This window comes from Peromyscus leucopus, chromosome 7, assembly GCF_004664715.2.
Source record: "Peromyscus leucopus breed LL Stock chromosome 7, UCI_PerLeu_2.1, whole genome shotgun sequence".
Classification (NCBI taxonomy): domain Eukaryota; kingdom Metazoa; phylum Chordata; class Mammalia; order Rodentia; family Cricetidae; genus Peromyscus; species Peromyscus leucopus.
The window spans coordinates 29,492,464-29,634,878 of NC_051069.1; the positions used below are offsets into that span (position 1 = coordinate 29,492,464).

At 52.2% G+C, this 142,415-nt stretch overlaps 1 protein-coding gene across 1 annotated transcript; it reads right to left on the bottom strand.

Annotated features, from left to right (window-relative positions):
• Positions 1-55,900: 55,900 nt before the first annotated feature.
• Positions 55,901-118,557, bottom strand: Nectin1 (nectin cell adhesion molecule 1). The gene is made up of 6 exons (XM_028866321.2): positions 118,208-118,557; positions 71,404-71,754; positions 70,661-70,963; positions 70,230-70,347; positions 68,657-68,808; positions 55,901-59,050 (listed from the first exon to the last, which is right to left on the bottom strand). The coding sequence occupies exons 1-6, from the start codon at positions 118,284-118,286 to the stop codon at positions 58,506-58,508; spliced, it is 1,548 nt and encodes a 515-aa protein (XP_028722154.1). The 5' UTR covers positions 118,287-118,557; the 3' UTR covers positions 55,901-58,505.
• Between the last annotated feature and the right edge of the window lie 23,858 nt (positions 118,558-142,415).

The window sequence follows — 142,415 nt, forward strand, 5'->3', positions numbered from 1 at the left end:
TAAACTGATCCCCCCCCCCCCCCCGTCCCCGCACCCCCCCAGCTCATGCAAACTGCTGAATTCCTCACAGCGAGAACAATGGGCCTCTGTCTTGTCTTTCAATCAATGCTGTCGCCCCTATTTCTGGTGCTCCTCCTTCATCTAGGATCTTGTCTCCGCTGATGCAGCCTGGAGAAATCAGTCCCCACTGTCCTGAGGCCTCCAGGGGAGGCGACTACTTCCTCTTCTGGGTTACAACTACCTTCCCACAAGGTTTCATCATTTTTGTGCCCCTCCTTTATTTATTTGTTTACTTATTTGTGGGTGGAGGCGAGGTACACATGCACCCCACGCAGTGGTCAGAAAACGACCTGTGGGAATGAATTCTCTCCTTCCACTGTGTGCGTTCTGGGGCTTGAACCCAGGTCATCTGCAGGCTTGATGCCAAGCACCTTTACCCACTGAACCACTGCCCTTCATCTTTGGGCTTTTTTGAGACAGGTTCTTTGGGCCAGGTTGGCCTGGAGCTCAATAGGTAGCTGAGGATGTCCTTGAACTCTTGATCTTTCTGCCTCTACCTCTCAAGTGTTAGAATGACAGGCGTGAGTCACCCTGCCTGGTTTACGTGGTCGATGCTGGAGATGGAATGCAGAGATTTGTGCTGGCTAGGCAATCTCTCTACTGATTGGACTACATACCTGGCCCGCATCTTTATACTTTATACATAAAATGTCACTATCATTACGTGTATGTGTGTGTGTGTGTGTGTGTGCGCGCGCGCGCGCGCATGTGCGAGTTCTTATGTTCGTATCTGGAACAGTTTTCTGTAGGATCTAGCAAATGACCAGGAACTGACACTGTGAAGGAACGCCAGAGTGGCTGAGTGTGAAGCTGAGAGCTGGGGTGTTGCTCCCCTAGCTGAGGAGGACCGCTTCTCAGGAAGCTTGGGGAGCCAAAGGAAGAGCCAGAGCAGAGTGTAGAAGGAGTGTGAGGTCTGTTCAGGTCTCCATTTTCACTATTTATTGATTTGGCACAGGGTTTCACTATGTAGACCAGGTTGACCCATGGCCTCAGGGCCCCAGTGCTGGGATTATGGCTAAGCCTCACCTGGCTAGGCCTCACGTTCATTTCTCACTTCTAGATCGCAGGGGAGACTGTGGAGCCCAAGGCTGTTTGTCCCCTGCTTTTCTCTCAAACTCCCAGATGCAGCATCAGGGGACAGACACAGGAGGACCATCAGAGGGCTTGAGGTACGCCTCGAGCTCACACAACAGCCAACCTGGTTCACGGCTGGTGACCAGTATGGAGGAAATACAGAATGGCCCACAATCAGACAGATGCCAACAGGGCTAGCAGAGAGGGCAACCCAATAGCCAAGGTTAGCAGGATTTTAGTCTTAGCTGGGCATGGTGACACATGCCTGTAATGTCAACACTTGGGAGGTTGAGGCAAGAAAATATCAGAGTTGAGGCCAACCTGCTCTATATAACAAGACTTTGCCTCAAACAAACAAGCAAATATATTGTATCTATTCTTTTTGTTCTGCTGGGGAATTGAGCTCGAACCTTATATATGCTAGGTAAGTGCTGGGCATTGAATCACACACTCAACAGTACGTGTATGTGTGTGTATTATTATTATTATTATTATATTACATTTTTGTGTGCACACATAGGTAGAAGCCAGGGGAAAACCTGAAGAAGGCACCTGTCTCTTTCCTCCATGGAGGTCCCGGGGGTCAGACTCAGGTCGTCAGGCTTAACTGCAGGTGCCTTTACCCACTGAGCCATCTTGCTGGCTCTTCCTGTTTTTTAAAGGCAGGCTGACTATATTACCCACGCTAGTCTCAAATTCTTGTGTTCATACTTGTAATTCCAGCCCTTGGGAGGCTGGGGGAAGAAGAGCAACAGGAGTTCCAGGCCAGGAGTTTGAGGCCAGCCTGTGTTCAACTAGGGCCCAAAGGAATCACTCAAGTGATACAGGGTTATCCAGGTACAGGGCAGGATCCGGTCTCTTTGCAAATTTTTGTTGTTGTTGTTGTTATTTGAGACAGGGTCTCACTATGTAGCCCTGTCTGATCTGGACCTCACTATGTAGACGAAGCTGACCTCAAATTTACAGAGATCCACCAGCTTCTGCCTCCCAAGGGCACTTTGCAAACATTTGACACTGTGGTCTGATTTGGGGCATTAATTTTGATTTTCTAAAACTGTTGTATTAAAATATTATTTATTGGGGAAGTGGTAGAAGGAGCTGTGGTGGTTTGAAAGAAAATGGCTCCCAAAGGGAGTGGCATTATTAGGAGGTGTGGCTTTTTGGAGTGGGTGTGGCCTTGTTGGAGGAAGTGTGTCACTGTGGGAGTGGCCTTTGAGTTCTCCTATGCTCAAGCTACTCCCAGTGTCAGAGACCATTTCCTGTTGCCTGCAAGATGTAGGACTGTCAGCTCCTTCTCCAGCACCATGTCTGCCTGCACGCTGCCATGCTCCCCACCATGATGATAACGGACTGAAACAGTGAGTGAGCCATCCCAATGGAATGTCTTCCTTTGTAAGAGTTGCTGTGGTCATGGTGTCTCTTCACAGCAATAGGAACCCCAACTAAGACAGGAGAGAACCCGACTTTTCCAAGTTGTCATCTGACCTCCCACATGAGCACAGGTCCCCTATCCACCCCCCGACTCCAGGTTTGTCCCCTCAGTCTCCTCTATAAACTCAGTATCTCCACTCCCCGCTCCTGCCTGCTTATTCATACTCTCCTAGACATCTGTCTTCCCAAGGCAAATGCGTTCTGTGCATAATGGCAGGATTATCCATGGAGTTCAGTTTCTACACAGGCTGTCTGACTTACTACATCTGGAGGATCCATTTACATCTGGTAAGTACCCGATAAATATGTGTTGACTAAGCCTGCCTCGATTAGTTTGACTGAATCTTTCTTTCTTCTTCTGCTCCAGCCTGGGGCGTGGGAGTGAGGAAGCTGTGTAAGATCCTCCATCAATTCTTTCGTTACTGGTGGAGGACCTGGTCCAGGAGCTCCAGGAACACATTCAACCTAGGGATGGTGACACAAGCCTGTCATCACAGCAGACAGGAGGGTGGGGTTTGGAGCCAGCCTGGGCTGTATCACAGCCTGCCACAAACAGATGAGCAGATCTATTCACTTCCTAGTGCTTTGGTAACAAGTTACCACAAACTAACTGAGAACTTTCCTTATTCCCTCCTAACTACCGAGGCTGGAGGTTCCAAACAAAAGCGACAGAAAGTCTCCTCCTCTGAGACTCTAGAGAAGAGGATCTAAAATTCTCCGAAGAAGCCTGGCCTAGATCAAGGACTCTAGACTTGGCTTTGACCACGCATGGCTGACTTGAGCATTGTGATTATGGAGAAATGGAATGTTTATCAAGGGCCCACGTTATCTTAATAGCCATTTACTATCAACCTCAGTATCTGACGGAACCTGCACGAGACTTTTAGATAACACTCTTGGAATGTGGTGCTAAGCTTGGCCCAGCTCAGGCCTTCGGCAGCCCTGAAGCTAATGATGTCGTGAGATAACATCTGGGTTTAGTTGTTTTGTTGTGTAGTGAAGGTATTGAACCCAGGGCCTTGAGCAATGCAGGCTAGGTTCCAGCAAGTGCCACATCCCCGCCCCTCAGATAGCATCGAGTCCTGTGGAAAAGATTTCCTGCTTTTGCTGTAGCTTTTTAGGCTCCAGTCAAGTACTTGGAGAGTTCTTCCACAGCACAGCATGTCAGTCAGGACACGGTTACTCATAGCTTGGCTCGGAGAAAACTGTTTTATTCCCAGGAGGCAAAGGTGTTGTTTTCACATTGATAAGAAGAATCTGGGCTGGGAATAACCTGTCATCTCAGCACTTAGGATGCTGAGGCAGGAGAATCATGAGTTCAAGGCTAGACTGGGCTACATTTCAAGTTCTAGACCAGTTTGGGTAGTGTATAGGAACCCTATTTTTTCTTTCTTTCTTTTTTTTTTTCTTTTTTAAGAATCTGTTTCAGTTGGACAGTAGGGACAAACAGCACCTGGGAGGTAGAGGCAGGTGGATCTCTGTGTAGCCTGGTCTACAAAGCAAGATCCAGGCCAGCCAGGGCTGTTACACAGAGAAACCCTGTCTTGAACAAACAAAACAAAAAAGAATAATATATTCATACCTTGATCCTAGTTTCTGGTGGCTTCCAGAGAGTCTTGGAATTTCTTGGGCCTATGGGATGGCTTGGTGGGCACGAGTACTTGCCACCAAGCCTGATGACCTAGGAATACCTGGAACCCACGTGATGGATGGGGAGACCTGACTCCCTTGGGTTGTTCTCTGGCTTCTCTATGCGCACCATGGCACACACATACTTGCACGCGCGCACGCACGCACACACACACACACACACACACACACACACACACACGTTAAAAACAAAAGAAAGTCTTGGAGTCTTTTTGGCTTGTCAAGCATGACACATTCCATCTCTGACTTCCCGCGACATTCTCTGCAGTGTGACCCAAAGACTCTCTTCTTTATTTTATTTTTTAATTTTTCTTATGTCTCGTGCTTAAAAGAACCACAATCATATTGGATCTTGGGTCACTTGAATTCAGTGACCACATTTTAACTTGATTGCATTTACAAAGAATTTTTTTCTAAACACAGTCACATTCATGTTCTCTGGGTGACTGTGGGCTGCGGGCAGGGGCACTATTCAGTACTACACGAAGCAAGCCCTTCTCCGAGGGAGACCAGAGTCTGGTGAAGGTGGAGCAGACACACCGACTGGAGTGATGGAGAGACGGATGTGGACACCTTGGAGCTGAGAATGGGGCTGAGAAGATGTTGCGAAGCCTCTCAGGAAGCAGAAGCTGGGCAAGGACAGTTGTTCTGGGCAGAAGGAGTGGAGCAGGCGTGGAAGGCTGGCTTGGGGTGCACAGAGAACTTTCAGGAGCTGGTGATGTAAAGCTAGAAGGTGACCAAAGAGTAATGGAGATGGGGGTCTTGGATGGTTCTGGGGCCCCTCAGGCACCACTGAAGCCATCAGAAAGTTTCAGACAAGGAAACGTTGTAAGGAAGAATGTGCCTAAAAGACGACCCAGGCAGGCCTCTATGTGAGAGGGATTCAGAGGCAAGACTGGGGCCGGTAAAAGGTTCCAGGTTGTGCCTAGTCCAAGCTAGCAATGGCAGGCAAACTCTGCTAATATGGCTCTTGGCCAGTTTGTCCTGACTGTTCTTCCTGACACACATTCAACAGATCCACGGTGCAAGTCTCATTTTGTAGGCTGAGCACGACCTTCCTTTTTAAAAGGAGAATGAGAAAGGCCCCGGAGATTCTTGGGGAGCTGGCTCTATGGAGGTCTCCAAGCAGGGCTTGCTGGCCATTGGTTTTCTTGTGGGAATCTCCTCCATGGAACTTCTCTTCCCTTTCCCAGCTTGGCTCCTTCACACATGAGGTCTGGCGGGATCTGAAACTATCCCACAGTACCCAGGCGGTGAAGGAGCCCTCTGGCCTGTGGATATTTCTTCCTGGGGACTGTGTAGTGACCTTCTTCCCAGGGCTAGGGAGATCCTCTATGTACCAAAGCCAGTCCCAGTGACTGAGAGCTGACGCGTCACTCTGCAGGGCTCCCCTGCCTTGTTCATTGGTGCTAGAATTGGTAGCTATTAATCCATAGCGGAGTCCCCCACTGCACTTAGGATATTGTGACTCAATCTTCCTTTTCCAGTCTAGGTAGAGGAGGCAGTCCACAGGCGGCAGCAGATGTGAGTTTAGGATGGAAGTACCAGTGTGGGTGGGGTTGACTGACAGTTGACATGCTTCAGGGGCCTGGCTGTGGGACCACCCACTGTCTGGTGGAGGAAGGGTGGTTAAGGATTGTCGTGTACAGGAATGCAATCTGAGGGAGATACAGTTAGGGATGACTGGGGCAGCAGACATTTCCTATGGCATCCTAAACAACTGCTCATTGATTCATCAAGGATTTCTTGTGACCCAGGCTGGCCAGGAGCTCAATATGTATGTAAGGTCCTCCTGTCTCCAGTGTCCAAGTGCTAATAATGCAATGCATGTACCACCATGCCTGGCCATGAGGTTTTCTTCAAACCAGTTGTCATATTTTACTAATTCCTCTATTAACTAATATGTTAACTACATCTTTGACACAGTTTTTGTTGTTGTTTTGGTTTAGTTTAGTTTTGATTTTAGGGTTTTGGTTTTTTGAGATAGGGTCTCTCTATGTAGCCTTGGTTGTTCTAGAACTCACTGTATAGACCAGGCTGCCCTTAAACTCATAGAGATCTGCCTGTCTCTTCCTCCTGGCTGCTGGGACTAAAGGTGTGCACCAATATACGGGTCACCTCCTTTCCTTTCCCTCCCTCCCTCCCTCCCTCCCTCCCTCCCTCCCTCCCTCCCTCCTTCCCTCCCTCCCTCTTCCTATCTTTCTTGTTTTTTGGGACATGGATTTGCTATGTAGCCCTGGCTGGTCTCCAGCTCCCAGCAACCCTCTTGACTCCACTCCTTTTTTTTTTTTTTTATAAAATCTTTATTGACAAACAATTTACATAGTACACATTTTGCTTATTTGCACAATTTGATAGACTTTAGTCCAGCATCTTCATAGACCCATGACACCATTAGAATATCACTGTTAGCCGGGCGGTGGTGGCGCACGCCTTTAATCCCAGCACTCGGGAGGCAGAGCCAGGCGGATCTCTGTGAGTTCGAGGCCAGCCTGGGCTACCAAGTGAGCTCCAGGAAAGGCACAAAGCTACACAGAGAAACCCTGTCTCGAAAAACCAAAAAAAAAAAAAAAAAAAAAAAAAAAAGAATATCACTGTCTTCAATTTTATACATACATATAATGTATGGTGATTACATTCCACCTTATATTTTTAAATGAACATAATATTTGCAGTTGTAACCATTTTTAAGTTCACAATTCAGTGGCATGAATTACATTCAAGATATTAATTATACTCATATTCATTAATTACACTCATGATATTAATTATATTTGTGGTATTCATCGATTACATTCACAGTATTCACTCAATAACTATATTTATAATATGATTTATTACATTCATGATATTATGTCCTGATACTACTGTCCATTTGTGGGGCTTTTCCATCACACAAAACAGAAACTCTGTACTTAAGAAATCATTGCTCCATATTCCTTTCTTCTCCATCTTGTTGACTCCATGCCTAAGTGTTGGGATTATAGGCGAGAGCCATCACTTCTGGCTAGAAAACATTTCTTGACTTTTCTGTCTCAGGGTTGATGTTGGGACTACATGGAATCCAGCCCATCCCCTCAAAAAGCCCACAGTCCAAGACAGGAGCATGAGGGAGGCTCGCCAGTTGTCAGCATAGGGTGATCATGCTGAGGCCGCAGCTGGAGGAAGTCACTGTGAGTGGAAATTGGAAACATGATTTGGCTTTTCTCACTGGGAGTCAGACAGGTGGTGCTTAAGTCCTAAATTTACCCCTTCCTAGTTCTGTGATTTTGGCAGGCATGGCTAGTTAGCACTTGGGATACTAAGACAAGAGGATCTTGAGTCTAGCATGGGAGTGATGAATTCCAAGCCAGCCTGAGCTACACAGTGAGTTCCATACCAGCTTCAGCTTTATAATCTCAAATAAATTGGTGTTTTTTTTTTTTTTTTATTTAAAAAAGAAATTTTAATCCGTGCCTTAAAAGCTTGAGAAATGAATGAGATGCTGTGTGCAGAGCTAGGTCTAGGTGTCTAGTAAGTGCTAGTCTGCTCACACTTCCTGGCAGGGATTTCCGAAGTGCAAGGACAGCCCCTGATGCCCAACCCAACCCCCAACCCCCTCCCCTTCCTCCCCACCCCTGCCTGCTCAGTGATCTGAAATGCCTTCCAAAGAGGGAGACCCTTTCATTACCGGGGCCAGCCAGCCAAGGGCTCCCGTGTAAACAGCCTGGGACAGGAGACCCAGAGCCGGCAGCCCGGTGTGCAGCTGGCTGATGCTGGGGTTTCTGCTTGGAGAGGCTTCAATAGGAGTACCCCTCACCCACGCGTGCCCCAGAAAGCGCTTGACATCTCTGGCCGCATTTAATCCCCACAGCGCCTATTTGGGAGGGCAGGGCTCAGGACTGGCCTCGGTCCACGGAGGAGGGGCCTGGGCTTCTGACAGAAATCAGCAGGGCTGAGGAGACTGAACCGCACCCCTGCAGAGGAGGCAGGAAAGAAATGTCAGGGTGAGGAAGAAGTTATCCCAGGGGGAACTCGGGGAGGCCAAAAGTAGAGTCAGTGTAGTGGGAGGGAACAGAGCCTATGAGGGAGGCAGGCCAGAGTTCTGCCATTAACAAGCTGTGTGACTTTTATCCACGTGGAGCCTTAATTGCCCCTTATAAAATGGGGTTAAAAAATAAAATAAATAAAATAAAATGGAGGTAACTGGAAAGCTCAGTTAGTAGAGTGTTTGGGTAGCAGGCAAGAAGCCCTGGGGTTAATCCCTAGCATTGCATAAACTGAGTAGGCTGGCGCATGCTCCCATTGCCAGCACCCGGGAGACTGAGGTAGGATGATCAGGAGTTTATTTAGTGAGCCAGTGTGAGACCCTGTCTCAAAGTCAACCCACCTGTCAGCCAGGTAAAATAATAGACTAAAACAGACGCCGGACAAAATGGCAGGGGCAGGAAGGCACTCCCGAGTGTCCGCGGAAGGGGGGAAGGAGTAGCCTGTGCTCAGCCCTTGTGTGTTGGAGTTGTGGGATGGAACAAGGGGGACCACGGCGGCCTCCATAGGTCTGGGGGCACCTTCCAGGGGCTGTGGGAAGGACAAGCCTAATAAGACAACTCAGTTTCTTCCTCATTTTTTTTTTTTATTATGGTTGGACGGTGGTGGTGCACATTTTTAATCCCAGCAATTGGGAGGCAGAGGCAGAGGTAGGCAGATCTCTGAGTCTGAGGCCAGCCTGGTCTATAGAGTGAGTTCCAGGACAGCCAGGGCTACACAGAGAAAACCTGTCTGGATAAAACAAATTTATTACATCATTTATCTCTGTGTGTGTGTGTGTGTGTGTGTGTGTGTGTGTGTGTGTGTGTGTGTGTGCTTGTGTGTATGTGTGGGCATACGCGTGCCATGCTCAGAGGACAATCTTCAGGAGCAAACTCAAGTCATCAGGCTTGGCAGCAAGAGTCTTTAGACAGTGTGCCATCCCTTCAGTTCTGAGCACTCTATGAAGACTTGGGACGACTTTCCCTCTGGAGCCAGGCTCTTTGGCACCTAGACCACAGCTAGAAGCACACAAGCTAGTCGCAGAGGGCAATGGGACATACCTGTGCAGACCATCTGATGGTCTAAGCCACGGGAGCAGCCTCCAGGAGGGTGGGCCGGGAGAGCTTTGTTATGGCCCTGTACTGGAGGTGGAGGCATGGGCAGCTACCACGGTATTTCTTGAAAACAAACTACTTCCTAGTTCACATACCAGAGGCTAGGTGTTCCTTCCTTATTTCCATTCTTTTTGTGACTTCTCTGGGACCTTACTCCAGTTCTGATAGATTTTCTAGTGGGCCTTCCTTTCTGTTCCATTTGTTCCTTTTCCCCTCCTTCCCTCCCTCCCTCCCTCCCTCCCTCCCTCCCTCCCTCCCTCCCTTTCTCCCTCCCTTTCTTCCTTCTCCCATGCTGGCAAATTGAACCCAAGGCCTTGGGCAAGCATTCTACCACTGAGCTGCATCTCTACCTCTTCTGGGTTTTTTCGGTCAGGGTTTCGCTGTGCTGGGTAGTGTGGCCCAGGCTGGCCTGGAACTCAGGATCCTCTTGCCTCTGCCTCTATGTGCTGGGGTTGTAGTTGTGCATTACCACATCTGGAGCCGCATCGTGGATTTTTGCTGAGTCGGATGATCTGGAAGGAATGTGGGTTCAGGGGAGGCAGAGGGTCCCCCCCCCCACTCCCGAGGCACTCAAGTCTCTGGTCCCTCTCCACCTGAGTTCACGCCAGCTGTACCATCCCACCCTGCTGGCTCCTTTCTGCTATCAGTGAAATTGCTCAACTCACAAAACAAAACAAACAAAACCTTCTCTCCTAGGGCCCCACCCGTCTGTTCAGATAACATCTTATCTTTCTCTCCAGGGCGAATCTCTAGTCCACGTCTCTCCTGCTCTCTCTTCATCTCCATCCCTTTCCAAACCATTCGGAACTGAACTGGAGTTCCAGTGGCTCTCTGCTGCGGATCATTACCAGTCCACCGGTTTAAAACCCAGCAGCTGTTCTCAAGGCCTTCCTGCTGTCAAAAGACAAAATGGCAACAATGTAGCTTTGTTTTCGACTCTAGAATCCGGCAAAGCTTCTTCTGTAAAACAGAGTAAGTATTTGAATGGCCCAAGCAAAAGGCCTGGTTTTACAGGGAAGGGCTTGAAGAAAGCCAAACCCCAAATCAAAAGCAAGTCGGTCATTTGGGCAACGCTCCTTATATGTGGGAGACGGGAGACAGAACAATAGAGAAATAACTCACACTGGGTTACTTCGGGTTACCTTTTCCTGTGTACGTTTAAGGATTAAGCCAGAGGGAATTTTATTATCATGCCAGCCGAAACCAGCCTGTTTGGGAAATTTGGCTGTTATCTCTCTAATCCTGATTTCTCAGAAGAGGAGATAAACAGCTTAGTTTCAGCTTGGTGACGTAGAACCTTAGCATGAGCGACTCCATTTTGGTTTTCAGCCTGGACTGTTGGGGTCTAAGCAGAAGCTTAGTCCAAAACAATGTCTCCTGTAAGTTCTCCTTTAACACTGACTTAGGCAGCCTTTGACAGCGTGGGCTCCTGCTCTGAAATGCTGCACTCCACATTCTCGGGTTTCCTGAGGCAGACCCGTGCTGTTCTCTTGGTCTTCCTTTGCCAGTTGTGTTCTCTTCACCCTACACCACTCCCTACCCTACCCCTGTGCTCTTCAGTGAGGTGCAAAGGCCTCTCTCTCTCCTCTTCCATTCTCCATGTGAACTCATCCCTCTGTGGCTTTCATTACCATGGAGAGGTGGTGGGTGATAGCCTCGCCAGTGCAGGCTTGTCTGGGAGCAGCAAGCTGAGCATCCTCACAGCACCTCTGCATGGACGCCTCATGGGTGTCTCCATTCTACATGTGCAAACTTGAACATCCTCTAAACGTAAGTCCCTCCCTGTCTCCCTGATATGGTCAGTATCCCAGCCAGCACCGCCTCCCACGCCCCCATCCCAAACCTGGACCTTGTCTTTTTGTTTTGTTCGTTTTTAGACAGTCTCTTCATACCGCCCCAGCTGGCCTTGTGCTCACCAAGTAGCAGAGGCCAGCCTTGTATTCATGTTCTTCCAGCTCTACTTCTGAAGTTCTGGGATTACATGTGTGTGCTCCCATGCCCAATGAGAGCTTGCCCTAAAAACTCAAAACACTCAAGGCTAGCCTGGTCTACATGATAAGACCTTGGCTAAGCAAGCAAACCAAACCAAAAACCAAACCCAAAAATCATTCATGCATGTTTGAGGGAGGAAATCTTCCTTGCTAGGTAGCCCAAGCTATCCTCTAACTCACAATCCCCCTGCCTCTGGCTACCTAGTGCTGGACTGCAGGTATGTACCACCATGCATGGTCATTACTGATCTTTTTTTGCATGTTTGTTGGACTGGGTGTTTTGTTTTTGACATAAGGTCTTGCTACATAGCTCTGGCTGGTCTGGAACTTGCTGTGTATCTAGGGCTGTCTTTCAACTTGGGTGCTCTTCTTGCTTCAGCCCTGAGTGCTTACAGGCACGTGACACTTGCAGGCATGCCATTTTTAGTGACTTGCTCTGCCTCCCCTGCATCCCCACAATGCCTTCTGTCAGTCTCCACTCATCTGTCTCTGTATACCAGTCTTGGATTAGTGTTTTTCTATTTTGATGGCAGAAATCTGGCTGGTTTTCACATGCATGTTACAGAAATAGAATTATTGTTCTTTGGTTGCATCCTGGGTTCCGCCTTCCATTTTAGCAGTGGGTCTTTGAGTGGGAAATCAAATGGACACTTCTCTTTGGGTTCTTGTGTCTTACACACACCAGTGGCTCCGGGAGGTGCCTGCTGGCCTCTGCTGTGGGTGTTAATTCTGTTGTGCTCAGAAAGCAGCACTCCAAAGTACAGAACTCAGACACGCTGAGCACTTTGAACTAAAAAAAAAAAAAAAAAAAAAAAAAAAAAAGGCAGCTCAAAACCAAGCCTCCCCCACTCCACCCACAGAGGGGGCTGTCTCTGAAGTTCTTATCTACCAAAGTCTGGGTCCTCTAGGGGACGACCTCACAGGACAGGACCAGAGTTGATCTTGGTCCAGAGCCTTGATGAGCTTTGCCCAGGCTACTATAGCTATTATTTTTTACTCACCCACTTCCTCTAAATGATCATCTCTTTCTAAATTACCAACCTGCCCCTTCCTGAGGAGGTGTACCATCCTTTAAGTCTCCCTGCTTGGTCCTCACCCCCCTGTGATGTTGCGTGGACTAGACTTGAATACTTTTTCTCTGTAAAGGCTCAGTTTGTGCTGTCAGAGGGCATGAGGGCATGAGGCAAATTCCTTTGGCCTCTACAAATCCACCTTTTAATATTTTAATTCTTTTGAGATGCTGTCTCATGTAGCTCAGATTGGTCTTGAACTTACTATGTAGCCAAAGTCAGCACTGAGTTCTGAGCTCCCAAACCTCCTGCCCCCACCCCTGGAGTGCCAGGAGGAGAGGTGTGCACCCCCATGACAATGATCTTCTCTTCTGTTTCCATACTGCTTAGACAGAGTCTTGTTATGAAGTTCAGGTTGGCCTGGAACTTTTTTTTTTTTATCCTATGTATACAGAAATTTTTGTTTGCACGTATGTGTGCACCATGTGTGTGCTGGTGCCAGTGGAGGTAAGAAGAAGGCGTCTGCTCTTCTGGAACTAGAGTTAACAGAGATCTGTGAGCTGCCATGCTGGTGGTGGGAAACTGACTCGAGTCCTCTGGAAGAGCAGCCAGTGCTCATAACTACTGAGCCATCTCTACAGCCCTGGAACTTGTTCTATAGTTCAGGCTAACCTTGAGCTCTTGGCCATTCTCTCTCTCCCTCCCAAAGCTCGGGTTAAAGGCATGCACCGTCATGCCTAGCTCCATCCTTGGGTGGGTCCCAGTAGCTCGTAGCTGGACAGAAGCAGGCTGATATCAGCCAGAGGCCCCTACTCCATCTTTGTTCACGTCTTCACTTCTGAATCTTGGGGTGTCTGTGCTGCCCAAGTAATAGAGAGGAGGCTGAACACTGTGAAAGGGAGGGGTGGTCCTGGAACCCAGGGGGCCATATCTGATCAGTCACTTGGGGCTCCAGTTCAGGAAATGCAGATACACATAAGCCACACTGAGTATATGTGCTGGCTGCTGCTGCTGCTGCTGCTGCTGCTGCTGCTGCTGCTGCTGCCAGATTTCAGACGAGGTTTTGCTATGTACCCCAGGTTAGCCTCTGCCTCTCAAGCACCACTACATGTGCTACTGTGCCCAGCCAAGAAAGGTTTTTAAAACAAAAGAGCTTGCCTCTTGTATTAGAAACTTGAGTCTAGCTGTGATACCTGGAACTATGGCATCTGTCTTCCGATCATGAGAATAGCTAACATGAAGGAAGTGTGGTCAGACAGAGACTAAGAGAACAAAACTGTGCAAAGAAAAAAAAAACACCTCAAAATTAACACACACACACACACACACACACACACACACACACACGGGGGGGTGGGGATGGTAATGTAATTCATCTGCCTTTAAGCAAGCAGAAATAAAGCTGATAAACTCTTTTTAAAAAGGAAGTTAATGAAGCTTTTTACATGAATTGCAACCATTCCAGGAGCTTTTAACTGTGTTTTGAACCTTAAAAAAAAAAGACTTTACATTCATCTCTACTTCATTTTATTTTTAGTTTTCATAATTGTCCACTTACACATATGTTGGGTTGCCAGTTTAACTGTGTAGGACATTTCTATTTCCTCCTTCATTCATAAAGTTTCAGTTCAACATCGTCTTTCAGGGGAGGAATAAGAGGCTGAGGCCAGTGGTGCGGGACTCTAGTCTCAGCTGCTGAGGAGGCTGAGGCAGGATGGGCGGCAGAGTGAATCTGAGGATAGCCTGACCAACGGAGGGACCTTGTTGCAGAATGGAGAAGACAAAACAAAATGTGGGAAAGACAAAGAAAGGTCCGGGCACGGAGCTCCGTGGCAGAGGATCTGCGCAGTCCGCAGGAGTCCTGGGAAAAACGTAGGTGAGCGAGAAAGCTGGGTGCCTAGCCACACCACACGGGGTCGTTCTCAGTGCCAAGGGACAGACATTCTGAGTCACCTCTCTGTCTCGAAGCCCTCGTTTCTCTGTGCTGTTCCCACCTGGGCAAGGCCTTGTAAGGTCAGGACACAGTGGCTGTGACAGACACAAGTGGAAGTTGTAGTAGGCAAACGGACTGGACGCGCGTGTGTGTGTGTGTGTGTGTGTGTGCGCGTGTGTGCGTGCGTGCGTGTGTGCGTACGTGCGTGTGTGCGCGTGTGCGTGTGCGTGTGCGTGTTCATGTGCACATGCACAGAGCTGGGCCTTTGCGGCTTTCTGTGCGCCATTTGTGGCTGAGCCTGTGGTGTTTTGGCTTGGGCTCAGCTCCTCTTTAGTCACTGGGGTCTTGAGGCACTAGCAATTTGAAGGAGGAAATTCACCCTCTTCAGTTAACAGTGCTTTCCTGAGGTGACATGTTCCTGCTTTCCACTCAGCGCTGTTCACCTGAGCCTGCCTTCTCTTCTCCTGGCACGCTTTGGTCCCTCGGTGGCCCTTGAGAAAGGGGCTGATGGGACTCCTAGTCCAGTGCTCAGTCATTGTGATGATGGCCAGCCCCTTCCACCTTTATACCTGCTGTGGGCAGGTGTAAGGTAAGGGCAGAGGCAGCTGCGTGGCACTGCCATAAAACCCAGCTTGGGAAATGTGCCTTAGACCTGGCCTGAGGGCTTGGGCTTATGGCTTCCTGAATTGGGTCTCCCCTAACTAAGGGAGAGAGAGCCACTTGGAACTGGATTGGCCTAAATACTTCATTGCCCTTAGAAGGAGAAAAAAATTATAACCTTGGGACCTCTGGGCCCTAAAAACATAGGTAAGGAGACTTGGCTAGACCAGAGGCTCTGAGAAGCCACAGCAGAGGCTGTGGTTTCATCCAGGCTCCTTAGGGGACCTGCCCATGATACCCAAGATAGGGTTTGGGGTAGGCAAGAGGAAAGGCCTCAGGTTTGAATCTGGAGGCAAGCTGGGGGCGGTGGAAAGCAGGGGTAGCCACCACATAGGGTCAACTCTGATGCCTCGTCAGTAACTTGATGGCTCAACCTGGCTGATGTTGAGCCTGGCAGGCCAAAGGAGAGTCCGAACAGAAGCATCTGTGAGAAGATGGGAAGCCTACATATGGTGGTGGAGATGGTAAATCTCTATGAATTCTCCCTGCCCATCCTCTACCACACACAGGTATCACACTCGTGTCTACTTTCAAGCTTGCCCCGGGTAGTGCGCTGGAGGGAAGTCAGGTATCCTCCACCGTAGAAGCTGCTTCCTGGCCCGGCCCACTTGTAGCAGGAGGGAAAGGGTGTGTGTGTGGGGGGGTGATCGCACTGCCTCATGGATGCCAAGGAGATGAGCAGAGCCCAGGGAGGCTGGTGAGAGGAGGCCGGCAGATATTCTGGAGGACGTGGCCCCCCACACAGATGGGCAGCTGGTCCCAATGCAGAAGTCTTCTCCGTGTCAGCTCTGGGGTCCTGGGGTTCTCATGCCAGAGTTCTAGAGAAAAAGAGGGGAGGGGAGCGCGAGAAGAGGTGGGGGTGGGGTGGGGGTGGGGAGACAGCGGCCGCTCCTGTGCCAGGCAGTTCCTTAGCTCATTTCAGCTCACAACAGCTTCTCCAAGACGCCCGGAAGTGGTCCTCACCCTCCCTTCCACCGGCTCCAGGACGGTCACATAGGCAAATGGCCTGAGTTTGGTCTGGTCTCTCCTCTGCATCTGTGGCAGGGGTCTAGGGGAGCAGATAGAAGGATCGCCTTCCCGGGGGGGGGGGACGGGACGTGGGTGGCAGTTAACTTTAGAGCTTTGAAGGGATCTTCACTTGGATCCTCACCATGCTGAGTCCTGGAGGGGATACCTCAGGATGTCTCTCAGTGCCATCTGAAGTCCCTGTGTGGCTTCTCTGAGGTGCTCACCCATCCCCGGGGACTTGCTGCTTCTGGTCTCTGGGTGTGGAGGCTGGGTGCCCTTCCTGGCCTTCCCAGCAGGGGGAGCCCTGGCCTCCAGCTGCTGTTTCCAAGGTCTTATAGACCTCAGGGTAGGAATAACAGGCTGCTGGACTGCCTTTTAAACGCAGTGGAGAGGGCCCTGGGCTGCACAGGATGCTAGCTCTTGGAAGGGACCCCCCAACGCCCTCTGCCAGGCTTACAACTCCTGGCCTCTTAGGAGGTTGGACATAAAAGTTAGGCCATTCCAAGCCTCCTCCAAAGGAGAGCCTGGACCGTTCCACTCTCCAGGTCCGTAAAGAAAGAAGTCTATCAGAAGCTGTCCAGAAGTCCTGGGAGCAGAGGGCACCTCTAGGAAGGGAAGGAAGCTCTCATCCAAGTTTCAGCACAGCCCTACTCAGAGGGCTGCTCTTTGGGGGCACCCTGAGTTCCCCGTGCCCACCTGCCCTGTGCCTGGCTACCTCTGGCCAGCACATTTGGAAGCTCAGTGGAGGCTGGACTGGGCTGGGAAAGTCAGGAGGCAGGGATTTTTCTGCTCATTTTATTTCTCAGTGTCGTCCACGGTCCTGTTTCTGGAGGAGCTACTGCTGTCCGTGACTGTGGGATGGAAGAGGGGTTGGGGGAGAAAGAGGATGATGAGGGTAGGATGGGGGTGATAGGTCAGGAAAATGGGGTGCAATATGTGTGCCTGGTAGGGCAGCCTCCAATCCTGTGTCTCTCTTGAGATTAATTAACAACAGCATTAGCATAACAAAGGCCCAGGGGTTACCAGCTCGGGCCCCATTTCTGGCCTTCTATCACCTCAGGTGGCCGGAGGCTCCTCACAGGAAAGCAGCTAACTGGAGCATCCACCTTCACAGGCGCTTCTGTGGGCAGTACTGGTCTAGTCCTCGGACATTTGGTGTTGGGATTGGGTCTGTAGAGTCAGGAAGCTGAGTGAGGCCAGTGCTGGGTACAGGAGACGAGGGAGGTGGGTCTCAGTCAGAGGGCAGGCTGGCAGGGTGGATCTTTGTTGGTGTGGCCTGGTGTTAAGCCACGGTCCATTTTCAACCTGAGATCGGTCATGTGGTACAGCAAAGACACTCTGAGGGCGCATAGGCTAGCTTCACGGCCCTCCATATACGACTTCTGGAGCATTCTTTCACCTCCCAAGCGGGGTCACTTGCTTGGTAAAACAGGGCCATAACACCTCACAGAAAAACACCGAGTGGCCACATTTGGCTGCGCGGCAGGGCCTCTGAGGTCTCACAGTTCTGTGAAATTATACTGTGTGCCTTCCTGAGGAGGGTTTGAGGCAGCTAACCTGTTATTTTGCAAATGAGAGAACAAGCTTCCTGAGGCTGAGGGACTTACGGGAGTCATAGCATCCCTGGAGGATCCCTGACGTTTCAAGCCATTTCAAAAATGGCCACTCAGCCCTATTTCCCACCCACCCAGGCCCCCTCACCCCTTGGGGGACATGGGCTGGGCTTGTGAGAAGGTGAGACCCGGCCTTCTCTGCTGTGGGAGCCACGCTAGAGGCTTGGGTGATCCAGCGAGGAGGGGATGTGGCCGAGTGTCCAGCAGAGGCGATGGGGGGGCTTTGTCACGGCCGCTACCTTCTATGAGGTTCAGACTCAGAGGATGAGTGGAACTTTCATGTGGTTTGGGGTCCGGAAGGGGGATTTTGGGGGCTTTTCAGGAGAGCAGCAGGCTTATTCCTCCGCAATCTCACTTTGTCTGTATACACCACCGCACCAGAGGACCTAACTAGTGAAGTTAAGAGCAGAGATTTATGGAGAACCTGCTGTAAGACAGGCACAGTTGATTCTTTAATCCACCTTAACTAGCCCCCTAAAATCAACACCAGCTCTATTTAAAATGTACTATCACTCTAGTGCAGTGAGCTTCAATGACTTCTCCAAGACCACAGAGCCTGCTAGGGGCTGGCTGGGTTAACTTTACAGCTCATTTTCTGAGCCCCGAGTCTGGGGAACTTTCAGGCACACTCAGGCCTGGCTGTAGCAGGGAGGATCCAGCTGACCCTGAGCTTCCCAGGGTGGGAGCGAGCGTGTAGGACTCTGGCCTGTCAGGGAGAGTTACACTCACGGGGGGGGGGGGGGTGCTCTGACAGAGCTTTGATGGGGGGAGCCCGACTTTGATCTTCTTTTGAAGTTCTGGCACTAGGACCAGTGGGGAGGGAGGAGATGAAAGGGTGAGATGGGGGGAGAGCATGGAGGGAGGGGCTTGGGGAGGGCCACGAGGAAGAAACAGATGTGTGGACAAGAGGAGGGAAGTCAGGCAGCTAGGGAGGGGGAAGAGAGGCTGGTGGGAAAGGGGCTGGGTAGAGAGGGGTGGTGAGGACAGACAGGGAGGCCAGGCCAGGACAAGGGGGAGAAGGGGAAGTGCTGAATGGCTGGGGGGGGGGAGGTGTAGGGTGGGGGTGTGGGGGGGCAGGTGAGAGAAGACTGAGGTGCAGGCCATGGGGCCTGCATTTCCTATGTCTTCTACACAGAAGTCTGGGCTCAGGGTGAACCACACAGATGTACCCTAGCTCCCTCACCTTCAGCCTTAAGTCCGTCTCCTCTCTCAGGAGGAGGCTCTCAGGCTGGCTCTGCCCAGGCTGCTTATGGTGGTACAAGTTCTGGGCTGACGCCTCATGGAAGAAAGGTACCGAACGGCCCCAAGGTGGGAGGTTAGGGGTGGGGGGAGAGGGAAGGCGGGAAGGGAGGACCTCACCTTGAGACTTCTGTTCAGGGTCTATGGCCCAGGCTTGTGCCCCGTCAAGGAGGAGGGGTGGATGGGCCCGTGCACCTGTTCCTCCTGCCTGCCATTCCAGTTTGTGCTGTGGGCCTGCCTCAAGGCAGGCGAGTGAGAACATGGCAGGAAGGGCCTCACCGGCAGAGAGGGCTGATTCCAGCCGCACGGCTCCCGCCTCCCCAGTCCACTCCACACCTCATTCTTCACGTTCACCCCACCAGCTACTCTCCTGGTCCTGTATGAACTCTCGTCAGCTCGGTACCTCCTCCCTCGTCCAGGGCATCCTGGTTGGGCTCCTCCAGGGAAAGAGCCTCTCTGGGCTGGGGACAGCCGCCTCCCCCTCCACGTGGGAATGTTTGGCAAGAGAAACCCCTAGAGGCGGCAGCACAAATCTGTCCCTTTCTTGGGTTCCTGCCAGGAGCACCCAGGATTAATTTAGCCCCAGCCCCAAGGACTTCAGAGAGGCTGGGAGGTCATCCAAATGAGGATTTATAGGATTAACAGCTTTTCTGCACATCTTCTCCCCGAACCCCATCCCCAGCCTGTCTCCCCCACCCCGAGCCTCATGCCTGGAGCCAGACCTCACAAGAAGCTGCAGCAGCCCCTGGGAGGCGAGGAGGGCAGGTGGGCACCCTCCCTCTCGCCACAGCACCCCTTTCCTGGTGAGGTGATGAGGAACTGGAACAGGTGACAGGCTGGTCCTCGAGTAGCCAGGCTCTGGAAGGATGGTTTGCACAGGGCCCTGGTGAGGCCTAGCTTGCCCTTGCTCTCTCTCCTACGAGGCCAGAGGCCCAGTACCACGCCCCTGCCCAGGATGTGGGGTGCTGGCTTGCTGAGACTTAGTGAGATATAGCAGCAGAGGCTGGGGGACAGTTTGCTGGTTTGTGAACCCAGCTGGCTGGTAGGCGTGAAAGACATTTTGCAGGGGCCTTCATGGAAGTCCCTTCCGGGAGCATTTCCGGCTGCCAGCTCTCACTGGACCTGCCAGCTGCCAAGCCCAAGCCACTTCTCGTTTTGCTATCTGTCACTTCTGGTCCATCCTCCCTCCTCCCTCCTGTCCAAACAAGCTCAAGCCCAGGGCTGCTAGGCCAGGTATATTCATTTGTAGTCAGCGGGTGTCCTTTGCACCCCAGGGAGGCTCCTTGGATTCCCCTTCCCTGCATCTTCCCTAGCCCGTGTTCAAGCTCTCTCTGCTCTCTGATCTCCCTGTGACTTGCAGTATCTTCCAGGACTTCAGTTATGTTGAGGCCCTGATGGTCATCCATCTCTGCCAATCAGCTCCCTTTAGACTGTGGACTCAGAGGTCTCGAGATGTCTACTCTACTGGGCACCACTGATGGGCTAGGGACCACCCTAACCTTGAAGCTTTCCACCCCATGGCTGGTGTAAACAGGTGCTCAGTGACGGTTGAATGTGACTGTTCAGTTGGGCTGATGAATGTCAAAAACAAAGGTGGTCACCCAGCCCTGGTGCTGGGGACCCCTTGATAAAAAAGGAAGATGGAACATCTGGGTGTCTGGTGAAGGATCGAGGGCCATCTGTATCTGTGATGCTGGGAGTGAACCACCTTCTGTGGCTGTGAGGGCCACTGGGGCAGGAGGGAGCTCTGGAGATCCCTGGGTCCACTCTTCTCTGTTCACAGGCTCGGAGAGTAGGGAGACAGCATACTTCAAGTCTTCAAGGTTGGTGGTAGGAAGAGGGCTGCATTCCAGACCTCTGGGATCTCGGTCTCCTTCTGCTTCACCTGGCTCCTACCCCCCAACTGCTGGGACCCAGCTCTGCCCCACTCCAGCCCACCATGGGTCAGGCACAGTTGTCAGGAAGTGGGAAGAGCAGGACAGTGCTGGCAGGATATACCTGTTGTCCAGAGCCGGGTCAGTGAGAGGCTCGGGGGTCAGTGCTCAGGTGGGCTCAGCTGGATGACGGCATACTCGACCGCTTCTCCCGGCCCCTGCACAGTGCTCTGTGGCCCTGGTACAAGTTCCAGGACTGAGGGGTCCAGCTCGGCGTAGTGAACGTCTCTGTCTTTTAAGCAAGAACTCTGGGAATTGGGCAGAGGGTGGAAGGGGGCAGACCCAGGTTGCAGGGTGAGATGGGAGGGTGGATGTGTGTGTGGTGGGAGTGGAGGGAGGAATGGAGGATTGGGGAGCAGAGGGGCGTCAGAAAAGCAATCCATTAGTGACAACAGAGAGCTAGGGTGTGGGAGAGATATCGTACGAGAATGGGCCAGACGGCATCATGTATGTGTTCTGCCGAGCTGTGTCCCTTTGGTGATTCTCAACCTGTGGGTCACGACCCCTTCGGGGGTTGAATGACCCTTTCCCGGGGGTCATACATCAGATATCCTGCATATCAGATATTTACATTACAATTCACAACAGTAGCAAAACTACAGTTACGAAGTAGCAACGAAAATAATTTTATGGTTGGGGGTCACCGCGGTACGAGGAGCTGTATTAAAGAGCGGCAGCATTAGGAAGGTTGAGAACCACTGCTGTAGACCCTGGGTGTGGGTGGGAAGAGCCAGTGGGTCTCCTGCTCCCACTGTTCTGGGCTCTGAGGGTTGATTTAGATCTACCCTCTCAGTTTTCAGCGGGAAGAGAGGGGCGCTGGTGTGCCTGGGGTCATGGGAGCTTTCAACAGCACGCAGCAGAACTGGAGTCAGGACGCCTGCCTCTGGGTTTTAGCTGAGCCGCTTGCTGTGACTTGCCAGGCAGATTGTTCAACCCATCCAAAGTCAGTTTTTCGTTTGTGACATGGAGACATCAAATTTATGAGCATTATCACTCCTGTTAGAGCCCAGGCTCCTTCCCTCCCATCCTGGCTATTTACGGCACTGCTTTACTTAGGCTCTTGGTTTGATGTGGAAATTACCAGGAGCTGCTGAAAGGCAGATACCCTCCCCATCTTGGCTGGTGATTCAACGCTGGAGCCCAGCCAAGCCCTTCTTCCCAGGCCTCAGTTTCCTTTCCAGCAAAATGTGAGGGTGGCCTGACCATCCGAGGTCTCTCCGGTTCTTACCTCTGGCTCTTCCTTCACAGCTGATACCTCCTCCAAGACTCAGCGCTAGTCTTTGGGCAGAAAGACTGAATGTCCTGTCCACAGAGCCCAACAGGAGGGCAGGAGACTGGGAACAGGATTAGGGAACCGTGCAATTGGAGGGGACCCCTCTTAGGTTGGTCCTAGGCTGTGCCTCCTCCTGGTTGGGTCATCTGGGCAGCAGATGAGGTCCAGTGTCCTGATTTTGGTTGACCTCCAGTAATGCCCAGGTGGAGCCCATCAGTGCCTGAGGTCAGGGACAGGGCAGAGCTAAAAGGAGTGCAATTAGCTTCTGATTTGTCACAAGTGAAAGTCACACCCTGGCACCTTCCTCTGCAGCCTCTGTCCTCCCAGAGTCAAGCTGGAGTGTGTGTGTGTGGGGTGGGGGGTTGGTGGTGGTGAATATCTTCTCCAGCAGACAAGAGCCCTTGAAGGAAGTTGGTCAGAGACAGAATGAGGGACAAGGGGCTGGACAGGCAGGTGGTCTGGGTCCTAACTGTAAGCTCAAGGGCCTGGAGGGTGGCTGTGTATGGGAAAGACAATTGAAGGCAAACAGAGCAGTCTGCGTGTGGTGATCACAGAGTGCAGGGAGCCTTTACTGAGCGGAGGATGGCTGCATACTGAAATAGTGTGGAGCTGTCCTGCTGAGGCAAGGCTCTGACATGTGGAGTGTATCCTCACTTCATAGCCCCTCATCACAACAGATTCGAGGCCTGGGGTTCCAGTGAATGGGAGGCCAGGGGTGTCTGGGGACTTCCCAGGCTCCATAGAGTCCACTAAGATTTCTGTGGAGAGACCCCCAGTGTTCTGGTAATCTCTCTGCAGGTCCTTCCCAGTGACTGCTATCATATGGAGTCACTGTGCTCTGACCCCAGGAGATGGAAGGTAGGGTGATGGCCACTGTGCTCTGACCCCAGGAGATGGAAGGTAGGGTGCTGGCCACTGTGTTCTGACCCCAGGAGAGGGAAGATAGGGTGATGGCCACTGTGACTCTGACCCCAGGAGAGGGAAGGTAGGGTGCTGGCCACTGTGCTCTGACCCCAGGAGAGGGAAGGTAGGGTGCTGGCAGGGGCAGTTTGGGAACACCTCATCGGTAAGTGGAGGGGAGAAGGGCTGCCCATTTTACAGGTTTCAAGGGTTGGGGGCTGCCCTATGAGCCCTGAGCACATTATCTAAAAAAGCTTTAATAAAACCTCCCAGAGACAGGCAGAAAGCAGTGACCTATGGTGCCTGCTGGGTAATGCCAGGGGCAACCCAAGAAAATAGGCACAGAGGGTGGACTGGAGATTTGGGTCTAGTTTCCTCACGGCTGGGTAGTAAAGCCTGCACCCAGCAGGAAGCAGGGCACAGGTGTGGTGATGCACATCTGTAATCCTAGAATTTGGGGCCAGAGGCAAGAAGTCAACCTAGTCTACAGAGGGAGTTTCCAGCCAGTCTGGGCTACAGAATGATACTTTGTCTCCAAAAACAAGACCAAGTCCCCCGCAGCAAAGAAACAAGAGGGCCAATAAGATGACTGAGTAGGTAAAAAGCATGTGTTATGCGAACCTGACGACCCGATTTCGATCCCTGTAGAGAACTGACCCCTGAAAGTTGTCCTCCTACCGCCATACACATCCACAACCAAATTACAAAGAAATCTGAAACAAGCCAGTGGCCACCCTGCCTCCCAATAGGCTTGGCATGTAGCGGAAACTCCAGGCCAACCTTTGCTGTGCAGTGAGTTTGAGGTCAGCCTAGGCTAAACGAGACCCTGTCTCAACGAGCAATCGACTCCCGGAATAAAGAAGTAAAACCCAAACAGGGCACAGAGTCCCTAGCACCAAGGCGGCAGCCGCCACTGACTGGTTCTCTAGTGGTGACCTGGGAGAATTGGTGGAAGGACCCTCTGAGATACAATGAGGCAAGATATTTGAAAGAGATGCAGGGAATGGTGACTTTGGGGACAGCAAAGGTGGCTTGTTATGAAGTCAAGTGAACACTGATGCATGAATAGTGAGCCATCCCCAGGAAAGCTCAGTGTGCAAGTGCATCTTCCGGTAGCTTCCAAAGAGGCCCTTCTCCTGCACTGGAGAGGATTCAGTTGAGAGACAGGATCTGGGAGCAGGATTCACAGAGAGCCAGAGGGTTTGCTATGAGGTAAGGACCCTGCTCCAGACAACCCTAACCTAGCTCAGAGTGAATGGACAAAGGTCCTTGAAGCTGGATTCCTCCAGAGCAGGCAGAGGTGGTGGCCCTCTTCCCTGTGAAGAGCTACTGCTCCATGCTGGAGGCTACCTCGGAGACTTCTTTGCTAATGAACAACGCTGGCTGCAGGCTGGTAATTAGGGTTAGAGCCTCACATGGCCCAGCTGGAAACATGCTGGACCCAATTGAAGAAGATAAATTACATTCCCCAAGTAAGGAATCAGCTAGCAGGCACTGCAGAAGCCAGATGAATACTCTTAGGCCAGTTTTATTTTACCTTTACAGTCTCCTTTGTAGCTCAGCTTGGCTTCCCACTTTCCACCCTCCCATCTCGGTCATCTGAGTAGCTGGGATTACTGGTGTCTGCTGCCACAGTCTACTTTAGGTAGATTTTGAGGGTTCTGATCCAGGGGTCAGAGCAAGAACGAGATAAGGAAGACATTGACGTTGGGAGCATTTTCTCAGAACCTGGGATTTGACACTCTGTGTTATGATTTGAGTCTGAAATGTTCTCTACAAATTCATACACTTGAGCTCTTGGTCCTCAGCTGAAGGATTTTTTTTTTTAAGTTGTATTAGGAGTGTGTCAGTGGGGGTGGGCTTTGACGGTTATACCTGCTTCTGGGTTCTTCTTCCTACTTCCTGGTTGGCCATGCTATGAAGAGGAGCTCTTACGCTACCATGTTTATCTCGCCATGATGGACTCTGCCCTCTGAAACTGTGAGCCAAGACAGACCTTCTGCCCTTAATTTGCTCTATCTGGTATTTTGTAACAAGACAAGAAAAGTGACTTGCAGAACCCCAGAGGACAGGCAAACTCACCCCCAGGGCTATGACTATCCTCCACACGGGAGTGTAGCATTGGGATCGACACACTAACACCACATTGGCTTCTCGGTCTGTGGGGGAAAGAAAAGTGGAAATCACTGCAGCTGCTGCCTTCAAGAAGGTATGCGAAGTGTCACCCCTGAAGACCTAAAGGACACAGGCAGGTGCTCCCCGTTTTAGGTCTACTTAATTTGTTAGTCTAGCTTTTGTAGAAACCAGTAGACTCTACAGAGTGATGGCTGACGCCACGGCCTGAATGTTGGTGGCCTCTCGCTCTCATGTTGGAATCCTAAGGTGATGGTATTAGGAGCTGGGGCTCTGGGAGGTGAGTGGGAATCCATCTACTCTTCTACCATGTGAGGGCAGCAAGAGAACACACCACCTAGGAAACACAACATGGTGCCATGGTGCCTGATGAACATTGAATCTGCTGAGATTTGATTTTGGGTTTTCCAGGCTTTGGAACTGCAGGACACACATTCCTTTTGTTTGTGAGCCACATGTTTGTGAGGGGTTTTGTTTTGTTTTGTTTTAACAACAGCCTGGGCAGCCTAGGACAGTCAGTCAACTACTTACTTTGGGTTCAATCTACTGTTAGTCCCAATTCATCTGCTGGAGCAGTCTTTCAAATACCAGCCAAAGGACCAGCTTGGTAGCAGTACACTTAACACAGCTTTTGAGTTAGACTTATTTATGTGTGTACATGCGCTGGTGCATGCAGTGGGTCACAGTGTGCGTGCAGAGGTCGGAGGACAACTTGCAGGAGTCTGTTTTCTCCTTCCATCATGTGGGTCCCAGGGATGAAACTCAAGTCATCAGGCTTGGAGCCAAGTGTATTTATCTGCTGGGCCATCTCTCCAGCCCTTTGGCAGTACTTTGAAAGGCCTCTAAATGGAGTTGTGTCCTTTACAAGAAGAATACATGAGTCTGTGAACCAAAACACACAAGCTAGCAGGAGCGAATTCCATCGCCTCCAGTACAAGTAGGGGAACTTTGTGTTTCTATCCTCAGAGTTGGGGCTCTGCAAGGCAGAGGGTTCCATTGGGCCAGAACCTGAGGCTGCTGCCTGGCTGATAGAACTCCCTGTATCTCAGGTCCAACAAGCAGGGTGAGGAGTCTCGTGTTGGTAGGGTAATTAATAGCAGAAGGCCAGTGGCTGCTACCTGATGAAGACAAGGAATGTTAGGAAACTACACTTGGTCTCCTTGACATATCTTCTGGCCTGACTATGAACTAAGACACACAAAATGCCTGGGTGTGAAGGGGAGGCTTATCCAAGACCCTGGGCCCTCAAGAATGGAGGTCTGATCATTTGCCGGCTTAGCCATCAAGACCTGCTGAGGAGGTGGCTGAATGAACAAAGCTAATGGACACAGGAAGCAGAAAGAGATTTAACGGTGGTGGTGCATGCCTGTAAACCCAGAGCTTGGAAGGTAGAGGCAGGAGGTGCATGCCTGTAAACCCAGAGCTTGGAAGGTAGAGGCAGGAGGATCAGGAGTTTAAGGTCTTCCTTAGCAACATTTCAAGTATGAGAGTAGCCTGGGCAACGTGAGACTCTCAAAAGCAGACAAAATGAAACCAACCAAACAAAAATAAAGAGAAAGAGAGGAGGAGGCAATACCAGTCATGACCCTAAGGCTCTGTCTTTCATGAAAAGGACCACAGGCAATCTGAACTTGGGTGGCCTGGACATCTCTGTGGTCCCAGGAGGCTCTAGCTGTAGGCTTACGGGCCACCCCCTGGATCCTCCAACAGTATTTGTGCTGAGGGCACCCATGGTCCAGGCTGCTCCATCTACTCATCAGTGAGGATTGGTCAGTGCAGGTAGATTCCTATGGGATGGCCATGATGGACTAAGTGTTCTGCACTGCCTGGCCAAACTGTGTTAACATCCAGAGATTTCCCAGGCAATTCTCCTCTGGCCCCCTTTCCTTTCATGGGCAATAAGGCAGCCTTCTGGTCAAAAGCTCACTCTCTGCTCCTTCTGTATCTTTCAGAATCTTCCTCCCAGTGACTCCCTGCATGTCTGATTTACTGTGGCATCTGCTTCTTGGGGGGACTGGAGTCAACTTAGTGACTTCAGAGTCCCCAAGACCATTGAGTAGCATTTTCTAGCCCCGGACTGTCTGCTCATAAGGGTGAGGAGACAGGAACCTCTCTCCTTGATGGTAGGGCCCTGCCTCCTCTCCTCCTTCTCTCTTGGACATCATGGATTCTCTGAGGTCCTCCCTAAGATCTAACCTAGAGCTGTGCAGCTTTCCAGTAGTACCTGGGTAAACTCCCAGCTCAGAAACTTCCACAGCCATCCAGGAGAGTGTCACAGCCTGGGTTAGCACTCTTGGGTAAATGTGTAGCATGGACTTGGTTCACACAGGGAGAGAACTTAGGTCCACTCAGGCTAGGGCTACTGAGCCTGGCTGAGCCTGAAGTTGCTAGCCTGCTGGCTCCCTGAAGCCTTCCTGGCTCTGTCTCAGTGAGGAGTGAACGCTCCGTGACTCCCTCTCTGACCACTTGTTGAAAAGGAGAATTGATGGCAACATCAATAATGTGACTTGTATACAAGCCGCACGGACACCAAACCCGAGGACCGGGGATAAATCCTTTCCTGGCCAGTAATTGCTCTGTAAGGCAAAAGGAATTACACCTTTCTTGAGAACAAGAATGGAGCCTCCCACGGTGCCAGACTTTCCTTTCCCTCCGGAGACCAGCGCACCCCACCCCATAGGCCATTCAGCCTCTATCCACCCAGATATCCTTGTTATGCTGCCTTCTGGCTCACGCAGGACACAGGGTGGAGACATCTCCTGGTCCCGTCTCCTGCCTGTGACTGGTGAGCAGAGGTGGCTCTCTCTACTCGGTCCTCGGAGGCTCTTGAATGGATAAACTTACAGAGTAGTGCTTCTCAGCATGTGGGTCGTGACCCCCTTGGGTTGCATATCAGAAACCCCGCACATCACACATTTCCATTACGATTCAGAACAGTAGCAAAATCACAGTTATGAAGGAGCAATGGGATAATGTTATGGTTGGGGGTCACCACAACGTGAAGAACTGTATTAAAGGGCCGCGGCGTTTGGGCGGGGTGAGAACCACCGTCACAGAGGATTCTGTTAGTCCCATTGCAGCAGAGCTGGAGAAGGGCAGACTGCTCAGGAGGAGGGGAGGAGCCACGGGGCGTGGTGCCTAGCGGGGCCGAGGGAAGAGGAGTGTGGCGTGGGGTCTGGGGGATAGGTCCTGTCCTTGAGTGGGAGCTGCAGGGTGCAGTCTGGCTCCTCTTACGTCCCCAGGGAGGCCTGGGACGGCTAGGTGAAAGGGGCAGCTGGCAGAGAGCAAGATGGAGGAAGTCGTGGCGGGGATTAGGGCCGGGCGCAGCTGTCTCGTTACATCACAGCGATTATTACGGTGTGTCTCGGTCCACTCTACAGGGGATCCCACTGGAGTCTACCCACACTTCCCAAATTGCCAACTTCCATCATCTCTGCCCCCCCTGTGCCACAGCCTGGGCCCCTCCTCCCTTTATCCCTCACACGGATAATTTTGCAAATCTGGGAAGCGGGGGTAGTAGCTTTTTCTTCTGGGAATCGTGGACCTCTCCACCCGGTTTTACCTCCCCTGCTCTCAGCTTCCTCGCCCACGCTTCTCCTTGCTGGACTGGACAGGCAGACAATGAAGATGCACAGGGCCTGCTCTGTGTCTTCCCTTCACTCCCCGTGTGTCTGGTGGTCGCCCTGGCTACTGCACACACTCACGGCACCTGGAAGCAGGCTCCCGGGGACCTGGATGGTGCACGGTGCGGTCCTAACTGCTCACTGGGTGGTCTTGGTCGAGCCTTTCAAGTTCATTAGGCCTCAGTTTTCTAATTTATCCCGTAAATATCAACAAGGCTTGTGGTTTAGATTGTTGTGAGATTAAATGAAATAGTGTTTGGAGAACAATTGGCAAAATGCCTGGCGCCCAGCCAGCGCTCTGCTCTGCCACTCGGCTTCCTTTTGTGGGAGCTGGTGGGGCCATGCCGTGCACCCTCCAGTGGGGATGAGAGTGGAGTCGGGGATGCTCTCTGAGGAGTCAGTTTCATGTCCCTTCTTGGTCTGGCCAGCGGGTGGTCTTTTGTACCCTGCATTGTATCAGAAGGTGGAGGCTGGACTGTTCTTCTGGGTGCAATCTCCCGGAAGGGAATGTGACCGCCCGGGGCCAGGATTTGGCACCTACACTGATCTTTCACTGGCACTTCTAGCTACGGAGGGAGGATAGCTGTGCTGAGGAGACAAAGGCCTGCCTTGGCCACCGGTGCCAGGAGAGAGGGTGTTATCTTTGGGCCCAGCCGCTCTGGCCTGGGTCTCTGGGCTGGCACCATCGGGTACCGCCTTCAGTTCCCAAGCCTTCTGAAAGGAGCCGGCCGTGGGCAGAGGTAGCAGCCATTCAAGTGGTGCTGGCCCTGTGAGCTGCTGGGAGTGGGGCCAGGAGAAGGAGCCATGGAGGAGCTTTCTGGTGCTTGGTAGAGCCTGGAGACTTGGGTACAGGGTATGGAGCTGGGGGTGGTGCTTGGGGGAGTGAGAGCTGGGCATTAGGCTGGGCTTAGCAAACTTGGAAGTCCTGACTCCCCTCTGATATATGTAGGATGCAGCACCCTCTTGCTCAGGGGCACTGAAGTGGGGCTTCCTTCTCCCCATCCCTCCTAGCTAAGAATCTTATGTTAAATCTCTCTCTCCTCCCCTCTCCTGCCATGTGCGTGTGCGTGTGTGTGTGTGTGTGTGTGTGTGTGTGCGCGCGCATGCACGTGAGGAAGCAAGAAAAACAGGAACCACATGAGCCCCAGCATACACAGAGGTCAGAGGATGGTGTGGAGTCAATTCTCACCTATCTTATGTGAATCACCAGGCTTGCCATTCCAAGTACCCTTACCTGCCGAGGCATCTTATTGGCCCTTTTGTTTGTTTGTTTGTTTGTTTTGAGACAGGGTCTCATGTACCCCATGCTTGCTTCAAATTCCCTATGTAGCCAAGGATAGCCTTGAACTTCCGATCCTGCCCCCCTGACTTCTCAAATGCTGGGATTACGGGAGTGCAGCACCATGCCAGGGTTATACAGTGCTGGAGCACAAACCTAGTGCTTTTTGAGTGCTCAGCACTTAGTGCAAGCACTCTACCAACTGAGCTTTATTCCCAGCCCGGCGTCTCATTCTTTTGTCTGTCTTTTTCCCCTTTAAGGCAGCTAGGCTGTGGGGGAGCTGGGCTGTGGCACCGTCCTAGGGTTTAGCCATCCTTACCAAGGGTTGGTAGATGGGGGACATCCCCAGGTCATAGTAGGGGGGCTGTAGGGGCAGATCTTCTTCCTGCTGTCTCCCCAGCTCTAGATGGAGACCCTGGAAGGAAAGAGGGATCTGCACAGACCATTCCACACCCTGTTCCAGGTGATCCTTTCTGCCCTGGTTCATACTCCTCCTGGTTCATGGGCCCATATTCACCATAGTGGTGATTGGTTTGGAGATGACAAAGTCACCGTAGCAGGAGCCAATACAGGCACCTCACAGGTGCTCGGAGAATGTTTTGTTTTGGTACTGAGACAGTCTCACATGGCAGAGTAGCCTCTAAGTAGCCAAGGCTGATCTTGAGTTCTCTCTCTCTCTCTCTCTCTCTCTCTCTCTCTCTCTCTCTCTCTCTCTTTCTCTCTTAATTTTATTTTTTTAAATTCCTAACTCTTTCCCTCTTTTTAAAAACAGGGTCTCACTATGTAGTTCCTGGCCTGGAATTTGTAGAGATCTGCCTGCCTCTGATTCCTGAGTGCTGGGATTAAGGCATGTGCCACCACGCTTGGGTTGGTCTTGAACTCTTGATCCTCTTGCCTAAACGTCTGGAGCACACTACCTTTCTCAATCTATTCAGTGCTGGGCATTGAACTCAGGGCCTCATGCATGCTATGAAAGTGCTCTACCAATTGAGCTACATCCCAGTGGGTGGTTGAGAGGCAGCGAAAAGTTCCACTAAGGCTCTGCCTAGGACAGCCTGAGTTTGTCACTTCTGAGGGTGGGGCTATGGAAGGCTTTGACCCAACCTGGGGACACTGACTGGTTTATGAAGGCACCATACTCTCTTCAGGGTAGACCCCCCCTTTGAGGCTAGCTCTCATTTTTCCCCTCATCCCTGTCTTCTCAGGCCAGCGATCTTGCCCTGTGCTTCCCCAGGCCTGAATGACATCCCCACCTGAATGTCCTCGGGTGCATTGTCTGGAGGTGGCTCCAGCTTCTGGGAGGGAGACAGGTCCATGCTGGAGAAAGAGAATGAAGGTGACTTTAGGACAGGCTCGAATGGGGACCTTTGTCCCTGTCAGGACACCTGAATATCACCATCCCCAGAGCGCTGAGTTCTGTTCCGAGGCAGCCGCAGGTGGGCAGAGTCTGAGGGATGGCTACTCAGCATGGCGAGGAGAAACTGAGGGTGATCTGTCCATCCTTCCCAGGTGTCCTTGCCATAGTCCAGCCCAGCCCCCTTAGACAGTGTAGGAATCCTGTGAGTCTCAGGTTTCCTAGCTCCCACCAACAGTGAGAACTCCAGAGGCTGCACCCAGGGCCGGGGGAAGGAGAACACGGAGACAAAGCGTGGACCAGTGACCATCTCAGCCATCACGGTAAATCATATTTAATGCAATATTTTTCAAATGAAAGTTAATGCAGAAATCCATGACGAACAAAGTAACATTTTAAGTAAAGAGAGGATCAGTAATAGCATGCTGAGCCATATTGGAGCCCGAGGCAAAGGGGGAAATCAGTCATTCTAATTCTGTCTCTATTTAAAATGTGGATATTTTGTTCATCCGAGATTTTTTTATACTGAATTTAGTAAAAAAAAAAAAAAAAAAAATATTGTATTCAAGCTTGGCATGAGGGTTGAGGCAGGAGATTAGTTTGGGCCCAGAAATTCGAGGGTAGCCTGAGCAACACAATGAGACCCTATCTAAAAAGAGAAGAGAAAAGAAAAGAGTTAAAACGTTATTGATGGTGATGACTAGACTTTTGGGTTCCTCCATAAACTTTGTACCTCAATGGTCTCTGGCCCCCAGCTCACCCTTGGTCAGGGGCTTGGTCCAGCGGTTCTCAACCTGTGGATTGTGACCCCTTTGTGGCCACATATCAGATATTTACATTACAATTCATAACAGTAGAAAAATTAGTTATGAAGTAGCAGCGAAATGATTTTATAGTTGGGAGTCATCACAACATGAGGAGCTGAATTCAAGGGTCGCGGCATGCCAGGTGGTGGTGGCATATGCCTTTAATCCCAGCACTCTGGAGGCAGAGGCAGGTGGATCTCTGTGAGTTCGAGGCCAGCCTGGGCTACAGAGCAAGTTCCAGGACAGGCTCTAAAGTTACACAGAGAGACCCTGTTTTGAAAAACCAAAACCAAAACAACAACAACAACAACAACAAAAAAAAACCTTAAAAAAAAAGGTAAGACTATAAAAAGATACTGGTTATATTTAAAAAAAGGGTGGCAGCATTAGGGAGGTTGAGAAGCACTGGGCTAGGAGAAGGTAAAACTGTATTAGTTACGCAGCAGCATCTTTGAGTCATAGACTATCTCATAGTCTATCAATTGTGCACTTACTTGGAGCTGCTGTGAGGGTGAACTGTATCTTTATGATAGTGTAGGCATCGGGCCTACTGTTCTTCCAGCTGAGACCTGTTCCCAGCCTGTCCCCTCCCACATGGGTTGAGGAGCACCTGACCACCTGGACCCCTGAAAGGGCAAGTGCTTGCTGAGAGTTTAAGAGCCCTCGGGGACTGGCAAGGGAGATAGGCATGTCCACACTCACCCATCTACGTCAGTTCCTAGCCGGTTCTTCTGCTGCCAGCGGTACAGAAGGAAGACAGCCAGAGTCACACCAAGGACGAGGACCATGGCCAATGCACCCCCGAGAAGCCTGGCTGCACTTCCTGGGCCCCCTTGGGGGAGGGGTTTTTCTGGAACCAAGAGATGGGGGAGAGAGAGAGAGAGAGAGAGAGAGAGAGAGAGAGAGAGAGAGAGAGAGAGAGAGAGGCTCATGAGCCAGAGAGAGTCAGTAAGGCCAGCAAAACCTAGAAATTAATAGAACCAGACCCTGAGGCAGGCGTCCCCTGTCCCCCACTGCACTCTGGTTCTAGGAGGGTGATTGCCTGGTTCGGCCAGGAGGTCAGAATCTCTCCCAGAGCTGTCTCTTCAGTCCATGCTTGGATCCAGATCTAGGGCACGGAGGTGTGCGGGGGAATCCAGGGTTGGCTGAGGGTGCTCAGAGATGGGGTCCCCACCCCCTCATTCCATTTCTGGCCCTGCAGGGGAGATCCCTGATGAGGAGTTTAATTCCTTCCCCTCCCCACCCAATTAACCAAGCAAATGAGCTAATTGGAGCCCTGCCCTCACAGCTCTGGAGAGGATGAGGATCCTGAGGGGAAGAAGGCTAGGAGATTAGATGGGAAAGGGGTGCCTGGAGGCTCCTGAGGGAACTCTAGTCTCTTCAGTTTGGAGGGGTTGAAATCACAGGGATCTGTAGTCTAAGGTATGGGGGCTGAGTATACCCTATCTGGGCTGGGGTGTGGGAGCGGCCCCTCTCAACTTGCTCTGTATGGGGTATGGAAAGAAAAGGGGCTGGGATTTGTTGGGGCATGGGGAGCTAGGTCCTAGTCTAGGAAAGCCACCAGCCCGTCCTGCAGCCAGGAGTACCAGCAGCTTTCCAGAGCTGCGGATTTGGCATGTGAAGACACCGAAAGTGCCAGGCCCTTGTTCCTCTGATCATGTCCAGGCTCCATGTCTCACCTCTGGTCTTTGTAACACCCTGGGAGGGAGAAACTGAGGAGGGAGTCATACGGAGTCCTTTCTCTGCTTCCTCCCCTCCACCACATTCTACCCAATTAAACATGGAGAGGACCTGAATAGAGATGCTAAATTGCAGTTTGCAATAAACATCATGTAGCCAATTTTCCTAAAGTGGATTTGACGAGTACCGTCACCCCCCTCCCAGTCCCAATGCTACGAAGGAGAGGAGGATGGGGGCTGTCTAGCAGGTACCCCAGCACAGCCTGGCTCTCACAGAATCTTTAGTTTTAGCTTCTGGTATTCTGAGGACAGTCTCTCCACAACGGCTCCACCCAGCCTCAGCATCCCTCCATCTGGACACAGCTGCTGGCCTATAGCTCCATTGGGAGGGCTGTGTCTGCTGAAGGGAAGCCTTGTATGGTAGTTACAGGCTCTTGGGGCTGGGATGTACATGTGTGTGCATGGTATATGCATCTATTCAGAGGGGCTCAGATGCCTCAGGCTCCTCCTTAGACCCTCTGCCTCCGCATCGTATCTTTTGTTCACAGACATCTTAGACTGCGATACTAGAACCAGATAAACAAACATTGTTGACCTCCTCTCCTCTAAATGCTGGCATCTTGCACGAGTACCTCTCATCTATATCCCCAACCTTCCTGCTCTTTCCCACCTTCTCCTAACTCTCCACTCTCATTTCTCCTTGGGTTTAGTGGACGCATACAGGTAGGCGCATCTGGATTGTTCCACAGTTGTACTAGTCCTGGCCACAGAGACGTGAGAGGACGTGTCCGTGCCTCTGGACTCTACTACCTCCAGGGCTACCTTTGTATCATCAGCTGTCATCACAGACTAAATGTCTCTCTGCAGACAGTCTTGTCCCCTTGAAGCTGTTCTCCACCCTCCATCCCAAGTGACATTATTTCCTCCCACCTTTCTATCCTTCCTTCTCTTTTCTTTTTGTTTTTCGAGACAGGGTTTCTCTGCGTAACAGCCTTAACCATCCTGGAACTTGCTTTGTAGACCAGGCTGGCCTCGAACTCACAGAGATCTGCCTACCTCTGCCCAACCCCGGGTGTTGGGATGCCACGACCTCCAGCTTCCTTTCTGTCTGAGGAGACACAGTCTCACATAGCTCAGGCTAGTCCTCCTAACTTACTATGTAGCCAAGGGAGACTTCGGACCCCTGATCCTCCTGTCTCTGCCTCTGGGATTCTGGGATTACAGGTGTGTACCGCCACAGTCACTTTATGCTGGAACTCACACCCAGCGCTTAGCGTAAGCGAGGCCAGCTGCTGCCCGAGTTACGTTTCCATCCTCAGAGTTATCTTCCTAAACTGCAGATCTGATCAGTCCCCTCCCCATTTACAGTCTCAGGGGCTCAGGGTGCTCAGCACAGGGTCTTAGGGCAGGGCTGTTGAGGCTCGTGGAGGAGTGGTCCTGATGTTTCTGTGTCCTTCTCTCCTGACTCTGCTGGATCCTCGTGGCAGGACCCCTGCTACCCCGCTTGCTCAGGTGTTGGGGAGCTGCTTTTCACAGGAGCCTCTCCCGCGCACCCCTCTCTCTGCCAGGCCAGCCTGGCACCTGCTGCCCTCCTATTTCTCCCACTCAGTGGCTATCCTCCATCCCTGGCACTCTTTCACTGTCTTGTCTATGGACTGTGAGAGCCTGGGTGACGAGTCTGACATGGCTGTCACGTGCAGGGTCAACTAGTTTAGTGGGGCTTGGCTGGCCAGTCCCCAAAAGCACAGTTCTGGGAGAGGGTGGGCCCAAGCACCGGAATCTTACCTTCCACCAGGGGGTGCTCTCACCCTGAGCCGCCTTCAAGTTTTCCTAGCTAAGGCCCAATCATATCTGGTACCCTGCCTGGGCCCAGCTGGAGCAGACTGGCATTTCGGAGGTGCTGGGTGGGTGGAGTGGCAGGGGAATGAACACATCCCCTGTTTGGCACTCAGCGTTCAGGTTTCCCTTCTACCAGTCAAGCTGTGGGGCAGCAGCTACACAATGGGGCAGAAGGGAGGGACAGCATTAGGACCAAGGCCTGGGGTCTCAGGCTCATTTGTACTCTCTGTTTATGGGTGAAGGCCTTGTCTCCTGGGCCTTCACCCATCACCCGCTGGGATCACTTTAATAAGGAAGGTGGTAGCTGTCCCAACCAGGGGCCTGGTATCAAACTGTAGCAAAACAAACAAACAAAAAATACCTGGGAAGGGTTTGTATGTGCATCAGGGTGGGTAGGTCGGGAAGAATTAGGAGAACCAAGGCCCATAGAGGGTGGCAGGCTCTGAGCAAGGCCTCACATCAGCCAGGGCCGGGTGAAAGGCCTCTGACTTTGTTTCTTCTAGGTTTGCCCTCTCAAAGAAGAGCTACCCCCATTGTCCCCGGGCCCTGTCCCATTGACCTGGAGGATCCCCTGCCCCACTTCAGTGGAATGGGTACCAGTAGAGAGAAGAGACGAAAGGGAATCTCGAAAAGAGAAGAAGTTGGCACATGTCTGGGGCTTGCCAGGCTCTCTGCCCAGTGCCTTGGCTGATTTCTGGTTCATTTGATCTTTACATTAAGCTTGCAGAATTAGATAATGTTATTCTTGATGAGCAAAGTCCAGCTTAGAGAGGTGAAGTCATTTGTTCCAAGTTCTCCAGGTGGTCAGGGGTACACTGGGACCCAGATGTGTGTGACTCTCCCTGGCCCTGACTGTCAGGGTTTCTTAGAGATCCGGGTTCCCTTAGGCCACGTGGACCTGCTGTGGCCTCCCGGTCCCTTTGCAAACAGGGCCCGCCCCCCACCCCAGCCCCTGCCCCCAGTGAGGGCCCCTGGTTGCTTTGTCTCTGAGCCTCCTCTTGACAGCTGTGAGGAGGGGGGCTGGCGCTGGCCCCAGCTGGAGCCCTGGCATCAACCCCCAGACACTCTCTGGTTACACCGTGACAAATGTGTTCCCCAGTCCCAGCTCCACGGGGTTTAAAGCAGGCTCTGTCACCTGCAGGCAGCCGGACATGGCTGGGAGGAGAACCAGTGAGGGGCCGGAGGGACCTGGGAAAGCACGTGGAAGAGAAGCAAAGGCTTCCTCGACGAACCTACCCTGAGCGTGAGGCCCAGTCTTTGCCAGTGTCTGAGGCTGCTTGTGTGCCTCTTGCTCTGTTGAGGATGCTCAGAGGGGTTAAGTCAACAGTCCAGAGTCCCACAACCAGGATCACCACTGAGATCCAGCGTGACCCCCCCTCTCTCCCTCCCTCTCTCCTTTTCTTTCCTCTCCTTTCCTCTGCCTCCTTTCCAGTCTCGTGTAGCACCGGACACTTGGACTTACTACGTAGCCTAGGCTGACTTTGAACTCCTGCTCCTCTTGACAACAAGCCGCTTTTTCCACCCTGCAAACCGAGCCCATGAAATCCAGTGAGTTATAAAAGAGGCCAGGGCTCAGGTCTGGGGGCTTGGAACAGTGACAGCTAGGGCTCAGGCTCCTTCAGGCAACAGCCTGAGGGGCTCCCTGGGGAGCTGGGATCTTGTCCTCCCCATGTGCCTGTCCAGCTGACTGTGTTCTTGAGTCAGGGCTACAGCCTGCCTCCCAGCTCGCTGGCCTGCTCCTCTTCCACAAGCACACCTTCAGCTCTAGATGCTAGGTGCTGGGTGGGACAGGGGCTTTTCCTTGGTGAAGGTGGGGTCAGACAGAGCAAGTACCCCGCTTTAAGGTACTTGCCTTGACAGGTCTTTACAAAGCTCAGGGTGAGTATAGAGAAGAGAGTGATTCACTCTGGGAGTTCAGGTTTCCCAGAGCATGGACCCCTTGATGGGGTTTTGAGGGTCTAATAAGAGTCCCTAGATGTAGAAAGGGACAGCGGCATGGGCAGGGGGACTGTGCTACACGGACGGGTGTGTGAAGTGCGAGGGTCTGAGAAGAAGGCTAACTATTGCGTACGGCAGGGCAACGGCCTCCAGTTCGATCGGGTGGGGCAGGAGACTGGTGGAGGGGACAGGGCAGATCGTGCTTAGAGGTTTAAATGCTAACAGCCTCTCATGCTGTCCCTGTCTGGGCACAGAGACCCTGCCTTTCTGAGCAGCTGGCTGGACTGACTAGGCTTTCCCAGCGTAGCTTCCTCAAGAGCCCTTTACCCAGGCCCGTCCTGGGTGGGTCACCTCCCGTGGAGCAGATTTTCTGGAGGAGTCTACGGATTGTATGGGAAAGTAGGTGCCCTGGTAGGAGAGAAGAAGACAGGGTTTTCATTTTGGTGCCTGTTTGTTTGGGCATAGGGGAGGGTGGGATGGAGGAGGGCTGGCTGAGTTCTCCACTCAGGGTCCAGCCAGTGTGTCACATGGCCATTTCCCCCAGCCCAGATGTACAAGGTGGCCTCTGTCTGCTGGGTAGAGGGAGGGCTGGCCTGAGGGTGCTCTGGAACAGCTCTAGAAGATCTGAGGGCAAAATCCAGCGTTCCACAGGGTCACCCAGCTCTCTAGGTCTAGGTAGAGCAGGAGTTTCACAAGTTTTTTTTTTTCTTGGTCTTTTGAGACAGGGTTTTGCTATGTAGCCCAGGCTGGCTTTGAGTGAACTGCTGTAATCCTCCTGCCTCAGCCTCCTAAGTGCTGGGATTACAGGTCTGTACCACCACACCTAGTTCATGATTCATTTTAATGTCACCATTGTATGGAAGCCTGTGTCATGTGACCTGTTCCACGGGGACAAGAAGCTTCTGGCGGCACAGGTCACAACAGATGTCAGGCTGGAGCCAGGTGGCATCCCAGGGCATCAGGACTTCTGGTGTGGCACATCACTATCAGTAATCAGCAACCACAGCCCCTACAGGCCGGTGGCTTTGGCAACTAGCCTGAGCTCCTCAGCTCCCCGAGCCCATGCGCTAACTCCTTAGCCCGACCCCAGCCATTTCCCACACAGCCCTGCAGCTTGCTGTTTGTTCTGCTCTCTCCAACTCTCTGTCTATCTTCAGTTCTGCCTTCCCAGGACCCCAAGTGTAGCTGGCTGCTGTATCAGCAGACTTGGGGCTTGTAGGAATCCCCCCTTTCCGACTAGAGATGACTGCATCTCTTCTCTGCCTATAGGAGCCAACTCCTTCAGGCTCTTCCTTTGGACCCAGGGCTGGCATAGAACCCACCTAGAGGCATGAGGAGGAACAGCCATAGTATCCTTTTCTTGTTCTAAGCAGCCAATGGCTACATAACTCAGACACAGCCAAGCTCTGTTGGCTGCAGGGCTAGGTACGGCCTCTGTTCTACCACCACGGTGCTCCTGGCCTGGAGCTGCCAAGAGCCTCTGGCCATCTCGTTCCAGAGCTCTGCCTCTGTCGCTCCCTAAGGTCTGGGCTGTCTGTGCCTGCCTTGGTGGGCCCTCCAGTGAGAAGAGCCTTTCTCCTTGGCATAGCAGTTGCTTAGGCCTGGGACATGGCAGGAGGTCACTCTGCAGTCCCCTTCTACAGTCCCCACCTCTTCCCTCCCTTGCACTTGACTTCCATTTTGCTTGCCTGAGGCAGGCATAAATGATGTAAAGTGCTCAGCCCAATGCCCGGCACATAGTCAATATGTAATAAATGGTTACTATTTTTGTTATTAGCTATTCAATAAGTAGAAATTGATGGTGGTGGTGCTGAAGTCGCTGATGACCGGGACGAGGCTGCTGCTGCTGCTGCTGGTGGTCGTGGTGGTGGTGATGGGGGTGATGATGATAAGGGACACATTAGTACTGCTTCTCTCCTCTTTGGAAGCGAAGTGGAGATGGCTCTTCCTCTTCCTCCTCCCCCTTTTCCTCCTTCTCTTCCTCCTCCTTTTTTGATGTTTTGAGATAGGGTATTAGGAAGTCCAGGCTGGTCTTGAACCCACTGTGTGGTCACAGCTGGCCCCGAAGCCCTGATCATCCCCTCTCTGCCTCCCAAGTGCTGGGATTACATGTGTGTGCCACAGTGCCTGGCTTAGAAACAGAGTTTGACAGAAGTGACAGTCAGCCAAATCATACTTGCCACCGAATCATCACAGCAAGTGTGTCTTCCATATACGTTGACTTAAATGATCTCATCCGACATCTCCGCTGCTTAACCTCTGTAGACGACAGATCAGTAACTGAAGCTCAGAGGCGGTTCGTGATGCGGCCAAGGCCACACTGCTGGTGGAGATGAGAGAGGAGTCCTGACTCTCAATGCAGTACTCTGGGTAGCACAAAGGAGGCCCCTGCCTGAATTCCCCCTTTGGACCTGCCTCTAGCTCTCAGTTCTCTGCTAAGGAGACAGGCAGCTCAGCCTTGAGTTTCCCACCTTCTTAGCAAGTCACTCAAAACCTCCAAAGGCCAGCATCTCATCTGGAAGATGGAAACAGTGGTACATAGGTTTCAGGTGTTAGTCAGGTCACACATGTTTGAAGCTTTAGCGCAAGTGCTCGGACACACTATTTACACTATTTACAAGCATTTCTTCTAGTAGGGCCCCTTAGGAAAATATGCATGCTAGTCTTTCTCTTGCCCTTAGCGTTCCTTAGTCTCCTCGCCATTATGATCCACTCATAAGAGCACCATTATGAGTGCCTTTGTAGGCTCAGGATAGAGGACTGAAGTGTGTGTGTGTGTGTGTGTGTGTAGGACAGTCACTTTCTACTGTGCCTGTGATGTTCTGGAAAGCTCTCTCCAGTGTCCCCAGGCCCCCTAGCCCCTCCTACCTAACTGCTGCACCTTGAGTTGTCATTAGGAAAGAAGAGACAACTTAAGCTGAGCCCTTCCAACATCAGGCCCAGCTGGAGAGAGTTACTGGGATTTCATGCACATTCCTGGGGGAGGAGGAACTATCTTCCTGGTGGGGACCTTGCCCTGCAGGGACCTGACCCTCAGCCTCTTGGAGGGCAGGGTATGGCCCAGCCCAGTGAGACGAGTGGGGAAGCCATTTGTGTCTCATGGCCATCCCTTACTCTACTGGGCACTCTCCTTTGTCAGCTCCTGTTTCTTTCCTGGCTGGTCTCAAACAGCTGCTTTGACTTAGGAACAAGGACCCAAACTTCAAAAAGTGGAAGGACAGTGAGAAGATAGAGAGGCCCGACTCTCCACTTTTAGTAGCATGGCCTTCACTGGGCTGAGATAGCCTGTTTGTGCCTCTCTGGAAGGAACAGACACATGGCATCATGGCCACTGTAATCTGGAGAGGGAGCAGGAGCAGGCCACGAAGAGCAGTGGACTGCCAAGTCCTACTTCTCACATTTTCTGGATAAGAGTTGTGGGCAGGAGGGGGAACCTGAGTTCTGGAGTCACCATCCAGGACCCAGCAGGAAATCTGGGTAAGAGCAAAGGGTGCAAGACTGACCTCACAGAAACTAAACCTCACCGGCTTAGTGTTGTGGTCACCTGGGAGCAATGTAACTAGCAGGCCTGGCTAAGATCACTGGAGTCAGGTCCAGGAGCCTTGGGGTTGAGTCTGGGGTCTTTGGGATCTCCGTCCACCTTTCTACGCTCAGCTGTGGTACTGAGCAGGGACTCCACGTGCCCTGGGAAACCCTTGTAAATGGGTTGAAATCTCCAGGGTAGCACCTCTTTAGCCTGATCAGGGCTTATATCTTCATGGCCTACCTTCCTGGGGCTGAGGGCTGAGAATGCGGCTCAGTTAGGAGAGTACTTGCCTAGCTTGAATTAAGCCCTGGGTTCCTCTGAGGCAGTGCTGTGGACTTCCTGACACTTGAGGTACCTTAAGCAGATCTTGAGGTATTCTTGGTGGGGGAGGACCTTGATCAAAAGATCCTTGAGTCTTGGCCCATCAGGCATGGGTGTGGTGGTCAGAGGACAATTTTGAGGAATTGGTTTTTTCCTTCTACCATCTGGGATCCGGGGATGGAACTCCATGTGAAGATGATCTCCTTGGGCACAGAACCCTTGTTTCATGTCTCAGGTGACCTCACAGGGACCTTGAAGTGTGCATCAGTGTCTTTTCTTTATTCTCTTGACTCCAGGTCTTCAGGTTCCTCAAAGGCAGCCTTGCGACTCCAAGTGCCTCTAGACCTGGCCCCACCTCTGGGCTTGCGTGTCTAGGCTGTGCATCAAGATCTTGACTACTGCCTCAGACAGGACTGAGGCTCTTCTATGCCATGGAAACCCAGGAGCCATAGTTTTAGCTCAAGTCTCCCCACCCCACCCCACCCCACCCCCGCCAGACAGGGTTTCTCTGTGTAACTTTGCGCCTTTCATGGATCTCACTCTGTAGACCAGGCTGGCCTCGAACTCACAGAGATCCGCCTGGCTCTGCCTCCCAAGTGCTGTGATTAAAGGCATGTGCCACCACCACCCGGCCTCAAGTCTTTTTTTAATCATTTATTTTTTATTTTATGTGCATTGGTGTTTTTGCTTGCATGTATGTCTGTATGAGGGTGTCGGACCCCCTGGAATTGGAGTTATAGGTGGTTGTGAGCCATCATGTGGGTGCTGGGAATTGAACCCACTTCCTCTGGGAGAATAGCCAATGCTCTTAACCAGTGAGCCATCTCTCCAGGCCTCGTCTTTAAAAACAAACAAACAAACAAACAAACAAAAGAGTTTCACTCTGTAGCCCAGGTTGGCCTTGCACTTACTGCAGTCCCTGTTTCAGCCTCCTGACTGAGTGTTGGGTTATAGGCATAGTCATTATACCTGAATTACCTCAGATCTCTATTGAATGTTTCTAAGGAAGGACATGAAAGGTGGAAGGAAGGAGGGCATGTAAATAAGTTACTAAAAGAATGAGCGAATCAACAAATGAACACACTTGTTTCAAGAACCTTCCTTGTGTGCTAAATTAAACCTCGGTATGGTCTGAATTGTCCATAAAATCCCCTAGTTCTTCATGATGACAGTTCTTTTTCTGTTTGTGTGTGTACAGAGGGTTGAGCAGTACTTGACTTGGAGTTAGAAGGCCTGGGTGCGAGTTCTCTTCAGCTACACATCACTATGTAGCTTTGGGCAAGATGTCAAACATCCCTGGCCTAGGGATGATCTTCAGTTAATTAGGGTTGGGCAGGCCTGCCTCATGCTCCCTGTCTAGAGGGCTAAGGGGGCTATAGGACACAGGTCCCCAGGAAGTCCAAAGGACTGCGTCCTTCGAGTCCCTGCTTGCTGTTGACATGTTCACGTAGGGCTTCACTCTGCTCTAGTTCTGTGAGTTCTACCATTTTTTTTCCCAGATCACTTCTGGTTTACAAAGTCACCCTGATACTGTCCTTTCCAAGAAATCTTTCTTCATGATTCCTGCCTGCCTCTCATAACTCAATTTGATATTGAACATGATTCTCACAAGCTCAGGCTGTGAGCTTGTTTTGTGGATGAACAGAAACATGTATTGGGCCCACGTTCTCCTCCCAGGAGTAAGGCTGGTGTGTTCCCCTTTTCCTGGACCTCTGCCCTGTCTCTCTTAGTGTACACACACAGATGCACACACACACACACACACACACACACACACACACACACACACTTTCCCTCCCCCACCCCCCACCCTCCCAGATTCTTTCTAGGTAGCAGTCTGGCTTTGAGCTCACTATATAGGACAAGCTGGTCTTGAACTCAGGGCAATCCTCCTGCCTCAGACTCCTCAGTCCTGGAATTACAGGTGTTAGTCACTGTACCTGCTCTTGCCTTTATTCTTTGCTGTTTCCTGCTTTTATTGAACTTGTTCTTTAACAGTTTCACACGTGTATAAAGTACATCCTGACCCCTGCACCTGCTCACTCTCTCACACCCTGTAGCTTCCCCTCCACCCTACAAGTTCCTTTCCCACATTCATGTCTCATGTAGCCCATGCTGTCCCTCAAATATGTGATGTAGCTGTGCTGAGGCTAACCCTGAACTTCTGGTTTTGCTGCCTCTGCTTCCTGAGCACTGGAATTTTGGGACTGACTGGGTACCATCATGTCTGGTTTATGCAGTGCTGGGAATTGAACCCAGCTAGACTTCATGCTAGCAAGTGTCTATGAACTGAACCTTTCTCTGTCTTTGGTTTTTATAATGGTGGTGGCCAGCAAAGAGGTTAGAGGAGCACATAGCCTTTGAGGCAGCCTGGCTGGAGTGGAAGGCCAGCTCCTAACCGGCTGACTCTTTGACTTTGGACAACTGTCTGTTCTTCATTTCCCAGTGTCTTTGGATGATGGTTGTAATGCTAATGTCTCCCAGGGCTGTGGTGAGGGGCTGGTAGAGTAAAGTGTTCTGAACCAGATCCAGTCCTCAGTGAGGGATGCTGGAGGTCAAGCTGTTATTAATATATCTGAAGTCACTTTGTGATTTCCAAACATTATATAAATGTAAGGATTTATGATCACATTTATGTTCCTGGGACTCAGTTTCCTCAGTTGAGGACTGGGGAAAATGGTTGCTGAGGTTCTAATGCTTTATACCATGAGCTCTCTGTGTCTGTATCTGTGATCTCCAGTCTCTGAGGATATTCATCAGGCTGGTGGGATGGGTCAGTGGGTAGAGGTGTTTGTGCACACAAACCAGTGGCCTGGGTTTGATATCTGGACCCCACATAGTGGAAGGAGATGATTGACTCTTACAAGCTGGTCTCTGACTTTCACACATGTGCAGTTCCATCCTCACAAATGGAGATGTAAATGTAAAAATAAGGAAATATTCAGATGTAATTGTCGCTGAGTGTGACTGTGGATGGCTGTAATCTCAACACTTGAGGGACTAAATCCGAGGAATTCCCATCAGGGGAAGGGCTAGGGTTATGAAGTCTGGTCTGTGTGTTCAGACTCTGCCTCAAAAAAGAAAACAAGGCATTGGCTGTGGTTTGGATCTGATAGATTCCCCCGTGGACTCATATGTTGAAGATTGGTCCCTGGCGCTGACTGAGAGCCAGTTGAATCACTGACCTCACAAAGAATTGATCCGTTGAGGAGTTCACAGCTGATGGGCTGTTAGGAGGTGTGGCTTGGTTAGGGGAAGTACGTCACTGGGCTGTGCTCTGGAAAGGTACAATGTGACTGCCCCCAGCTTCCTGACTGCCGTGAAGTGAGCAGCCTTCCTCTACCATGTGGTGTTTGGTCTTTCTCACGTGAGTCTGGATACGGAGCAGGTGAACAGTTTCAAAACAGCCACAAGAATCCTTCCCCCCACTCAGCTTTTCTCAGGTATTTGGTCACATTGGTGGAAACACTGGGACCATCTCTGAACATACGCTGACTCTTTTCCTTGTTATTATTCTTGAAACAATGTACCGTGACAACTATTTACATTGTCACTCCTGCTGTATCCACTGTTGTATGTAATCTACAGATGGTGCGAGCTATGGTGGAGGATCGTGTGGGTTCTGTGCAGACGCTGTACCGCTTTATACAAGAGGCTGGAACATCTACACACTCCGGGATATGGAAGTCCTGGACTCGAATAAGATCAAGGATCAAGATAAGGATGTCCGTCTCTTAAAAACTAGATGCCAGATCTTTTGCTGGGGGTTTTCATGAGTTGAGCCCCGAGGACAAAAGAATAGGGTACAAGGCAGAACATCAGTGGCTTCAGCATTGGGAGAAGAAGCCTCTGACCTCTGAGAAGGGCTGGTGGCAGGTGTTAGAAGGTGAGTTCCCTAGTCAGAGCCTCCAGGAAAGCCAGTACCAACCAACCAACTGCTGTCAGTACCACAGGGTTTAGGGATGTCTCCTAAAAGATTTTCACGTAAGGGAATTCACTTTTCGTTGTTTAAACTCCACTTCTTCCTCCAGTGAACAGAGAGGAAGACTCTGGGGACAGAGTAAAGGCACACTCTTCAGTCTCTGCCTCCACTACAGCATGGGAAGTCACTCCTGCTGTGGTTTTCCCTGTAGGAAGGGGGCTTGGATCATTTTTGTTACCAGGGAAGATCCTTCATTTCTCTGCAGGGGAAGACGGAGGGGGGCTGTCACTGATAAGGCGGGCCAAGCAGTGTGACTGGGCTGTCCCTTCCTCCAATGCTGCTGCAGCAGATTCCTCTGCAAGCCTGCAGTCACACTATTACCCCAGGCACCACCTCAGCATCCACTGAAGTAGACATAGGCTGTGGAACGGGGCACGGCAATTCATCATTGTCAGGCTGTGAGCAGCTCGGGGACTTGCTGTCCTGGCCCTGCAGCTTTGTCTCCAGGAGCACCTCAGGAGGAGCCACCATGCTCCCATGTCCCCAGATCTTTGTTCCACCTGCAGACAGGGGCCATGCCCTAGTCAGTTCTGTCATGCAATCAAGGAGGTCACTTGGTGAGACATAGATTAGGGGAGGGGAGCCCAGCCCTAGGGTTCAGCCCAGCCCTCCCCAGCGCTTTCCCTGCTTCCTGCCTCGGATCCAGTTCTAATCAATGCTCTTCCCCTGCCACTCGCTATCATTGGAGAAGAAATGAGAGGTGTGCCTCCCTGCCCACTGCCTTCCTTCTGCTACCCCGCCCCCAGGAACTCTGTGCTGTGGAATATTAGTTTAAGATGCATTACATTTGTTTATGCTGTGGGACATTTGTTTAATGATGCGAAGATGTGTTGCATTCTTTTATGTTGCATTTGTTTAACTCTGTGAAGCTGTGCTACTTTGCTTGTCTAAAACACCTGATGGTCTAATAAAGAGATGAATGGCCAATAGCCGGGCAGGAGAGAGAAATATGTGGGGGCTGGCATGCAGAGAGAATAAATAAGAAAAGAAATCTAGGGATAAGGGGGAGGGACAAGGAAAGGAGGAGAGGAGGATGCCAGGGGCCAGCCACCCAGCCACACAGCCAGCCATAGAGTAAGTAAGAAAGAAAGATATATAGGATAAAAAAAAGTTAAAACGCCCAGAGGCAAAACATAGCTAAAGAGAAAATGGGATAATTTAAATTAGAAAAGCTGGCTAGAAACAAGCCAAGCTAAGGCTGGGCATTCATAAGTAAGAATAGATCTCCATGTATTTATTTGGGAGCTGGGTGGCAGGCCCCCAAAGAGTAGAAACAAAAAACAAACAAACAAAAAAACCCCTACAATTCTGAGTTACTTAGGAGTCAACCATGGTCCGGGTGGTGGGGGATGGGGTGGGAACAGAAGAAAGTTTCTCAGCAAATTCTACCTGGACAGTTAGGGTGGCACCATTAACACCTCAAGCCAGCCAGCCGCTCCAGCTGTCAGGTTCTTTACTGCTGGTGATTCCTGGCTACTCCGGGACAGTCCCTCCCCCAGAGCACTTAGGATTTCCCCTCTCTCTTGACTCCCTCTATCCTCTTCTGACTTCCTAAGACCCCTAACAGGAACCTGTCCTAAGAAGACTCCAGTATACCTGGATAGGCAGACATCAGCCCTCCTTCTGAGCTCTGGGAAACACATGCCAATGGGCTTCCAAACTCTGTGTGTGTGTGTGTGTGTGTGTGTGTGTGTGTGTGTGTTCGTGTGTGTGCAGGTGTGTGTGCACATGTGTTTGTAGACCAGAGGTGGACATTGGGTCCACCTTCCTGTCACTCTCTCCCCTAAGTTGTGAGACAGGGCCTCTCACTGAATGTTGAGATCACTGATTTGGCCAGACTGTCTGGGCAGCAATCCCCAAGGATGCTCCTGTCTCTCTCTCTGCAGCACTGGGATTACAGGTGGGTGCCAAACTCTTTTATTTTATTTTATTTTAGAGAACTCTTTCGAGAGTCCCAATCATTTACAGTCATGAAAAAACAATCCAGACATCACTAGTCATCAGGAAAATTAAAGCCACCGTAAGACACCGCTAGGTCCTTGCCGGGATGAGTAAAAGGAGAGAGGACCGCAAGGGTGCCAGGCAGCAGAGCCACCGGAACTCGCACGCTGCTGGCGGGACTTCCCCTTAAACAAACCCAGCTGCGTGTCTGTCTCTACTCACGCTCAGGCAGGTGCCGGCAGACGCAGTTGTGACGGGTCCCACAGTTTCATACTTGTGTGTGTGTAGCAAATGGATGTGTGCTCATGTCCAACAGGTGACCCCTGCCCACAGAATAAATACAGTGTGGCCGGCACACACCACGGAATAATACACAAAGAGGCAACAGGCACAAGAAGAGAACTGACTCCTGCAAACTGTCCACTGACCTCTACACACGTGCCAGGGCACATGCACATATGTGCATCTGCACACACACACATAATAGTAATAGTAATAATAATAATAATAATAATAATAATAAATCTTCTGAAACATTAAGGAAAGGTATACTTCATGGCTCCAGATGAGGGTCTTGCCTGGAGGTGTGGTGCGAGTGAGCTTCTGTCTTGATGGAGAGCTGGTGTGTGTGTGTGTGTGTGTGTGTGTGTGTGTGTGTGTGTGTGTGTGTGTGCATATGAAGCTGGACCTTGACAGTCTGAGCACTTTACCCTTGGCAAATGAGGAAGCTTAAAAATTAAAAGTGACTAACTCATACACAGAGTCCTGATAAGTAAACAGACTAAAGCTGAGACCTAGTCTCTTGCTTCCCCTAGGATATTTCTGTTTCTTTTAAAAACTAATTATTTGGCAGTGCTGAGAATCAAACCCAAGGCCTTCTGCATGCCAGGCAAGGGCTCCATCATGAGCTACAGCCCCTATTTCTACAGATGAAACCGGCAGGGGGTCACCCAGAAGTCTTTGCTCTGGAGTAAGCATGGTCTTTTGTTCCTGCAGTGGGTTCCAATCCTCTACTAGTGAAGGTGAACTAGTGTGGCGATCCTAGCCAAGGCTCCGTATGCCAGCTACTTCACCCTGCCTGAAGCTGCGATGAGGCAGGCAAGAGGAAAACACTAGGAGGGTGGTGGTCTCCACAGCTTGTATGGTGTAGGGTTGGCATCTTATCTATAATTTGACAAGTGTCCTGATAGCTGATGTTTTCATGACTGATCCCTACTTAGGGAGATGCATAGTACTAAAAGTTATGTTAAGAAATGATATCCTCTTGGCTATCTAAACCTGACTGAGCACCCCATCTGTCCAGGAATATATGCTGAATACTTGACAGGGAAGTTGTTCTCATTTGCTCCACACAGCAGCCGCCTGTGGTGGGTACCACTCTTATTGGCTCTCTGAACAGCTAACTCTGAACTATCTTTATTCATCCTAGCAACTTGTTGACATAGAGACAAATCTCAAGGACAGCTGGCAATGCACATAGGTCCACACAGCTGACACTTGGACGTAGGGATTGAATTCTGTCTCCTTCCTTCCATGTACATCCACACGTACATCCTTTCACAGTAAGGATCTGTGATGATCAGAACTGCTGATAGAATCAGGCATCCAAAAAACAAAACAAAACAAAACAACAACAAACAAAAACGAAAAAAACGGCAACAGGCTGAAGTTCTGACTCCAATCATTGAGATAAAACATAGCAGAGCCACATGAAAAACCACCACATTCTGGGATGAGGGGATGTGGATGGGGGCCTGTATAGGGCAATGAAACCAGGTTAGAGTGAGCACACATGTCTGTCTGTCCGTCCACCCATCACTGTTTTCTCCCTATCTACTTGTCCACCCACTCACTCATCTAATCCATCCATTGTTCTTCCTTGCTCCCTACCCATCCATTTACTCACCCATTCTATCCATCCCTGCCTCCTTCCCACCTGCCCACCTGTTCCTCCTTCCCTTCCTCCCTCCTGACCTATCCATCCATCCATCCATCCATCCATCCATCCATCCATCCATCCATCCATCCATCCACCCTCCCAATCTTCCCCCTTCCTTTACTCCTCTTTCCCTTCCCCCCAGTCTTCCTCCTGTTTCCCTCTCCATCTACTCAGAAACTCAACCACCAGGACTGAACCTTTCTACGGCCCCTGCCATCACTGTGAAGACAGCTGCTTTGGCTGTGCCCACTGCATAAGAGTGGGCAGGTCAGCCTCAGGGAGACACACGATTTCCCACCCCTGCACCCTCATCTCCTGGTCAGAGAGTTGCAGGCAACAATATTTCATCTGTGCTCACGAGGATGGGAGGGAGATGTGCTTTGTTTACCCAGGGACACTGGGATAACTGGGGGCTCGTCAAAAATAGGCTTTATTTTTTGGAGTCATTTCAGGGTCACAGTAAGACTAAATGGAAGGCAGAAAATTCCCAGAGACCCCCTGCCCTTGCATACAAACAGCCTCCCACACTCTCAGAAGTCCCGCAGCAGAGTGGTACATTTGTTACAATGGATGAACCCACACTGACACCTCATTATCTCCTGTAGTCCGGAGGTGACTGGGGCTCGGTGATGCCAGCTTGAGTGTTGGCTCTATACTGGCCTTGATCATGCTTTTCCAGAGCTGCTGACCAACTGCACCAAGACTTAAGCCCAGCCTGGCCTGACTCCCAAGGGCAGGTGCCTCACTGCCGTGATGCTCAGTGGCCCGATGATTGCTGTTCAGGTCAGGGAAACATAGTTGTGTAAACAGTGACCATCTCACAATACCCAAAGGGCTGTCCTAGGAGGCAGGCTGAGTTATTCTGTGTTCTGAGTTATTCAGATCAGTGAGTGAGGCTTGGGGAGGGAATTTTTTTTTTCCTGCTGGTCAGAACAACCCCTGGAAGGCCAGGTTACCCATGAGCTAATCGACTATCCATCAACAGATGCTTCGGGGTGCTTGGGGATAGCCCTGCCTTGGGAGAGGTTGGCCTGTGTGATCCAGAGGTCTCTTTTGACTGTCACTTTTACAAATTCAATTTGTCTTCAGTTCTACTGAGCACCAACTGTATGTCCCTCTTTGCTTAGCACCGGGGATAAGGAAGGTACTCTCTTCCACTCCCGGGTCTACAGTCAAGTGAGGAAGGCAGCTTGTGTGACTCTATTACTTGTTGCCCCTTGGCCTGTAGGCTGAGCTCTCCGGAGGCTGAGGGTCCCAAGGATGTTGTAAAATGCAAAAGAACTATGTGCTGCCTAGTTTTATGTCAACTTGACATAAGCTACAGTCATTTGGGAAGAAGAAATCTCAATTGAGAAAATGCCCCCATCAGATTGACCTGTGGGCATGACTGTGGTGCATTGTCTTAATTAGTGACTGACGTGGAAGGGGTGGCCTACTGCAGGTGCTTCGCCCATGGGCAGGTGGTCCTGGGATGTTAAGAAAGCAGCTGAGCAAGACTTGGGGAACAAGTTGGTAAGTAGCACTCCTCCATGGCTTCTGACTCAGTTCCTGCCTCCAGGCTCCTGCCTGAGTTCTTGCCCTGATGTCCTTAGATGATGGACTGTGATGTGGAAGTATGAGAGAAACAAATCCTTTCTTCCTTAAGTTGCTTTTGGGCATGGTGTTTTTACCACAGCAATGGAAACCCTACCCAAGACAAGCTAGATCCTTCAGTTGAGAGGAAATTGGGTGTGAGGAGGTTCTGAGTCAGCCATCCTCTCAAATTTTTCATTCACTGTGGAATATAGGCCTTCTCAGGACATATGGGGCCAGTCCTCAGACAGGGAGCAGGGCTTAAAGGGTATAAACACTGTCACCGTTCCCTTTCCTATCAAGGGAATGTCAGTTTCCTTCTTGAAGACATTCACTTCTTCTAGCACAGTGAACCAAGAATCTTCATTCACAGAGGGCCTATGACCAAGAATCTTCACTCACAGAGGGCCTATGACCAAGAATCTTCATTCACAGAGGGCCTATGACCAAGAATCTTCATTCACAGAGGGCCTATGGAACCCCTGTTCTCTTCTGGAGGCTGCCCAGAGCCCTCTCATCTAGGAGTGGTGTAACATCAGAACACCTGCTTATAGCTATGGCTAGCTCCTGGGCCCCTACTTGCCTCCAGGTGGCGGCCTCTGTGGCAGCCACCATCATCTAGGACATTGTGTCTTGGAGGGTAATGATGAAGGTGGTTAAGAAGGATAACAAACAGCATATTTGGTACCCAAGTCTTATGTGCACTATTTTGCCCTGTCATCCAACTACCCATCTACTTTGCCCTTCCAGAAACTACACTTGTTATTGGCCAATCCCTCTTTCTCTCTCTCCACCCCCCCCCCACCCCATTAGGGTATTGCTTTCTAGCCAAGGCTTGTGTTGAACTCACAATCCCATTCTAGGTCCCAAGTTCTGGGATAACAGACAAGCATTGTCATGCTTAGTCATGATCCTATCTCAGGACCCCCCTCTTCTTCATGATTGACACCTGAGGATGGTCCCAACCTGAGGTTGGAGGCTTGAATCTAACTGTCTTTTAGACTATCCTAGGTAGCTTGTTAGATGCTCCCAAGCCCCAGAGGTTCTGCCTATATCTACCTAGGGCAAGGTTTGGAGTTTCATAGCTTCAACTGTGGCTGGGCATGGTGGTGCACTTCTTTAATCCCAGCATTCGGGAGGCAGAGGCAGGTGGATCTCTGTGAGTTTGAGGCCACCTGATCTACAAAGTAAGTTCCAGGATAGCCAGAGCTACACAGAGAAGCTAGCCCTGTCTCAGAAAACAAAACCAAACAAAACAAAAAAACCAACTAAACAAACAAACAAAAAAAAACCTTACTCAACTGTGATAGTTAATCTTGATTGTCAACTTGATGAGATTTAGAATCACTATGGAAACAATTCTCCTGGTTCATATGTGAGGGATTATCTAGATTAGGTTAATTGAGGTGGGAGGATCCATTTTAAATGTGGGCAGCTCCATTCCCTGGGCTCTGCTCTCTGCCTTCTGACTGTGGATGCAAAGTTATCTCCTCCTTCTGACTGTGGATGCAAAGTTATCAGCCGTCAGGCTCCTGACACCAGGACTTCTTCACCAAGATGAACCACATCGTCGAAGAGTGAATGATCAGAATCAGAATAAACCCTTCCTTCCTTAAGTGGCTTTGGTCAGCTATTTTGTCATAGCAACAAGGCAAGTAATTGATACACTGGCTGATTCTGGATGAAGTGCTCTGTGCTCAGTAGCACTTGTGATGTACACAGATGATGCTGTTATGTTGGATCGCAAGGCAGACATAATGATTCCTGTGCTAGTCTTAGCCTGGAGTTCAGGGTGAACTGGATATGATGCGGCCAGAGGTGGGGCAGGGTATGGTGTGACTGTTTCCTGGAAGCTGCTGGACATCGAGCAAGGTATAGAGGTGTTTCCAGAAGCAGGTCTGGTGCTTTCTCCAGCCATCAGAAGTCTCCCTACACCCACTGGGCCACCATCCATATTTCTCTCATTGTTTTAAACCAGTTGTTGGCGTATTTCCCAAGAAGTCTTCCTCAATGAGTCTAATATGATTGGTTCCTCTACTTGAGCTCAGTGTAGCTTCTGTATTCCTACCTTATGCTCCACTGGGGCCTTGCATTGATTTTTGGTCAACAGAAACTTGTTCTAGATCTACTGTTTTCCCGTCCCCTCAGTTTCTTGACACCTCACTTGCATGAGCAAGTTCAGCATACGCTTACTGGGGTGTTCCTGGGCTCCTAGTTTTGACTCGAGACTTCAGCTGTAGAGTGGGGGAATTGAATTGGCATGGTCACTTTGGAACAAATAATGTCTGGTCTGCCCAGAGTACTTGTGACCCACCAATATCTGCAGAACTCCTATGTATTCTTTTTTCAAGGTCAAGATAGAAGGTCATGTCACCCCCTTTCAAACAAAACTAGCATCGCACTGTTAGGACCAGGAGGCCAATGATTCATTTGGAATCTAGGATCCTTGGGTGCTCTGAATTCTTGGAGTAGCCATAATCACAGACTAGTAGACCTAGGTGAAATAATGCGAGCAAATATACAAATCCCGAACATCAAGTTTATTCCCTTAGTCACACAGCAGGAAACTTGATCAGAGAATGGTTTCTAGAGAACAGGGTACCAGCTGGGAGCGGGTAATGGTGGCATGCAGGAGGCCGACTTAGCCCTACTCAGGCTGGGACTGCTTTAGGCCGTCCAGCCTTGGGTTCCCTGCTCTGTCTGGGGTGAGGCACAGGGTCAAGGGTTTGGACAGAAGAAGGAGCCATGGCCTCATGAGCAGGAAGTCTCTCCTAAGCCTAACTAAACTAGGAAGTGAGAGTGGATGCTGGTATCCTGAGTTGGGCAACCTGCCTCAGGCCTGGGGAAGGTGTGGGTCTGGCTTCACTAGTGCAATGCTCCACCCACAGAGGCTGTGCCTGAGACTAATTGGCTTGCCCTCCTTCCTCGAAGCCGGAGAAAGTCTTGGCTAATTTGCCGGAACGCTCTAGTTAAATGCCAATTAGGATGTTCTGTCCACTGCTCTCTTTCAATATATTAATAATGTAATTAAGCATTTATTGCTCGCACAAATTAAAAATTAACTTAAACAGACAGCCTGAAAAACTGAGGAAATAACCGCTTAGACAACCAATTTGCATCTCATTCGAATATCAACATCTAAACACAGCTCTGTCTGTCCTGGGTGCCTTGGTTTAGCCTTCCAGCGAGGGGCTCAGCCAGCTGCCAACAGCTGCGGGCTCCTCGTTCATGCTGGATTCTGCCTTTCTTAGGGGACCTAATCTTAGGAGGTGGCCTTGCTCCCATGTGGCTCTGAGAGCTTGCTAAGCAGCTGTCTTGGCTTCTATGGTCCCTGCCCTCTCTAGAGCCCAAGGCTCTGTGGTGTGGATCTCAGTGAAACGAGATGCCACCGGTGTGAGTAGGAGGGGGCAACCCCTGAAGCCCCTGTCCTCCCACCCTCAGGGTTGATTTGCCCTGCATTCCAGCCCAGGAGATGGGAAGCAGATGTTGCTGGCATGGGAAGGAGGAGGGGATGGAGGAACCTGAAGAGCTTCCCCCAACCAGCCCCCTGGGAGGGCAGGGGTAAGACTGGGACCTGGGAGAGCTGTTGGGGGTCAGGGCTGTGCTACATCCTCAGAACAGAGGAGGGATCTCTGGGGATCTAACATACAGGTGCTCCACTGCAGGGGTTTTCTTCTCAGAGCCATAGGGGACCCGGCAGGGAGGAACAGGATTCCAAGCAAGAGGGGACCAACCAGGAACAGGGGCTGCCTGTGGCTCTAGCCAGAGCAGGCCTTCCCAGCTGTGTATTTCTGTCATCCCTCTCTTGACGCGCCCCCCCCCCCAGCCCCGACATGCCTTGGCCCTGGCCAGCAGACGCCAGCCATCCCCCTGTACCCTACTGCTCTGCCCAGCTCACATTTTCTCATGGAAGGATGGTTCCACAGCAGCCGGCAGGCACTCAACCAGGAATGCCTGCAAGGTGGCTGGTGGGGCACCCCAATGAGTCCTTGCCACGGGATCAGGTGCTCTGGTTATCTGTAGTGTTCCTTCGTCCTCTCCGATGATGTCTGGCTTGTGTCTCCTTCTCCAGCTTTGCCCACACCCACTTCAGTGATATGAGGCAAATGAGCTTGTTTTAAACACTTTATTTATAAAAAAGTACATTTTTTTTCTCAGTACATTTTCAACCCATCTTTTTTTTAATACAAGTAAAAGGGGGTGGGACATCCCCCCTCCCCAGGTCAGAACCAGGAGAATCTGCTGGGCTGTCCCCAGGACCAAAGAGGAGAACAGTGACAAGAAACTGAAGCAAAGGAAGCTGGCCACACTCAGCGGTGGGTGAGCGTGGCAGCTTCCCCTGGATTTTGTTTCCATTTGTCAAAACAAAAACAAAAACAAGACTCACCCCCGCCCCCAAGCCTATTCCTCACAGCCAGGGTCAGAAAGCAGCATCCGCCAGACCGGATTCCTCACCTCTGGGTATCTCTGGCCCAGGTCAACTTCAGCCACTTGCCCTCACCAGGAGAGGGTGTTTCAGTTGGCAGTCAGGCTTGGGGATGTCTCTACCTGGACCCCCAGAGGCCTGGGAGCACCCCCCCTCCTCCCAGGAAATGGAATGCAGTGTCTGCTGGGCTCAGAGGAGTGCCCCCCCGCCCCCGACAGGAGTCCTGATTCTCCCACCTTGAGGGCAGCAGGAAAGTTATTGCACCAGTAGCTGGGGCACACGGGGGTGGCTGGCAGAGGGGCACCTTCCCAGGGCTTGGGCCCCCGTCCATCTGTCTCGGGCCTGAGCATGAGTGAGGGCTTCTCACTCCTCGTGTGTGTACTTGCGCGCACACACACACACACACACACACACACACACACACACACACACACACACACACACACCTGTGCTTGGTCTGTGGAAGGCGTGTGTGTGCCAGTGTGCTAGGCATGTGTTCACTGATTGTGTTCTGCTCTGTTCTTTCCAGGTCCGTCTGGGCAAAAGAGACTCAAGAGGGTGGTTGGACTTCAGAACAAATATCAAAATCTGTAGGGACACAGGAGTCCGGGGGCAGCAGACACGACGACCCGAGAGGCCTTGGCACAGTTAACACACCAAGTTTATTCCCTGTGCAGTAAGGCAGGTGCTCAGCTTGGGGTGGGGGCGTGGCGGTGAGGCTGGATGCCCTCCGCTCTGCTGCTCTGGGTCTTCCACTGTTAGCGGGATGTAGCCCCTGTCTGCCCCCCCCCCCACCCACACACAGGGCAAGGAAAGCCTGTCCTCTTTAGGCCCAGCTACTGACTCCTGCCTCACTTCCTCTCTTAGCCCAGGTGGCAGCTGCCTGGTAGCAGGTGCCACAGCTGGGATCCTGCTGCATGGACCCCATAAATTGTGCTTTGCTTGGGGGGGGGTGGGGAAGGCGTGCAGGTGTCTTAAGGGGAGCTTAGGTGCTTTGTCCGGGCCCAGGGCCTCCTCAATCCGTCACAAAATAAGGAACAACGGGGGTGTGGGGGTGGGGTGTGGGGGGGTGACAGTGAAAGGTTCGGGACAGGCAGGAGGGTGAGTCCTTTCAGTCTTATGGTTCCATAGGGACAGAAACGCCTCTATGGGGCAGTCAAGCTCCCGCCTCCTGCCTTGGGGGTTAAGGGGACCAAGCAGAGGGGCCAGAATGGGCATGAGGAGGGGGGAAATGAGACACAGGAGGGACATTAATACTGCTGGGAGAAGCAGCCCAGCTCCTCCATCTTCCTCCGCCCTGTGGCTAGAAAGGCCCCAGAATTTTCTTCCCCGAACTCCACCCCATCCAGTATCCCCAAATGGCAAGAGGGGAGAGCCGCCACAGGGCTAGCATGGCTTCAGACTTCTGCTACGTGGCTACTGGGCAGCCTGGGCTGGGACTAGGGCAGTGAGGGCCTGGCCAAAGGGCCCCAGCTGGGGGGCTGAGGGGTGCCAGAGATGGCGCTTGGCCTGGGAATTCAATAGCAGCACCAGGGAGGGGTGCGGGTTGAGGACCGGGGCTCCCTTAGGAAGCCTATGGCAGGGTGGGTCAGTGCCCGTGGGGCACAGAATGGTCTGCCTCCCTCTCCCCCCACACTTGCTATCCCTCAGAGCGTCGCCTTGGGCTGTTAGCGGAGGTCCTAGCAGGCGGGCCCCAAGGCTCTTGCAGCCCACGTTGCCTACCCCAGGGCATAGGCATGCCCATTTAGAATGTGGGGAGTCTGGGGGGCACAGATGGAAAAACTGAGGCACTTTGAGCTTCGGGACAGAGGGCTGGGAGGGGGCTTTTCTCCGTGCACTCAAGGGAAAGCCCAACTCCAGATGGCTGAAGAAGCCAGAGTCCCATTCAAAGAGGGAGTCTGCATGCAAAGGCGGGCCCTTCCACGGTCCCCCTCATCTCAGTATGGCACCAGGAGAAACTGAGTAGGGGGTCGGACTGTAGTCAAGCAGCAGGCTCCTTTTCTTGGAGACCTGTGACATGTATGCTGGCCTTCCTGTGTGAGACATTAGCAGTCCCCTTCAGTCACCAGAATGCTTGCAGAGCTTCCACGAGGCTGCCCTCGCCATATAAATACTTCTTTGCCTCAAATTCTTTCCTGAGGTCCCAGCCCCGGCTTTCCAGAAGAGTCAAGCGTTGTGAGCTCTTGACAGATAAAGAGAAATCCGAGAAACGTGCACACTGTCTGAAAGGTTGGAGCTACCCCAAAATCTTAGGGCGGCAGCAGCTGGGTGGTCCATCCTAGCTGTCTCTGGACACTTCTGTGGACTTCCCTGAGCTGGGAAGAAGTGAGAGCCGGAGCAGAGGGTAGGGCCTGGGGCAGTGGTTAGCCTGGGCAAGGCGTGAGAGCACTGTGGGAGACTGGTATAGACGCAGCGGGGTGTGTGTGTGTGAGTGTGTGTGTGTGTGTGTGTGTGTGTGTGTGTGTGTGCATGTGTTGGTGGAGGCGTACAGGAACCGTGGGTAGAGTCCACCCGGGGTCACCCACTGTGTAGAGTAGAGACTAGGGATATATGATATGAGAGCTAGGCCAACCTCATTTTGTAGGCCAGAAGGAAAAAAAAAGAAAACATAAAGCCACCCTCACCAGGAAAACACACTGCCCAGGACCCCAGGAGGAACCTCAGCTCCATTGTTTCACAGACAAGACTCCCCTGGGCACCATGGAGAACTCCCCTAAAACCTCTTAGGTGCACTGACTGCATCAGCTTAGAGTCGGGGGACATCGAGTGACTTCTCTCTGGGAAGAGGAGCAGCATATGGGGGTGGGGTGAGGGTGTTCTTCATCCTGAAGCCCCCTCGGCCCTCCGTCCCCAGGGAAGAGAACACAAACAAATTCCAGTGTTGGGGGATAGGAGAAGACTGGCTCCCTAAACCCTGGAGGGATGCCCGAGGACACAAGACAAGAACAGGGCTCCCTGCACAGAGGGCAGTGGATGGGGTCCTTAAAGGAGAGACACAGCAACACCCAAGTCACAGTCGAACACAACACCGTGGGGAAGGGCGGGAGAGGGAGGGAGGAAATAAAAAAACGAAGCCAAGTGGGGTCTGCCCTGAGCTCCCCTGGCTCCCCAGGAGTTTGGGGCTGGTTGAGGGCAGCTGGTCAAGTCTCTGTCGAGCTCCTGGGGCAGTGGGCTGTGGGGGCGGGCAGGGGTCGTGCGGGTGGGGGCCAGGGAGAAGTGGGTACAGACAGAGGCTCCAGAAGGCGGGGCTACACGTACCACTCCTTCTTGGAAATGAAAGACCCATCGTTCTGAGAAACCATGTTCTCAGCCAAGTCCAGCTGTTCGGGGTCATACTGGTAGCCCAGAGTCCGGTCCCCATAGCCGTCCTGACGGGCCTCAGCTTCATCCACAGTGAAGTAGGGCCGTTTGGCGTCCTCGTCATATTTGGGGTGGGGTCCGCCCACCTTGCGTTCGCCCCCTCCACCGCCCTCCTCCTCTTCTTCCTCCTCATAGCTGCTCCCGCCCAGTGGGCCGGCCTTCTTTTCATCATCTGAGTCATCCGGGTACTGCAGGTTCTGTGCCATGGGCGGGTGATGCTGGGGGATTCCTGCCTTGCTGTAGCCATTGCCGTATACGTGTTTCTTGGTGCTGTAGTCGCCCTTGAAGGTGTGCCGGCGCCGGCGCAGGGCCACTACGATCCCTCCAACCACAATCAGCACCAGCAGGACACTCCCTGCCACGCCCCCAATGATGGCTGTGGGCACCTGCCCGGAACGCCGCCCATGTTCAGGAGACGGGGTGTAGGGGAATTCTGGGTGAGGAAAAGAGATGGAGGGGCAGTGTCAGTGTCTGCTCTTCGGACGGGGTGTAGGGAGGCAGGGGAGGGAAAGGCCCAGGACAGGATGTCCACACCCCACGTTTGAGCAGTCCTGGTTCCAGAGGTTCCTAGCACCCCACCTCCCTGAGGTCATGCCAGCTGCAGCATTGGGAGCTAGAAAAAGGCAGGAGAGAGGAGAGAGAGGCAGCTAGAGTACCCAGAGCACCCAACCTTCCCATCCTGACCATCCCTGGAGGTAGATAGTGTCCATCCTGTTTTATCCCATCATGGTGCAGAAGCACATCTGCATGTACCCAACTGTGTGCCCCTCACTGTCACCACCCTCCAAGGGTAGTCTGCTGCTCATGTCTATTCAATGCAGGAGACCGCTAGGGAGGTTAACTTACCCAGAGCTACTTAGCCAATCAGATAGAACATTGCTGCTTTTTGTTTGTTTTGCATATAAACCCTGTGCACATCACCAGTGTCCCTTTGCCTGACATGGAGATGCCACTGTCCCAACACCATGTCTAGTAGGAATTCCAGGACTGATTTCTTTTCTTTCTTTCTTTTTCTTTTTCTTTTTTTTTTTTTTGGTTTTTCGAGACAGGGTTTCTTGTGTAGCTTTGTGCCTTTCCTGGAACTCACTTGGTAGCCCAGGCTGGCCTTGAACTCACAGAGATCCGCAAGGACTGATTTCTTTTACCTCCCGGATGCACAGAACATGGATTTCCAAGTTTTGACTCAGTAGATACCCTGTGAGGGCCAGTCATCTGCCAGTGTGCTACAAACCAGGGCTGTGACTCTTGGTTGTGGGCTGGCCCTGCAGGGCAAGGTGGAGACCTGTTGGGATTGCCAGCTTGGAGTACAGGGTTGAGACACCAAAAGGGACAGATGGTAGGCACAAAGTCAGTGCAGGCAGAAAGAGGTTGTAGAGGCCCACATGTCGTTTACAGACCAGGAACATATACATGTACGAGCATGTTTCATGGCCCACAGGCCTCGCCAGGCACAACGAAGTGTACACAAAGAGATGCAGAGCGCATAATGAGGACAGACTGAGCCAGGCGTAATGGCTCATTCCTGTAATTTCAGGATTTGAGAGACTAAGGTAGGGGGACGGCTGTAAGTTCAAGGCCAGTTTGGGCTATAGAGTAAAACTGTCTCAAAAAAAAAAAGAAAGAAAAGAAAAGAGAAAAAGGAAAGTCAAAATGTGGACAGAGTAGAAATAAAAGGTAATAAAGGTGGGGAAAAGACTAAGAGGGTGGAAGGAAGAGAGTCATTAGGTGGATGACTTTTTTGACAACCCTGTTGTCTCTTTTTTCTTTTCTCTCCCAGGCCTGGGAGGCGGATGGGAGAGGATGAAGCCAGGCCAGGCCAGAGGCCAAGAGGTCCCAGGGCAAGACACAGGGAGACACAGAGTTCCCAGCACTACCACAGGGTGGCACCGGAGACCATGACTGGTCTTGGTAAGGAGCTGGGGTGCAGACTCAGGGCAAGCCTGGAAGGCTGCTGCTATCCAGTGCTCTCTCCAGCCTGGCCCAGGAGGGCCAAGGCCAAGGTACTGGGTCTGTCTGTGCCCGTGTGTGTGTGTGTGTGTGTGTGTGTGTGTGTGCCCGTGTGTGTGTGTGTGTGTGTGTGTGTGTGTGTGTGTGCCCGTGTGTGTGTGTGTGTGTGTGTCTGCTCCTGGGAACCCGCTGCAGCCAGCTCACTCCCTGACTCAGCATCACTCACTCCATCGGAATCACACTCCTCCCATGGGCCCCATGTGAGTGTGTGGGGTGCTGCTGGCAAGCAGGCAGGAGCAGGGCGGAGGTTCTGCATGGGGGAAAGGCTTTCCTGTGGCTCGGGCTGGAAAGGCTAGTGAAAACACAGGGGCCCCTAAGGGGGCGGGGGCACTTGCCTGAGATCACATGGCTGAGCTGTGGCCACCCAGAGGCTTCCTAAGCCTGGAGCTGGAGCGCAAGCCAGGAGGACTTGGTTCCCTGATTGTCACTCCTGTGTCCTCAGTGCAGGTCACAGAGGAGCTGGTCCATAAATGTTTACTGACATCTGTCTTGACTGCCCATCTCTGCAACACTCTCTGGGAGCAGTCTCAAGCTCCTCTTGGTTTCCTGGGTCCCATCTGCTCACTGCCCCTTAGGAAGGGAGTACTTTGCACATCTGTACTCTCAGCCTACCTCCTCCACTTCAGTTCTCCTCAGATCTGATCCTCTACATCTGCCTCCATGCCTTTCTTTGCTTGGTTGGTTTCAAACAAGGCCCCACCAGCCCAGGCTGGCTTTGAACTTGAGATCTTCCTGTCTCAGCCTCCTGAGCGTTGAGGTTACAGATCACCACCACTCCTGGCCCACCCTCACCTGTCTACTTCCTTATTCAGTTAGCAAATAAAAAAAAATAGAAAGTATCTTTCTTTCTAGTCACAGCATTGCTACGGAACCAAATGACATGCTTGGAGTCGCAGCAGCAGCAGCAGCAGCAGCAGCAGCAGCAGACATCGAGGGAGCTGGCAGGGAAGTGCTCAGGAGTGCAGGAGAAAGAGAACGCTGTGGTATGCACTTAGAAAAGGCTTCCTGGAGGCTGGACTTGGCCCAGTCTCGAAGGATGGTATGGTCTCAGAGAGGCCAAGATAGTAATCGAGGTATCCATACGGAAGGACCTGCCTGCTGCTTTGAACTGTGCCCCTAGCCTGCTGAGACGAGAACTCCTGGGTCCGCGGCTTTCCCTCCTCAGTGTTCTGGAACCACCTGCACTGCTGGGCTTTCTCCAGCCTTCCCAGTGGAGCTTTGTCTTTGGACCTTTGTCCCTTATCTTTGCTCACAACAGAGCTCATCTCCATTTCATGACTTAACTGTGATCCCCCTGGCTTCCCAAGCCACTTCAAGTACACAGTTCTCGCTCAGCTGCAGAACTGAATCTCTGAAGGTCTCTGGGATACAATTTTCCAAAGTGTGCCCCATGGAACCTTGAGCCATTGACTCGGAGCTCAGCAAAGAAACAGTAGGACAAACACTTAGAAAAGCATTGGCTTAGATGACACACGGGAGCCCTTCACCTTCTCCCATACCCTGGACTATGAGAGAGAGATAGATACAGGATGGAGTATTTCCCAGTTTCCTGGAGCCTGACCCCATCTTCCTGCCCATGGGACCATCCCGGGGAACTAACGTTAAGGTTACGGAGTCGAGAAACTTCTGGAATCACCAACTCAAATCCCACCTGTTCCAACATGGCGGCTGTCCACCCTTCCTCATTCTCTCCACTCACCAGTCCTTCCCTGGGCTCCCACCGCCACCAACATTTGTCTACTCTGACTCCCGCCTGATAGGTCACCGTTCCTCTCTGGGTTCTGCTGTGTGAAGAAGGTTCTTGGGCCTCTCGCCTTCACTGGGTCTCTCCCTCTTAGTTGCCTCACCCACCATCCGCAGGTTAATTCCCACTGTAAAGTCACAGCCACTCTCTATCTCAATGACCAGCAGCAACTCCCCATGGCCTGCTGGGTCTTAGCACCTGGCGTGCCAGGCCTCTGTCACACACCTTCACTGCTGTCCCCACCAAAGGCCCGGGTGCTCAAGGCTTGGTTGCTCGCTCATGGCACTACTGGGAGGTGGTGGTACCTTTAGAGCTGGAGCCTGGCGGGAGGAAGTCCAGTCATTGGGGGGGGAGGGGTGTCCTTGAAAGGGATATGGGGACCCTGTCCCTTGTCTGTGTGCTGGCTTCCACAGAGTGAATGAGCTACTCTACCTCATAATCTTTCCATGATGTTGTTTCATCACAGGCCCTAAAGTCTATGTCAAACAACTATGGACTGCAACTTTTGACACAGTATGCTAGACTGAATCCCCCCCCTCCCCGCACCCCCACCGAGACAACGGTCTTACTATGTAGTCCTGGCTGTTCTGGACCTCACTGTGTTGGCCTTGAACTCACAGAGATCTGCCAGCCTCTGCCTCTCAAGTGCTGGGGTCAAAGGTGTGTGAACCTTTCCTCTTTATCCTAGGTATTTTATGATAGTAACAGCAAGCTGATTAACACATTATACTTGCTATCTAAGTGGGTTCTCTCTTCTCTCTCTCTCTCTCTCTCTCTCTCTCTCTCTCTCTCTCTCTCTCTCTGTGTGTGTGTGTGTGTGTTACTAAGGATTAACATAGAGCCTGGCACAAACTAGCAAGTACTCTACCACCAGGCTATATATTTTTAGTTCTCTTTTACTTCATTTTTTGAGATAGGGTCTCACTAAGTTTCTCAGGCTGGCCTTGAACCTATGATCCTTTGGCTTCAGCTTCCCAGACCTGGCTTCAAGTGAGTCCCTAATCACGAGCAAACAAGTAAGCCTTTGCTTACACCCCACACCCTGCCAGCACCAGCACCCTTCACTCTATTTTAGACTATCTCAGATTCCAATGTATTAATTACAAATTCATTGCTAATAAACGCAAATTAGGATTAGCCGGTTGGTTCTGGTTCTCCTTTCAGTCGGGATGAGGGAAGTAGCCACTCATCTTCTGGGGCTGACTCACTGCAGTGTGACCGCTATGCATAACCTAAGCCCCACCACGGTTACTTTCCTGCTTTCCCAGCAAAGAACCAATGAAAAATACCGTGCTCTTACATTTAACTCAGCTAGATTGGATTTTCTGGCCCCACTAATCACAGGATGACAGGGTTTGCTGTATCATCTGTCTGATGAGAATGGTTGGTGTCCCCAACTACTCTGTAAATTATATTTTGAAATAAATCTAGAATCTAGCCACTTCTTGCCACTCCATCCCAACCACCTTCACCCAAGACACCACCATCTTTCACCGGGATTATTTATTGCTATCGATACCTAACTGCTTACACCCTTTGCTTCTGCGGACTGTATTTGATGCGGCAGCCAGCAAGAGCCCGTTAAAGCCTAAGTCACATCCCATCGCTACCCTGCCCAGAGCTCCTAATGACTGTTTTACTCCCAGAGAAAACCCAAAGCCACAGAATCTAGAATGTTCTCCATGACCTGTGCCCTGCCTTACCTCTGACACCATCTTGCCCTGCTTTCTTGAAGGTTGAGACCTCTTTGCTACGGACTGGAGCTTCATGCCATCACCTCCTTCAGGGCTTGGCTTGAACATTACCTACTCATGAACACTTTCCCCACCCAGCACCTTTAAAACTGAAATGTACAAGGCCCTCATCTCCAGCACAGCGACTTTTCTCTCACCTTCTCTCACTTTTTTCCTATATCACCTTCTGGACCCCGTAAGGATGGAGTTTGGTCTGTTTTACTCACTTATTTATCCCAAATGCCTAGCTCACATGGCAAAGAAATCTTTGTTGGGTAAAAGAACATATTCTCTCATGCCATGGCTCTGTCTTAAAGGTGAGGCTTACTCCAGGCAGTGAAAAGCATTCCGTCCACAGATGAAGTGGGCCTGGGACACCCCGGGGACCTCATTTTATAGGAGTCAGGGTTAGGAGGAGAACAGTGGTTTAGGGACAGATTATACTTGGTTCTCTACCTCTGACCTCCCTAGCCCAGGTCCTCTAACACAGGTTTACTGTTCCTGTGGTCCCTTTTGGGACCAAAGAGAACCCACGTTATTTAGCCTGCTTTAGCGTCAGGTCTGTGGAGTGCAGAGGGATAGCTAAGATGTCAAAATACAAGCATCACGTGAGGGAGACAGAAGGAAGGGATGGCTATGGGAACTTATCCACCTGCCGACCGGAGGAAAGGGGCATCCCGCCCCTCTCCTCCACCCCTCCACTTGTCACAGTCGGCCAGCAACCTCTGTCTCTGGGTTAGAGGCAGAAACACAGGGCTACATCTAGGTAGCACTGGCGTCATTTGCTCTTGTTGCTGGGGGCCCAGCCGGTGTCTCTCAGGTCCTTTTACACAGTGGCCCACCTGGCCCTGCTTCTGAAGGGTTTCAGGCTTCCCTCGGGGAACCTGAATGGGCAGGACCTCAGAGCAATGCGACTTCTCATTCTGGGTCCCTAGTTTCCAGAGTAAGATGTGTGGCCCAGTGTCGGGGGCTTTGGATAGATATGAGGTGAACTGGAGTTAGGGTTTATAGTCTAGAACTAGATTGATCTAAGGTCAAAGAGAATGTCTGGGCTTACTTCCACAACCAATGCTGAAGGTTTCAGCAGGCAGGAAACGACCTACATTCGACCAGGCCAGGAAGTTGTGAGAACTACATTTCCCAGCATGCAATGAGGCCAGCCAGAGGGAGAGTGGGAAAGCTGGGGTCATACTCTGAGAAGCCCTGCTGTCTTCCTGTAGCTGTAGCAGCTGTGTATAGCTCCTCCATTGTCTAACAAGGCTCCTGCAAGCTGGGAGAGGAACTCCCAGAGGTATGGACTCAGCTGCATCCTCATACTCCCAAACGCACTGCCATTTGCTGGCTTGGAGACCGTCAGTCACATTTGCCCTCAGCATAGCCCAGGCTTCCATTTGCATGCTCAGCATGCAGACCGTGGCTTGCCTGCTCACACGGGCTGACACATGCTTACAGAAGAACACACCCACACTCGTGTCTAGGCATGCACACCTGCGGAGACACTCCCTGTGAAGGCCCACCATCCTTGGTCCAAAGAACTGGCCCAACTGGCATGCCCATGGGATGAGCCTAGACTTCACTGAAAGTAAGAGTTGGGACAGACACACTGAGCTTGAGTGGCTTCCCTGCCCTGCTCTTGGGAGTGGCAACAGGCCAATCCGCCACTTTCCTCCTAACACCCTTAGGGCTGAAAGCTATACCCTATTTGGTCAAGGCCCCTGGATCTCTCCCCACCCTTAGGGTTAGCCCTCGTAAAAGAAGGTAGGTACACTATGTTGTGGGACCACTGACCCAACACTTCGAAATTGCTTCTCAGCACGAGGGCCTTGGAAATGTGCTTCTTTGAGTGTCCAGACGCTGTTAAATGCACCCACAAATTCCACTAGGTTGTTTCTTCAGCTTTCTTATCCCTATGGCCATAGCTTGGGCCTATTTCACACCAGGGGTCATTCACTGTGACAGTGACTAACTAACTAGTGTCCTGGTGCCACCATGCAGCAATCTGAACACAGTCAAACCTCCAGCTGCTTCACCATGAGCCTTCGAGGCTCTCGGGTCCTTCTTCATCTCCCCTTCCCCCACCATTGCAGCTCCTCACCTTCCATGTGCGCCCCCTGCCTACCCCACCCCAGCTGCTCTTCATTCCACTCTCCAGATGTGCCCAGGGCAAAGCTATTATTACCTGAAAGGATGGTCAGGATGAAATATTAAATTTCCACTTATCCCTCTCACTCATGCATTGCCTTCAGACCAGTGAGGTTGGGAGCACAGGGCCCAGCTGTGCCCCTTGGGGTGGTTCCCAGAGATTGCAGAGGCCACTTGCTGATGTGGGGAGAAGGGTGATGAGGTCATCTGCCACTTAGAGAAGGCTTAGAACATCTGGCTGAGTCCTTCAGAAAGGCTGAACGCTACTCCCTGGTGGGGAGGGCTGACCCACAGCTCCTGAGCCCATCAGGAGATCAAGGAATGCCATGCTTGTTTGGCTCTTGGCTTCTGGCTAATTTGCCAGCAACAGAGCTGGCATGGTATGACCCTTTTCCAACTGGAGCTCTGGGTGGCTTTAGACCACCTGTCCTTGAACTCCAGAAGTTACGTACAGCCAAGCACACACCACCACCTAGATAGACCTGACCACAGGTCCCACAACAGGTACTGGGTACCCACCACAGCTTCCTCCCCATGACTAGTCTCTTCCTCCTCCTCCTCCTCGTCCTCTCTGCTCCTGCACCTGAGCCCCACAGAGCAGCCCTTACTCAAGACCAGCACCTTTACTCCTGGGCTTTTGGGGAAGGGAGGATGCACCTTCCTGTGACTCTGAGGCTAGTCTCTGGTCAGTCTCATGCTGAGAGGTAGCATCAATGAGAGAATGCTTTGGGGTGCCCTACTTCCTCCAAATTTCCAATCAGCCATTTCCCCAGAGTTCCTGGGTGGCACCGTGGGATGCTGTGGTGGATTTGGTGTCCCTGTTGGAGGGAGTACTCCATGGACAGATGGACAATGGGATGTAAGTCGGACTACCTCCTCCACATTACAGATCGGGAAGCTGAGGTGCTGAGAGGTAAAGAACTTATTCAAGGCCACACAGCCAAGAAGTCCTTACACGGACTCATTCCTGGCCCTCAAGTGACACTGCTCACCACACCCGTTATGATGACTCCTCATAGGAGGCAGCTGTGCATTTCCTCATCAACCCCACCGCCTCAGGGCCAGCGCTCAGGACCCTTATGTGCCTCCAAGTCGTTCCAGAAGGGAGAAGTGTGCCGCAGTCCTCCTCTGCTTGTCTGTCTGTCACCCGATAGGAATTCCCAAATCCTATCCCAGCAGGGCCCCTTGGCTGTTAGCAGGCTCCAACCCTGGCACCTCGACTTTAGACATTCTCAGAGTCGGGGGCAGGGCGTTGAGGAAAATAGTAAGTGACCACACCCTCTTGCTCCTAGGTGACAGGAAGCCCCAAGGACAGGTCAGTGTGGATGGCTCCAGCTGCTCTTTGTGCAGGTGTGTTTGGAAAGCACCCATGGATGAAGGATGACGGCTCGCTCTCAGAGCCAGCACATCCTCAGGGCTCCCCCAAACCTGTGTCTAGCTAGCATCTGTTACCACTGCCTAGTTTCCCGGAAGCTCGAGGTCACTTTGTGCATATGACATCCTGTCTCCTTTGGTGGCAGTGGGATGTCCTTTCCTGTTTTGGGAGGCTCTTTGTGTCCCTGTCTCACTCGGCAACTGGCTTGGGTTTGATATTAAAAACACCCCCCCCCCTTTTGAAGTTGTTTGGTGGCAATTTACTCCTTGGTGCATTTGTTTTGATGCCACTGTTAATGACGATGATAGCGACGGAGGTCACGACAATAATCACAGAGCCTTGGCCACTTACTGGCAGACTGAGTTGTGCTAGGTTATGTGACCTACATTATGTGTCATTGGGCAACAACCCTTCCTTCAAGGCGGGTCACCCTACCCCCAATTTACAGATGAGGCCTGCTCAGGTCACATCCCGGGTGAAGTCTCCCTGTGGAACATCACAGCATCCATTTTCCCTGATGGACTCACCCCTCGCGTGATCACAGAGAAATACCGGGGAGGAGAGCCACTCGGTCTCGAGACCTAAGTATCCAGTGCCTTCCGGGTGCTCGCTCACTCCAGGCCTACTCTACTGTCTGTCTTGTGGTCCGCTTGAGGCCAGCCTCGCCCTGCAGCCCTATAGGTTTCCTCAACTCCAGCTGCAGAAACTCGGAGGACATGAGCTCTGCCTGTAGACCCAAATCCATGCTAGTAAGCTAGCATGACTCCCTGGTGCAAGCGTTCAGCCATTGCTGAAAACAACACTTCCTGCCCCCCCTCCCCCTCCCCCGGCAAAGGTCACTCTGACTGTACCCTACAGCCCTATAAAGCAAAGAGAAAAATGTAAAGAAAGAACCATGGCCTGAGCTGCAGAGAAGCAATGGGGGCGGGGTGGTGGGGTGGGGGACACAAACTTCCCACCAGGTGCAAAGAAAGCAGCGGGCGCAGCTACGGAGGAACCCGGAGATGCGGAGCGGCAGGGGAGCAGGAAGGTTCCTACCTGTGATATTGACCTCCACCTGGCCGGAGCGGGTACCAATGGGGTTGGTGGCCTCACAGATGTAGGTTCCTGCCAGGCTGTAGTTGATGGGTCCTCGGAAGAAGAGGGTTCTGTTCTGGGCCTCCACACCCTTGGGGAGGGAGCCATTCAACCTGTAGGTATTGGGAGACACAGTCAAGGTTTATGACGACTCAGCTCCCGGGGCATCCGCTGGGCTCTAGTGCTATCTACCAGCCCCTTTGCTGAGTGCATGTATTAGGGTCTGTTTGAGATGGAGGGAAAATAGTCACAATAATAATGTCTTGCATCTCCGTTTTCTATTATTCAGTAATTCATGATTTTTTTTTCTCTTCTGTGTTAGACAGGGTTTTGTTATGTAGCCCAGGTAGGCGCTGAACTGGCAGCAATCCTGACCGGACCTCTCTGGTGCTGAGATGACAAGGCTTGGACCATCGTCGTGCTTGGTCATCACGCCACTGAAATGTATTCAAGGCAGGTGGGGACCACTCCCACATTAACAGATGAAACCCGAGATTCAAGGCCCCCGGGCACACAGCTAGGAAGCAGCAGAGTGGAGGGCAGCTGGCTCCGTAGGCTTCAGGAGAGTGCTCGTCCTACTGCTCCTGGGTCTTGTTGGTCCTTCGTCTCCTTGGTAGTGGGTTGACAACAGAGACACCGGGGGCCTGACCCCAGTTCCCCTTAGTGGGGGAAACAGGCACGGCTGAGCACCTACTCATCACCTTGCCATTGCTGGGCATGTCTCAAGGTGTTGTCACGAGGGGGATATCCTGGGAGTTTGCCTAGTACAGAAGACCTTCCTCCCTCCCTGGTTAGCTGCACCTCAGTTAAGCCAGCGGCTGCTCTGGCTACGGGGCCGACTGGCAAGCAGGTTCTGTCCACCCTCACCTTCAGGTTAGCAGTTTTGTGCCTAGAAATTCAGGCTGCCAGGGAGGGCCTGCCAGGGTCCTCTACTCCCTAGACAATGGTTTAGATGCACTCTTAGCTGCTGTCTTCTGGCCACCCATGTCAACTTTCTTAGCTTCCCACCTAGTTTTCTGTGAAAAGAATAACGGCTTGAGATATGTTCGAGTTGGCTAGAGGGGATATGTTCCCCTCTGAAGGTCAAGAATCAGCCGGTAAAAGCCAAGAATGGGACGGTGGGACATGGGGGGTCCACTGCTGCCTCCACCCAGAGAACCTGGGGCTGCTATACAGAAGGACTAGGAACAAAGAAAGCCTAGGGTGTTCCAGAACACCAGCTTCCCAGGGGACACTTTGATAAAATAAATAATGGGGACTGGGGTGGGATGAGTCACCAAAGGGAAACGACAAAATCCTTTATTAGTGAGTGAAGGGAAGCAGGTCATGAGGGAAACCCCCGCTGGCAGGGTTATTAGTCCCAAATCCTAGCACTCAAATGCAGAGGTGTGTGTACATAGCATGTGTGTATATGTGAGATCTCTTAAACTAACCCCCACAGAAAAATCGGAGGCTAGATTCTAATCCTCCCTACTCCCAGTGTGTGGTCCAGCAAAGGGTATTCTCAGGGGATGGGCCAGCCTACAGCACTCACGTGGTCCAGTGGTACTCGGTGGCTGGGGGGTTAGCATCCGCTTTGCACGTAAGCTTCACGTCTGTCCGCTGCAGGTACCAGTTGCCATCAAAGCCTTCAATGGTCACCTCAGGTTCATCTGTGGGGCAAGGGAGGGTTTTGGAAGAGGGTGAGGTCAGGGGAGCAGGCAGGGAAGGGGTGGAAGGAACAGCTAAGGAAGGGAGACGGTGAGGACACGTGAGGACACGGGAGCAGCTAGTCGGCATTACAAGACCTCAGAGCAGAAGCCGCAAGGGGAAAGGAAGGTTGGAAGGAGGGAGGGGCGACAGAGGGAGAGGGAGGGAGAGCTGCAGCATCTTGGAGGAGGAAGCAGCAGCAGCAGGGAAGGACTAGGGGACAGAAGAGGAGGGCAGGTGGCAGTGGGTGGGAAGGGCCCCCCGGCCCCGGCTCACACTGCACGTTGAGTGTGAGGCTCTCCCTGAAGCGGTCCAGGTGATAGTTGACAATGCAAGCCAGGGACTGTCGGTGGGCTTCCCGGCTGGGCACCAAGCGGTAACGGCTGATGACTGTCACTGTGCCGTTGGGGTTCCGGATCTCCTGGTACTCTGCCTCGCCCTTTAGCCGTGTTTCCCAGGACACCACACTGGGAGGCTTCCCATTGGCTGAGGTGCAGGTGGCCACCAGGACCTTGTCATCCTGTCCCTTCCTGGCTCGAAGCACTGCCTGGGTACCCTCGATCCAGTTGGTGGGTTTGGCTGTGGGCACAACACCATGGCATCAGTTGAAGTTGCCTGTCACCCTTGCCAAAGCCCTTCCCAGAATTTCTCTCGGGAAGTTCCTCATGCCAATCAATCCTTCTTGCTGCACAAACAGTCCTGTTTTTAGGCTTCTTAGGGTCTTGGCATGCTCAAACCAAGCATCTTTCTTCCTTATTTTGGTGTTTAAAGCGTTCTAGTCCCCAACACAATGTCCCTTGGTGGGGGCTCCAACCTAAATACTGTCCCTGCCCAAAGCTAAGGCCCCACCCTCAATTCTTGGGGAATTGTGGACAGTCTGGGTAGTCAAATGAGAGGTACTATACACGGAGTTATGGGAGCATGCCAACCCAACAGGGGTGTCTGGGGTCACTGAGGCACATGCTAAGGATGGTCAACCCCTCTAGACAGGCAAAGGAAAGAGGCCCAGGGCAGCTTACCCATCACAGTGAGGTTGAGCTGGCTCTCACGGTTGCCTGTAGGGAAGGTGGCAAATTCACAGATGTACATGCCCTCGTCCTCCAGCTCCAGGCGGGAGAGGCGGATGGTGCCGTCGATGAAGGAGGGTCGCAGGAACTCCACTCGCTTCTCGTAGGGGGGCAGCACAGAGACACCCATAGTTGGGTTGTAGATGGCCATATTCTGCTTGGAGCCATTGGTGGACTTCTGCCATGTGACCTGGGTAATCTTCACACTGGGCAGTGGGTTGGCAAAACTACAGTGCAGTACCACATCTGTGCCGATGAAGCCATACATGGAATCGTTCACCTGCACCACCTGCATGTGAGCGCCTGGCAGAGGGGAAGACAGGAAATGGTCAGTGCCAGGCACTACTGCCCACCCCTACCATTCTCTTTACCACGGTCTTAGCTTCTACAGCAGTCATTACTTTGATAATTCTTCTTACAAAAATCATCACTGGGTCTGGTGGTTTGTGCCTATAACCCCAGCACTTGGGAGGCTAAGCAGCAAGATTGCTACAAGACTTTGAGAGCAGCCTGGTTACATAGTGAGTTCCAGGGCAACCTGAGATACAAGTGAAACTCTTTTCCAATCCCCCCCAAATTAATTAAATAATTACTTGATATAAAAATCGCCTCTTAAGATGGCTCAGTGCGTAAAGACATTGGCCACCAAGCATGATGACCTAAATTTGATCCTCAGAATCCACATAGTGGAAGAAGAGACCCCTTTAAATTGTTCTCTGACTGCCACATACCCACCACAGCATATGCACACACACACACATAAAATAAATAATACTAAAATCTCATACTCTAGATAATTTTGAAAAAAAAAAAATACCAAGAAGACAATGACATCATTCACTTGTAGTTCAGAATGGCCTTGATTTCATGATCTTCATGTCTCAGCTTCCTTCCCCTTCCCCTCCCTGGAGACAGGGTTTCTCTGTGTAGCCCTGGCTATCCTGGAACTCGCTCTGTAGACCAGGCTGGCCTTGAATTCACAGACATCCACCTGCCTCTGGCTTCTGAGTGCTGGAATTAAAGACGTATGCCACCACGGCCTGATGTCTCAGCTTTCTGAGTGCTGGGATTCTCCATGTGTGCCACTACTATGCCTGGCTACTATCTGTATTATTATTTTTTTTTTTGCAGGTGTATGTGTGTTATGCATGCACATGGGGATCTGAGGTTGATGCTAAAGTATCCTCCTTGATTGAGTTCCACCATATCTTTCTTTGGACAGGGTCGTACTCTGTATTCCTAGCTGGCCTGGAATTTGCTGTGTTAACCGGGCTGGCTTCGAATTTGCAGAGATCTGCTTGCCTCTGCCTCCTCAGTGCTGGAGTTAAAGGCATGAGTTTCTCTGTCTTACATTTTCAGTCAAGATCTCTCAGTTGGACCCAGGTGGTGTTGATTTGGCTAGCCAGCTTGCTTCCGCGATCCCATCTTTACCTCCTAGGCAGGCCACATCTGGCATCTGTGTGCATGTTGGGCACCCTAAATACAGTCCTCATTCTTTTATAGCAAGCACTTTGCCTAGTGATCCATCTCCTAGCTCTCTATATTAAAACAAAACAAAAACAACAACAACAACAACAACAAAAAAACCAACCAAACAAACCAGAATCATACTGTACAGATTGTTCAAATCTGCTTTTTCCTTAGTGATACAGGTCAGTGTTTGATGTTAGTAAACATACATCCACGGGTTCTAGTCTCCCCACTTTTGTCTAGTTCTGTGGATGGAGACAACATGCTTGGCAAGTTTTCCACTACTGAGCTATGTTTAAGCTCTGCCTCCCCTTGCCCTCCCAAGATGTCTTTGGAGGCAGTTTTTGGCTAAATGGTCAAGTCTGATCTTGGACAAACCTTCCGGCTTCAACCTCCAGAACATTAGGACTGTAGGTGGTGGCACCATATCTAGAATGCTGTCTTTCTTTTCTTTTTTTAAGGGTCAAAAGCTCTGCCTTCCAAGAAGAGCTCTAGCTAGGAGCTTTCCTGGGCCTCGGTTCCCTCATCTGACAAATGAGCCAGATAATCCAGTCTTCTCTACTTTACCCGTTGCTGGGGAGCCAAGGGCATAAGAGGGGGGTGGAGGGCAGGAACTGAAGGAGATGCTGAGGATGCACAGTGAGAGAGCTCTTTCCTTTCAGCTCCTGTGAGGAACCCACTCAATTCTTTCTGTTAGGAAGCTGCGGTCTGGTCCTCCAGGTTCCTCCCAGTACGGGTCTCCCTGTCTCAGAAACGGCTGTTCATACCTGACTTCTCTCATGGACTGTGAACTCCTGCAGGGAATTCTTTCCCTTCCTGAGTCCCCAAAGCCCAGCCTGGCTCAGCATCTGGCTTACACAGCAGGCTTCCGTGTTTCCTTTTCTCTAATGTAGCAAATATTTATTGCTGGGCAAACTGCAGTGGTAGCCAAGAGAACAGAGACTCCCAGGAAGCAGCGGGCAGTTGGGGGCAAGGCGGAAGTTCCCTCCAGTCTCCACATCTAGGAAGTCCTTTCCTTTGCACCTCCTTACCTTGGCACTAGCCCGAGACAACCACCCCAGACCAGGCTCTGCCCTCCACTTCTGTCTATCTCTGAGTCTGTCAAGTCCCCAAGGCTGCATCTTTGTCACATGATTGTATGTGCTTCCTGTCACTGATGAGCGACGACACTGCTGTACTTCACATTCCACATCTTCAGTTTACTGAGTACCATCAATAGTACCAAGCTTCTACTGACCCAGAGGCAGGAGGATGGCTTCAAGAGGCCAAGGATCCAAGAGTGGGAAGCAGGGGCTTCCCCTTGCCTTCTCTGCATGATGGAGAAGTAGGGGCTCCTGGGAAGGTCCCAAAGCCCATGGTCACTTCAGCACATTGCTCCCCATCCCACTCTTCGAGGGATCACATTGACTGTGGGATCTTGGGGCTTAGTACACAGCAGGTCCTTAGGAAATGCATGCTAATCCAGGCATGGTGGGACATGCTTGTAATATTAGCATTCAGGAGTCAGAGTCAGAAGATCTTAAGTTCAAGGCCAGTCTGGATTGCATAGTGAGACCTTGGGAGGCATGTGGAAGAAAGGAGAGACAGAGACACACAGACACATACACATACACAGACACAGACACAGACACAGACACAGACACACACACACACACACACACACACACACACACACAGAGAGAGAGAGAGAGAGAGAGAGAGAGAGAGAGAGAGAGAGAGAGAGAGAGAGGCTGAAGACATATGTTTCTGGCTTTCCCAAGCCATGCCCTTGGCATTGAGAATTTCATCCATATTCCCATTCTTTTTGCCATTCACACTACAGTCTTGACAAGCACATTGAGTGTTCCTGCCCCCCCCCTCCGTCCCCCAAGCTGGCCCTTGGTAGCCCCAGATACCTCAAGCAGAGGTGTTGGAAGCTGGGGGAGCTGGGGGGGGAAGTACGGCACATAGTTGGGGGCTGAATATCTGCCTACCTGTGAGACCCTGGCAGTCACGTCCCTTGCCTCTGTAAAGGAGCAGGCTGGCTGCCCTGGGTCTTGTTTCCTTCTGGCTCTAGCTGTCGCACGGCAGCCCAGCCCACGCCCCACCCAGAAGCAGCCTGAGAGGAGGTCAGTGGGTCAGATGGTCTCGCACTCTTGCTGACTGGTCAGCTGTCAAACAACTAATTTCCTCCATTCTCCCCGACAGGCTAAAGATGGGTGCTCCCTGATACTCCCCGGTCTCCACTCCCCAAGCCTGCTGGAGGCTGCCCAGCAGCTGAGAGAATGTGGGCATAATTGGGGAACTTGCACCACATAAAGCCAAGAACTGGAAAAGCCAGTTGGGAGGGCTTGGGCCACAACTTGAGAGTTGGGGGAAGGGGCATGGGTATCAGGAACAATCCTGGTGCTAGGTATGGTGGGCCTGGAAAGACACATGGCCCACTGAGCGCCACTGCCCCACCTCCTCTAATGCCTTCTGCAGTGGGGCAGGCAGAGGGGGGGGCCTGGTATACAGGCTGATATTCCTATGCTGTTTCCCAAGCAGTGACCTCACCCTTCAGGGCTAAGTGGGTGCCAGAAGGGGGAGGTTGCTGCTGATGCCCCATGTAAGTTGGGGAGGTTTCTGTGCCAAAGCAGGTGTGTGTGTGTATGTGTGTATGCTGGATAGAGGCCATTTTTCTCTCCACTGGGGTCTTCCAGAAGCAGCTTCATGGTTGTGTAGAGAGAAAATTCCTGGCATCCCTTCATCGTACACAAAGGCATTCCTGGCCCTCTCTGGCCCTGTGATGAGCTGGGTGGGGACATGGAGGACCTCTCGGTAGTGGGCATGCTCACTTTTACTCTTGGCCTCTGTCCTAGCTGGCTGGCTATTAACAGAGCCTAGGAGGTAGTCCATGGGTGGCATGTGGGGCTCCTGCTGAATTGAGGGTAAAGACCTCAGTGTCCTGGAGTTGAAAGGGGATGAAAGCTTAGCAAAATTAGGCCCCGCCTCAACACTCCAGCCTGAGGGCCCTGGTTCCCAAGCGTCTGTCGGGGCTCCCTGGCTTGGACTAAGCATGTGAAATCAGATCTAAGTATCCAGCTCTTAGACTGGGTGGCTTTCCAAAGGGAAAAGGGCTCACTCCTGCACATGGAGAGGAGGGGCTGGGTGGGTAGGCTTCTGAGGCCTCATCTGGAAAGCCTGAGAAGAGGAACAGGACGGATAGGGTGCCTGCAGGGGCAGGTGGCAGGAAGGGAGGTCTTAGAGTACGCTCAGTTTTCTCATGCCCGCTTCAGCTTCACAGTCTGGAAAACGGCATGGGTGGCTCCCAAGCTCTGTACGGCCTTCCTGGCACCCTCTTTTGAGGTGCACAATGAGGCTGGGAGAAGTCTGCAGTATGAGTTTGCGTTTGGTCTCCATGCCTTCCAGTGGGCCAATGACTTAAACTCTCTGTGACTCGGTTTACACTGAAGGTGTACATCTGCAAAATGGGGATTCTAATAGTTAATGCCTGCCCCATTGTAAGGATGAAATGAAGGAATACACGGGAAACTCAGAAAGCAGCATTAGCACAAAATAAATAATCAACGTCGGTTGCCGCCACCCTCCTCATCGTCGTCATCATCATCATCATCACCATTATCTGTGAAGCAGTAGGCCTCCCTTTCTAGGACTTCATTCAACAAATGTTTCCTGATCATCTACCTGGCACTAGGCACTGTGCAGGGAGCTACAGGCCCCTTCCTCTGGAACACCAAGATGGTTCTCATTCCTGACTCTCTGGTGGGCACTTCTACGAGGACCCCAATGGCATAGAACCATGCAATTGAACCCATTACTATTTCCTGCACCTGTACGGAGTCTGTATCCTGTCACTCAACGGATGTCTAGCTACCATGGGAAAAATAGGGACATGCTTGACCTTGGGCTGTGTCAACCACATTACGCCTGACATGGTAGCCCCAAGGTTTGGGGAATCTACTGACGATCTGGTTACCCAGGCAATAAGAAAGCCCCCTTCCCCTGCAGACTATAGCCTGGGGCTTATGACACAGTAGCACATCAGGGCTCAATGGATCAGGCAACCTAGCACTAACTAGGTCAAGAGGGGTTGGGTTATCTGCCCAAGGACATAGACTAGCAAGCTCCCTGGCCTAATGTAATTCCTACCTTAAACAAGAGTCTGGCTCAATCTATCTCCCTAGGGTCCTTGTTCTGGGTGATGACCTTCTGGGAGATACCCTAGGAAACCTTAGAAAATGACACAGTACCCAGCCACAGTACTCATAGGTGCCTTGTGCTGGAGTCCAGTGACTGAGGGTCAGAATGGAATTTAGGGAGCTCAGGCTGGAGTGCCTACAGAAGTCTATTATGGACACAGTGGGAAGAGTGAAGAGCAGAGAGAGGACAGGGGGTGCAGAAATCATGGAACCTGCGCCCACAGAAGAGGGTTCCTTACATCTTAGGGTACACGGTGAGTCTTTCCCTGCCCTGCCCTTAATCACTGCCTAGATCCTCCCTGACCACCCTACATGGTCAAGGTCCAAGACACAGGTCCCTGGGACTTGTGCTCTGTTGCCTCAGTTTCCTTAACAGGGCACAGGCGAGGCAGCTGGGGCAACCTGGCTTCTCAGAAGTGCTGAGCTGGCAAGGCGAGCATCGGACCGGCCCCCCACAACGTCACAGGGCAGCAAAAGCCCAAACTCAGCAACAAAACACAAAGGCTCTTCAGTTGTGGCAGACGAACCTGCTCCCCAGGGCCCTGCCCTGCTTGCCACGGAGCTGATCTGCAGGGGGGTGGCGAGAGTTCCCACGCATCGGGCGTGGCCACACCAGCAGCTTCTCCTCCTGCCCTTTTTGACTTCAGAAGTCCGGGGCAAGCTGGGTCTGGGCTCAGAAGGTGGTGTAAATGGGTACTTTCGTGAGGACCACTGTGTCCTGACCTGGCTGGGCAGATCTTCTCCAGGCCTTCATTTTCTGAAGCTTGCCCCAGGGTCTCCAGCAGTGGCTTGAGCAGTGTGTTAGCCCACGAGAGAGGATAAGTCTGTGTGTGTACAGGTGTCGGGTGCTGGGCTCTCTGACAAGGACCTGTTCCAAAACAACATCTCTTTCTTCTTTTGGTTTTACTTTGTTGTGAGACAAAGTCTCACACTGTAGCCTAGGCTACTCTAGAACAAGACTATGCAGCGTAGGCTAGCCTCAAAGTCATGGCTATTCTCCTGTCTTAACCTTTTGACTAAGGTTCCTGCCCGGTGTGGGATTAGTTACATGCGAGAGCTACCATGACCATGACACCTGGCTAGAAGAAATCAACCCCCGCTCCCCCTGACGTGTGTGTGTGTGTGTGTGTGTGTGTGTGTGTGTGTGTGTGTGTTTAGGTCAGCGACTGTATTGGAAATCCAACCCAGGGCCTTGCACATGCTGGCTGAGTTCTCTATCAACAGGTACATCTCCAGTTGAAACCAATATCCTTTGCTTTCAGAGCTTTCTAGGCACGCTCCCTCCCTCCCTCCCCTCCAGGAACGGGCAGACAGGACAGGACTTCCGGTGGTGAGAAACAGCTAAGTGTAAGTGGGAATGACTCACTGTGGGGAGGGGGAAGGGTCCCCCGAAAGCCTGCTGAGTCAGCAAGGTGACTTACAGCTTTGGGACCCTCCCCTCAGCATGGCTTCCTTCCCAAATGTCACCTCTCAGGAAGTCCAGGCAGGAAGCACTTCAGGGAGGCTGGCGAAGTGGGACCAGCAGGGAACTCCCTTTCTGGGGTCATCGCCTCTTGGAAGGTTTTGCCAACCTGTCATCTGGACCTGATCATTCTGCCAGCAAGAACCCATCAGGGCGGGGCGTTTGCTGGAGCCCTTTGAACTTGTCCCTTCTCGTATCTATGCCCCAGGCAGGGTTCCCCATTAATTCAGGAGCTCCTTGGCTCCCAGGCTGCATCACCCGCTTCCAAACTCCCCTTCGCACCCAGGACAGGGCCACGGTGACCTGGCTTAGAGGGCACTAGGAAGATAGAAGTGTCCCGTTTCTTGTCCCAGTGCCCAGCCAGCCCTCCCCGAGGAAGCACAGCAAGAAGGCAGAGCACATGTCCTGGCCTTGGCCCTGCACGGTGGTTAGCATGTCCATTTCCCATCTCCTGCAGTTCAGGGACCTCTGCTGGTGAGAAGGCCTTGGGGAATTCTCTTGGGGACAGAGCTTCTTCTGGGATGACTCCAGGGGCTCTGTGTTCCTTCCACTCTTACCGCGGGGCCACTCACTCGCAGGAGTGATAATGTCCTATGATCCCACAGTCAGGGGCTAATTGCTACTGTCTGAGCCCAGGCGCCTCCACCCCCAGCTCTGGGGTCACAGAAACTGCCCATGTTATCCTCTTGGCTGAATGCTCCCCCCCCCCCGACTCCCCACATGGAGTTGGTTAATGATGGGCTGTGGGGCTGGCGCCGGTTGCCTTGGGTGGGGGAGCATGGTGCGTGGGAGAAGAGGGGGCGAGGTAGCCTGGGAAAAGACCCAGGAGGAGCCAGGGCCCAGGATCTTCCAGACAGACTGGGCCAGCCCCACTCCCCTGGCAGTGCAGAAGCCCTGGGGGTGGCAGAGCCATGAGGAGGCTCTGACAAACCCTATCTCTCCCCGAAACCTGGCAGGACAGGCTGGGGGACAGAGATGAATCAGGGAGCTGGGCTTTGGCTCTCCCATCAAGGAACAAGGGATTGGGGATGTCTGGACCACCCTCTTGCAGGTCCATTTCCTGTTGTCACCCCACCCCAGGGACTCTGGCAAGCCAGGACTTTACTTTGGTACCCTAAGAACACAGAGCCTCGCTCCTGGCTCTGTCTGTCTCCATCTCCAGCCTTCAAGTGTTAGTTCCTGGTCCACTCTATTTCCTCTCTGGCATCATGCCTGTCACCTTTCCTCTGGGCAGTGGGTAGGGGAAGGGTACCCACCGGAAACTGGGAGAGGTGGGCTCTGGTCTTTACTCCCTGGTCCCTATTGTCACTTGGGCTTGAGTAGGGCCAGTGTCCTTTTCTGTAAATGGGAGTGGCGGACCTGAGAATCCTGGAGGGGTTCTGTGGCTCCAACCTGCTCAGCTCACCCTGCCTCGGCTCTGCTCCTCTTCCGGATTTACCTCTGGGAACCTGTGGACTGACCAGTTGGCTCTCTGTCTTGGTAGGCTGGCAAACTTCTGGAAGTCCTGCCAGATCAAATCCAGGTTGCCCCACAGCAAAGCTGGGGTACAGCAGGTTCTTCCACAGCCACGCAGTTGCCCAGTCCAGCCTACAGCAGGTCCTTCCCAGCTGTGTTCCCTAAGCTGCATCTGTCCAAATCTAAACTCCCCCTAAGCCCCTCCCACCAGCACCCTCATACCCAGAAGTCTCTCACTTCGTTTTCTCAACCTTCCTGGGCTGGCCCCCCAACCCCCACAACCCCTTCTTTGCAACCTCAACACTCACGGCTTACGCCTCCCTCATTCTCCTCAAGCCTCACCCCCGTGCCCAGACCACCTCTCAGGGGTCCATTGCAGGACAACATTGAGTGTACAGTCCCCTGACTGGAGCTCCCATGTCATAAACTTCCTGAACTCCTCAAGATCAAGCCCAAGGTCACCTAAGTGGGTTTTGAACTCATGGCAGGCTTCCTGCCTCAGCCTCCTGAGTGCTGGGATTGTAAGCGTGAGCCACGGTGCCCCAAGGGTAGAGGCTGAAGAGGCCCAGATTAGGAATGTTGAGAGAATGAGGACACAAGAGACTGCTAGAGGTCTGGCTTGCTACCCACTTCTACTAAAAACACACACGTGACTTCTGTCCTTCCCGAACTCCCCAGGACTTGGCGTCCTGGAGCCCTTTCCTGGCTCTGTCAGGGGTTAGGCGGTACTATATGCTCAGGGTGCATACATGGGCATGTTCCTGTCATAGCATGTTAGTCCGAAGCCTGGCACTCAGAACTCACGGGACACCCCCACTGGTTGGTGGAGAAGCCTGTGAGCTAGTTGTGGTCCTGGGTCAAGGTTAGCCATTGCCTCAGGTCCAGTGGCAACTTCCTGGGAAGTACATTAGCCAAGGGGCAGAGACGGAAGGTGAGCCCTCACCTGGATAGAGGGGACAGAGCTTAAGGCATGACTCTTTGCTGCCCAGAAATGGGCAGCAACATCCCCAGCGGATGTGGGTCAGCTTAACCACCTGCCCGCCTTTCAATTCCATACCTTCCTGTTCGCTTCCCCGCTGGTGGTCTTGATTCTCCCTCTCCTGTCCTAGTTCCGAGCACCCCGTCTCCCTTCCTTCCTCACACCAGCATATAAGGTGAAAAATTGTTTTCTCACCTCAGCTGCTGCAGAGAAGCCTTGTTCCTACCACCTAAGCCTGTTTACGTCTCTGTCTTCTCCAGCTCCACTCCCTCCCTCCCTCCACAGCCCTGGGCAGCTCCTGCCTGACCAGGCCTTTCTTGACTTGCAGGCCGAGAAGCCTCTGGCTCCAAGACCAAGATTCAGAAAGGCTCGGTGACGTGATGGCAGCCGACGCTGTAGTGAACAATATTGTCTCAGAGCAGACACAGCCCGGGGTTCCCTCTGTGAGCAAGCACGCGCTGCTGCTGACACATTTGGGAAAGTGTAGGCAGGCAGCAGCCTCTTTGGAAGACTCTTGTTGAGGAGGGAGAGGCTGGGGGCTGCTGAGAAGGCAGAGGAAGAATTCCCTAGGCTTCCCCAGGGGAACCTTCACAAGGCTCAGCATTGACATGTGTCTTCCTTGCCTCGGCGCTCAGAGTTCCAAATACAACGAGGTTCAGCATCTGGAGGGCTCTCGGGTCTGCCCTGTATCAAGAAGGGGAAGGTGGGTCACCCCAGCACCCAGATCTGCAGACGCTCTTTGTGCAGAGATGGCTGGGGCATGGGGGGAGGGGGGGAGAGACTATCCGGTGGGTACAGCTGCCTGCATACAGGGAAGGCTCAGTATAAGAGAAAGGCTTGGAAGGAAGGAGTGACAGGTTAGAGAAGGGGCTGAGAGATTTAGAGGGTGGGACCTACAGAGGGGGTTGGGGTACATGAAGTAATCAGTCCATGAGCACCGGCTTTCAGTCCAATTCAGGCAAGATGAGGGCTGGCATGGGCCGCTAGAGAACCGGGCAACGTGGATCTCTCCAGGCTTCAGTTTTCTCACATGTCAAGTGGGGATAATGACAGTACTGTTTCCCAGGGCTGACAGGAGAGTGAAATGAATACCATTCCTTCGTGCTCCTAGCATGGCGCCCGGCACATGGAGATGCTGCCTAAGTGTTGGTATTGGGGACGCGTGGGGGGGAAAAACCTGCCTAGACTCAGGTGAGCTGACTTCCTGAGCAAGAGCACTACTGACCTAGATACTGCTGACATTTGGGGCCAGACAATCCTCTCTGGTGGGATCGGTCCTGTGCCCTGTAAGACACTTAGCAACATCCCTGCATCTATACACTAGACGTCAGGAACACCACCTTCACCTGTGACGACAAAAAAAAAAAACCAACCAAACAAAAAACCTCATATCCAGCCACTATCACATGCCCCCCAGGGGAACAAGGGACTAGAGGAGGGGACGAAGAGCTCAGGTAGGAGAGGTGAAATGCATGATGGCCATGCAGGACCAGCCATGGCAAGCTGGGCGTACGGGGCCGAGGAGAAGTATGGCGGGACGCTCCGATGGGGAACCTTCCTTGTGTGTCCCGGCTAAGAAGAGAGATGCAGGCCTTCCTGTCTGAAGGCCTGAGCTGAGCTCTGCCTGGGGGAGACAGGCGACCAGAACAGTGGGCTCACAGGGTAGCTGACTGACAGAACACAGGCTGTGGAGAGACTTTCTTGTCTCCAGAGGGTGCAAACACAGAGAAGGGCAGCCAGCGGGGATGGATGCCAGCAGGGAGACCTGCTGAGGGAGCATGGCCAGAACCCCTCGTCAGGGAGGGTGGGAAGTCTGTGGAGGCAGAGGGCCGCCGTGCACTCGGAGCTGTGCTCGGCAGAACCGAGGTGAGGAAGCATCTTCCTTCGAGGGTAAACTGCTATCATTTTGGAAGGATTTTCACCTCATTTGGTTCCTGCTTAAGTGAAATCCACAACATGTGTTCTCTGCATTAGTGGAGTGTTTGTGCTTAATTAGTGGCAAATTCTTTCATATTAAAGTCATTAAGTTTTGCTATTTGCTCTCCTTACCCTGGGCCTGGCTCTCCTGCCTTGGCTTTAATGTGGGAAGGCCTGACTGGAGGAACCCAGGTCCCTCCAGCGTGGTGGGCTCAGGAGGTATTCATGCAAACACACACACACACACACACACACACACACACACACACACACACACACACACACACTCTACACACCCCACACAAATGTACACATGCACCGTGTGGCATTCAGACTCCACTGCTCAGTCCTGATGGCTGTCCCACCCAGGACTGGCATCTGTCCCTCCTGGCCCTTTGTCCATACCCCCAGGCACCTGCGTGTGGCAGGCAGCTCTCCTTTGGTCCTGCCCTACCTTTGGAGCTACCTTATAGGAGAGGCTAAAGGTCAGAAGAGTGCTCCAGACTGCTGAGTGTGGGCCTGACCCACCAGCGGAGGGACAGGGACAGTACAATGTGGAAGACACAGCTAACTACACCGGAGGCTGAGTTCCCATGATCCAAGTGCGCAGCAGGACTGAGCACAAACCAGGGCCAGGGGCCACTGAGGGATGCTGGGATAGGGTAGAACGCAGGCCTTGCTCCTGCTCCAGCCCCTCTGGGAGGGATTGTCTTAGCAGTTCCTGAGGCTGAAATATATAACTTGAGGGTGATGCTTTGTAGCCCAGAACCATAGTGACCCCAAACTCATATATATGGCATGGATGCCCTTAGAATATTAGCTTTAGGGATCATAGTCCAACTCCCTAACATACCCAATGTAGACCTCCAAACCATCCTCCCCCCACATAAACCCTCACAGCAGTTCCAGCCTAGTTTCACGCAACCCAGATCACAACAAAACCAGGGTCGTGCCTCCAACCTGAGTGCTGACCTCTTCCGGGCCTTCCACAGCATACAGCAAACCCAGCATTCCCACCCTACAGCGGCAGCCCTGGCCGCTCCTTTTTAGACAGTTTCCCAGGCCGGGCCTGGAATGCTGAGCTTGAGGGATCCTCCTGCCTCAGCCTTCTGAGAAGTAGGGCTGGGACTACAGGTGGGCCATCATGCTAGCTTCCTTTCAACTTTTGTGGAACTCCAGGTCTAAATCCAACCAAGCTTACTGTCAGAGGGAAGCGGAACACTTATGACTCGGTTGTGTGTGTGTGTGTGTGTGTGTGTGTGTGTGTGTGTTTCACCTAGCAGCCCCCCCCATTGTGTGTGTGTGTTTCACCTAGCAGTCCCCACCCACTCATCCACCCCCCACCCCCGCCGCCGCCGTCGCCGCCGCCGCCGCCAGAGAAGAAGACAAGATCTTCAGAGGCTCCTGACGTGGCAATTCAGGGAGAAGGAGGCTGCTCACTGGGGCACCCTGCTGCTACCTTCAGCAGGCCTGTGGCCATGTCCAGCTTCTGCACAACTAACTGTCCCTCAGTGGCCTTTTCCCCCAGCACCCGGGAGGCTGAAGGCGGTAGTGGTGGGTTCAGGTTTTCCTGTCTGACCTGGATGAGTTCAGCGGTTTCCAGTGTCAGTGCCCATGGCCAAGTCTCACGCCCATCCCCAAACCCAGCCTTTTCACCGACACAGCGAGTCCCAGCTTCACTCAGCTGGGGTGAGGTCACCTCCCCAGCACTGGGCAGCCTCCTCTGTCCCTGGCACATGGGACATGTCATTGTTCCTTCTTTCTCCACAGCACTCAAAACCATCACCTTACACTTGGCGAAATGCTGAGGGGAACACCTCCCGGTTGCCACGGCGGCCTGTCCTCTTCCTGCCCTGCCTGGCAGGGACCCATGGGGTGAGGGGACTTGAGAGTCAGAAAAAGCTCCAGCCACCACCCCGATCCTCCTGAGTCTCCTTCCCAGTTTCCCCTTGTGGTGTCACAGTTTCAAGTGTGGGGTCTTTCCCACTTTCCCTCCCCACACCGACCATCCCTCTGCCCAACATGAGTCTGTCAGGAGCCTCACCCAGTCCTGCTTCCAGCTCAGACTTGTCAAGGTTTCAGGAGTCACTGGTAGGGGCTGGCATGCCAGGGCCTGTTCCTCATCCTGCCTTGCAGAGGAAGCCAGCACGTAGGCACAGGGCATGGAGCCCAGCTGCAGAGATGGAGCCGGCCTCTGCGGCCACCTGCTTCCCTCACCTACCTACCCCCACTTCCCATTCCCTTCTCCTTTGACCCTGTCCAGAGTGGCCTGAGAGCCTCGGGGCAGCCTGGGGAAGGGATGTGCTGTGTGTGTAGGTAACCCACAAGTGTGGGAGGAGTATCGTCTGTCCCCTTCGACCACCCCAAGATTGGACAATACCCTGAGAAACAGAAGCCTTTGGATTCCTGAGAAGACACAAGAGGTCATGTTCCCTCTTGGGATCCTCCTGGAGATGGCGAGAACAGTTAGCATGTGTGTGTCAGTCACCTGTCCCAGAGCCAAGTCTGAATGTAATTTGTTAATTCTCAAAACTCCTAGGTGCTGGGTGTCTTTGCCATTCTCATTGTAGAAATGAATTCAGAGAGGGCAAGTAACCTGTCCAAGGCCAAACAGCCTGTGAGGCCAGTTCTGATCTGGACAGTGTCTCCAGAGGCTATGCCTTCCATTGCGGCACCTGCTGATAAGTATATATCTTGCTCCTGTCCCTTTTGGGGGCAGCAGTGGTCTACCTGTCTGATGCAGGATGGGCATGGGGTCCCTACAATACAGGGAGTGTGGGTACCATCCCCTCTGCCCAGCACATAGCCCTGGGAAGAGGCTGAGTCTCTCACCCCTGCTCCCCACCTCTGCCTCTGTCAGGGTTGCAGGCCAGCGGAGCCACCAAGAGGCCTGACTGAGGACTCTAAACACCCATCATCTCTATTCTTCCATGCTGCCTGACTGTGGCTGAATTTTTCTGATCTTCCCCTTCTCAACCTGGAAACTGTGCGGTGTGAGCTGTAAGGAAACGGAGACAAAACACTGAGGATTTCCAGGAATCATGGAGTGGCTACCAGGCACCAAGGAGCTAAAGTCGGAGTATGTGTATGTATGTATGAATGTATGAATGTATGAATGTATGTATGTATGTATGTATGTATGTATGTATGTATGTATGTGTGTATATATTTCTGTATGTATTTAATCTTCACAACCACCCCAGGAGGGGAGTTCCCCTCAGCCACAGATCTAGAAAGGAAAGGTGAGTGGCTGCCAAGCTGTCCTTTCCCACGGCTGCAGGTGGAAGGTGTTGGTGTTCTTTTCCCTCTCATCTTACCCCAGTCCATCCTACCATCAACAAAGTCCAGGAAGCCGGAAGCAAGAGGTGCTCATGAGACCCCAGCCCTTCCCTGCGTGGGCCTGGAGCTCCACGGCAGCCCTCAAGGTGAGCAGGGCTTGTCCTACCTCCACCACCACCAAATGTTGGCCAGCTCCACTGCTGGCCTTCCCACCAGAGGCTGCTGGGATAGCATGCCAAATTAGCTTAATGAGCGAGGCCCCAGCTTTAATTGGGGCCCTGGGCTTTGTAGCACTGACTCCTGTTTTCATTTTTAAAGCTGGGAAGGGGTGGGTTTTTTTTTTCTCTCTCTCCCTCCCTCTCCCATGCATTTTCACCCTGGCTAATGGTTCCTCACTCAGAAAGGCCCCTACAACTGCTAATTGGATTTAATTACTGGGGTAATTAATGATTTGATTGGGAAACTGAAATGTGGAGGGTGAATTCTGGTACATAAATAGGAAAGTCAAAGGGGCAGAGGACCTAGATTGAAATCCAAGGAAAGTCTAGGGTGGAGAGGCAGCAGGCTGTGGCTCCTTCAGTGGTCCCCTTAGTCGGGGACCAGCTGTACTGGCTCCCCATTTGTCCAGGAGAAAAGAAAAAAAAAACATAGAGGAATTAACTGGTCTGACAGTTGTAAGGAAGTTGGTAGGGATTAGAACCGAGGGGCTGGCTGGAGAGGGGTGGGAAGGCATGACTTGGCCTGTGACGGCTCCATACGGTGATAATGGCCATGAGAACACCTGGGGAAGAATCATCAGCAAGCCACAAGACCTTAGAAAAGTAGTACGCTTGTCTCTCTTGTTGTGGTTACAAAGCCTTGCCTCTGGGTCACAAGATAAGCAATGGCTCACCTAAGACACCAGGTGCAGCCAGAGCAGTGGGTGGGTGGCTAGAAGGCCACCACCTCTAGCCACACATCTCTCTCCCCCTTTTGGCCTCTTTCTCCAGGTTCAAATGTTTCCTAAGTCTCCTGGCCTCCCATTTCTTTCCTGCTCGGTTGACTCTGCCACGCTGCAGCATGAAGCGGCCAGAGTTCAAGAGACCTGGGAAAACAAGGAGGCCAAAGAATCAGCTCCTGGAACTTGCTGGGGAAGGAATGAAAGATCGTAGAGGAGTGGGTAGCCAGACAGTAGCTGGGTCTGTAATCCCAGCCTTGGACAGAGCCTGAGGTAGGACTGTGAGTTCAAGACCAGCCTGAGCAACTTAGCAAGAACTTGTCTTGAAAGTTAAAATGACAAAATGAAACAAACCAACCAATCAACCAGGAGCGGAAGAGATGGATCAGTGGTTAAGAGGGAGGATCTAAGTTCAGTTCCCGGCACCCACTCGGTGGCTCACAATGGTCTGCAACTCCAGGTCCAGGTCCAGGGAATTGCAACACTCTCTTTTGGCTTTCGTGGGCACCGTCATGCATGTGATGCACATACATATGCAGGCCAATGCTCACGGACATAAAAAATACTGCTGAGCATGCTGCCTGCCGGTCGCTTCCTTACCACCCACAAGACTCAACTCTCCAGTCACAGCAGTGCAGCCGTTTAATTCTCCTTGGGAAGTTCTAGATATGGTCTCCAGCTTCCTGTCTTTTACAACTCTGTGGGTAACTCTGAAGACGGTGAACCTTCCCTGAGAAGCATCCACATCTAGTTGTGTGAGGTTAGGCGACACATCTCACAAACACTCTGTTAAGGCAGGTGCCACTGTCGTGCTGGGAAACTGAGGCTCAGGCTGGTAAAGTGATTTGTTCAATCCACACTGCTAACAGGTGGATCTGAATACAAACCAGATCTTTCGACACAGCCTCCTGCCCTCTCCACTGCCTTGGGGCAGATCTAAACCAGTATCAGGCCTTCCATCTACCCCTGCTTAAATTCCCAGCTTCCTCTCCTACCCCTCCCAGGTCCCCACCCGCCACACCTCTTTGAAGTGGAAAACTCCTACTTCAACACTCAGGTCCCACAGAATCACCTGTTCTATCCTCTTATTCCCACAGCCCCTAGCTCCGCCTTGCTCAAATAGCAATCCTTGGGTGCTCCATGACTGGCTGTTCCAAAACCAGACTCCCCCCGGCCTAGTGCCTGATGCTTGCACTGGGAACACACTCCATCTGATCTCCCTGATGAACCCTGCACTGGAGTCCAACCCTAGGGAACAGACTCGGGATGTGGGTCCCCGTCGGCGTCCCAGGTGACTGCGAGCTTTCAATCCAGACCTCTTAGGAAGCTGACTGATCAAAGGGGGACCGGGCTCCCTGGCAAAAGCCATGGTGACTTGCCAAAAGAGAGGATTGTCTAAGAGAGGAGGGCTGAGAGCCACAGGGGTGGGGGAGCATTCCTTCTCTCAGTGAGAAATGGACGTACCCCCTCTCACCCTCTGCTGGCTAGGCTGGCTGACCAGGGCCATCCCCCCTCCTTCCTTCTTCCGGCCTCTCTGACTTTAGGATCCAGAATCCTGAAGCCATCAAGGGGAAAGCGTTGAGGATGATAAAGTTGGGTCTCAGCAGAGTGAAGTGACTTCCAGTGATACATGAAAGAACCAAGGAGAACCTAAGACCCTTCTCACTTTGACCGTAGAAAAAACGGGGACGCAGGGCCAGCCGCTGGGGGAGAAACAGCACCCTAAGAGTGTCTCGGGGCAGCAGCAGGTTGGCATCCCATGCACACGCCGAGAGACTCAGAACAGCAGGATCAGGGTGAAGAAGGGTGGCGCCCCATCCCCCGCCACCCCTAGGCTGCAGCTGCCCCAGCAGGGCCTCTTGTGGGTGCAAACAGGAGGTGCTCTAGAGTTCAGCCCTGCCCCCCACCCCGGGGTAAGAAGGGGGGGTGGGAAGGAGGCCTGAAGAAGCAGGCCAAAGCCAACTCTCCCCACTGCCCCACCCCCAGCAAGAGCAACACAGCCAAGCCTGTAGGACCAGAACCCAGCACATTGTCCTGACATGTCCTGGAGACACAGCTTGAGTGGGAAGTGAGGGAGTGAGTCAGGGCTTGGAGGTGGGGTAGAGGGGGATGGAACGGGGCGGCGGCGGGGGGGGGGGGGGGGGCGGGGAGGATGAAGTTCTGTCCACCTTAGAGGATCAAGGCAGCAGGCAGCAGGCCAGGGTGGCACCCCCAGGTTGGAAGGCGGCGCTTAGGCTCAGGGGTCCCTCCTCCCAGACCTCTGTCTCCCCAGTATGGCTCAGGTTGTCGAGCAAGGCAGTCTCTGGTAGACAGGGACAAGGTGGGAGCACCTTCTTGCCTCCATTGTGGAGGGAGAAATCAGGCCTGGGCTAGATAAAAGCGAGAGAGTTGAGGCTTGGATTCCCACAATGCACTTCAATCAACAGGAAGCCTGGCTGTGCCCCCTCTGTGCCAGCTCTCTGGGCACTGCCCACCACGGTGGCGGCGGTGGCGGCGGCAGCACTGTCTGGCCTTGGGAGTGGCAAAGCTCACACCCCACCAGAGAAAAGCCTCTTGCCCACAGTAGTGGTGGGGGTGGGGAGGTCCAAGTGAGGATTAGGGCGGGGAGACGCTTTGAACCCCAGAAAGACTGGTGGGAACTGGTTCTTGACTCATGGCAGAGAAAGGGGGGGGGTGGGGAATAGCAAGACTCCTGCATTATTATTATTATTATTATTATTATTATTATTATTATTATTTCTCCCTCTTTTATGAGATGTGAACTCAAGCAATTAAAAACATACATCTGACTTTAGACCCTTATCTGCACTCCAGCTCTGGCCCCCTCAGAAGACCAGCGGTTCTCAGCAACCTTGCCTTTCCTAAACACAGATCGAGTTAAGCTTGTCCCCCACCTTTAAGGCTCTCTGAACCCTAAGAAATAAATGCTGGTGGGCAGAGCTTGTACTTTTGGCCCCTGTAACTGGAGAACTGATTGCTCTTCTCCAGACTCCTTCTATGTCCTGGGCACCCAGAAATGCTTCTCTTCTGGAATCTTCCACGTTCACTGGCATCTTCTGGAGCAAGTCTTGACACTCCCATTTTATAGAGGAGGAAGCTGTGGCCCGAGGTCGGGTGAGAAATCCACCACGTTGCACAGCTAGGGCAGTGGAACCGGGACTCGGCCCCAGGTCTTTCGTCCGAGCCATGTCCTGGGTCCTGGAGTCCCGCATAGCAATGTATTTGCCAGTCTGTAAGTCTCTTTCCTAAGGGAACGAGGGCATCCTAGACTGAAGCCCTCGGTCACATACCCAGCCTGGGGTCCCTTTGGTCCCCTTCAGGGACAGAGAAGAGAGGAAGCAGGTGGGGCCCGGAGTGGCAGTGCTCTTAGCTGGGAGTCAGCCGGTACCCAAAAAGGTAGCTCGGCCAGACTTGCCCAGCCTGACAAGCTACCCCAGGCCTTGGCTAGCAAGGGTCCCCAAGTGGACTGGAACAAACGTCTTAGGAAAAGTGACACGCAGATCTGACTCTCTTGGCCAGGTAGCAGCAAACAGAAGCCAAGCCTCTCTCAGTCCCCAGAAACTTCCCACGGGAGGATTCAGAGCGGGGCTGTCACCCACTGCCCATGGCAAGGCTGACCTCCATGCCTCCCACCCAGTCACTAAGCTCCTCCTCCCTTTGGTGACTCCAGAGTGGGGCACTTTACCATTGCCCCTGGGAACCTGCTAGATGGATCCACACCCTTTCCCTCCCGAGTCGTCTGTCCCCAGTTCTTCCTGCCGCAGAGGAAGCACACCCTGTCCCACGGTGTGCTTGGACCTGCTGGGCCGGGCAGCAAAGCTGAGGAGCAGTAAGCTCTTCCTCCTAAGGAGAGCGGTGGGGGAGCAGAGAGAGAGAGAGAGCGCTTGGGAGGCAAACAGAGCCTGGTCTGGGCTCTTCCATTCACTGGCAACTTGCCTCAATCCCAGGAGCCTCAGTTGCCTGACCCACAAAGTGGGTATCTTATCTCAAAGTGGCTGAAATAAAACAACACACAGACATGATTATCCAGCTGCCGGGCCAAGGAATTGTTCAGGGGCGGGAGCTTCCCAGAGCTGCCGTGGGATCAAGGCTAGAGCCACCACCTGACACCAACCCTCAGGGCTGGTGGCCCCTTTTCCAGCTCCCTACAGGTGGCGTCTAGGTTCATCGGTCTCGATTCTCTAAGCTGCCTTGTAGAAGTCCCACAGCTGGGCAGCTCCACTGCTCCCCATCAAATTAGCACCTGCATTTTGACCTACAGAGCTGGGCCAGGTCCTGAGGTCCCACGGCCATAGGCTAGTGACCAGAGAGAGCTCTACAAGGCACTGGGCATTCTTCCTGCAGAGATTAAGTGCAAGTAGCTCTGTCCTGGCTAGGGTGCAAGGGTGTGGTAAGAAGCATGGGGGCGTGGCTTCATGATGTTAAGGGGCTTCTCAGTCTCTTCCCCAAGTTCCTCAAGTCCAAGACAGTTCCAAGTGGCTTCAAGGGAACTCTGAGACTCCCTTCCATGTCCAGCCCACAGACACTAACCTTGCCAGGCCCTCTCTGGCCCCAGCCCCCTCCCCATTGGCCACCCAAAGTCCTCCTGCCGAAGTTGGAGACCTGGAGGACAGAGGCCCCCATCCCAGCTGCCTGCTCCACTCTGGCACTCCAGCGCCTCTTCTTGGCTGGTGCACAGCAGGGCAGCCGGGCAGCCCTGGTTAGAATCACAGGATGGCCTCAAGGGCCCTATTCCATCTCCACCTAGTGTGGAGAGAAAGTGGCTGAGGCTGGGCGGGGCCTTTTGAAGGACACTCTGGAGATTACTGGGCACTGGAGCCACCCTAAGAGCACCACACCCAAGGCTCATGGAGTCTTTACATTTCAAAGCAGGTGTTTATTCTAAGACAGCTGGGGAAACCGAGTCTCCGGGGGACTCAAGGACAGCCAAGGTCACAGTTACAGGAGAGCCAGGATGCAAACCCAGGTCTGTCCATTCTAGACACTGCATACTGCTAATGAAGAGATGCGGCGGGGCCCTAAATGTTCCCAAGGCCAGAGAGGGAGGGGTGGGTGGGACTGTGACCCTGCCCCTGGACACTAATTTTGTAGTCTGACCTCATTGGGCAATGTGCCCCCCCACATCCCCCAGAGGCTTTGTGACAAATTAATTTACTTCCAATGTCACTTATAAAGCCCCGACACCTGTTCCTGAGAGGCATGTCCTGGAAGTCAGGAGACACAAGGGTTAACCCTGGGGCTGCCTTGACTCAGTAAGCTATGGCTCTCTCTTTCCAGGTCTGAGGGTCCTCCTCTGAGCTGCAGCAAAGGCTGCTCAGCCCTCTCTTCCCTTAGCCTCTTCCGGCTTGGCCAGCCTGGGGAGTCTTAGCTCTGCAACCTCCAGCCAACTCCAGGGGTGACAAGCCTGGGAAGTGAGTTTCATCTCCACAGCTCCCAGGCTTCTGGGGGCTCATTGGCCGGTGTCAATGCTACGAGGTTTAGCATCAATGTCTAAATGCTATTGGTACTGTGGGACCCACAGAACAGACTGGATTTTGCAACCCTCCAAGGCAGTGTCTACTGCATGTAAAGGCGTGGCAGTGGAGAGCTTTCTCACAAAACTCACTCTGACACAGCCGGGCTGGGCCTGACTCCGGGAAACAAAACTGGGTTCTCACCCAAATCAAGGGGGAGCTGGGGTGGCTTCCCGGCTGGGAGCATTTGCACTCACAACCAGGAAGCGAGGCTACTGTTAGTGAGACTCCCTGCGGTGAGTCAGGCTGAGAGGTGGGTGAGATGGGTGGACAGGGCTCAGGAGGCACAGCCAGGGAGCTCTTGGGAGCACGGTCCTTCTCCACTAGCCATGAAGGCACATTTAACCACTTAATCTGTACTCTGGAGACGATTGCAAATGTAAAACCCTAAGGACCTTGAGGGTGAAGACTATTTTTTTTTTTTTTAAAGACAGTCTCTCTCTATAGCCCAGGGTGGTCTTGATCTAGCAACAATCCTCCTGTTTCAGCCTCTGGAGTGCTAGGATTACAGGCGAAAACTACCACGTATAGGCTTAGGATGAAAGAATTCTGAAGAGGCTCCAGTATTTCTCCTAAGTCCTGTCTCCTAAGTAACACCGAGTCCTGACTTCGCCCAGAATGGCACTTGACGTTAGATACCGTCCCACAGCCTTGGATGAAGCAGGCGGTAACCCTGTGACACCAGACAGGGGTGTTCTGGGGCTCAGCGACCCAGGGAAATGGACAAGGGTATAGGATCTCTCAGCAGGGCTCCCAGGGCCTCCTTTTGAGTGGTACACATTTTCTGTCTTCTGCTCCAGGGGTGGGTGCCGTCAGGAGTGGTTGGGACAGGGACCCCAAAGCCCAAGCCTGACTGACCTCTTGTGGACTTTCCTCATCCCTGCTCTGAGGGGATCTGGAGAGGAGACAAATCTCAGGGAGATGTTAATTAGTTCTGACAAATTAATAAAGAAGCCTTAATTTATTTTCCGTATCTAATTTCCTTTTCTGTGTTTTATTTTCCTGCCCAACAAGCTGGTGCTGGGGAAATGGAGGAGGGGGGGGAAGGGGCAGCGGTGGTGGGGTTGGTCTGAAGACAGCCCAATCTCCCACCACTCCATTTCTGGCTCCATGCCCCGCCCCCACCCCACCCTGCTCTGCTCCAGGAAGCCAGCCTCAGACATTAAGCTGTCAAACCGCTCCCAATTATCTCCCTCTATGCCCGCCGGCTCCAGGGGCGACAGTTGTAGCAAGCTGGTGTTGACTCATTCTGTCACTGGCCTGCCCTGCTCTGGGAAAACGCACTTTAATGCAGTCCAATGGCAGGGCTGGGGCAGACGGGGTCCCAGGAAGAGGGTGGTACCCGTGTGGGGATAGCCAATAGTCTCTCTTTTCTGTGGGGCAGCGTCTTTGGTCTGCAGAACGTGGTCTTACCTCCGGACCCTAAGGAGGTCCGTCGGCATACCTTCCCTCACTTCACCTCTGACTACAGCTCTGAGCAACTGGCAGCATTAACCTTCTCGGCCAGGGCCTCCACCTTCCAGGGCTGCCTGTTTTAAAAGCATATGGTCCTGACAGCTGGGAAGTTCTCCCCGCTGTTTAATCTCCATCCTTTTTGCTGAAGGGGAAGTTCGTTTCCCTCATGCTTTTTGATACTGAGCCCAGGAGTGGATCTGTTACTGCCAGACACCACCCAGGCTAGGGCTAGACATGGATACTGTCCACACACTGTCCAGCCACGTCTGGTGCTAAACTAAGGAGAGATTCCCTTCTGTTTGGGGTAGGGCTGGGTCTCTCTCTCTCTCTCTCTCTCTCTCTCTCTCTCTCTCTCTCTCTCTCTCTCTCTTTTTCGTTGCTTTCTTGTTCCACCAAATCTGTTCTCGCTGTGTGGCAGAGAACCCTCTCTCCCCAGTTACTGGATCCCAAGTCCACCTCTATAATCGTCGCTAGCTTGTGTGACACTTCTGACACCTGTGTCCTCATTTATGACCATGGAAAGAGAGCCCAGCACGGTAGCACCCACCTGAAATCCCACTACTGAAGATGCTGAAGCAGGAGGACCATGCCTTTAAGCTAGCCTGTGCTACCTAGAAAAACTTTGTTTCACCAAAGGGAGAGAGGGAGGGAGGAAGGAAGGGAGGGGGAAGAAGAAGAAGAAGAAGAAGAAGAAGGAGGAGGAGGAGGAGGAGGAGGAGGAGGAGGAGGAGGAGGAGGAGGAGAAGAAGAAGAAGAAGAAGAAGAAGAAGAAGAAGAAGAAGAAGAAGAAGGAGAAGAAGAGAAGGTTGTCATTTCTTTATTCATTGATTAGCTGTTGGAAAGGTCAGATGACTAAAAAAATTAACTTTTTATTTATTTTGTGTGCATATTTGTATAGCTAGGTGAGTTGCCATGGCACATATAGAGGTCAGAGAACCCCTTGTGGAGTCAGTTCTCTGTCCACCACGTGGAGATTAAACCTGGGTCCTTAGGCTTGGTGGCTCCACCTATTGGGCCGTCTTGCTGGCTCCGAAAGATCAAATGCCTTCTCTAAGCTGAGTCTAAGAAGCGGACCCTGGCTCAAAGCAAGTGCTAAGTAATGGCCACACGTTTTGTGAACACACGGCCCTTCCTTGCTAACAGTGGGTGCTTAGAGGCTGCCAGGATATTCACATGAGAGACCAACAGTGAAGAGCTCACTGATGAGCAGTGTGACCAGGAGGCCAGGGCATCCTAACAATTCTCCGGCCCCCATAGAAAGGACTGGGGCTTAGTTTAAGATCTTTGACCTCAGGTTTCTTTTGTCTGGCTGTCTGGAGCCCACATGCAGAAGGTCCCAACTGTCACAAAGGGCTCCTGAGCACACCAAAGGGACGGCTAAGCAAAGGTCTTACATCTCCCGGGAGGCATCTCCAGAGGTCACGGAGACCTCTCAGCCCCTCACTCTTGTGCAACTTGCTTGTTAGTTTTTTAATGCTTTGACAAGAGGTAGGGATGAGTGATAGTCTCCCATATATCTGCTGTGCACAGAGCATGGGACAGAAGATTCTAAGAGCTTCTTAGGAGCAGCAAGGCCTGAGGACAGCCAGGGTGATTATTCTGCTTGGTGACTGAGGTAACACTCTTTCCATACGAGCGTGCTTAGCCCCCGTTAGCAAAGCACTTCCTGTATGATCCCCACTCTGGATGTCCACCATCCGGTTTATCATTGAAGTACCCAGTGACCTCAAACACTAAGAGACTCAAACCATGGAACCAGCAAGGTAGCTTTCTGCCACGTGAGTGGAGAACGTGTTTGGGATAGCACACAGGCGCTCGTCATGTGAAGAGGCAATCAGCCTTCTTTACCCCTGACTTTCCAAACAGGCTCAAATCACACATTTAATGTGCTACTTTCCTCTCTTCCAGTTAGTTCTCCTGGCAGGGTTCCCGCCCGAGCATCCAGGGGACATGGTTCTCCTGGCTGGAAGGAGCCACCTCTGGTAGGTGGTTCACTAAGACCATTCATTGTTCCATTTTCCTGAACTTCCATCTGAGGGTGGGGCCTGTCTTCTTCCTTCCTCTGGCCTTCTGGGACAGCCTCAGTGTTCCCTGAGATGTAGATGTAGCCAGAGAGAAGGACTTCAGGAGGGTTGGCGGATGGGGTCAGAAGCTGTGGACTAAATTCCTTGCTCTAGCCTAGCGAGAGATTCCTAGACCCTTCCAGGTCCTGTGTCCATCAGTAACTATTTGACTAAGTGTCAGGAGGGCTGGGAGTAAGCTCTCGCCTTCTTGGAGTAGGGCTTGGGTCTTGGAGAAGTAGAGACCCCTCTGCTCCCAAAGCACCTCAAGAGCCTGGGGAAAATGTAGGATTCAGGAAAGGGACGGAATGCTCACTCTGGCCACATGGATGTCAGGGGCAGTTTCCTGGAGCCAGCCCAGGTGAGCAGGAGATGTGTGCACGTGTGTGCAACATGAGCATGCACAGGAGGGTCAGTGAGTGTGCAAAGGCACTGGCAGTGACTTCCCTCTGGGGTGTCTTGAGAAAATATTACTGGTATCACAGGGTTCCTATCAGGTCCAGGGATCTAGTGCTAGATAAAACATAAAAATTCTCTGTTCCTGGGAAGTTTAGATGCTAGTTAGTGATGGGAAAGAGGAAGTGTCTGTAGGGGATTTGGGTTTCTCACCGAGAAAAGACATTTGAGCAGAACACCAACCAAGACAAGTATTTACCAGGGAGAACAACATTCCAGTAGAGAGCAGAAGGTGCAAAGGCCCTGAGGCAAGAGGTCTGGAATTTTTGGCCCATGTTGCTGAGGTGAGAAACACAGGAGCCACATGACACAGGGCCTAGACAGTTCCTCTGAGTGAGAGGAGAGGCACTGGGAGACGGCAGAGGAGGCGACTGATCTGACTTGTTTTCACAAGATCACTGATAACTACTGGGAATAAACCTATAGGGAAGGGAGGCAGAGAGCTGTACGTACTAGGCTACTGTACCAACTAGGACACTTCCAGGAGCCCCCGGGCCTGATGGGGAGGCCTCCAGTGCTTCTTAGCCCACCTCTCCCACCTGTGAAGGTGACAGCTGGCGGCCCGCGCTCCCTCTCCCTGCAGACAAGCTGTCTCGCTCATCCTGGCCCGAGGCAGGAGGAACAGGGTGGGATGGAAGCACACTGCATACACAAGATCCTTGGGTCAGCTGTCACAAAGAGAACAGAGCCTTCTGGGGTGGCCTTCGCAGGGTCTGGAGCCTGGCCCCACTCCTCCATCTCCTTACACTTTCCCCGACACTCAGAGATCAACTAACTTTCACTCCAGGCGAAGTTCTCCTTTCCACTGGGCACCACGTCGTCAGGCCCACACCCAGATCAAGAGGCAATTTGGTGGCTTGGCTTCTGTTAGGGCAGGGGTCTGTCTGGCACCTTGCTTGGGAACTGAACCCACTTGTAAGGCAGCAGCCGGGGCCTTGGGCCAACCCCTACCTCAGCGTCAAGGGGTAGGGAAAGGCAGATTTCCCTATGCTTTGAGAATTTCTGCCTCTGGGCCTTTGCACAGCCCAGGAAGGTCCTGCAAATCAGGGACCTGCACCTCTCTCTGCACATCTGAACCCCGGGAGCAGAGGGGGCAGAAAAACCCAAAACCTTCCCATACCCAGAAATCACAGCGCGGGCTGCCTCCAGTCTGTTTCAAACGCACGGCCTAGAACTGCCCCCACTGGGGCTTTTAAACCTTTGGAAATGGCCTAGAAGACATCAGAGGTTCTGGTGTGGCCTCTGCTTCTTCCATTCGGTTAATGGTGTCCACAGCACACCTGAGGGCAAGCACTGGCACTGCCTTCCAGTTCACCGGGATCTACCATGTCTCTCGGTCCTCATGAAAACTTGTGGAGTTGGTGGCATAACAAGATAAATAAATTAACTTATTTATTTGTTTATTTGGTGATTGAGAGACAGGGTCTCACGATGCAGTTCAGGCTGGCCTTGAACTCCTGATATTTCTGCCTTAGCCTCCCAAGTGCTGGGATGACAGGAATGCCTCACTGTGGCCAGCCGGTCACTACTTCAGAAGAAGAAACTGAGGGCCAGGGGTCTGGCATAAAGTCCAAAGGCACAGGCTAGCAGGTGCCAGGGACCCCCCCCCCCCAGATCCATCCTTGTTCCTCAATTCGATTTTTTTTAAGACTTATTTTTATTTTTGTGCATGCATGTGGGTATGTGCATGTGGGTACACATAGGCTTGGAGGTCAGATGAAGTCATTGGAGCCCCTGGAGCTGAAGTTATCGGCAGCTGTGAGTCACCTGACATGGTGCTGGGAACTGAACTTGGGTCCTCTGCAAGTCGGCAAATCAGCAAGTGCTCTTAACTGCTGAGCCATCTCTCCAATCCCAACCCCTTAATTCTTCTACCTAAAGCTATGTGGCTGAGGAAGGAGAGGGATTAGGATCCACCATTTGCATTCTAGCAGTCTCCATCAAGCGATCCATCCTTAAGTGACCTTGAAGGATGAGGGAGGGGTGTGATGGGTAATATCGATCTTCAATTTGACAGGATTTAAAATCACCTAGGAGATAAACCTCTGGGCATGTCTGCAGGGGAGAGGGACGGTCTTTCTAAATTAGGTTAATTGATGTGAGAAAACCCACTCTATAGACGGGCATCCAAGGCTGAATAAAAAGGAGAAAGCAGGCAGCGTTCCAGCCAGTCTCAGTCTGTCTCTCTCTGTCTCGGTCTGTCTGTCTCTTCTTCCTGAACGTGGCTATGGCTATAATGGACTCAGCCACCGTCTACACCTGCTGTTAGGTCTTTCCTGCCATGACGGACTGTCTCCCCTCCAACTGTGAGCCAAAATAAGCCCTTCTTCCCTTGAGTTGCACTTGCCCGGTGTTCTGTGTGACAAGCAGCCACACAGGGAGGTTCCCAGCAGGGGCAGGTGTAATGGGCAGCTGGCCCCTCACTCCACCTGCCCAGACTCACCGCGGCTCTTCTCCTCTCCTGTGCCGGGCCCTACGCCAGCATATTGTAGGCACTGGCTCTCTCCTCCCTCTGGGCTCTTTGCACGGCTTCCCTGTCTGCAGGGAGTGTCTGCCCCTATGCCCACTACTCCCACTTTCTGGCTGAAAGTCACCTTACCCCGTCTTTTGTGGTTAATCCCCATTCTACTCCCACCTCTGCCAAATTTCCAAATTCATCTCCCATGCTATTACGGACAACCCGGACATACCACAGAAGCCACCTCCCCTGTCCTGTGTCCCTCACTCTCACCTAAGACACTCCCGGACCACATGCTGTGTGTCAACACTGTGCCTGCTTGTTAGAGGTGGAGAAGACAGTGGTGACCGCTAGGAGACAGGGGAATGAGAAAGGCAGAGACAGTTTCTTTCTCTTTGGAAACTCGGGCTAACAAGAGCCCCAGACACGAAAACAAACAATTACTGCAAGCCAAGTGCTGGGTTTTGTTTGTTTTGTAAAGTATGAACCAAAACTGAGGGTGTATCGAGTGAGAGAGGATGCTGCTGAGGGCGATGGGGTACTACAGGCAAGATGAGGCTTCCGGGTGGGTCTCAGGGGAGCCCCTCAGCAAGGAAGACAAGAGGGGACAGAAGAGAAAGGGTACCTTTAGCCATGTGTGTGGGCGAGGGACATCGGGATCTGTGGCCGAGGAGGTAACTGTGTTGCTAACATGCTTGAATCCCTGGGTTCAATCCTTAGCACAGCATAACACTGATTACTCAACTGGGATGTCAGCGTTTGGGAAGTGGAGACGGGAAGATAAGGAGCTGACGGACAGCCTCTGCTACATAGTGTATTCGAGGCCAGCCTGATCTGCATGGGACCCCTAAGTAAGTAAGTAAGGAAGTAGTCCTTGTATTAGACAAAGGTTATAAACCTTACCCACGAGCCGCTGGGTACCATTAGTGCTCTCTGAGAAGAGAAGTCACAGAGTCACTTCAGGAGGAGGCTTGTGGAGGGCTAAGTGGAAGAGGCCCGGCATTGTATGCATGGTCTCACTTAGGTGGTGTGTTTAAGGAGGAAACAGTGGATTAGTGGGCACGTGGGCAGGGGCGGAGAAGCGGTGACAGGTCTAGGGCTTTTCTCCGAGGTGGTACAGATGTTCTGAATGCTAGGGTGGTGATGGCTTCTCAACTCAGTGAATATAATAAAGGCCGTTGGACTGCGTGCTTTAGAAGGGTGGATTTTATGGCATGTCAATTATATCGTAATAAAAAAAATACATGGAGAAGGTTGGATGGTGGGGAGCTCTATTCAAAGAATGCCAGCCATGAGGGGTGAAGGTCTGAGACACCTTCCTCCCTCCCCAGCCCAGGGCTGATTCTGCTGGGGGCGGGGACTGGAAAGGCCCCAGGACCCCACCTCTAGGCATATACCAGCCTCCTGCTATAGTAAATGTTTCATGTGTGTCCCACACATGATGTCTGGGACCAGCACAACACACAGGTCACCTGACACGCCACACACTTATTTTTGCAGACAGGCAGGTCCCCTGGCAATTGAGCAGGCACGCAAAGGCTTTGCTATAGACGAGGAAATTAGGACAGAAACTAACATCATGAAAAGAGAACTGGATGTTGGATAAGAGAGGGACCCCCGCACCCTTCCACATCCCAGTGTGGGGGGCTGTCGGAGCTCCTGGGAGACCAAGGGTCACCTGACTTCAGACTGCCACACTGTCTCCCTGGAGTCAGAGTTATGTCTGCCACTGTACCTGCAGGGGCCTAATGTGCTCTCTGAGGCAGGAGGGGAAGGGATTCGGAGGGAGCCCGGACCCCTTCCAAAAATGGCCCTTGCTGTAGGACACTGAGTCACATACTCCATGCTCTGAAGACACTCACCTCCCAATGAGGGACGTAGAAGGCCCTGCTCCTTAGGTGGTTCATCCGCGGGAGCTGGGGTTCCCCTCACACTAGCTGTAGGGTGGGGAAATGGGGAAGGCCCCCACAGGGAAACTTTGGATGCTTTGAAGTGGGGTAGGCAGGGAGGCAGAAAGTGTACCTGGAAGAAGGTGGCAGAGGCTGCAGGCTGGCTCTCATTCTGCTGGGCGAAGGACAAGGGCAACCCTGCACCCCCCGGTGTGCGTGCATGAGAAGTACTTATGAATGGAAGTGGAGGGAGGGGGAGCCGTGTGTGGGGGAGGCCAAAGGAAGCCTGGGAAAGGGCTGGGGAGACGACAGAGTAGTGTGGGGGACTCCAGCTCTGGGACAGGGGCGGTTCTTATGTCACTCGAGTTCGGAGGTGAAGGCATGGCAAAGACGAGGGGACGAGACAGAGCAGGTTTGAGGGGGAGGACTTAGCTATTTTTTTTCCCAGCATCCCCCAGGCCACTTCTCTCACCACAAACCTCAGTCTCAAGCCACTTGGTTGTCATGGAAACAGGATGGAATAGAACAGATGGTCTCCACTAGCCAAATTCCAATTAAACAGGGCAGAGATAGATAGGAAAGGGGGTGTGATCTGATGGGGCCATGAAGGGCTCTGCCCCACAACCCACCTCGCACATACCCAGAGCTCCCCGAGGATGGGCAGGAGACTTGGGCACCGAGTCTCACTGCCAGGCACCCCTGCCCTCATGCCTTCAGTTCTTAAAGATGTGGGGCAAGGAGGTTGAGGAAGTGTCAGCTGTGGGGAACAGCACTGGGGGGTTCACCTTTAAATTCGGAGCATCAAAATGGAGGCACACATGCATCTGTGCATACACACACACATCCAAGCACACTTGCGCACACTCAAACACGTCCACGCGAACAGAAGCACGCAGGAGCGGTGCAGAAAGGTTAAGCAAAGTCATTACAGAGACACACTTTTAACACGCTACAAAGAAAATGCTTTGGATACAAAATAAGCCATTTATTCCCATTTATTTAATTAACATCTTGGAAGACTCTTATCAAAAGCCTGCACATAGGGATATAAACACACACCTGTGATTGGACATTGTCCCTGGCCTCAAATACACAGGACAAATGAACTAATAACATGAGCACAGCTTCGGCCAGACTGTTCACAAAGTGCTGTGGCCACAGAGGAAAGAAATGATTAATTCGGAAAAGGCGACCGGAGATGAAAGGACATGTACAGAGGATGGATGCACTGGGCTTTGAGGGGTGAGTAGGAGCTTGCTAGACAGTGAGGCAGGACTCTCCAAAGAGAGAAGATGGCCAGAACAAAGCTGGGAAAGAACGTAGCTTGCAGGGGAATAAATACATCTGAGTGGAATTGGTGTGTAGAGCAATTAGTGGAAGAGAAGACCCCCTAGACAAGGCCTGGCACACGCGGCATCGTTTCTGACGCAAACACCAATATCCGGCACACAGAAACATGCCACCACTCGGTTCCCGCCTGCAAAGCGGCCCAGCCACACACAGCTTTGCCCACACAACCACAGTACCCCAGTACTTAGCAAATGGAAAAAGATGATTTTGTTTGCTGTGAAAAAAGCGAGGTGGGTATAGAGGTGTCAGGAAAAACGGAGCATCCGAAGTTCTCTCTTGGCTCCAGGGTGAGAGAGGGTGCCAAGAGCAGCACAGAGAGGGGTGCTCCAGAGCCAGCTGGCTCCCATCACGTTATCATACATTCATGAGGCACCTGCTGCTTACAAGGCTCTGAGCTGGGCTGTGGAAAGGCCCTCCTTGAGGAGCTAAGGGTCTAGAGGAAGGGAGAAGAGAAAGTCACACTGAGCAGACTGGGTGTTTCACAGGCAGATGTGCTAGGGCTCAGGGCTCAGCCATCAGCAGGAAGTAAGGCTCAGGAACAGGAACTGGAGTGGTTCACTTTACTCCTAACTAACAGTATGGGAGGTAGCTTTGGAAAAACAGGTCTGGCTACAGCAGAAGGCTAGACCAATGGTGCTCAATATGCTGCCTGGGGGAATTGCAGCAATGTTTTGGGTGGTTTGTTCTGTTTTGGTTTTGTTTGTTTGTCTGAGACAAGGTAGCCCAGGCTGGCCTCAAACCCACAGTGATCTGCCTGCCTCTGCCCCTGCTCTCCCAAATTCTGGGATTACAAGCTTGTACCACCATGCCTGGCTTGAAGACATCTACTGTCATAAAGGGGTGGATGCTACTGGCCTCTAGTGAGTCGAGGCCAAGGAAAATGTTAACCATGCCCCAGTGAGCAGGGTGGACCAAGCCAAAGGATGTCTGGCTCCAAGTGAGCCGTGCTAAGGTTGAAAGGCATGGCCTAGATCATGGAGCACGACCTGAGGTCGGCAGCAATGGAGAAAGAGCCCATGAGGGCTTCAGCGTGGGACAGTGATATGCTCCAACTTCTCTTCCTTCTGCCAGTGCTGAGTGGCTGCTCAGGAATGGGGAAAGACACTGAGAAAGAACCACAGCACTGAGCTCAGAGGTGTCCCAAGGAGGACACTGCCAGGCCTTGTAGCAGTCAAGGGAAAAGGGTGAAGGACAGGGAACAGAACTGGGGGCTCCAACGGCCCAAATGGGAAGAGTCCAGGGTGGGCTATAGCTTGGGAAGAGGTGAGCGAGGATCTTGGGGTGCAGGGCTGCACACAGGTCAGCCTGAAATAAGACATGGAGGGCTTCTCTTTAGCCTTCCCCCTTCTCCAGGGCCTTCCAAGGCTCCATGCCCACCTCCAATCGCAAGTCCCAGAAGACACAAGTCTTCCACCGGGGGCTGTCCTGGTCCATTTCCTAAGCCTTCAGGGCTCAATGTCAAGCTCACTGCCCTGGAGAAGCCTCTGGGACCCACCCTCACGAAGGCCAGCTCTTCGTGTCTCCATCCCAGCCTCTGCATACTTTAATCACTCAAGTACTTTTGACGCTCTGCACAACTCCCAGGGGCCAGGAACCCCACCTGTTCGGAGGATAGCCTACCACTTTGTCCCTGGCTCCAGTGTATGCAACGAATGAAGAAGAGTAGTGGGGGGGGGGGGGCTCTGGCTTCAACTCTGGCCTTTTTCTTGCTTCCCTTTCTACTACTCTGTCCCCTGGTAAAACCAGCTAGGGAAACTGTTCTAATGGCCACCAGGACAGGCTTATCCCCAAGATCAGAAGTCAGAGGTGGGAAACCTGGCCAACCTCCAGCCAGCAAGGGCTCCAGCAGTCACATGCAGAAAATGCTAGGACCCCAGAACATGTGACTCCCTCTTCTTTTTACCCTAAATGGCAGGACCTGGTGTAACTGGTCTCAGGTGCTCCCAACATGCACCAGCTGAATAAAGTCTCTAATCATGTTTCTAGTTGCTTAAAAGCGTTTCTTTTTTGACACACGGTACCTGGCACAAAGGAGCTGCCTGAGGAGACTCCGTTGGCTTCAATCTTCTTACAGGCACCATAGGGATGTGGAAAGGGCTCACATAGAATGGTGGCCCTGCTCACAAGGGCACCTGGAGACCCTTTGTGGGTGGCCTGCCCTCCCTGCAGGAAGTATCTAGGGGTATCCACTGCCCGTGGGGGAGGGCAGGGAAGGCAGGTCACTAATCTCTCTTGGAGATTACACAGCAGGCTGATTCTGGGTGCCAGAGACTGGGGGATTGAGGCATGATGGGAGACTCTTGCCTGGGAGGTGGGGGGCCCAGCATAGGGTAGATGGGGCCTCTTTTCTGGGATCTGGACATAGCCAGAAAGACCTCTAGGACTGAGGGCTGAAATTTGGGGACAAAACTGCCAATGACTTATTAACCAGAGTTGCCAAAGATTAACCCAAATGCCTGGACCTTTAGGCCGGGCTTCCTCTATCATCCGAGTTGAACAACACCCCACCCCCACCCCCAGGCTACTTTGGGTCTGGATCTTATCTTCTGGTGCCCTGATGGCTGCTACTATCCAATGACCCCTACACCCAGGATTGACAGTTGTTTGGGACAGGCCCCCAGCTTGTCTGAGTGAACAGGGAGGTCCTCGGCCCTGTCCAGTCTTCACGTTCAACCTCCCCCATGGCTGGCTTGGCTGGACGCCCTTAGCTTCTTACCTCCCCAAGCTCAGACTCAGGCTTGGGTCAGGCTAGGGGTCTGAAGGAGAGGAAGGAAGCACCATGGGACCCTGTCTCTGACAGAGGGGGGCTGATGCCAGGCAGCAGTCTGGGGTATGGACTCTACACAGATCCACCTCAGGGAAGCAGGAGCTGGGTCAGGGGGAGGCAGGGGGAGGAGATCCTGGGTGACCCCTGACCTCTCACTTGAGTGTCCCTGAAAGTAGAGGGAAGCTGACTGTCCCCCTCAACTTTCACTTCGGGGAGCTGGAGGGCCAGTGGCCATGTGGGTCTCAGCATAACTCCAGGTGTTGTCTGGTAAGGACCCCAGAGACAGGTAGTGAGGCCCACCTGGACTCATTTCAGTTCAAGGACAATTCGGTCAGCTCTACCCCTGCCCCTGGACTTCCGCCTGCAGAATTTGCTTCAGTATCCCAGCGCCTTCAAGAAGTAGAGGGCCCCATCCTGCCACATGCCGCGTCTGGTCCCTTCCTGTGCTGGGACGGGCCATGAAACACCAGCAAACCGAAGAGGCTGCGGGGAGATCACGCCACCTGCGGTACCCCCTGCGGCACCCCCTTCCCATGGAGTCACCGTACTCTCCAAAGCAGTCAGGAATTTGGTCCCCAGGAGGGCAGAGGAAGCTTGGAGCCCAAGCCCAGGTCACCCCCCTCACCCCACCCCACCCCACCCCGCCAATCTCCCAGGTAACAGATGCTGGCAGAAAGGGTCCTGTCCACCACCCTGGCTGCCCCCAGCCTCTTCGGAGCCGCCCCACACACCCTGATCCTCTGCAATATGCTCTCTCCACCATTCCCCTCTCCCCATCCCTAACTTAATTCCTTAATTCCCACTGGAGATAAGCCGATCTTTCACTGCAATTTATAGTTAATCCAAAAGAAAACAGGGGTGGGAAGGGGTGAGGGCTGGGCTAGAGGATGGGGGTGAGGGTGGCGGGAGGTGTGAAGCCAGCCTGCCCACCCCACCTCCTCTCAGCTCTCCCACAGCCGGTTGAGAATCGAGGCCACAACGCTCAGTGTACTTCTGGTGCACTGGCTTCCGTTTGGGGCAGTACCTCTGCTACCAGATATCCAGACAGTGTGTTCCCAAAGACAGCAGCCGTGATGGCGAGGTGTGTGACACCGGGCCACCAAAGCACATGGGGGCAAGAGCCATGAATTCAGGCCTCTCTGAGTAGATGACCACAGGGACATCAAATGTGCTCCCAGGCAACTCCAAGGGGCAGCGACCGAGCTGGTGGGTCAGGACACAGATCTTGGCACAGTTGCGTGGGGAATGTAGGGCTTCTAAGGAGTGGGGAGGGCTCCCTGTCCTCAGAGGGGTTCACACTGAAGTTGGCAGCGCTAACAAACGGTAGTGGTCTGGGTAGGCGGGTCCAGGATGTGAATGTGGCAGTACTCTATTTGATTTTGCCTGCAATACGGAGACTCCAGGATTTTGACCAACCTGCTCTGCCCTTCCCTACAGGGAAGGGAAACCCCTTAAGCTGTGGTTGTACTGGGAGGCTCTCTCTAGTCCTGGGTCTGGTGGGGAAGCAGGGGCTCTCCTTGAAGAGTGAAGGAGGCCGGGTGGTGGTGGTGGCGGCTGCGGCGGCGGCGGCGGCGGCGGCGGCGGCGGCGGCGGCGGCGGCGGCGCACGCCTTTAATCCCAGCACTTGGGAGGCAGAGGCAGGTGGATCTCTGTGAGTTCGAGGCCAGCCTGGTCTACAGAGCGAGATCCAGGCATCAAAACTACAAGGAGAAACCCTGTCTTGAGAAACCAAAAAGAAGAGTGAAGGAGAACATGGCCTAGCCCGTCTGTCCTTAAGTTCTACACAGGGATTATTCAGGGAGATCAGTGTTGAAATGACCCCTCCAGGCTGCAACACTGTCTTCATGGCCTTCTAGGCATCTGTGTTGTGAGCATTCTCACTTAGAGAATTGACCCCATGTGTCACATGCTATGTGTGAGGACAGAGGACAGAGGGCCGATGCCATCCTCTGCTGTCCAGGACATTATGTTTGCCGCTGTGTCCTTGGCTGCCATCTCCAAGGGAATGTATGAATGAACCTGCCCACCATGCCTGCACAAGTGGTCAGGAGTCCGTGGGAAAGTCAGAATCTCGAGTCTCTCTCATTTAACCTTGGCTTCCAACTTCTTAAGAAAGGAGACCAAATGGCCCCAAAGAGCCACCAGGCACCAGGCGGCCATCTGAGGTGGGAGGGCACACCTCTAAGTGCACAGCTCTGCCCCTAGCCTGGAGGAGGGGATACCTTGACCATGCTGCTAGGAAGGGTTCCTCCTTTGGAGACTAAACCTTCTTTAAAGTCAGGGCCCTTAGTGAAGAGCTAATGATGGCCCATGGCATACTATCAGGCTCTCTATCAGCTTTCAGGTCCTTTCTCTTTCAAACTCTCCGCCCAAACTTAACAGTTAAGGGAACCCATGTTTAGAGGTCTTATGGCATCGATCCACAGGCCAAACAGGTCACTCATAAAACCCCGAGCCCAAAATAACTTGTGGGTTCAATGTTGAGAAGAAAAATAGTGAAATAAGTTGTTACTGATCCTATAGACAAAACAATTTTGCAAGTGACCTCCAAGTGTCTCCACATGGCCCTGGGGGCAGAGCAGATCTTGGCTAGGGGAGGAATCAGCATTTCTTGCTACCTCTCACCTCCAGGACCCAGACTCCTAACCAACATCACGAGGAGCAGACACATACACACAATGCACATGACCTCATGTGTGCTCACATACACACAGCCATAAACCTCCCTAGTACACACACACACACACACACACACACACACACACACACACACACACGACATAAAAAAACACTTGTGAAGAACACACATAAACCACACAGATCATTACCACAGTGCAAACTGTGTCCACGGTGCTGAGGGGATGGGGTAATGGAGTGACAGGGGGCGGACAGGGTAAGACACGCTGCCTGGGAACGATGCTTCCATGCAGAGCTTGGGGCGGGGTGGATATGGATGGAGTCTTCCCAGCTAACCCTGCGGCAGCAGCACTGGGAGGTGGGGTGCCAAGGATTGTCACTGCCTTTCTCCTTTATCACCCCTGCTTCTCTTCAGCGCAGACCCAGGCCCATTATCTGCCTCCTGGGAGGGCTGGGAAGGGTGCTATGGAAGGGACAGAGGAGGGAGCAGGGGAGTAGGGTCTGTCGCCTAAGTCCCCCTAAAGGCCCATCCATCAAGCCATCGGAGATAATCAGTGCTCAGCTGGTTCAGGACACTGATGACTCTCTGGGCACCACAGACACAAAGAATAAATCCAGGAAGGGGCTGTGTAGGAGGTATCTGGGTAGCAGGGCTGCTGCCTTGCCTGGGAAGGGAGAGAAGGCCCATCCATCATTCTGAGAGATGCAGCAATCTAGGCCAATGAGATGTCGACGCTTCAGGGCGGGGGTGGTGGGCAGTAATAATAAAATCATCTCGTGCACTGTGTGGATGCTCCGTCAGTATCTTATTTACACTTGGGAGATGCCTGTCCCTGCCTGTGCTCCAACTGAGACCTCCAGAGAGGCTGCAGAATATAGCCACCATAGATGTAAACTCTCCTGGGTAGGGGGCCCTTTGTGATCACTGGGCAACCCCTGGATTTGGGAAGGATCCAAGCAGGCCCTAAGCCTGTTTCTTCTATGGGCTTTCAAGTAGATCCCAGTCTGGGATGATTCCAGCTGGTGTCTGGGCCACAGGGGCCACATTGCGATTCAAGCTAATGGAGCATGGACAATCTGAGGGTCTGGGAGGAATTTCTCCTTGGCTTCGAAGCCGATCAGATGACTGTGTTTCAGCCTAGCTAATGTCCTAATTAAGCCAGTGGAGCTGTGAGGCCAGAGTCCACTGGGTGACCTGGAGGGTCATGAATGCCAGGAAAAAGCTCTAGATCTGAGTGACCCTGAGAGGGGCAATATGTTCATGTCCTGTGCAGAGGCCATGGTTAGTCTCCAGCCACAACATGGGGAAAGGCCTGAGTTTTCTTCTGCTCCCAGGATTGTCTCGGCTGGGCTTCTCCAATTCTTTACCCTGCTGCACCCTGCTGCATGGCTGAAGACCCCAGGCCCCAGGGGATGCACTGTCTCTACTCCAGCTCCTGATCCCCAGCCTTCCTGGGATAGTGGAAGCAACTGGTCCTTTCATCCCAAGAGATCAAAGCTTCCTACGCAGATGAACACCCTAAATCCGCCCCTGCAGAGGCCCCTCCCTTCCCATCTTTTGGGATCCCTAGGAGACAGCAAGACATGTCAACCTTCTGGACCCACCCATGATCTGTGCCAAACCCAGGAACCTTGATACCTGTTGGGAAGTTCCCTGGGAGAAGCCAATGCTCTGCTTCATGTGTCTGCATGGAGCATGGTGGGAGGCCCCCATGATGGCACTCACTGGCAATGTGTAGACTCAGGGATAAAAGAATAACATGTCTATTCCATTCCAGCACAGCCAATGAACACTCCTGAGGTCCAGGAGAGGGAGGGACATGGGAAGGGGCAGGATAGTCCAGGAACATATTGATTGCATTTCTAAAACTTCCAATGTAGCTAAAGGACACCACAGGAATAGCACCAGGACTCTTGAAGATGCAACACTCCTGGGCCATTGCAACCACTGGACAGGCTATGTGGGGATCCTCAAAGGGATACAGATGTAAGCAGTGGAGAGCTATGCACAGGAGTTGAACCACTCTTAACGTACTGTCTTGTGACTATTCCAGGCTTAGCAAACAGGCTCCTCCACCATTTGCCCACAAAGTCCTGGAGGAGAAACAGATCAGCCAAGTGGAAGCATCATGGACGTTGGGTCCGACCTCCTAGACCTGAACTCTGACTCTGCCACTCATCAGCTGAGTGACCACAGGCGAGTCACCTAACCTGTCTGGGCCTCATCCTTACATATATAAAAACAGGCACACCACATCTACCATGAACGAATATTCACATGATCTGTGATGGTCATGAAGTCACTAACCGGTGCTGCCAGCAGTGTCCGGCACCCAAGGATCTCTAATACAAGTTTGCTCATGCACCTATCATCTATCCACACAGCAACGCTCCTAGTCGACTATGGAGCTGGCTCTGTGTTAGGCCCTGGGAAGACCAAGAGGTACTCTTGGCCTTGTGAAGAAGATAAATCCCAGGACCAAATAACTACGAGTCACTGATGAGGTACTGGAAGACTTGGAGAGAAGTTATACACAGCCGGAGGGCAGTCCATGAAGGTTTCATGATGCTATTAGCTCAAATTTAGTGTTTAGAATTAGTCTTTAAAGGAAAGAGTGGATAAGGTGCAGATAGAGCATGTGCAAAGGCCCTGAAGGGGGAAACACGCTTGGCATGAACAGAGGAGTGTGGAGTGTGCAGGCGAGGCCAGCGGGCGATTGTAGGGAGGAAGCAGCCATCATATGCTCCTGGGCTGATGAGTGTCCTTCTCAGGTGTATCCTGGGTGTGTGGGCACGCTGGAGCCGGGAGTTAGGGCCCGATGCAAGCCAGGAGCTGCAGGAGCTGCTTCACCAAGGATGTGCTGTCATCAGGGCCCACAGCAGTGTCTGCAGCACCGGCCTGGCCCTGAGGCACCTTCTCTAACACTCCTAGTAGCAGCTGACTGGAAGAGGTGGACACCAGCGGTGTGGTGCCTCCTCATCCCAAGTGTCACTTATATAGCACAAGAGGCTTGGAGGGGCTCACAGGGAATGCCCTGGAGCCATTACTGGCCTCTTGCCCTCTTCCCTCAGTGCAGAGTTGACTGTGTCTGCCCAAACAGATCAGGCTTCCATCTACACTGACTCATCTGGAGGCCATACCAGCTCACCTGCCAAAGCGTGGGCTACCCTGCATGACCCTCTTATGGGAGCAGGGCAGACCCGGGAGCCCCAGTGTGCTCACACCAGTTATTTGGGTCTGGCCTGCATTTTCCCAATAAGCGTGGGGCGCCAAGAAGGATCTTGGTTGTTTTCCATTGTGACATCTATGGAGCCATGCTGGTGTTCTAGTATGCTGGGCTTCGGGTGGGAAGTCTGACACAGGAACACAGGCAGAACAAGGTTGGCTGTCCATAGTCACTAGAGCCTGCTGGGAAACACACAGACCCGTCTTTGGGGGATGGAACTTCAAGGTGGACTCTGGTCAAGGTACCAACTCCAGGGCGGAAGTGGGACATGAAACCTTGCCAAGGCTACTAGATGGTTCTTGGTCGAAGCGGGCTCTTTCAGTCTTGGATGAAACTCTAGTTAGAGATGGAGGAATTGCTTCTGCCACAGGGTCTCTACATTTTTATTCTCTGCTTTTTGGACAGAAAGACAGGCCAAGATTTAGGTCAAGGCCGTGGAAGGCTCCAGGTTGTATCTCTGCTTCAGTTGCATGTAGAGTTGGTATGATGTCCCTGTCCCTAAGGTCCCTCATCCATGGAATAATGATGGGTAGAGCCTACAGTCAGCTCCTTTCAGAGAACAGCCCCAGGGAGGAAGCTGGGTCTTCTCCCCCCACAGGCAGGGGACAGAACTGAGAGTCCAGCTGTTTTCCAACTCGGAGGCGCATGCATTCCAGGACTTTAGGGGGATGGTCTCCACTTAAGACCACTGATGGGCCTCAATCTCTCAACGGGACATTCTTGTGCCCATGGCCAATGGCCCATTTTGCTTCCTGAACCACGTCTGCAGCTGTGTCCCAAAGGAGCCCCGAGCCAGCAGAACTAATGTCCTCTAATGAGTCGGGCCAGAGTGGTCAGGCGGGTTTTATTGTCTGTGGCTGGGTAATGAGACTCCTCATAAACTGGGAATGATTTGGGGTCTGTGCAAATCACACAGGCTAGAGGTGGCGGGGGTTGCCCGGGCAAGGGAGTTGACTCAAAGTGCCGAATTGTACCCCCAAACCCCTCTTGGGTGCTCCATCCATCCCATGATGCTTCCTGGGCTCCTGCTTTCTGCCTGAGCCAAGCCCACACCCTGTCCTGGCATGCCCATGCCCTGGGGCTCCACGCTCACACCTCAGGGCCCTGCCCTCATCTCAGCCCACATTTCCAGGGGAGGATGCTCACTGCCTCCCTCTCCTCCACCGCTCCACTGTTAGGCATACCCTGTGCCAACCTGAGCTCCGCGGTCCTCTCCAGCAGCACTTTCCTGTTTTCCGCTTACCTCTGCCCGGAGCTGCCATACCTGCTGCAGGGCAGGAAGGTGGTAGCTGACAAAGTCAATGACTATACCATGGACACGATGGTGACCTGGCTCAACCCCTTCTGTGTGCCCATCCCAGCTCGTTCCTTCTTTCCGGTCTACCGGATTCACCCTCAGAAGCCCTGATTTGGCCACACGAGCACGGGATAGGCAATAAGTCACCAAACTAAGATTCACTTTCCTTGTCTGTAAAAGGGAACAATATTGATTCTAACACAACTCGTGTGAATTCTAGCTGAAGTTCTGAGTGGAGCGTGGTACTGACCACATAACACAAGGGTTCCATCTGCATGATTTTCACGACAGTTTAGTGGAAGTGTTCCGTCTGCAACCGGAGACCCAGAAGAGAAGGAGGGAACCCCAGGAAGGACTCTCTTTACCTGGCCTCTACCACCTCACCAAGAGCTGTTCCCTTCCCTCCCCTCAGATGGGAGTCCCAGGCTCTCCCTGCCAGCCCCAGGCTGCTGCCTCTGCAAGCACCTCCAGATGGGCAATGGCGCCCCAGCTGGGCCGCAGCCAGGGAGCGAACCCAGTGCCTGGAGGGCCCTGGGCAACATGCTACAGAACAAAGGCTGCCCAGCACCTGCTGCCTGGGTAGTACTTGGCCGCCACAGGACTGGCCTGGGCAGGTACCTTCAGGCAGTCAGGCCACCCGAGTCCTCCCACCATGCCAGCAGCTCCCAGGTGGCTGCAGCATCAGGTCCAAATAGGGGCAGGGACTCTCTCCCTTAGGAGAAAAGGGACGTGAGGCTGGCAATGAGCAGGCAGCTGAGGGGCCTTCTCCAAGGAGAAGCATAAAGGTGGGAATGCCCAATGAGCAGACCCAGAAAGGCAGGGCCATTCAGAGGAAAGACATGGGGAGAGAACCCCCGGGCTCTTCATTATTTTGTGTTATCACATGCTATCCTTGAGCTAAGGACTTTCCATTCATCATTCTCCACCTCATCTTGAAATCTTGAATATCATATCAACAAAGTTCCATTTTGCAGATAGGAAAACTGAGGTCCGTGCAGCAAGCAACTCTGCTAAGGTTTCTCAACTAGTCATCAGTAGAGCTGGGACTCCAACCTAGCTTGGCCAGTTTTGCTATGCTGGGCCACCAAGATGGGGTGAACATCTGGTTACAGGAGAAGGACAGCTAAGTGACCTGCTTCTCTGCCCTCTACTGAGAGTCTGAGAAAGGCACAGCTGCCATGCCCTACCCCTGGAGAATAAAAACCTATTCCCTTCTGCATTTCCCAGGATAAAGATTACCTACCCATTGCTCTCAAGACCCTGCATTCTGCTCTCACAGACTCTCTGGGTCTGTTTTGGATCTCTTCTGTTACACTGGGTTCGCCTCTATGTATGGAAGGGTCAAGGTTCTGGTAGCAGGTCTGACGTCTTGACTCCCATTTCTGCCCTTTCCTCTTCTTCCAGCTTCACCAGGCATGGGGAGCTTACAGGGTTAACTGGACGCAGGGGTGTTATCTCCAGCTCAGGGCATTCCCTCTGCAAGATGATCTGGCTCAGATCTTAAGTTACCTCCTGCCCCAGCCAGCACATCTGCTGTTGGCTCTGCAGCCTTGCTCTCTATGGAGTGGGGTCGGTCGGCAGCCCAGGGGAATACTTGTCTGCTAGGCTTGGGCAAGGAGGCTAAGCCCCCAGGGACTGCTGTTCCCCTATTCCTTGTCCCTCAATGCCACCTCCTTTTCTAACAAGTAGGCTCTCTCCTTCTGTTGCCCAAGCCTAGGATTCTATATCACAAACATTCGTTCATTGCTGACCTGGCCACCCCCCTGGCTTCTTAGGGGGACCAAAGCTCTCACTTAGGATCTTTTAAAAAGGACAGTGTGGTATCTAACTCCCCCAAACTCCTTTTCACAAGTGCCCGTGCAGGAAGCAAAGGTACCTAAGGAGGAACCGAAAACCTACAAACTGGTCCCTTTCAGACATTTCAGGATCTTGTGAGCCTATGGAGCAGGCCAGGCCCATCTGGCTCCAGCATCGCTCTGTTGGCCGAGGAGACAACAGAAGGCTGATAAGAGAGGGAAGCCTTCCCAGGTGTTATCAAGGTCTAGTGGAAAGCCAAGGACAGAGGGGCAAGAAAACAGCACCAAGGCTTCCTGTACCCCAAAGGACTGGGACCCAGCTTCCTGGTGCGAGCTAGCTAAGAGCAAATTCTGGCTCCCCTCCCAAAGTCACCCTCAAGTCCCAGACAGAGACACAGGCATTGTCAAGACTCGAGATCACCCCTGCAACCCATCTGAATGCCATAAAAAAATCAGTTATGTGTGAACATGCATTTGGTGCTTACAGCCTCAGTTCCACGGTGACTGCAAATATGAGTTTATATACTCCCTAATTCTAGTCCTCACAGACCTGTGCTTGTAACAGTGAATTGTGGGTGACCAACATCATCACGCAAAGCCCTGGACACACCTGTATATACACCCACTCTGGACCAAAGGCGAGCCTGTCAGAGTGTTAGAGTCCAAGTCCCACAACTGGCTACTGTCCATGCTTACCTGTAGTCCTGGCTCATGTTCAAAGCCCAACAGGTGATGCAGATACCTCTCTGCCCCCTTCCTCAGTTAAGAGGTTTTCAATTTGCCAAGTTAACCAGGAAAGATACAATCAGAGGAGTAGACGCTATAGTCACACCTCCCTTGGGTGTTTTCTATTTGTGCTGAACAATGAACATTAGTCAGCTGCTAAACAATGGCAGCATCATTGATGCAGCAATGGGAGCCGACCCTCTGGCCCTCCATCCCAGCCCACTGGCTCAGCTGCGGGAACAGCCATGCTGGCAGCCTACAACTGGGCCCACAGGCCAGGCAGCCCAGGCGATAGCCCAGGTGGACTCACTATGAAAGCCAGGTGGCCAAGGAAGGAACTGGCCACCTACAGCTGGTCCCAGCTTGCTTTAGGGAACCACTGGCTACATGTCCCACATTTTGAACCAGTCCAGGTTCAGAAACCTTCTAGGCCACTGGGCCAGGCCTACTGGGCCCAAGCTCTGCAGTGTCCAGCCTACCCTCCAGCCTTGAGGGTTAGGCCTTGAATCTGACTCAGATGTTCTTCTCCACAAGGCTGCCTGACTAATAGGCTTGGAGACTGCTGTTTGACACTGCAAGCCCCAGGCCAGGAGAATGGATTCTGCTATAATGCCTGGCCCGGCAAACCCAAGCCCACCTCGGTCTCTGAGAAACAGGCAAGAGGAAGAGAACCCAACAGCTCAGCTCTGGGGGCTTCAAAGGACACCACCAGGAAGGGGTGCTGTGCACAGGCAGCCTACTGAGAACGAGAGCTGTGGCCTGACGGGTCTTTGCACGGTGAGCTTGACACCTAGGGTGTGGGTTTTCTTTCTAGACCAAAGGTGTGGGGAAGCCAATTAGAGAGGGTGTGGTATAGGTGGGACACCTACTTCCCAGGCAGCTGCTTCAGCCCTTCCTCTTCAGGTTCCCATCCCTCTGTGGATAACACTGACCCTCTCCTCTAAGTGAGCGCCCTAGAAGAAGCCTGTCACCTCAGGAAACAAAGACTCCTGGGCGCTTCCTACCCTACCTGTACTGACCGTCCTACAGAAACATGCTTCTCTGTGTACACTTCAAGAGCCACGTCGGCTGCGCTATGAAGTCAGGAGTCATCGCACACACTGGGGGCGCCTTCCTCTATGATGCTCCCTCCCTGTCACAGCCCAGGAGAACCCAGGAAAGAGCAGCAGACCAGCAAACCCCCAGTGAGAGGCCGGAGCAGGAAGAAGCCCTGGAAGGGAGAGGGAGGTGCACACAGTGGGGATGAGCTGCCAACTGCGCCTCCGATTTTCTCGGCCCGAGGATGAGACTGAGTGTAGCCATGCCTACCTGCTTTCTGTCACAGTGGCCCTCAGAAGTCAGGCAGAGCAGCAGGCACACGGGAGCAGGCTCCATCTAGGAGCTGGGGCAGTCCAGGAACTTCGGCTGCCACAGAGGCATCCAACCAATCACAGTCAGTGACAGAGCACTTATTAAATGCCCCTTGGCTGTGATTCCATTCTGGGCACCCTAGCTCCTCGTTGGGAGTTTTGGTGGGGGAGCATCCGCTTTGAGCCAGGTGAGTGTCACCTCCCTGTCTCCCTGTTGTTGTGTGGGCGGAGCATACCAGGACCTCTAATCCCCAAGGATGGAATTAAACGTGCTTCAACCCAAAATGGGAAATAGAGCAACAGACAGAAAGGGGTGAGCCTCCTTCCTCAAACCCTCTGGCCCTTTGTCCATCCCAGGATGAGGTTAGCCCCAAGTGCGCCAGGAATCCTTAGGGCTCTTGGCAAGTTGTCCCTGCTCTGGGTTCTGGGAAGGGTTAGGGATTTAAAAGGTTCTCTAAAGCCCGACCTACGCTGACCAGGTGAATTCTAGAGGCTGAGTTTCTGTGTGTGTGCTGCAGTTGACATCATCGGCAAGAAAGTGGGTGAAGTCCTCTCACTCCCACCCAACCCACACTGGTGGAAGGTTCAGCATGCTCCTGTGGACAGTGACATGGAATGTCCCCTCCTGGGACACCCAAGAGGGGAGCACTCCACACAGGCCCATATCCCCGCTTTCCCAAATTGCGGCTGGCATCCACCACTGATGGAGAGGTGCAGTGCCCCAGCAGCGAGCTGGCAGGAGGAGGAGGAGGCAGTAAAGGAAGTAAATGAGGCCAGGCTCTTTCTTGTCTTCCAGGAGTGCATCCAAACCACACCTGGGCAGTCAGGCCAGCCTCTTCCGAACAAACTGCCTGGCAAGCCCGCAGAAGCACAGTGGCCAGTGGCTGGGAATCCAATATTCTTAATTCGGCACCTTTTTCCACCACCCCGAGTTGATGACCACCAGCCACAGTCAAGCTTCCCCTACCCGCTCCCCCCCCCCAAGGCCCCATCTTGCTAGGACCAGAGCTCATCTCAGGTTTGTTTGGGGGTGGGGTGGCTAGAGAGATACTTCCCCCACCTTGGCCCACATTAGTGTCCTGCTGGCAGCCCAGTTGCTTCCCCAGGGACACAAGGGGTTAAATCCAGGCAAGGGGACTCGGTAGGATTTGCCTCCTAAACGCATTTTCCAGTTCATTCCCCAGCACAATATGCCTGGGCCGGTCCCAGCCTCCGCCCCCACCTCATCCGTCAGAAAGGGCCACCACGGGCCACCCCAGGGTCGGCGCGGAGTTAACCCCTCTTCTGCCGGCAGCTCACACCTCGAGGAAAGACTCGCGGGACACCCTCGGGGCCTCTTGGGAAAGTGGGTCATGCGGCCACCTGGCTGGCATGAAGCCCATGGAGCTTCCTCCTGGGGGAGCCCTCCGCTTTAGAAGTGGAGTTCCAAGGCGGAGCCCAGTCCCGCGCAAGGCCGGGAGTTTGTGATCCCCAGGCGGCCCGGCCTCACCCTCCAGAAAAGGAACCGCAGGTGAGCAAGACGCTGCCTGTGCCGCAGGAGCCGCTCCGAGCGCCCGCTGTGGGGCGATGTGGGGCAAGAGGGGGCCCCCCCGCGAGCCCGAAACCATCTGACAAGAGGCCGCCAAAAGAAACGAAGCCCCCTGCAACCCTCCAAGCCCATAGCCCACCAGCTCGGAGACTGACGCCCTCCCCCTGGGGCTGTTGTCTCATACCCCGAGCCTGTGATTACGGTGATTATTTTGCATTTATGTAACACTCAGTGTTTCCAAACTGCTTCTCGAGCTGAGAACTGGTTATTAAATAAATAGAACCCTATTACATATTATTATTTTTGTGAAGAACTGAGCGGAGAAAGTGCTTTCTTGCTACATAGAGACGTGCATCCGATTGCTTCCCTGCAGGGCAGGCTGTTCGGCTTCTCAGCCCCTTTCTCCACGGAGCCACCTCCAGCCCCCACTCCTTATCCAAGCGTGACCCAACTTTTCTGGCTCCGTTCGCTCCCTACAACCCAGTCGTGCCCGTCATCCAGCTCCCAGTCCCGGGGAGGCTCTGGTTGGGTGGGAGGTATGAAGGGGAGGCAGAGGCGATCGTCTTACCTGGGAAGAAGAAGGCAGCCAAACCGAGAGCGAGTCCCCACCAGCGTCCAGCGGCGCCCGCAAGCCCCATCCGAGCCATCGGAGGGCGGGGGTCCGGCGAATGGGGCGGCCAGGAGGGCGCTCCTCGCGCTCCAGAAACCAGCCTGGAAGACGAGGGCGGATCGCTGGCGGCCGGCTGGCGCTCGGAGGATCCAGGTCAGCCGCAGCCGTCGGCCTGGGCGGGATGGGCTGGGTGGGATCCGCGCGGCCACAATCCGGGCCCGGGCTGCCGCCGGCTCAGAGCCTCGGCAGATGCCCGCCGCAAGTTGCACGAGTCATGCCCCCTTCGCCTCCTCCGCTCTCCTCCTCGCCCCGGTCCCCGCCCTCTTCTTCCACGCAGAGCCGGGCTGGGGAGAGGGACCCACCCCCGGCGCGCCCGGCTGCCCGGCTAGCGCGGCGCAGGCTCCCGGCCCTGGGCGCGCTCACACCCTCCCGCTCAGCTCCAACTTGCAGGCGTCCATGGCCGGCCGTTCTCCGAGGGTGGCCGGGCGGTGCGGAGGGCTCGGGGCCCAGGCGGTGGTGTGTGGCTCCGGCGGCCAGCTGCCCTCGAGGCTCCGGGCTGCGCGGTCTTGGAGGAGCAAGGGGAGCGAGCCAGGTGCGCCAGGGGTCCCCACCACTGCCGCTGCGCCCGGTGCGGGCGATCCGCAACAATGTGGAGCTGCCTGGGAGCCGAGGCGAGCCGCGCTTGCTGCTCTCCCTCTCTTTCTCTCACTCGCCGATCCAGCCTCTCACCCGCTCTCCCGTGATGTCAGCCCGGGGGGAGGGGTTAGCGTTAACCCCCTCCTGGCTCCCACGCGCCCGGCCCTACCCTGGCCCGGCCTCCGCCCGCGCGCCTGCACCTCCCAACCCCAGGCACCTCCGGCTGCGAGCGTGGCCGTGGGGTCCCGCTCAGGCCCCCTCGCTAGCGAGATGCCCCTTGAGTCGCCTTTCGGCCGTGGAGAGGGCTGGAGGGCGGGCTGCCCTACCCGGTCGCTGACAAAGGGAGGCAGTGACCCCTAGCGGCCGGCAAGGGGGAGAAGCTGCTCGGTAGGGGTGGAGTTAAGATGGGGAGGGGGGCGGCCGTGGGGAGCCGTGTGAACGCTGGATCTGGCATTGTCCGAGCTCGGAGGGCTTTTCCAGCCCTCTCCTCCAACCCTGGGCCCATTTTGCAGATGAAGAAACAAAGGTACAGAGGAGGGCGTAGAGAGTGGTCCGTGGCAGAAAGAAGCAGATAACAGTCTAGAACCCAGCTGTCAAAGCTTCTGCTCCAAGATACGGACACAGGACAGAACCAGCTTAGCGGAGACCCAACCGCGAAAGCTGTGGAGAAGCGGAGGGAAGGCATTAGTGGATGAGATCAGGGCACTCAGATTTCTAGTGGGACTTCTTTTATAATCCTCATTGCCTTCAGGGGGTCCTTGTCCCGAAATTGAAGCATTCTGCTTTCCCCAAAGAGCAAGAAAGCAAGTCGGCTCCCATTGCCCGCACCACGTTTCTGAGCGGTTTGCGGGATTCCCGCGAAAGTGGCCCATCCAGTCGGTGTCCCAGAACGGCCAGGACTCTCCGCCCCATCCTGTTCGCCACCCACCACATCCGGGTGGCTTCTTGCCAAGGTGACTGAGCCGGAGGGGCCCATAGCAGTCTGAAGCCTGGACCTTCGGTTCCCCATCCTTGGCCTGGGAGCGGCAGACAGACAGGGTTTCCCAGTCAAGAGAGCTGAACACTCCCAGGAGGCCTGACCAGACAACGCCCCCCCCCCCTGCCCTTTGCCCAACCCCAAGGGCACAGAGGCATAGGAAGCAGCCACATTCTGATAAAATGTAAATTTCCCTTTCCGAGAGTGGGAGGGGCCTGAGGGTGGAGGAGGGTGACACTTTCCCACTCCTGGGCTCATGGCCTCGGTCTCCTAAAGAAGTCACTCCACTCACAGGAACACTCACTCTCTGCAGCCTTTTAAGTTTCACATGTGTAACTCAGGACCGACTTCATAACATACTAGCTGCCAGACCTGCGGACGCATTGCGTGGTCTCGTCGTTGGTCCTTGCCCAACGGGAGCTGGGTCTAGTCCGGGGAGGGACACAGAAACAGAAGTTCTGAAGAATCATTCACCACAGTGTAGTAGGTTTTCAGAATCACCAGGGAAACATCTACTTTAGCCTGGGCTGGGCTGGGCTGGGCTGGACCCTTCTGTGGGAAGGGAGATCGAGTGGGGGTGGGGCTGACTGAAAGTCTCAATCAGACACACACAGTCCCTCAAGCAACTGGATTGATTGATTGATTGATTTACTTACTTATTTATTTACTTATTTCTGGTTTGTTTCTCTGTTTAGTCATTGCTGTCCTGGAACTCGCTCTGTAGACCAGGCTGGCCTCGAACTCAGAGATCTGCCTGCCTCTTTCTCCCCAAGTGCTGGGATTAGACATTCACCACCACTGCCTGGCTGCAACTGGATTTAAGGTAGGGGTCAGCACAGGGAAAACCACAAAGGTGAGCCACAACTAAGGTATTAGGGAAGGGGCTCATAAATAATTGGTCCTAACCTGGCCTCAGCTTGTGGCAAGGTCAAGTCTGTAGATCAGAATTATGCCAGGTAGTGGCCGCAGGAGGGTCTTAAGCTGGGGAATGCCCTGTTAAATTTAGCAAGTGGTGGCCAGGATCCCAGCCAGGAATCTCCCATTTGGCTGGCAAGTGCTTTTAAGTTTGCCAAAGCCAAAACGAGTGTCTCGCTTGTGCCTGACGCATCATAGGAGCTGAAGGGTTGGGTTCCAGGCGGTGATTCCAGGTACACCAAGTTCTGTCAATTGTCCCTACCTTCTCCACCCACCCTTGCTGGAGATTGCTGTTCTCAACAAGTCTTAAAACCCGGGTGGCAGCACACGCCTTTCATCACAACACTTGAGAGGTGGAAGCAGAGGCAGGCAGATCTCCGAGTTCAAGGCCAGACTGGTCTTCAAAGCGAGTTCCAGGACAGCTGGGGTTACACCGAGAAACCCTGTCTCGGAAAACAAACAAACAAAAAACAAAACAAGGCTTATAAAGAGGGTGTGTGTCTTCAGGAGGGACAAACTGCCTCAGGGTGGAGAAGATGTAGGCAAGTGAGCAAGGCAGTGCACTACCTTCGGCTGTAAACTCGCAGGAAGGCTGCTTGAAGAGGCAACAGTTAACTGCTGCTCTTAAGGCTGGATCAGATTTGAACCTAGGAAGACAGAGAGAGAATTTTGGGGAAATAGTACTATTGTGCAAGAGTGTGGAGCAGTCTGAAAGTAAGGGTTCTGCCTTTGTGAGAACAGCAAGTGGCCTGGTTTGTTTCGCAGTCTGAGGGAGTGTGAGAGAGGGGCAGGTGTGTGCAACCGGATCACAAAAGATCAGAAAGATTTCCTTTGCTGATAGGAAAACAAGGCCAGGCACCAGGAGGGCACAGGGTGTGGTCCTGACTTTTTTTTTGAGACAGGTTTTCTCTGTGTAGCCCTGGCTGTCCTGGAACTCACTCTGTAGCCCAGGCTGGCCTCAAACTCACAGAGATCCGCCTGCCTCTGCCTCCCAAGTGCTGGGATTAAAGGCGTGTTCTATCCAGGATGACACGACCTCACGTCTGCTCTTATCAGCCTGGTCTCTCTGTGCTCATGATTTCTGTATGGTCTTCACAATACCCTCTGGCATAGGCATGGCAGAACCAAGCTGGGATGCGACAATTAGTTAGGAAGAAGGACTCCTGGGCTCCTAGTTTAAGAGTTGGGACCACAAGCTGGGTGCTGGCGACACAGTTTCTTTCCTTTCTTTTTTTTTTTTTTTTTTTTTTTTTTTTTTTTTTTTTTTTTGAGACAGGGTTTCTCTGTGTAACTGCTCTGTAGACCAGGCTGGCCTTCTACTTCTGCCCCAAGTGCTGGGATGAAAGGCATGAACCATCACTACCTGGAAAGACAGGATCTCTTTATGTAGCCCTGGCTGTCCTTGAACTTGCTCTGTAGACCAGGCTGACCTCAAACTCACAGAGATCCCCCCTACACCTCCCAAGTACTAGGATTATAGCTGTGAATCTCCATGGCCAGCTCTGGATTCAAATTATTTTTAAAATATTTATTTTATTCTTTTTAACTATGTGTATGTGCATGTGAGTGCAGTGCTTGAAGTGGCCAGAGACATCAGATCTCTTGAAGTTGAGTTACAAGTGGGTGCTGGGAATTGATTTCATGTCTTCTGGGAGAGCAATATTCACTCTTACTTAACCACTGAACCATCTCTTCAGCCCTGGATTCGAATTCTTAAATGCCAGCTCCGGCCCTCAGTAACTGTGTGTCTTTAGACAAGTTCTGTCCCTGTAATTTTCTCTTTTGCCTCCCTTGGTTCAAATCTGATCCATCCTTCAGGGTTGCAGTCAATTTGCCAGCTTAACTTCCATGTGCTCAGCTTCCTTTTCTGCAAAATAGGAATAGATAGCATACATATGCTTTAGGATTGTGAGGATTAAACATGGTGCGCACTCGGAACAACACATGGTATACAGAGAAAGCTGTTTTTATGTTGGTCATCATGAGTCCTATAATCTGTGTTTCCACATACAATTTTGTTCTTCTCTGCCAGAGGGATATATACTTCATACAAAGCTTGATATAGACATTGCATTCCCATTCTGTGCATTTATAGTATGTTTTATTTTGAAATAGGTTTGGATTGACAGAAGAGGTATAGAAAAGGCTGAAAAAACGTTAAGAGTATTTGCTGCTTATCCAGATGACCTGAGTTCAATTCCCCGAGCCCACTTCAAGTGATTCATAGACACCTGCAACTCCAGCTCCAAGAGACATAACGTACTTCTCTGCATTTACACATGTGCACACACAAGCATATTAAAAAAAATCTTTAAAAACAAAAAAGATGGTGTAGTTTTCATTTGACCTCACCTACTATATATATATATGTATATATATAACTTTATAAATGTTAATGACTTATGTATGAACCATGTAGCAAAATTAAGAAATTAGCATTACTATGTCTCTATTAAATGAACTAAAGAATTGGTTTGGATTTCCCCAAGTTCCTCACTAAAGTCTATTTTCTCTTATAGGGTCCAAATCAGCACACCACCTGGCATTTAACGCATGACCTTCTAATGCAAATGATCAGCCCCAAGCCTGAGAACCCTTCCCTGGCCATTGACAGGCCTCAGCCTGCCTCTGGGATCCTGACAGCTTTAGAAGCCTCACATTCCTCTGCTCTAGGGCTTTGCATAGGAGAACCTGCACTGTCCCCGGTCGTCAAATTCATTTCCTCTGTAAACCCCACCACCTTCTTTTGGTCAGCGACCTTTTCTTTTGGCCTCAGTTCACTTGTGGCAAGTCCTCATGGTAGACCAGGCTCATCCCCTGTGTCTTCCCACAGCTCCTTTTTTTGTGTTCCTGAAGCCTCATTGGTGATTATTTACATTGCGTGATCTACTCTACCATACCCACGCTGTTCTCTTACATCCCTAGGCCCTAGAACGCGCCCCATACCCACTCAGCGCTCACTTAATGAGAACGCCGTGTCCTCTCACTTGTATCTCCTGTCGCCTTCTGCAGATCCCATGTTCCCTCTGGGTTTCACTTTTTCTCATTTGCGGACTGAGGAGGCTAATGTGCCCCCTGGATTTCAGACTGTATTTTGAGAGCCCTACCATGTCCTTGGGTCCCAGCTCCTTGCTTCAATAGGGCCATGTTTAAAGAACATGTTGTTTTCATACAACTGTAAACATTGGCCTTCTGAAAACTATTTGTCTTAATGGAGTTTGAAGATTCGGCTGTTCAAAAAAGTTGGAGACTCCTGACTGATTATTGCACTTTAAGTTATGATTGCATAAAGGCTCATGATTTCACAATTCCATGATGATTGATTTAAATTTTCTTTTCTCTTCTTTTCTTTCTTTCTTTCTTTCTTTCTTTCTTTCTTTCTTTCTTTCTTTCTTTCTTTCTTTCTTTAAGGCAATAGTGAGCCATTGATGATTTTTGAACAGAGAAGTGCTTATTGGGAACTGCTGGAGCTGGGCTTTCAGAAGATGAATCTGGCAAGGATGTGGGTAGGACAGACAGATGATGATTGGTCAGTGAAGGAGGAGGGGAGCAGAGAGAGTGGGTTGTCATGGAAGCCAGTAAGAAGAGAAGAGGATTTAACTGAAGAAGAGGAAGGGGAGAGAGGGGCGGGGGAGCCGGGGAAGGCCACCACCAGTAGTGATTCTGCAGGTGCAGGCAGGGATCAGATGGCTCTTGGAAACCGTGGCTGAAGCACCAATGACCTCTGAGAGAACGATGTTGACCTCCAAGTAGGAGCAGAACCCAGATCCAAGCAGGGCCAGAGGAAGAGCGAGGGGGAGCGGTAGGTGTCCTGCTTCCTAGAAATGTGGTGTGATGAGTAAGTAGGATGATCAGAAGCACGGAGAGAGCTGGCTGGACACACCGAGGGGCTCACTTTCTCCTTTGGGATGGGAAGTCACAGGCTGCCAAGTGCCGGTGGCAGCGAGGGGCTGGAGAAGCAAGTGAAAGTGAAAATCCTTTACAGCGCAAGCCCTGGAAGGGGGAGGGCATGGAGTGGGGGATGGTGGGATCAAGGGTGGAAAAGAGAGGAGGCATGGGTTTCTGAGCGTGGAGGAGGAGGTGAAGCGAGCAGGGGTGAAGATAATTTGAGGGACAGAAGAGGAGGGGTGAGTAACAGGGTCACTGCAGGGAGGTGAGGGCTGGAGTTACCTGCAGGGAGAGGTTGGAAGGTGGCTTCAGATTTTCACAAGTAGGAAGGCTGGAGAGAGTGGAAGGGAGGTGTGATTAGCAGTCTCCCCGCACCACAGGGGAAAGGAATGCATGTGATGGGTGTACCTTTCCTCGGGAGTCAGGACCCAGGGCATCTGCTTAAGAGAAGTGGGATTCAATTCAATCTGGCAAAGACTGCTTCGAGATCCGAGCTAAGAGGTCAGGGAATGAACTCCAGGTCATCTTCCCACTGAGGCTGCAATCCATTCATCGGGAATGCTCCTGATGGAATTTTGTTCTGACTTGGACACGAGTGGGTTCGACCTCCCTTTCTGGCTCTGAGACCCGATGTGCCTCAGTGTGACAGGCTCTCCAAGAGCAGGCAGCTGGTCTTTCCTTTCTCAGCCATCGGGGTAGAAAAGGTGGTAACTGATCTGCCAGAGAGGAGCCCTGAGAAAGCAGCACTCCTAGGGAACTCTCCCTGAGGCACACTCTCAACTTCCACAGGCCCTTTCAGACCGGCAGCTGTTGGGCCTGGAAAAGGCCCAAAGTCAACACAATAATGACTTCCCCTCCCGGCCATCTCCCAGGCCCCTCTGTGTCATTCAGTAATTAGCTAATAAAGCTTACTTTGATGTGAGGAGAACCTTATGAAATCCCCAAGGTTCCCTCAACCCCTGAAATCTGTTGGCGGAAGATGCATTGGAAGTGCTACCCTGAATAAAAGGTTCCCCCATCCAGGGTCTCCAACCCTCAGTGTAAGGCCAGTTGAGGCTGAAGGGTGAGGAGAGGAAGAGGAGGAGGAGGAAGAGGAGGATAATGAGGAGGAGCACACAGCAGGACCAGATGACAGAATCCCATGGAGAAAGCATGCCCAAAAGCTCTGGCCAATCCAGAGATTCCCCACCCACTATGGGTCCTCCTTTCCCTCACCTGACAGGCCACCATCACCCTAGACTGTGCTCCTGGGGGGAGCTGGAAACCACAGCCCCTAATTACTGTTATCATCACCATGGTAGCTGTGGTGATTATGATTATGCTTCTGTATCCCACAGTGCTTAGCAGCATTTAATTATTGTTATTCCTAGAGAGATCACCGCAGAGCTTCCTCATTGCCATGGCTGCCATTGCTCTGGGGACAACCAGCTGAATACAATGGCACCCCACCCCCAGGACCAGTGATCTAGTGTGTCGAAAGGGAACCAAGATGGCTAGCTGAAGGGCAACCTCAGGAGATGTTCCAGGGACCTTAATGGCTGGTGGAACTGAAGTCCAAGGGTTTCATTTGGGGGGTGGGTTATTGTTTTTTGAGACAAGCTCATATAGGCTGGTGTCAAATTTACTTTATTTCTGTCTTAGTTAGGGCTTACTATTGCTGTGAAAGGACATCATGACCATGGCAACTCTTATAAATGAAACATTTAATTGGGGCACTTGCTTATAATTTCAGAGGTTCAATCCATTATCATCATGACAGAAAGCATGGTGGCGTGCAGGCAGATGTGGAGCTACGTACATCTTGACCAGAAGGCAGCAGGAAGTTGACTGACTGTCACACTGAGGGAAACCTGAGAAAAAGAGACCTCAAGGCCCTCCCCCACGGTGGCACACTTCCTCCAACAAGGCCACACCTCCAAATAGTGCCCCTCCCTTTGGGGGCCATTTTCTTTCAAACTACCACAGTAGCCAAGGGTTCCTTTAAGCTTCCAATCCTCTTGTCTCTACCCTGTGAATGCTGAGGTTACAGATGTGTGTGTGTGTGTGTGTGTGTGTGTGTGTGTGTGTGTGTGTGTGTAACTGTAATGCCTGGGATTGAACCCAGGACTTCATGCACACTGAGCAAACCCTCTACCCACTGAGCTACCTCTTGTCTCATTTTGAACCATCAATTCTCCAGAGAGAACAGAGTCTGGAGGAGAGTGAGTACAGTCCTTACTTCTGTGCCAGATGCCCTCCTAACATTCGGGCCACTTACCATCCTGAATCCCAGTGAGTTCTGTGTGTGACTGGAGACATCTTGTCTGCTTTGAGCTGGGGTTCTCAACTCCTCCGTGGTGTCTAGAAGAGGGTTGCATGAGGGTCTGCATAGACGGGTGACCTTAGGTCATGAGGACAGGAAGAATAGGACAGAACTTTGGTGGCAGGGACTGAGGGACAGAAGATTTTGAGAAAGGAAGAGGACATGTCATCTCCCTTCCATCTAGGGGTCAAGGAAATTATAAGGGGGTGTCTTCGTAGTTGGGAAGCAGACTTTTCAAGAGCTGTGTGAAGTTAAGCAATAGAGCTCTTAAGTGTAGAGAAGTGTCCAGCTCGGCTCCTGTCCAGGGGAGTAGGGTCCACTGTGGACACTTGTCCTGGGCACACTGAGCTGAGGCTGGGCCCGAGAGTTAGACCTTTTAGACTTGTTAGCCTCAACCTTTTCCAGGAAGGATGGAGGAAAGCTGTGTCCCTCTGTCTGGGAGCCCACACATCTGTGCAAGGACAGTGTCGGTATGGTAAGCTAGCCCTGCTGAAGAAGGAATCCTTTGCAGAGGCCCTGCCCTGTGTCATCTGCTAATAAGAGATGTTAGTGACACAGAGACTCGGTCAAGAAGAGAATCCCTATTAGGTTTTTATGGTATGAAGCTGGAACAACCAAGCAGGGTTCATATATTGTATTACAGTTCTCAAAAATAGGCAGCTATAGGGAAGGCAATGTGGAGAAATGAAAATAATTTGTGGGCGAAGATTTTTTTATTTTCATTTTATTTAAATTTTTACTTTAATATCATTATGAAGTTATTGTAATAATTTAATTTTTTCTGTATTATGAAAAGTGCTTTTCCTGCAGAAATGAGCTCTGAATTATATTTGATTTAGGTTAATATCAATGCCCTGTACTCCTTGAGCACATGCCTCTGGGAAGAGGTGCTCGAGGAAGGTGGTAAGTGGCCTGGGTGGCAGCCAAAGGGTAGACAGTGCCCATGCAGGTAACTGAGATTTAAAGGAACAGGGGTCATGTGTTGCTCTGTTGCTTGCGAGGTGGCTTGACCAAGGCATGAGGGTGTGATATGGAGTCAAGAGAATGGGAATAGGGTCCTGGATCAGCCCTTTATTTACTGTGAAGCCTGGGACAACAAGAGTGGCCTATTGTACTGGTGTGCCTGGGATTGCGGGGATCCCAGGACATGAGACTTCCCTTTGTTAAAACTAGGATGGTCATGGACAAACTAGGACAAGTCATTCACCTTCTTTGTTGTTGTTGTTGTTTTTGTTTTTGTTTTGTTTTGGTTTTGGTTTTTCGAGACAGGGTTTCTCTGTGTAGCTTTGCGCCTTTCATGGAACTCGCTTTGGAGACCAGGCTGGCCTTGAACTCACAGAGATCTGCCTGCCTCTGCCTCCCAAGTGCTGGGATTAAAGGCGTGTGCCACCACCACCTGGCTTTTGTTGTTGTTTTTAAATGTATTTATCTTATGTTCATTGTTATTTTGCCTGGATGTATGTCTGTGTGAGGGTAACTAGAACAGGAGCTACAGACAGTTGTGAGCTGCCATGTGGGTGCTGGGAATTGAACCCAGGTCCTCTGGATGAGTAGCCACTACTCTTGATCACTGAGCCATCTTGCCAGCTCCTCATTCACCTTAATGAGCTACTAGACCTCTGAGTAGCTTCGCTTGTGAGATGGTGCTGGTGACTCCGGGAATCTCTGTCAGTGCACTGCAAACTCTAATTCTTTCTACTTGTTGGGGGTGTTTGTCTACTGGGGTGGGGGTGGGTTTAGGAGGAGAGAATGGGGGAGAATATGGTTCTCTCTGGCCTTGAGACCCCATCGATCAAAAGCCTGTCTGGATTAACACCACAATTTATATGTGAGGAGTTTGTGTTTACGGGAACTGAGGATGTAGCTCAGTGGCAGAGACTTGCCTAACGTGCTAAAGGTCCTGGGTTTAATCCCTAGAACCCAGAAAAGAGTTACAGCCCATCCACAACCAGGTACTGTGCCCCTGTCCTTCCTGGGAGCAAAGTCTGATAGGGTAGGCAGGGATCAATAAGGAAGTGGGATGGTAGGGAAATTAGGAATCTGTGGGAATGCCGTGTGTGTGGGACTTGTTGCTGGTCCAGGAGATTGGGAAAGGCTGGGAAGTGTCTTGCAGCGGTGAGCTAAACGCTCTGAGGTTGAGGTGGTCCAGTCAGGTGTGTGAACCTGGTAGCCAAGAGAGGTGGTTGGAAGGCAGGAGGCCCAGAGGCTGGGGGCCTGGGGATGGAGGAGGATGGGGATGCTACGAGGGGGGTGCTGCCGTGAGAGTTCAGGGTGACTGGGGTTGAGCAGGAGGAGAGCATGAGGGAGAGGCGGCGAAGACACGTGCCTCGCTGTGTGGGCTTTGTGGTTTGCCTGCTGAAGGCTCCAGTGAGCTCCCAGGGCAGCCAGGAGCTATGGTAAGGCCTGTCCAGTCAGCAGCCCCCCGCCCCAAGAGTGCTCAGACACTGCTTTGTCCTGTCATCCCAGGTCCTTTGAACATAGCAGCCTGGCTCTGTGTGTCTTGCTCTGAAGGCTTTTGAGCTCTTTCCACCTGCTGCACACCCCTGTGGCTCCTAACCTGGTGCATGAATCTACACCTTCCTCTGGCAGGGGGCCCGCCTCCGTCACGGAGGGTGACTCCAAAGCGCTGAGTTCTACCTCCCCCAAACATACCGCTGTCACCACCTTGTGTCTGTGTGGGCTGGATGGCTCACAACAGCAGTGCTCAGAGCCTTCCAGGGGCTCACTCAGACCAGGCAGCTGGTAGACAAGGAACGATTATATTAATCAGTCCAGGAGTCGGGAGGTGGATGTGCACCCATATGCACAAGCATTCACACACATGAGTGCGTGCACATTTAGTCTGCCTGGCATTTAAGCTCACATGTGTACTGAAACTCAGGCAAGCACATGGAGGCCCTCCCTGCTAGTTGGGTAAGATGAATTGAAATTACATTAGATTTGTCTGAGACATACCTCTTCCAACACTGACATACCTGTGTTGAAAACACTATTATATAGCCTCAATAGATGCTTGTGTAGTATGTTGGCCTGCAGGCCTCCTCATGTCCTTAAAGACACATCACAGAGGTTAAAAGGAACATCCACGTCAATGCCTGGCATGTGGGAGTTTTGTATTGTATTTTAATACGATACTATCATCTGCCATTATACGAAGACACTTTAGTGGGTGCACACACACTCACAGACAAGTATATATTGCCTCATCTTTGGAAGCAGGTGCAAATAGGAGAGCCCCACCCTTCCCCAGAACAGGTGGGTACACTTCTGTGCACACAAATAAGCTCACCCTCACTGTTAAAGCCACCATTTCCTCCCTCTGTTGCACCTACACAGAGTCTCATCAGCAACGATACTCAGAGCAAACTCAGGTTGGGAGATCACTTTATATACTTGCAAGGCCTTTCAGGCCTGGAATCTCACTAGGGCCTTATAGCAGCTCTTGGGGTAGATGGGAGGAGCAGGCATTATTGGCCCGCATTTATGGCCGAAGAAACAGAACCAGGGAGGTGAAGTTTCCTATCTGGGAGGCAGTCAGCGGTCAGATGGTGAACTTCTTGGTAGTGAGCTTCCTATGGTCCTTGGATGCCAGTTTGACAACTTCCAGCCCTCATTATGGAAAGCGGTGACCAGGGCAGCGCCTGCTGGAGTCTTGATTCCTGGTCAAAACATTTCCTGGAGTCAACTCAGGCCAGCAGAGAAGTGGGAATTGGAGACTGATAAAGGGAAACTGCCATCATTAGAAATCCCATAAAGTCTCATTTACAGTCCCTGTCAGATGAAAGGAGCGATTGAATGTGTTGGAGGGAAAGCAAATACCGATTTCCTTTAGGACACCCAGCCTCACACAGCTGATCCCAGAAGCCCCGGAAGGGCCGGCGGGGGGGGGGGGTATGTTTGCTCTCCCTGGGCTCTCCCCAGCTCTACATACTTCCTTGCCTTGCTGTCTAGGCTGTCTAGGAGTCTCAAGGCTCTGGTTCAGGGGATGAGAGGAGGAAACACCGAGAAGGGATGTCCCCTCCCTCAGAGCCCTCTTTTGAACCACACTTACTTTGGTTAGAATGAAGGACAGTTTGCAAAACCCCAAATTCCTGCTTGTCATAGTCTCTGAGTTCAGACGGGCTCTTAGACCCTTCAAAAGGCCACGGGGGCAGCTCCCTTTCAAAGCCAGTGCCCAGTAGGGAGGTAGCCTGATGGGAAGGCAGGAGAGTGGCTATCACTGCTGCTTCATCTGGTTGGTCATCACAGTAGACCTCAGGGTTTTTTTTTTGTGAAATGGGGCCTTGGGGGCCAGATGAAATGAGAGGTACAGAGCCGGGTAAGGTGCCTGCTACACTGCTGAAACCCAGTGCTGGGCCTCGCCCTCTGTGATGCCAGCTTCCTGAGGAATGCCTCCACTGGCAAGGCTGGGAGGTGACCCAGTGAGAAGCGTATCACCAGCCTCCTGGGTGTGCCTGATGGGGTTGGGCAGGAGGGAGGGAGGAGAGGCAGGGAGGAGACATCTGTCTGACACTCCTGTCAGCATCCGTTACCTGGTGTGTATTTTCCCAGGAGCTGATTACATTACAGCATGTGTTGATAAACATTTGGAGTCAGAGCAGAGGGAACTGAGCAGAATGTTAAGCGGATGGTGGCATGGTCAGGAGATTCGGAGAAAGGGCTGACTTGGAAGAGCTATGAGAAATGCTAAGCATCTCATCTGAAGGCTTCTTCTTAGCCTGGCTGGCCCTGATCTCCTTCTGATTTCTCCCCTCTGATGTTCCGGTCCTCTGGTGCAAGCCATCTAGTCTCAGCCCAGAATCTGACAGCACCTATAGCAGAAGAGGTGTGGAACTCAGCCTGTCATGGATCGCAGTTCTCACTGTGCCGTAGATGGTCTAGTGGTACTCTGGCCCAGTCCCTTAAACCTCCCTGAGCCTCAGACTTCTTCACTGTCGCGATCATAACATCCACTCCAGAGTGGAGTAAAGGCTGAAGGAGAAGATATTCCACTATGCCTTGCACATGGAGTCAGGATCTACACTTCTTGTTCCAGTTTACAGAGGAAGACGACTTTAGCCTAGACGGTGTTCTTCTGGATGTCAGGCAACGCTTTTCATTTCAGCCTTGATCTAAGAGGGGCTTGGCTGGTATTCTTTCTGATGCAGATGCCCCTCCTTCCAGCCGTGGCTGGGATTGGAGCATGCAGTCTAGGCTGAGCATGGAGGGCACTTGTCCCTGGAGATGACTGCTGAGGGCTTTCTCCCCCAGAACATGAGCTCCAGAGCATAGACAGCCAGATCACAGAACTTAGGGCTTAGCTCAGGGCAGAGGGGACAGGATAAGCCATCTGAGTTCAGGAAGGTTTCATCCCTCTCTGGGTCTGGATTCCCAGCACTGGCTGTAATTCTGGCAGCTTTCCCAACACAACCTTGGGTGACCATTTCCTGTGTGTGTCTCTCTAGTCGCTGAGGCTGTGACCTTGAGGATAAAGGCTTTTAGATCTTCAAGGAAGTGTAACTGTTCCTCTGTCCAGCTTAATGGGCATGTGCAGACGTAGGAACGAGTGACTTCGTGAGTCTGGCTTCCTATGTCCCTCTCACCCTTCTGTGGCCACTGCTTCCAGGTGCTCCAAACGCCTCCCAAACTGCTGGACCTGCCCCAAGTGGGCTGAGCACAGTGGGGCCAGCGCCACCTAGCGGGTGCGGGGCACGGGGACTGCATGTCCGGGTCTTTCCTGGTGTATGGGACCATGGACTGCTCACCACTGAGGGCACAGTGCAGTGAGGGGAGACCCTGGCCACTGCCTGGTTTGGCTTCGTGTTCTTTGTGTCCAGAGAGTGCATAGACTTTCCAGGACGAACTCTTCCCGGGTTGCGGGGGGCACCTCGAGAGCAGTAGGCCCGGGTCCGGTGCCCCAGTATCCCTGAGGCAGCACGTACCCCTCCCCCCACACTGCGTGTCCTAGCTCCCCTCCTCTCTCTGCCACAAAGAGACCATTGATTAGCAAGAGTAGCCAGGCTGTGGTAGGGAAGCTGGGGGGACAGTCAGGCACGCGCGCGCGCGCGCGCACACACACACACACACTCACGTACACACACACATACACGTGTGTACACACACACAATTCACGTACACATTCGTGCGCTCGCGTGCGCGCACACACACATACAAACATACACACATACAAACACCACACACACACACACACACACACACACACGCATATGCACGCAGCCCCATCACTCTGGGGGAGGGTAGAGTGGGGACCTGGTGTGGAGGAAGAGCTCTGCCTTGCAATTCAGATTCCTCGCCCTCACCCTCCACGCCTCATTTTTGCACGCGCCTTAGGATGCATCCCCAGCGCTAAACCTCCATTCTGGCCAGCTGGCCACTCCCCCCCCATCCCACCCCTCCCGTGCCGGCTCTACACTCCCTGCAAAGCTCTTCCGTGGCACTTAGGGGCCCCCTGTAATACCAGGCAAAGCCGATACTGTTAGGAAAGAGGAGCCGCTGTGCAGCTGCTGCAAAGACAAATACGATGCCGCAAAGCCTGTCGGCTGCTGTGGCTCACCTGGCCCTCCCCAGGGATGCCCAGGAGGCGGTGCACAGGAGGAAGTCTTGAGGCTGGGCGAGGTGGAGGACCGGAGGGAGAGAATGGAGGAGAGCAGGGGCAGGAGTCCTTTAACTGGGAAACTGCCAAGGCTTAAGGATGGCACTGGATTTGTGCCCGTCTGTGGGGCTTTCTGACCCTTGCACAAAGGACTTTGTGACTTGCGCTGGGATAGTAAAACATCAACATTCTGGGCCCCAGGACGGCAGGCCAGGTTCCCTCTAGGTCTATCTACATACCTAAGGAGCTGACCTCCTTCCTGGTCCCTGCCCTCACTGCCTCCAGCTGGGCAGCTGGGGGTGGGGGTGGGCCAGGCAGCTGGTTAGGGTAAAAAGAGCCTGGGGAGTGGTGGGGCACAGGCTCCTGGACAAGCTCCTTGATCCCTCCCTCAGCTCCTGCTGGCCACCTGACATTGATATGTACACAGAAGTTGGCTGGGAGGTGCCGGCTGGCATGGTTTATAATGTGTCTTCCTGTTATCCACAGCCGTTGTGGAGGGAGTGTCCCAGTTCATAAGCAAGGGCTTCCTCATATGGGTGCTGAGAAGGAGAGTTTTCCCATATATTCACAGACTTTCAGGATTGGAAAGGACTACACACACACACACACACACACACACACACTCACTCACTCACTCACTCACTCACTCACTCATCTTGACTCTTCTCGATTATTCCTGGTGATTGGAAGTTCATTTCTTTCCCAGATAGCCCATCTTGATATAGGTTGGAATGCGGAACTGGAAACCACCAGGCTACCTGGACAATAGCTCCTCACCTCACCCCCACAAACCCCCAAAGTAAACAGTGCCAGGACCACAGGACCAGGAGCAGGTGCCAAGAAATAGTACTTACTTGGAGGTAACTTGGAGGTAGGGACGGGTAGAATTTACTGAGGCCTGCTACCAGTAGGTTGCTGTAGGAACCTATATTCACATCCATGGTGGTCATAAAGGGTCATTGAAGGGGTAGCAGAAGAGGAAACTGAGGCCCAGAGACATGAAGGCACTTACCTAGAGTCTCATAGCTAGGAAGTAGCTAAGCTTCAATTCAAAGCCAGGAAGTGTGGTTCTGTCTGAGTTTAATCAGCACATTATATATATATATATATATATATATATATATATATATATATATATATATATATATCTATATCTCAGTGCTATGGACAGAGAGACAGGATATTCACGCTCAGTGATGGCCAGAGAATGTGTAAGCAGGCACACACACACACACACACACACACACACACACACACACGTTTACATTCACCACTGTTGCAAGGAGCAGAGCTTAGTGGGTGAGTAGGAACCCCAGATAAGAAACTAAGACACCAGGAATCACCTCCACCTCCTCTCCCTCCTCCCCACATCTTCTCTTCCTTTTTCCTTTGCCCTTGTTCAGGGATGAACCCAGGGCTTCATGCATGGGAGACAAATGTTCTACCCCTGAGTACCCCAGCCAGATCTCTCTCCTTTTTGTACTTCTTCTCTGTACCCCTCTTTATCTACCTCCATCATTGTCACCTTCATCTTTAAAAACAACAACAACAACAAAGTGCTTTAAACAGATAAACAAACAAACAAAAACACGGTCTCCCTCTGTAGCATAGGCTAACCTAGAACACATTTTGTATCCCAGGCTGACCATCAACTCAAGGCAATCTTTCTGCCTTTGCTGGGATTGTAGGCACGCACCACCAGCTGAATTGAAAATCTTTTCAGCATGTACACTCTGAGGTTTTCCCCAATCCCAGTAACTACCTGGGAGCTGCCAGGCCAAGCAAGATGCACTGGTCTATCCAGACATTACGTGCGTACTCACTGAGGTGGTGTGGGATGAATGTGGTTGGTAAATGGGAAATAAATAGGGGGCTCTGTATTTATGTTCCATGCCAGCCACAAGTTGGGCTGTGCATGGTTCAGGGAGCTTTATGTTCAATTTTATGTCTAGACAGAGTTTGGGATGAGGTTATCACTTCTCTAATTAGTGCAGGAAGGCTTCCCCAGGCACTGCTTTCGGGAGCTCTCCTGCTGTCTTGGCTTTGCCATCTGTCCCCAAGAGTAAGACTCGGGTAGAGAGGGGCAAGAGAATGAACAATGGAATTATAGTCAAGATCTGTCACTTTTTTTTCACCTTGATTTTGTGACCAGATAGCCACATGACCTTGGATAAATTATCCCCTCTTTGGATCTTCACGTCCTTGTTTGTGATATCAATATAAAGGCATGGTGAGCTGATTCTTTTAGTGGATATGTTTCCTGAAGTCTGTCAAATAGGACTACCGTGCACAGATAGACAGACTGATATACCCGGCCAATGAGTAGACAGGACTGAATCTTGTCTGTGAATTCACCAATCTATGTGAACTCACCTTTGGGGGCCTGCAGCCATTTGGCAAAAGGAACACCTTTTCTAATTATGGAGAGGTGCCATTTGGGCAAGGAGTGACCCTGGGGAGTGACCTCTTTCAGCTTGGCTTCCTGCAGGTGGAATTGGAATTGGTGTCCTAAGGAGGGCTTATCAGAAGGTGAGGTGTGAGTTGGGGTTTGAGCAAGGACAATGGGAATGGCGCTGAACCTCAGAAGTAAGGAAACTTGGGACGGAGAGGCCACCTAGGCTGCCAGTGGCTCCTGCATGGGATGGGTCCTTGGATGGGTCAGTGTGTCCCATGGAGCGTTGGTTCTCCACCCTGCAACCTAGCTCACTCCTGCTGTGTTCTCACAGGTATCTGCTGTGGCAAGAGTGGCTCCCCCCTCAGCTCTCTGCTGGAGGAATGCTGGGGTTTCTGAGGTTCCTCTTCAATGGGCATTTCCTACTCTAACCCCTGGATTTGGGGCCTGTATTAATTACTGTTCTCCTTCCTGTGAGAAAATGCCATACCGAAGCAATTTAAGGAAGAAAGTATTTGGGGGGCTCACAATTTGAGGGTGCAGTTCATCCCGGTTGGAGAGGCATGGCGGCAGGAGCTGGTCATATTGAGTCCATCCTCAGTAGACAGAGAGAAATGAAGGATGATGCTTATCTGGCTTCCTCCCTGTGCCCCTTTTATTCAGTCGGGGACCCCAGTATATTGCATGATGCTACCTACATTCATGCTGGGCCTTCTATCCTCAGTAAAAACCTCTCTGAAAATGCCCTTACAGATGCTCCAGATGTTTCCTTGGTAATTTTAAACCTGGTCAAATTGACAATGAAGATTAACCATTGCAAATCTACCCCTTGTCAACTTGATACTCAAACATATCGTTTTAAAATCATAACATTCCACCCATGGTCCTCAAAGCTTCATGGAAATCTCATAATAAATTGTTCAAAGTATCCTCTGAGTCTCAAGACAATCTCTTAACTATGAGCTCCTGTAAAAGAATTTTTAAAGAGTTAATATACTTCCAATATACACTGACACAGAATCAACTTTCCCATCTCAAAAAGAAAGAATCAGAAGTGTACCAAGGAAAGATTGGACCAAAGCAAGACTGAAACCCAGCAATGCGAACATCAAACCTTGCAGCCCTGTGGCATCTGGGGCTGTGCCGGCATCATCTGGGCTCCAGTGGCTGTGTGCTGTACTGCCTCCTTAACTCTTCTGCCTTCTCATAACTACCCTGACATAACTACACACAACTACCCTCTCAGCTTGATTCCACCCGGTACCTCCAGCATCCCTCAGCGGATACCCCACATTTGGAATTCCCCCAAACCTGGGATCTTCACTGCAACCTGAGATTCATGTCTGTAGCTTCATGCAACTGCCTCCTGGGCTTTCCTTGCCAGGGACTCCAACCCTGCTGTTCAGTGTGCGCTCGGCAGCTTTCTGGAACCTTGGTGCAAATGCGCACGCTCTTGTCACCCTTGCATCTGATATGCCTGCAAAGCCAGCACTGTATGGATGCTGCTGCCAAATCCTGCTGCCAGCTTGAGGTGTATTCTGATTCCCTGTTACCACAGCTGTAGTGTATGTTCACAAACCAACCCAGAAAAACACTTTCCTGCGTGATTTGCTTGTTTTCTGGCAGGGAACCCTTTTCGTGACATTCCCATTTCAGGCTCACTCCTCATAAACCAATTTGCATTTTCACAACTTAGAGCCTTTAATTGAGGGAGGGGGAGTGTCTTGCTCTGAGGGCATGTTTCCTATTACATCAGTTCAGAGCATGCTGTTTATCTTTAACAGCATCAATCTCTGTAACAATTACCGTTGCTTTCTCTTCACTGGCCTTCTTCGTAACTTGCTCACACTCCTTTCTTTATCAAACTGGTATTTTACCAGATATTTTTGTTCTCTTTCCCTGCCTATCTGACTAAGAGCAGTGTGTAGTAGTCATGCTATAATGGATATTATATATGTATATGATATGTAATATATATATATATATGCTAACTTGAAATTTCTTCCACCAAATAACTTAGTCAATCACTTTTAAATTCAGCCTTACTTGAAATAACAGGACACTGACAGAATATGGCTGGATTCTCTGCCAGAACATAACACAAATAGTAATCCAGTGTTTGATGGAGTCCTTGTTTTCTTATGAAATCTTGGCCTGCATTTCCTTGGGCATTTCAGGCTTTCAAATCCCCAGCATAATGACCTATTAAGCTCTGTTTACAGTAGCTAAGGTTTCTTTAGCCCAATGCTCCAAACTCTTGCATATTTCTTCACAAACCAGTTCCAAAGGCCTATGAACCATATTGCTAGGTTCTTCAGAGCAATACCCGCCATTCCTGGTACCAATTTCAGCTAGTTAGTTTTCTTGTTGCTATGATGAAATACCTAAATCAAGCAGCAGCTTAAGGAAGGAAGCATGTGGTGGGGGAGTGGTATTTTGGCTCACATATCTTGAGGGCGAGGTCCATCATGGCAGGGAACAGAGGTAAGAGTGACTCTAGCTGTGACAGGGAACTGAGGCAGCTGGTCATGTTGCATCTCCAGTCATGAAGCAGAGAGAGATGAATGCGGACTCTCAGCTTCTCCCATTTTTTATTCAGGACAGGATCTAGCTCATGGAACCATGCTGTCCACATTCTTTCTGGGTGAGCCTTGCCGCCTCAGTCAACTTCTTTGAAAACACTCTTACAGACATGCCCAGAAAAGTGTCTTCTAGGCTATTTCAAATTCAGTCCCGGCTGGGTATAATCATGAATGCATTTAATTCCAGTACCCAGGAGGCAGACAAAGGTGGATCTCTGTGAATCTGAGGCTAGTTTGGTCTACATAGTGAGTTCCAGGACAGCAAGAGCTACAGAGTGAGGCTGTCTCAGAAAAAAACAAAAAACAAAACAAAACAAGAAACCACAATGACAACAACACAACAAGCCCCAAAACAAACAAACAAAAAATGCAGTCCCTTTGGGGATTCTGTGGTAAATAAGTAGCCTGGACCCTGCCCGCAGTGAGCTCATACCACATAGGGCCAGTGCGCCTGTCCCAGGGAAGTTTATGAGCACTAGATTATTCTACACTGGGCTCAGTCTGGTTACATAAGAAGCCTCCTACCTCAGAAGCAAGGACTATAAAAGGCCACCAAGAAGAAGATCCACTGGGGACAGATACATGCATCTCTTCCCTCTCTAGGCAGGTTGTGGAGTTACTGAGGGGAACCCTCAGGACTAGAGCTTCTGCAGATGGGAAGGTGAGGCAGGCTGGAGGTACTGGGGAAAGTCTCATTGGTCAGAGCAGTAACCAAAGAGGGGGTACTGAGGAGGTGTGGTCTGTGGGTAGGATGACACGTAAACTGATTGGCAGATTGAGCTTGTGGGGGCTTCTCTCATCTCCTTCCTCATTCCCACCTTCAGCTCATAGCAGGAAGGGCAAATAAACAGCCCTGCTCACTTATTCGCGTCTTCAGAGTCAGTCCTCCGTTATCTGGGCACCAGAGAGTCCTCCTTTTGTCCAACTCCAAGTTCTTCCTACGGCATGTCTTCTTCATTGCACACTGCACAGTGGGTCCAAGGTCTGATGCCAAACCATTCCTGGGGCCAAGACTTCCTCTGCCTCCCTGTCTCCCTGGCACTGCCATGGTAAGGAGTGGAATAGGCTACAATTAAGCTCCCAGCTGTCACCCTCTGCAGGGGCAAGTGTAGGAACATCTTTGTGACTGTGCTAGATGGGCCCACCCTTCTCTCCCGGGTGCCCACTACTCCTGTTCTTTAAAAGAAGGGGGCTGCGGGGATGCTGATCATCTGTCCTATATTTACAGAGTAGCTGTGCCAAGTGACATTTTGCTTCAAGGCTGTCCCTACCCACTGGCAGCCTCTGCTCTCCGGTAGAGTGAGGTACAGGTGCTGAGCAGTCCACATAGGAAGCAACTGTGCATCCTCCATCCTGTCCAACCACAAAGATAATGAGAGTGACAAGGAGATGATGTCTGTTGAGCTTTCATCGTGTGCCAGACACTCTCAAAGTGCTCAGCATGTGCATGCGTTTCCTATTGATGCTCTAACAAATGGCCCAAACTCTAGGGCTCACAGCAACATCCTGTGTCTACCTTACAATCCTGTCCAGGGCTAGAAGTCTGATGAAAGATTCTACCAGATAAAGGATAAGGGGTAGCACCTGTTTCTGGGCTTCAGGGTCTAGGCTGGGCTCTTCTCAAGGGAGGCGAGAGCTGGGTGGCCTGTTTCCCAGGGAACCCTGCTATATAAGCTCTGAGTGGCCAGGCTGGGTCAGCTCTAGGTTAATGGGGATGGCTTACTGTTTCTGGCCATCCCTCATGATGGAGGATGGGCCTTGGGCAAGCTTGGGACCCGCAAATCACAGAAATTATGGCCAATTAAAGGGGGGAAGCAGCAGCTCCTGGTGGAGCAGAGGGCCACAGAGGCAGCTCTGGAGCTTTATGGATGCTCCCTCCCCCCATTTTGTGGTCCACCTGGGAGGCAGGAACATGCCAGCTCAGCACAAGGCCACGTTCGGATGCTCCGTGTGAGGTAGGGGTGGGCATTCTCTCAACACAATCCACAGTTTCCACCTGCTGCCTCCCTCCAGCATCCTCAGGACCACCGATGTCAGCATTCATTCAGGGGAGCGACAGGCTTCTTTCTTTCCACACTGGATCTGTCCTTCACTCAGGCCTCTGAGGGGCTGAGCCCGGGGACCTAGAGGAGGGAGGGAGCCCATGTCAATCACCTGGAGGCTGTGGCTCAGTCCGCTTATCTCTGCTTCTGCCTCCCGCTGTGTGCCTATCACCTAACCTGCTGGAGTGCTCTTTTTGCTTCCCTGTGTGGATAACTCTGGGACAAACCAGTTGTCTAGTTTTATATTCCCAGGAAAAAGGAAGGCTGCACACCCTTTGCATTTGTGTGACTATGGCAAGACAGTGCCAGCGGCTAAAACCCAAAAATCCAAGTTAATCTCCCAGGTTCCCAAGTCCTCTACAGCTCTCACTCTTGTCCTTTCGTGCTTTCGTCTTTCATTAGACCTCCCCCCGCCCCGCCCCGTTCTGTGTTGAGGGGAACAGAGTTGGGCCTATGAACTACGGGGAGAGGGTTGGCTCTGTAAAGGTCCCTTGAAGGGTTGGGACTGATGGGAACTGAGTTGAGCTGATCATTGACCCTCTTCTCTAGGTGGAGTTAGAGAATGCAAGCACCATGCTGTCTCTGCCCTGGGTTCTGGGTCAAGCCATGGTGCTGGGTTGAAGTTACCTTCTGAAGAGATAAGTCCAAGTAGAGTCATAAGAGGGAGTCTCAGTGTCCGACCATCATCTTTCAGAGGCCTCTGAGCAGACTCTCAGCTGATTCGTTTTCATCCCCGGGGACAGAGGAGCCCTGTAATTCTGGATGACAGAGCTGGGCAGGGCAGTACCCCGGCCATCATCAACCTGGGAGAATCATAGGGAAAAAGAAGGGGCCAGGTACAAGAGAAAGCAAGACCCCCGGATTCTTGGAGATACTTCATAGAGGCAGTTTGTGGTGGGGCAGGCTGGGCCCTGGGTATCACTGCCCCACCCACACCAGGACTCATTCCCTCTCCCATTTGAGCCTGTGGTCTAGGGTTGCTAAGTGACTCCTGGTTCTTCCAGTCTGATTTTGCGTAGTAGGAAGACTCACCTTGCTGCTGTTGGGTAGGTGGTTTGACCTTTCTATGTATCAAAACGAGCACTTGTCTCCCAGCTTATGATGGAGATTAAATAATTTAAGTATGTACAACATGTGAAAAGGAAAGTGCTATGGAAGTATTAGCTGTAATAACAGTTATTACTCAGACTATTTAAACGACCATATTATGAGGCCAGGGAGATGGTTCAGGGGGTAAAGGCTCTTTCCCATATAAACCTAAGCCTGAGTTCAACCCCTAGAACCTATGGTGTGGGAGGGGAGAGAATGGACTCCCCAAGTTGTCTCCTGATTTACACACACACACACACACACACACACACACACACACACACACACACACACACACACACAGTGGTACTTGCATGCACAATTTTTTAATTAAATTAAAAAAAAAAAAGCCGGGTGGTGGTGGCACATGCCTTTAATCCCAGCACTCAGGAGGCAGAGGCAGGTGGGTTTCTGTGAGTTCAAGGCCAGCCTGGTCTACAGAGTGAGTTCTAGGATAGGCTCCAAAGCTATACAGAGAAAGCTTGTCTCAGAAAACAAAACAAAACAAATAAAAATTAAAAAAAAAACAGAAAAAAGAAAAACACATTATGTTGGCTTAAGATCACAAAGTCTGGGGGAGGGAGATAGGAGAATGAATATAATCAAAATACATTATGTGCATGTATGAAATTGTCAAAGAATATATTTTAAACATTTTTTGAAAAGGAAGATTGCAGGGTTTCCAGGCAAGCAGGGTTTGCTGTAGACTTAAGAGTTTCCCATAGCAGCTGTGATCTTGGTAAAGTGGTTTC

Bases quoted from the DNA above. Each gene is read 5' to 3' on its own strand.
- Nectin1 (XM_028866321.2), bottom strand. From the start codon at position 118,286: ATGGCTCGGATGGGGCTTGCGGGCGCCGCTGGACGCTGGTGGGGACTC. The intron at 70,964-71,403 runs GTAAGCTGCCCT...TTGTGCCCACAG, and splicing joins GCTCAACCTCACTGTGATGG to CCAAACCCACCAACTGGATC. The intron at 59,051-68,656 runs GTAGGAACCTTC...TTCCTCACCCAG, and splicing joins GGTGGAGGTCAATATCACAG to AATTCCCCTACACCCCGTCT.